This window comes from Phodopus roborovskii, unplaced genomic scaffold, assembly GCF_943737965.1.
Source record: "Phodopus roborovskii unplaced genomic scaffold, PHOROB, whole genome shotgun sequence".
Lineage (NCBI taxonomy): Eukaryota > Metazoa > Chordata > Mammalia > Rodentia > Cricetidae > Phodopus > Phodopus roborovskii.
The window spans coordinates 711181-833076 of NW_026125052.1; the positions used below are offsets into that span (position 1 = coordinate 711181).

The 121896-nt window shown below is 42.2% G+C and overlaps 3 protein-coding genes across 15 annotated transcripts; 2 read left to right on the top strand and 1 right to left on the bottom strand.

The window, feature by feature from the left end:
- The first annotated feature begins 3133 nt into the window (after positions 1-3133).
- On the top strand, positions 3134-28484 carry Ddx52 (DExD-box helicase 52). The gene is made up of 15 exons (XM_051181686.1): positions 3134-3270; positions 4131-4329; positions 9388-9524; positions 10968-11153; positions 12823-12966; positions 14035-14146; positions 15985-16057; positions 16856-17059; positions 18476-18566; positions 20959-21081; positions 21175-21325; positions 21814-21889; positions 23540-23611; positions 25276-25362; positions 28049-28484. The coding sequence occupies exons 1-15, from the start codon at positions 3184-3186 to the stop codon at positions 28104-28106; spliced, it is 1800 nt and encodes a 599-aa protein (XP_051037643.1). The 5' UTR covers positions 3134-3183; the 3' UTR covers positions 28107-28484.
- A 2336-nt stretch (positions 28485-30820) lies between these two features.
- Positions 30821-108024, top strand: Synrg (synergin gamma). Of its 13 annotated transcripts, none has more exons than XM_051181812.1 (23): positions 30821-30968; positions 39375-39415; positions 43170-43288; positions 46340-46470; positions 48674-48779; positions 49424-49535; positions 51844-52146; positions 53454-53687; positions 54572-54649; positions 56172-56368; positions 57142-57390; positions 59681-59814; positions 67957-68069; positions 68270-68332; positions 73827-74759; positions 84267-84725; positions 87919-88082; positions 89054-89107; positions 89806-89902; positions 92984-93132; positions 105621-105731; positions 106119-106154; positions 107240-108024. In XM_051181812.1, exons 1-23 carry the CDS (start codon positions 30898-30900, stop codon positions 107369-107371), a joined length of 4086 nt encoding a protein of 1361 aa, XP_051037769.1. In that variant the 5' UTR covers positions 30821-30897; the 3' UTR covers positions 107372-108024. The 13 variants fall into 13 exon arrangements, with proteins under 13 accessions (XP_051037769.1, XP_051037844.1, XP_051038144.1 ...); XM_051181887.1 differs by having other exon boundaries at positions 84270-84725; XM_051182018.1 differs by having other exon boundaries at positions 30822-30968; positions 84363-84725; positions 107240-108022.
- A 9410-nt stretch (positions 108025-117434) lies between these two features.
- On the bottom strand, positions 117435-120579 carry Dusp14 (dual specificity phosphatase 14). Its single transcript, XM_051182847.1, has 2 exons — positions 120508-120579; positions 117435-118708 (listed from the first exon to the last, which is right to left on the bottom strand). Exon 2 carries the CDS (start codon positions 118610-118612, stop codon positions 118016-118018), a length of 597 nt encoding a protein of 198 aa, XP_051038804.1. The 5' UTR covers positions 118613-118708; positions 120508-120579; the 3' UTR covers positions 117435-118015.
- Between the last annotated feature and the right edge of the window lie 1317 nt (positions 120580-121896).

The window sequence follows — 121896 nt, forward strand, 5'->3', positions numbered from 1 at the left end:
TGGTAAGCAGGGAGTATAAGAGTAAAAAAAATTTCAAAACACACCTTCAGGCCATGGAGTGGTCACTCTGTTCATAACAACAAACTGTCCCAAGCAGCTGCCACCTTGGTGTTGCACAGACTTTGTGTTCACTGGCTACAGATGAGAAGCCATGTGTGTCCAACAATCACACCACACTAGGTTTTGGAGAAATTCCAGTTATACAGAGCCCATGATTCAATTTTCTCTCCACCTTGATTGACGATACTTTCAAATAGTTTTGTTTTGTTTTTTTCCCCCAAGGGGAAGTGCTCTCTTAATGAGTCAGCTGGATATTGTCGAGGCAGGCAATGGTATAAGTCTGCTTCCTTTTGACTTCATTCTTCAGTCTGCCAAAATCTATTAATCCAAAGCACCAGCCTAACGAAATAGGTCCACTGCTAAGTTCATAGGGATTTTTGTGTGTTTCATCCCATTTCCTTAACTCAGGGCTTGGAAGATGGATCAGTTTGCAAGTGACTAGCCATGCAAGCATGAGGACCCGAGTTCATAATCAGAGAACACACACACACAGTCAGGTACAGTGGCATGTGCCCATAGCCCTAGCATTGCAGAGGTGGGAGATAGCTTTGGAGACAGATGGATTCCAGAAGCTCATTGGCCAGTAAGCCTAGCCAATTGGATGGGCTTCAGGATTAAATAGAGACCTTGTTTAATAAATAAATGTGGGGGTTGGAAAGATGGTTTAATGGTTAAGAGCACTTACTGCTCTTATGGAGGACCCAGGTTCGGTTCCAAACATCCACACAGTGGCTCACAACCACTTCTAACTCCAGTTTCAGGGGATTTGTGCCTTCTTCTGACCTTGGGGGAACCAGACACACATGTGGTACCCATACATACATGCTAGCAAGACACTCAAACAATAAAATAAAATAAATGAATCTAAAAAAGAATGTATAGGGTCAGAGAGGTGATTCAGCAAATAAAGGTAGTTGCTGCCAAGCCTAAAGTCCTGAGTTTGACTCCTGGTGTCTACAAGGTGGAACGAAAAAACCAACACCTGCAAGTTGTCTTGTGATTTCCACATATGTGCTGTAGCAATGTATATACACATACAGAATTAATCTAATAAAGTTCATAAAAAATAAGGGTGATGTCTGTCTCTGGCCACACACACATTTATGTGCACCCATATACATGCATGCACAAGTGCATGCATACACCCATGCAAACCTGGATATAGACCACACGGACACACTACAACACACACAGAGCATAACACACACATATACACACACCAAAAACATAGTGTACTGACAACTTAATGTGAAGCAGACTACATGCTCAGCAAATGTATTAAAAACAGGCATGACACATGGTCTTAGCTCAGAAACTGCAAAGACTGTGGACAAATGAGATATATATGTAGTGCACTAAGAAAAGAGCTAAAATAGAGGAGCATGGGCCAGGCATGGTGGAGCATACTTTGGACCCCAGCACTTGGAAGGCAGAGGCACATAGATCTCTGTGAGAGGCAGACTGAACTCCAAGCCCATGCTTTAAAAATAATGCATTTATAGCACAAACTTAATGAGCAATACAACTCTATTCTCTGAAAGGATGGATGTGAGCTGGGTCATTGGTATAATGTTGAACATTTCCTAGTAAGCAAGGCCATCCATGGAGCTTTCCTCTGCCTTCTCAGCTCCCGGGAGGTTGTCGCTTTAGTGAACTATTAATACCAGATAGCTATCTATAACTGGAGAGGTAGAGACCATAACCTCCACTGTAGTTACCGAGAAAACTTTGGCCCTGACTAAGCCAAAGGCTAAAACTTTTTCTCTGCTTTATCTGGTCTTTTACATGGGTTCCCAGGATCAAAGCAGAATCATTAAGTTTGTAGAGTTAGTGCTCTGCCTGTTCAATCATCTCCCTGGTCCACTCAAAGTCCTGTTTTGGGGGAGTAAATATACGTAATGGTTGCCAATTTTGCTTCTTCAGCCTTCACCTTCATCCCTGAGCTTCAGACTCTTAGGTTCAAATATCTACTTGGATGGCTTCACCTACTCAACTAAAAATCTTCATACATAACAATTCCATGTTTGAAGCCTCCTACCCCAAAAAAAAAAAAAAAAAAAAAAAAAAAGTTGTTCTTCCTTTATTCTTAGTTCAGTAAATGGCATGCCAACAACCCAGTCCAAACCCTAGTACTTAGTTACTTAGCTATCTTTTATTCTTTTTCCTCACCCCAGGTACATTAAACTCTACACTTTCACACATTCATTCATTGAACTTTTTTTTTTTTTTTTTTTTTTTTTTTGAGAGCATACAAAACCGGGAATACAACAATTGAAGCAAGGTAGACCTTCATGTTCATTGGACTTCCATTCCAGGAGAGAAACAAGCCTTGTATTTCAAACACAGTGAGGATGAAACTAAAAATGTGATAAACTAAGATAGTTGCCCCGTGCATAAATATTTTTGGTTTTGTATCATGTCTACATTAAAATCCAAATACTTCACAATGCCTTTGTTACAAGCTTTTGATATCAGGTTTGTTTGCCCTTCCATCTGTAAGTCTGTAAACTTAGCTCCAGCCACTCCAAACTTCTTTTCTTCTTTCCCAACCCCCCTCACCCCCCACCCCGCCTCCTTTCCCCCTTTTTCTCTTTCCTTCTTTCTGTGGTTTCCGGGATCAACTCAGATCCTGGCTTCTGTTCAAACAATGTCTCAGACCCTTTCCCTTCTTCAGGATGGTTCCCTCTTATTTGGAATGCTGTTCCCTTGTCTTGGAAAAGTAGCCCCTTCTCAGTTCAAACATTTGATTGAACTTGACCAATCTAACTCAAAGTAGCCTCTACGTCTTCTCTATCCATCAAACCTTTAAATTTGCTTCACAGCACTTTTCATTTTCCTAAATTACAGTAATTGGTTAATTGTATCTGGTCCCCGCTAGACTGTTACCGTAAGTGCAGAATCTTGGCGTGTTGCTCGCCATACTATTCATACAAGTCTAGAACACTCCCTAGCACAAGAAGCGTCTATTTTGTGAACGAATCCACAGCCCAAACTTCCACCACGCCTGCCACACACAGGCTCCGCCTCCTGGAGCTACTTCCGCCTACGGCCTCTCCGGAAGCAGTCGCGGAGAGGAAGTCGTGTACACAAGCTCTGTGAAGCTGCGGGGCATTCTGGGTAAAGATGGATGCCTATGATCTGTTTCGCCGGCTCGGAGCCGGCGCCAAGTTCGACGTGAAGCGGTTCTCGGCAGACGCTGCTCGATTCCAGGTGCTTACTGTACACGGGGAGCCGAGTATCCTGGGAGAGAGGGTCCTTGGAACGGGACTCGGGGCAGCGTGCATGCTGGATTCCGGAACCCTGGCTCCGACCACCCCCGGGCCATTTCCCTTCTCTAGGGTTCAGCCTGACCTCAGACCGACTCCAGAATTCTGAATGACTGTCTTCCGGGTCCTAGTCGATTCAGTTGCGTGTGGCACGGACACTTTGATTTCCGAGCTCCTTACTTTACTTTCAAAGTCAGAATCCTTTGAAAGGCCTCTTAGGAACTAGAGGGAAGGGATTTGGAAAACAGTCTTTCACGGTAGCCTACCCAGGCTTGACTTAAGTGTGCAGATAGCTGTAATTTGCTGGACATGGTTCTTTTCAGCGTTCCAACCAGAAGAGTGATGTTGAAATGCCGGGAGGGGAGTGTCTTAGAAAAGTAGTGAGCATGAAGGGAAGTCAGCTGGGGTTCAATTGTAAACATTTTGATCATAAACCTTACTGTAAAAGAACAGAGCCTTTGTGAAGGGCGATGTCTGTGTTTCTTCGTCCTGCAGTGCTGTTGTTAAATTGTTGGTGTGAGGATGAAGTAATTTAATATCCTAAAAACATGCTTGACGGGTAGTAAATGTTTATAAGTATTCATTGCTGCCATTGTGGTTAGTGTAAGGAGGCCGGAGAGGGGCGTGTTTGTTTGTTTGTTTGTTTGTATTACATTTGCCTAAACACACTACACAACAGACTCCTGGTTGAAAGGGTTAAAATGATGAATTACTGAGTCCATGTCCTCCATAGTGATAGTCGTGGTTGGATGAAAACAGCACTATTCTGGCAGTAGATCTCATTTAAAACTTTGGGGGTTTTAGGTAGGAAAAAGGAAATACGACTCTGATTCTTCGGAGGTGCTGCAAGGGCTAGACTTCTTCGGAAACAAGAAGTCTGTCTCAGATGAGTGTGGAGCATTAGAAACACATGAGGAGCTCCAAAATGAGGAGGAAACAGAAGGGGTCCTGTTGGAAAAGAGTAAGGAGCCCAAGAAGAAAAAAAGAAAGAAGATGATTTCAGGTTAGTGTTGGCTTTCTGTTAATAGTGCAAGCTGGTAAATCGAACAACACATACCCATTCCTCAGTGTTGATGACATTTGGATTATACCGAGGTACTGGCTATTAATTGCTACCATAATGATACTCATGCGTAGCCTTTTGTACAGCTGTTGCTATCTCTGTCGGATAATAATCTCAAAGTGCAGGCATTCTTTGAAAGTGTATGCGCACTCCCTTTGGACAGATACCACAAAATAACTTCCCACACCTTTGTCATTTGGGTTTTTGATTTGAGACAAGGATTCCCAAGTGCTGGGATTACAGCCTAGTGAGGTGGGACAGCAGATAAAGGTATTGCCACAGAAGCCTGGTGACCTGAGTCTGATCCTCAGAACCCACATAAAGGTGGAAGGAGAGAACTGACTCCACCATGTTCTCCTTTGACCTCTACACACATGCTGTGGCATGATCCACCATCCCCACCCCAATAATAACACATTTCATTAAACCAAGTGCTGATGCTAACTAAATGCTGGGATTACAGACATGAGCTACCAGGTCTGACCTAGCACTATCATTGATCTTAAACTTTTTCTTTGCCAATCTACTTAGTGAAACTTTTAATTTAGATTTTAGTAATATTATTTTGAGACAAATCTGTACCCTAGGCTGCCCTTTAACCTTCTCTTATAGTTAAGGGTGACCCTGAACTTTTGCTCATTTTGCCTCCATCTCTCTCAAGTCCTGTTTTTTTTGTTTTGTTTTGGTGTTTTAGATATATGCCATCACCTGATTTTACACTGTGCTCAGGATTGAACCTAGGGCTTCATGCATACTAGACAAGTACACTGCTCTCTGCTTACTGAGCTGTAGCCCCCCCCCCCCAATTTGTGTTTTCTTGATAATTAAGGTTGAACATCTACTTGTTTATTTATTTTGAGGTTAAGTTTCTCTGTAGCTCTGGCTGTCTTGAAACTCACTATGTAGACTATACTGCCCTCAAATTCACAGAGATCTGCCTACTGAGTGCTGGGATTAAAGACCCACGGCACTACATCTGCTTTGAACATCTTTATAGTGAGAGCTCCACCCAGGTGCACCTGTGGCACGGACCATGCCCAAAGGGTGTGTAGGTGAGTGTGTGGTATTTGGTCTGGGGTCCAGTACAGGCTTGTTCTCTTGGTTCAGGCCCGGTCATGGAGAGCAGGAACTTGTAGGTCATTGGTTAGGTCATTGGTTTCTTGTGTAAGAACTTCTCCCAGAATAAAACATATAACTTATATTTATCCTCATCCCATGTATCTTAACCTGTACATTAATCATCACATCTTTTTATGTGCTTTATGGATACTTCATTTCAGCTTTCATGAATTATCTCTTCATAGTTTTTCTCTTTTTTCTCCTGTATAAGAAATGCTATATAGGAGCATTTATGTGTTATGTGTATTCATACTCATTTGTTTTTCTTCAAAACATGGGCATACTATTTTCATATGCTTATATATGTAATAAATGTAAATTCTTTATATGCTTTCTTTTATTAACCTTTCTCCTCCTCTCTTCTCCTACCTTCTCCCCCCTTTTTTGGGAAGGTCTTGCATGGTCTGGCTGCATTAGAACTGGCTATATAGACCAAAATGACCTTAGATTTGGGGTAGTCCTTTTGCCACTGCCTTTTTTTTTTTTTTTTTTTTTTTTTTTTTTTTTGTATCTTAAAAATGTTTGGACTCAATCGGCAATTCACTGACTTGTTCTCTTTAACACAGCATAGTATACCGTTATGTTCCACAATTGATTCGAGTTTGATTTTTTTTTTAATGGTGTGTATGTGTGTGTGTGTGTTCATATGATGCTGCACATGTGGAAGTTAGAGGACTTCTGCAGGAGTCTAGTTTTTCCTTCTATCACGTACATTCTGGGGATCAATCCCATGTTGTCAGGCTTGAGGCTTAGTACCTTAACCTGGTGAACCATCTTGCCAGCCTTTAAGATTGATTTTACAAGGTCACCTGTGATTGGCATTTAGTTTGTTTCCATACTTTTGCTGTTGTAGTGTTCCAAAAATGTTAGTGTATTTATCTTATGTATTTGTATGACTGTATCTGTCCAACAGATACTTAGAATTGTGGAGTTGGCAAGTCAATTTAAATTTAAATGTTATAGGATGATCTACCAGAAATACTATGTTACTACTCAGAAGCAGTGTCTTCTTTTTAACACAATGTAGTGTGCCATTGTATTTTGTATGGCTAGTACATACCTGGTTTGACTAGTGCCTGTGTCAGGGACATTTACTATTTTTCCATATTTCTGCTATTACATTGTAGAAGTTTTCTCTTTCCCTAGCGTCAAGATTGCTGGCAAAACCTTTGCCTACTGTTAAAAAAGAAATGCCACAGATATAGGGAAACGATTCAAATATTGGGCAATCAGAAATACATAGATGTGTATTGTAACCGTTCAGTAATAAATTTATGTAGGCTGTATATCTATGGTATGTGTATTTATTTTCATTAGAAATGTTAAGATTGTGGATTGGTGGTGATTGGGGCTTCTTAGTACGGCTGTCTGTGTTACCCGGGCTACCTTAGACTGCTAGGCACAAGTGGTTCTCCTCACAAGCTGAACACAGATGTGCACCACTGCCTTCCCCATTTCTCTCTCTCTTAAGTAATTCTTCCCTGAAATACCTACTGGAAGTACAAGGAGTTTTTTCTTTGTGTAAATTTGTCTCTTCATATTTTAGACTCCTTGTGGAGTAGATTATTCATCCATTTTTTTTGTAGTATAATAAACTTCATATATTATGGAAATTAGCTCAGAGTAAAGGATCCTCTTATGTTTTCCTACCTGATGCTTTACTTGGTAACATTGACATCTTCAGTTCTGCTGGTTTATTTGTTGTAAAGAGTGAATGGGATGGGTGTGGTGGTACAGGTCTTCAATCACAGTGCTTGGGAGGCAGAGGCAGAGGCAGGCAGATCTCTTGCGTTCATGGCCAGCCCAGTCTATATGTCAAGGTCTGAGTCAGCCAGGGCTACATAGTGAAACCCTACCTTAAAAAAAAAAAAAGGAAAGAAAGAAAGATGAAAGGAAGGAAGGAAGGAAGGAAGGAAGGAAGGAAGGAAGGGTGAACAGGAAACTACATTCCTTTTCCTTAGCTTTTTATTTGTTTTTTGGCCTAGCGGCCTGAAAGTTGAGATCCTCCTGTCTCTCTCCCTTGTGCTGAGATTATAGGCACACACCATCAGACACAGCTCAAATCTAACTTTTATTGTTAACTTAGTTCCTTCTTTTTATTCAATACTGTGGACTCTGTTCTATTCGATTGACTTATATTCCTGTGTTATCATACCAGTTTCATTTGTTCTAATATCTAAAAACAAAACAAAGGGCGGAGCAACAGAGACTGTGAGGCATATTACCACACACACACAATCAGTGTACTAGAGACCACCTAGGACCACATACAAGTAGATAAGTACTGCTGAGCTGCCTCTGATTCCCCAATCCCCAAATTTATGCAGTTTTATCGGATGTCAGTTATGTCTCAGTGAAGTTAAAAATTGTGTTTTTAAAATCCCATAAAGGGGCTGGAGGTATGGCTTAGCAGTTAAAAGCACTGCCTGCTCTTTTAAAGGACCCAGGTTCAATTCCTAGCCCTACAAGGCACCTTACACTGCCTATAACTCCATTTCGGGGGGGGGGGTCTGATGCCTTCTTTTGACTTCCCTAGACACTTGGCATACAAATGGTACACAGACAAAACACCCATATACATTTTTTTAAAAAATTAGAAACCCAGGCATAGTGGTATTATCTGTAATCTCATCACTTAGGAGGTGGAGGTAGGAAGATCAGGTGAGGAAGGTGAGTCTTACCTACATAGTAAGCTCAAGGCCAGACTGGGCTAAATGAGTCTCTGTAAAAAAAAAAAAAAAAAAAAAAAATATTCATTAGCTCTTTGCTCACTACTTACAGAATTTATTTGTTCTACCATGCAAACATTATAGCAAAACTGGTCTCTAAGACAATCATGTTTGCTTTTAATTGAGTGAGGGTTCTTTATAGATACAGAAAGAATCACTGTCTTTAATAATATTGGATAGCCCTATGCATTATGGTTTTATTGCTGTTGTCCATGAAATCTTTCATCATAATACTTTCTAGCTTTTTTTTTTTTTTTTTTTTTTTTTTTTTTTGGTAAACAGAAGCTGGCTGCCGAATTACTTGTGTAATTTTTCAGTTTATCTCTTGTTTGAAGCATATAGTTAGTTGTCTTCATGTTCACAACTGAAACAACCAACAGGAAGAGAGAGAGCTTCAGAGCTCTGACTGCACTACCAGGACAGCTCGCCCATTTCCAGTCTTATATGTGCTTGCTGTAATTTAAGGGAAACAGTGCAGCTTGGCCATGGTCATGCACGCCTTTAACCCCAGCACTCAGGAGGCAGAGGCAAGCGGATCTCTGTGAGTTCAAGGCTAGCCTAGACTGCAGAGTGAGTTCCAGGACAGGCTCCAAAAACAATACAGAGAAACCCTGTCTCAGAAAAAAAAAAAAAAAAAAAAAAAAAAAAAAAAAAGAAGAAAAAGAAAAAAGAAAAGCAGTGCAGGAGAAAGAAAGACGCCATGTGACAGGGTTCAATTAGAGGTTTTGTTGTTGTTTAATTAGGGAAAGGGATCATAAAAAGGGGAGTGGGGAGACTGGCTTCAGGGGACAGGAGCAGCAGGAGAGAGGAAAGAGGGGCAGGGGAGGGGGGAAGAGGGCAGAGAGAGAGAGAGAGAGAGAGAGAGAGGCAGAGAGGGGAGGGGAGAGGAGAGAGGAGGATGGGAGGTGGGCAGGGCCCTTTAAAAGGAAACATAGTGGATGTGCACAGGAGGTGCTCTTGGTGGCTGCAGCCGAGGGCGTATCCTGTCAGATAGGACAGGACAGTACAGGTGCCTGAATACTAACTGCTATTACTTCTTTCCCCAGTTGGATCTGCTAATGCGTTTTCTGGTTTAATGTAAAGCGTAGCCAATTTGGCACACCTAACACTATTGTACTTGGTAACTTTTGATTCTAAAAATATATTACAGAAGTTACTGCTCAAGAAGACTTTGATACTACTATACAGTGGACATCCTCTGTGGAAGCAAAGATTCAAGAGGAGAAAAAAACCAAAGGAGAAAAGAAACTAACTTCAGGAAAGTTGGAACATCTCAGAAAGGAAAAGGTTTGAAAAATATTTTGACTTTAATGAAGTCTTTCAGTAGCCATCTGTGCAGTACTGGAAATTTTTGGTTATGATTATAGATAGATCAGATAGAAAGAACTTAGTTCCCGTTGTTTATAGGTATGTAGTGTTTGTATATAACAGTTCTTGATCTCGAGTTTCAAGAGTAATAGTGTGCTTAGAATTAAATTTTTCAAGTTTCTTGAGCTGGAGAGGTGTCTCAGTGGTTAAGAGCACTGGCTCCTCTTTCAGAGGACCCAGGGTTGGCTCCCAACACTCACATGGCAGCTCACAACCATCTGTAACTCCAGTGCCCTGTTCTGGCCTCTGCAGGCGTGTCTTGCATACAAGGTGCTTATGCATACATACAGTCAGAAACATTCATACATATAAATTAATTTTAAATTCAAATATTTAAACTCCTTATGATAAACATAAAACCTGGATCCCTTTCTCTTTGGTGTTGAACTTACTGGTGTAAAAGTATTTTCTCCTGCAGGGATTGCAGGGTCAGAATTCTTTTTGTTTGTTGTTTGTGTTAAGATTGAATGTGGTCTACATGGATCTCCTGATTCTCCCGCCTCTGCCTTGAAGCTGTCAGAATGACATGCACGTGCCACTGTATCTGTGAGGGTACTTTGTGATAAGGGTATAGGACATGAGAAAACAGTGACTGGCACTGTTGCCCCCTGTGCCCTTTCACTTTGCTAATGGAGGTTGTGGTGCTTCCTTCAGGGGTTATTGTGCTGAGCTTCAGTAACCTAGAGGCCAAATGTGTCTGTGGACCAGAAGATGAAGATGCCCTGTCAATACCACTACACTCACCCTTAGCACTCAGTTTTAAAAAATAACAGGAATTGGTTGGCTTTTTTTGTTTTGTTTTGTTTTTTAAGACTTATTTATTTATTATATATACCGTGTTCTGCCTGCATGCCAGAAGAGGGCACCAGATCTCATTACAGATGGTTGTGAGTCACCATGTGGTTGGTGGGAATTGAACTCAGGGCCTCTGTAAGAGCAGCCAGTGCTCTTAACCTCTGAGCCATCTCTCCAGCCCCTTGCTTTTGTTTTTAAATATTAAAAAGCACTGGCATTTGTATGCTGAAATTGAAAACATAATTTCAGTACTCGCCTTTTAAAAATTTCTATAAAGTCATGTAAGTTACAAGTACGACAGAAACACATTTCAATGTGTGACACATTTCTAACTTCAGTTTGAAAGCACATAGACAGGGTCCCATCATCTGTGATAAGCTTCCAGCTGTGAATACCACAAAATATACTTAGTGTCTGTGTTGATTGGGGCCTTGAATTTAAGCAAAAAGTTCCATGTGTCATCATAGCTTATCCCAGAATTGTTACTGCTGTTTTAAAACATCTAAGATTGTTGTTACTGTTGCTGTTTGGCCATATCCATGGTGGTTCCTTTGTCTCAATTTATAGATCAACTTCTTTCGGAACAAACACAAGATACATGTCCAAGGAACTGATCTTCCTGACCCTATTGCTACATTTCAGCAACTTGATCAAGAATATAAAATCAGTTCTCGATTGCTCCAGAACATTCTAGACGCAGGCTTCCAAGTGCCCACACCAATTCAGATGCAAGCCATTCCAGTCATGCTGCATGTGAGTGTGAAGATCTAGGATGCCTGTAACATTTCACTGTGTCCTCGTTCTCTTCCTGTCTCCTTGAAGTCCTTTCTACCTTTAGTCCCTGTTAAGTGCTTGTGCCCCATAAAACCTGCTCACCGCAAGAAAAAGCCATCATTTCCTTTCTCAGTACCTCCTGTGTGTAGGCATGGTCTTCAATCCATGCATCCTAGCATCTTAAGTGCTAGGACTCTGGGCCTGACAGTCAACTATTCTTTTACAAAAAGCATTTAAACCCTCTGAGCATGCTGATTGTCTTTTGTCTTCTCATTCCTAGTTTTTTAACTTTCTAGTACATAATCCAACTTAGTTTTCCCCCAATACTCTTTATTATTGAAATATCCCTTACATACAATAAAGCACACAGACTTTAAGCGTAGTTTAGTAAGTCTGAACAGTGTGTAACCTACATAATATAATTGTTCTCCAATGGAAATGTACATTTCTCAGAAGATTCTGTTCATTCCTTACTCTATCCTACCCAGGAAAAACAAAACAATATTTTTGATTACCATATTACGTTTTACTTCTGGGATTCAAGTAGGATTGCTACTAATCTTGACTTCTTTTACTTAATGTTTTTGAAACTTATAACACATCTTTACTAAATAGCATTCTATTGTATGCATATATTAACAGTGTGTTTATTAAATCACTTGTTAATAGATGTGTAAATTAGCTGAGCTTTTTGGAAACTAAATTTCTGAGTACTTTAAAAAAAAACAACAGTGAAGCAGGGTGGTGGCACACACCTTTAATCCCAGCACTTGAGAGGCAGAGGCAGGTGGATCTCTGAGTTCCAGGCCAGCCTCCTGGTGTACAGAGTGAGTTCCAGGACAGCCAAGGCTACACAGAGAAACCCAGTCTCGAAAAACCAACCAACCAAATAAACAAATAAATAGATGGTGAAAGTTCCCTACTTGCCTCTTTCTCCTTCCCTCCCTTTTTCTCCTTTCCTCCTTTTCTACCTCTCTCCTTCCTTCCCCCATCTCCATTTATAAAATAATCAACTTAACCTTCAGTTAAGGTAGATGAAAGATATGGGTTGTCTTTTCACCCAGTTATATTATTTTGCTTTGTGTGTTGAAATGAGTATTTGCATGATGTTATTGACTCACATTTACTAAATTTGTACTTAATTTCCTCTTAGGTTATTTCTATTATTTCAATTTAAAGCTTTAAGAATTACAGTGATCCCTTTAAAGATTGTCACCTGTAAATACTCTTGTCACCTAGGTCATTAGCCACTACTTAATTCTAATCTTTACTCATTGTGTTATTTAACAAAATCTTAAAGGGATTGAACAGTACAGATACTGGAATAAAAGGTCAGTGGTGTTATGTGCTTTGATAACAAGAGTTTAAAGGGAAAGAAAACTTGAAATAGTAGTTACGATTCTCTTTGGGTTTTAGTTGCCCATGTTGCTTACCATCCAAATGTACATTAGTAGCAGTGCTCGGAAACACTGTTAGGGCAGTGGTGGCAAAGCTGAGGTCATAGAAAACAATAGATGGGGGTAGCTTGTGAATAGTTGGATTTATTTCATTCAGTTTTACTTGTTGTTTCCATGGCTGCTCACATTGGTTTAACCAGGTTCTGAAAAGTTGATGAACTTGTCCTGTGCTTACTGTGTTCTCTTGTTAGGGTCGGGAACTTCTGGCTTCTGCTCCTACTGGATCTGGGAAGACTTTGGCTTTTAGCATTCCCATTTTAATGCAGCTGAAACAACCTGCAAATAAAGGCTTTCGAGCCCTGGTTATATCTCCAACTCGAGAACTTGCAAGCCAGGTATGACTATGTCTTAGAGTTTTGAGAGAATGCATTCATATTTGCTTTGATACCTTTCTTGCTTAAGTTGGTAAAGCTGTCAGAAGAATGTCTTCTAGCCAGCCAATGGTGGTAATGTACTCCTTTAATCCTGGCCCTCAGGAGGTAGATGCAGAGGCATATGGATCTCTGTTCTGTGAGCTCTGAGGCCTGCCTCAGAGCAAGTTCCAAGACAGGCTCCAAAGCTACAGAGAAACCCTGTCTCGAAACAACACCCCCCCCCCAAAAAAAAAAAGAAGAAAAAAGAATGTCTTCTCTCATGGTTTGGAGTCCTGTAGAAAGTATTCTATATATTACAGCATATGGGCTGGTCTTTAAAATGTCTATAATTTTCTGAAATGTGATTTTTGACAATTAACCTTTATAAAAGCTCCAAGATCTTTGAGGTTGAAAGGGTACAATGATATATTCACTGCTGAAATTTGTGGTTTTGTTTTGTCTTGTTTTATCTGGAAAAGTGAAATATTGCTGGGCATGGTGGCTCACACCTGTAATTCCGGCATTGGGAGGTTGAAGAAAGGGGATCAATATTTCAGAGTCATTTTCAGCTTTAGTTACATATGTCTGTGTCTCAAAAAACAGTGGTGGCATATGTCTTTAGTCCCAGCACTGTGGAGGCAGAAGCAAATGGATCTCTGTGAGCTTTTAGTCAGCCAGGACTACAGAGTGAGTCCTTGTCTGAAGAAAAGAAAATGAAAGAAACTACCTCATTCTCTGAGAAAGCAGGAGCCCTCTATTGTTGAGTTCCACCGTCCCAGTGTGTAGAGTAAGCACATGCTGTGCAGGAGCACATCTCCTCACTGCACTCTGAAAACTGCAGCACATGGAAGGGGTTTGCTTTCGTCTCCTGGCTAGCTTAGGGTCTTGAGGAAACTACTGAGTCTTTTCAGCATTATATACAGGTCAGCCCACAGAGCTCTGCAGGTGTCACCTGTGGGTTGATAATAGATGTATTAAATGATGTTAAACGATGCTGTGCATCCTGGCCTAGTATCTTAACCACTTTGGTTTTCTCCATTTTTGTTTTAGATTCACAGAGAATTAATTAAAATATCTGAGGGTACAGGATTCAGGATACATATGATCCACAAAGCTGCAGTAGCAGCTAAGAGATTCGGACCTAAATCATCTAAGAAATTTGGTAAGAATTTCCTGCTTAGTGTATGTAAGGAATTTGGAAATAATAAAAGTGGTCCTAATTGTAATGTAAGAGTTGTTACAGTGCAAGTCAGGAGAGAGAGAAAGAGATTTTTTTTTTTTTTTTTAAGTCAGGGTCTCATGTAACTCATGCTGGCTTCAGATCTAACTGAGAATGACCTTGAACTTCTGACCCTCCTGCTTCTAAGTGCTGGGATGTATACTACCACCTAGTTTATGTGGTGCTGGGAATGGCATCTAGATCTTTGTGAATGGTAGGCAAATACTATACCAACAAAGGCACATCTCTAACTAGTTATTTTATTGAGACAGGGTTTATCTGTGTAGTCCTTGCTGTCCAGGAACTTGCTCTGTAGACCTTGGTGGTCTCAAACTCAGATCCCCCTGCCTCTGCCTCCTGAGTGCTAGGATCAAAGGCATATATCACCACAGCCTATCTAAGTAGTTATTTTTGAAGAAGCCAAACATAGATTTTCCTCACTGTTTCACCTAGGAGATCTGTGCCTATATTCCAGCAGACTCTCTCCACTAGTCACTGTTAGTATTCAGGCATCTGTACTGGCCTGTCCTTGGGATGCTAATAGGATTCGTCCTCGGCTGCAGCCACTAAGAGCACACCACCTGTACACATTCACTATGTGCCCTTTTAAAAGGGTCCTGCCTGCCTCCCAGCCTTCACTCTTTCTTTCCTTCTTTCTGTCTGTTCCTCTCTCTCCCCCTCTTTCCTCTCTCCTGCTGTTCTTGTCTCTAGAGGCCAGTTTCCCCCTTCCCTTTGCCTTTTATATGATCCCTTTCCCTAATAAAAAACCTCTCCGCTTGAACCCTGGCACATGGCATCTTTCTCTCCCGTGCCACTTTTCTTAAATTACAACAATCACCACAGTACATTTGGCTATATGTGGGTATTTGTAGTTGTTACAGCTGGGGAACCAATAGCCCATTGTGGATGGAGGCTAGAAATACTGTTAAGACCCTACAGTGCCCTAGACATCTGTGTGTGACTCAACATGGAAATCCTGCCTCATGACCTTGGTTTTTAATCTGCCATGGAAATGCAGGTGAGAATAGGTTGCATGTCTTCCCTTTTATGAACCAGAGAATTTGCTTTTAACTTGAGCTCTGAGAAATATTTCATTCAAGATTTTTAGCCAAGCATGATGACACACACCTGCAGTCCTGGTGCTGAGACAGGAGGATCAGAGGAGTTTTTAGGCTAGCCTGGGCTTAGGATGATATATAATGTTGCCTCTTAAAAGTTGAAGTGGATGACCAGGTGGTGTGGTACATATCTTTAATCCAAACACTTGGAAGACAAAGGCAGGCTGATCTCTGGGAGTTTAAGGCCAGCCTTGTCTACAGAGTGAGTTCTAGGACAGCCAGGGCTGTTACACAGAGAAACCCTGTCTTCAAAATAAAGGAAGTTGAAATGGCTGCAGTACAGTAAATTGGTACAGCTTCTGCCTAGCGTGTGTAATAAAGGCTTTGTCTTTTGCTCATGGAGTGGGGAGGAGTGCAGCGACTATCTAGGCACTAGGCAGGGATAAATTGATCTTGAGTTTGAGGGAGTCTGAACTACACAGCAAGACTCTGTCTTAGGCAGTGAGAAGGTTGGAGAAGCTACTGAAATAGGGTAGAAATAGAGAGTTTTATGCTGCAGTGGAGGGGGAAAATGTGTGTTGACTTACTAATCAGCAAGACTTTGTATCTGACCACTCTTCCCTTCCCACTTAAGGTTGTTAACTCAAATTCTGAAGGCTTAATTCTGTACTCAAAGGAATGCATCTTATTTTTGCAATTTCCACCACTTGTTTTTTCCTGTAGATATTCTTGTGACTACTCCAAATAGACTGATCTACTTGTTAAAACAAGATCCACCAGGGATAGACCTGACAAGGTACAGCATTCTAGTGTCTTCTGTTCACCTGCTCATTTTATTAGTTTTCTCATTACTGTGACTAAATACTTGACAAGCAGTAATTTAAGGAGGAAGGGATGACAAGTTTATATTTGATTTCATATATTATATTATATTATATTATATTATATTATATTATATTATATTATATTATATTTGTGTCTTTGGGGCCAGAGATGAGGTGGCTTCTAGCTTGCTTTCTCCATTTTATTCAGTGCTGGACCTCAACCAGTGGTGTGGTTTATGCAATGTGTCTTCCAACCTCAGATAACCTGGTATAGATAATCCTCACCAATGAGCACAGAAGCTTGTCAGGTTGACAGTCAGTATCCTCCATCACAGTTATATTTTGTTCTCAGTTGCTTTCATTATTGTCCTTTGGCGCATACTGTCTGCGAGCCTGTGTCGGTGTAATGCTGAGAATATAATAGCTTGACTTAACTAGTAGAAAAAAATAACCGGTCAGGAAGAAACTTACACACTTTATAAACAGTACATAACCACCCAGACCTTTTCACATCTTTCAGCAAAGGTAATGGAATCCTCTGTCATTGCTAATACAGCTTGTCTTTAAGGATTTAAAATAGGCGACTGAGCTACATTTATAATGTTTTGTGCTAATTTTTCTTGTACATTTTTTTTTCTCATTTGATAAAGTGAATCAAAAATATCATCATTATGGGACTTTTTTTTTTTTTTTCCATGTATCTTGACAGTTTGGTGAAGTGTCCCAGATCTTCTAGTTCAATAACCGAATGTTGTTTTGCTATTTCTTAGTGTTGAATGGCTGGTAGTAGATGAGTCAGACAAACTGTTTGAAGATGGCAAAACTGGGTTTAGAGACCAGCTGGCTTCCATTTTCCTGGCCTGCACATCCCACAAGGTCAAAAGAGCAATGTTCAGCGCAACATTTGCGTATGATGTTGAGCAGTGGTGCAAGCTCAACCTGGACAATGTCGTGACTGTATCCATTGGAGCAAGGTGAGTAACCATTCCTTCACACTATCCCACTCACTTGTTGTCTTGAAGTAAGGTTTTTTTTTTTGTTTGTTTGTTTGTTTTGACTCAATGAGAGAGATTGTTTGGCATGACACCAACAAGCAAGTTTTATTGGTAGGTAGGTTTTTTGTTTGTTTGTTTGTTTTATTTGCATGTGTGTCTGGGGGTACATGCACATGAATACAACATTAGAGATGTGAGATCCCCTGGATTTTGGTGCTGGGAATCGAACTCAGGTCCTCAGAGGCTGGAGAGATGGCTCAGAGCTTAAGAGCACTGGCTGCTCTTCCAAAGGACCTGGGTTCAATTCCCAGCAACCACATGGTTCACAACCATTCATAATGAGATCCGGTGCCCTCTTCTGGCCTGCAGACATACATGGCAGACAGAGCACTCCACTTGTACATAAAAATAAATATGTTTTTAAAAAAGGAAGTGTGTAGGTTTTTAAAATAATTTATTTAAATTCATTTACTGTACATTGGTATGAAGGTGTCAGATCCCGTGGAATCGAAGTTCCAGACAGATGTGAGCGGCCATGTGGGTGCTGGGAATTGAACCAGGTCCTCTGGAAGAGCAGCCAGTGCTATTAACCACTGAGCCATCTCTCCAGCCCCTAGAAATGTGTTTTTGAAAGTCAAAATTAAGGATTTTTTTTTTAGAATTGCATGATGAACAATTCTGATGTTTCCATGTCACATCATCATACCTTTATTTCATTCATAAAATATGCCATGAGCTCTGTGGCCACCCATACTTAGTTTCTTTGTTTGCACATGGAACAAGCTGGTGTTACTTAACCGCTTGATAAGTGATTCTTGTGCAAAACAAAACATTATTTTGTTAAGTACCAGCAATCTAGTTCAGTGATTGATAGAGCAGTTACTTAGCATGAGATCGGTGTTTCATTCTTTAGCACTGAAAAAGAGTTTGAGATAGATAGGCATTTCATGCTAAATAAATTACACAATTATAGTTTTTTTTTTTTTTTTTTTTTTTTTTTTTAAAGTTCAAGGTAAAACATGGGTTGTCAAAATGGCTCAACATGCTTTCTACCAAGCCTGCCCACCTGAGTTAGATTACAGAACCCATGTATGGAAGGAAGGAAGGAAGGAAGGAAGGAAGGAAGGAAGGAAGGAAGGAAGGAAGGAAGGAATGAATACGTGGTGGTCAGAGGACATCGTCAAGAATTGATTCAGTATCAGACTAACCAGTTTACATAGCACCTTACCCACTATACCATCCCCCTGGCCTGTTTGGGTTTTTTGAGACAAAGCTTTACTTTGTGTGCAGCAGATAAGCCTAAACTCACAGAAAACTGGGCCAGCCTCCCAGGAGCTAGGATCACAGGTCCTCACTCGCATGTCCAGCTCAAATTTGACTCAAATTTCTTCTCAGAAATTCTGCAGTGGAGACTGTTGAACAAGAGCTGCTCTTCGTTGGTTCTGAGACTGGAAAACTCCTGGCCATGAGAGAACTTGTTAAAAAGGTATGTTGGACTGTGTACTTGACTCTTGGTAAAGGACATTCATGTTCTGTCATCATCGGCATTATATTTAGTGTTGATTAATTCTTAGTGAGTCAGTGGTGGTGAGTCTTCTGTTTCTTGCTTCAGTAGAAGACTGACCTGGTGATACCTTGATTTTCCATCTGCCTATCCGTGTCCTCTTTGTTTCCTCATCTTTGCTGGTTTGCTAGAAATGATCTGGGGCACTTAGTAATGAATTATGCCTTGAGTCTGTTTTTCTTTATTTATCTCAAAGTAAGTACTAAATAGAAGCCTTGGTTAGAAAGTTTAAAGACTGGGTTGTCTAATGGTTAAGAGTCCTTACTGTTCTGCAGAGAACCTGGGTTCAATTCCCATTTGACACTCTCTTCTGGCCTCTGAGCACCAGGCACATACATGGTCACATACATAGTCACATACATATATGATGGCAAAGCACTCATACACATAAATCAACTACTGGTAGGTTCAGGGTAAGGAGCAAAAAAGAAACATATTGTAAGGCTACTTTTTAGAGTGTATTCGTATAGGTGAACACAAATTTAGCAACTGCTTTGGTAGGAACAGTAAGATGGTTGAAAGATGGAAAAGAAAGGCATTTGTGCATGCTTGGGTGCTGTACAAGAGCCTTAAGAGCTAGGACGTGGGCTTCTGAGCTGGGGTTCTACCTGTACCATTCTACCTTTGGACAGCTCACCTCCCCTAGACCCCAATTCTGCAGTTTTACTTTGTTAAAATGATGTAATATCTACTTCAAAAAGCTATTCTAATATTTAATGCGTTATATGTAGTACTTATAATGTTTGCCTATGTATATTTACTCCTGTTTGGGATTATTTTTATTTTATTGAGTTAGGATCTCACTCCAAAGCTCAGACTGGCCTTCATATCAGAATCCTCCTGCCTCTGCCTCCCAAGTGCTGGGTTACAGGCATATGCTACCATGCACACCCTCATTTTATTGATATTTTTTAAAGATTTATTTATTTATTATGTATAGTGTTCTGCCTGCATGTAGACCTGCATGCCAGAAGAGGGCACCAGATCTCATTACAGATGGTTGTGAGCCACCATGTAGTTGCTGGAAATTGAACTCAGGACCTCTGGAAGAGCAGCCAGTGCTCTCTTAACCTCTGAGCCATCTTTCTAGCCCTTTATTAATATTCTTAAGGATACCATTTTGCCCCTAGGAAATTTAAGGTTTTTGTAGGTAATATGGTAAAATTAGATCAGAGATTTTTTTTAGTCATGTATGATCTCTGGAAAGTCTATTTGCAGTTAAAAAACTTTATTCTCTCATTAGATCCCAAAAGAATATAAACCAAAGCAAAAAGGAAGGGTCGCTGATGGGTACATTTGGGAACATGAGGTGGGGTGGTAGAGGGCATGTTTGATGACAACAAATGTAAAATAGTATGCTGAGAGCTGTTAGTTAATGATCAGGTATTACTTGATTCTGTTGGGGATTGGGAATTTTATTTGTTTACATTGAGACAACTAGAACTAAAGATTAAGGTGCAGGGAAATTCTAAAGTTAGATGTGATTTTTACATTATGAGTAGAACCAAAGTTCTGGGGCTAATGGGCATACATTATTGTAGGAAGACAAATTTATTGGAATTAGTAAGATGAAGAATACAGTCCAAGGACAATGAAAAGAACCAGATTTAGGCACTGAAAGTGGAAGTGAGTGTCTTGGAATTTCTATTGCTGTGATAAAACACTGTGACCAAAAATAAAGCAACTTGAGGAGAGAAAGGTTTGTTTCAGCTTACAGTTTCACATCGGAGTCCATCATTGAGGAAAGTGAGAACAAGCGCTTGGAGGCAGCAACTGATGAGAGGTGATGGAAGGGCGCTGCTTAATGGCTTGCTGCCCACTAGCTTGTTCAGCCTTCCTTCCTTCCTTTCTTTCTTTCTTTTATTTTTTGTTTGCTTGTTTCACTAGCTATGGAGCCAATCCTGGAGCTCGCTCTGTAGATCAGGCTGGCCTTGAACTCACAGAGATCTGCCTTCCTCTGCCTCCCAAGTGATGGAATTAAAGGTGGGCACCACCACAAGACAAGTCTACTTTCTTATAGCACTCTGGGACCACCTGCCTAGAGAGGGCACCACCCACAGTGTATGGGCCCATCAATCATTAATTTAGAAAGTGCACTACAGGAAAATCTTGTGGAGATTTATTTTGTTTTTTGTTTATTGTTTTTCAGTTGATAGTCCCTCTTTGTAGGTTACTCTGGTTTTATGTTGTTGACATAAAACTTGCCATCACAATGTACTAAATTGAATGGGTTATTTGTGAACTGAAGACATATTATGAGGTCTGATTGCTTTCTTATAAGTTCTTTATATTAATTTTTGCTTCTTTCTCCTAGGGTTTCAGTCCACCTGTTCTTGTTTTTGTTCAGTCCATTGAAAGGGCTAAAGAACTTTTTCATGAGCTCATCTATGAAGGTATTAATGTGGACGTCATTCATGCTGAAAGAACACAGCAGCAGGTAGAAAGTCAACTGTGTACTACAGACATCATGCACTTCCTGTTTTCCACTCTAGAATGGTCCTAAAGCATTTAATGTGTCTTCTTTCACCAGCGAGATAACACAGTCCACAGCTTCAGAGCAGGTAAAATCTGGGTTCTTATTTGTACAGCCTTGCTCGCAAGAGGGATTGACTTTAAAGGCGTAAACCTGGTCATCAATTACGATTTTCCAACCAGCTCAGTGGAATACATCCATAGGATAGGTGAGCCTTTTGTTTCCATGTCCTGTTGTCCTCACATCTTTCTTAGCACCTCTACTGTTCCCTTTAGACATACTCACTGTTTAGTCTTTGGTTCTGTGAAAATTCAGTGACTTTTGGGGTGTGTGTGTGTATACATTTTCTTAATTTAATGATGTGTGCAAGCATACCCATGGTGTGGGTGTTGGTTCTCAACTTTCCATTGTGTTTGATATATATTTTTTCATTATATACATCGGGGTAGTTGGCTTGTGAATTTCCATGGATTCTCTGGTCTCCGTGTCCTCTCTTAATTTAGGGACATAGGGATTATAGACACATTTTACTGCTTCTGGCTTTTACATGGATTCTGGGAATTGAACTCACATCTTCATGTTTGTGCAGCAAACGATATATTCACTGAACCATCTCTCCAACCCTCAGTGAGATGTGAACATTGAGAGTTTCCTTCCAGTAAAAAAAAAAACTTCTTGTGCTCTGATTTCTCCTAGGTCGAACTGGAAGAGCAGGGAATAGGGGAAAGGCTGTTACATTTTTCACTGAAGACGATAAACCCTTGTTAAGAAGGTAAACTAGTGGCTGGGGTGTGGCTCAGTTGGTAGAGCGCTTGTCTGGCTCTACCCTCCCTCAAAATTTAAGAAGCATGTAAGTTACGAAACACAGGGTTTTAGTTGAAGTTGACAAAACTGCTTCATTATTTTTGTGTGTATATTTTATTGGTAGATAATAAAAAATGGCTGTGTCCCAAATTCTATTAGAGACTGCATAGTAAAACCCTGGCCTAAGAGTCAGGGGAGAGATCCAGGAACTATGTATTTGCCCTTTCTCCATTAGCACTTGGAAACATTGACAGTGGAATATTCAGGGTTCGGTTTCAGAGTAACAGAACCTCTCTGGAGAGCCAGCAGTTGAGCAGTGCTTCTTACTGCATGATATTGAGGGAGGGAGAGGGAGAGAAGGTCTGTGTGTGTGTGTGTGTGTGTGTGTGTGTGTGTGTGTGAGGGAGAGAGAGAGAGAGAGAGAGAGAGAGAGAGAGAGAGAGAGAGAGAGAGAGAGAGAGAATGATAAGGTCTTACTGTGTACCCCAGGCTTTAGTCTCCGAGTAGCATGGACTATCCTCAAAGTCTGAGCCTCCCAAATCCTGGGATTACAGGAGCGTTCCACCACACCTGGCTTATTATTAAGGTGTTTGAGTTATCGAATACTATACATGGCTTTTCACTTCAATCAACACCCTCTTTACTGGGATACATCCTTTCTTACTTTGGGGCCAGATGGAGTTTTATATTTAGTCCCAGAATCACTTGCCATGGAGGAAACAGTATTTTAGTGACACATTTTATTTTTAGTTAGTTGTAGCTCTTTGAAGTGTGGTATCACATACTTTTAGACTCTTGAGCCCTAATATAGCCTGTCATTATAGATTTTTATGCAGATTTCAGCTTTTGGAGATGGGGTTTCACTATATAGCTGAGGCTGGTCTGAAACTTACAATGTACCTGCCTCAGCCTCCTAAATGGTACTATTACAGGCTTGTGCCAATACTCCCAGCTATAAAGGTGCTGTATTCTCTGCATTTTGGTTGCCTACAGTTATTTTTGGTTGAAGGATAACTGATATCACCTCCCATGTCTAACAAATGACGTGCAGTTAGGGCAAAGGGGTTGTATTCTGATGTATACATTCAAAGCCTCTGTTGTGTTGCCCTTTTGACTTTCATGTGTTCATATGTAGGAGTGTGTAACAAGAGCCTCGATGGGTCTAAAGTGTTAATAACCACAAGGATGTGACTGATGACCCCAGCATCAGTGTAACTGTGACCACTAGTTTTCCATCTGTGAGATGGGGATTGTAGAATTTCCTACATCAAGCCATTGTGATGACTGAATGGGTTATTATATGTAGAAATCTTGCAGTGCTAGCCCTTTAATAAGCACAGTCACTTAAAGGAATTCAGGCTTAACTCTAGTTTCATTTAGTATTTGAAATAGCTGCTACCTAAAGTTACTCATCAGTATGTTGAGTTCAAGTCCTATGAATGCTTCTTTCAAGAATCCAGTATGGTTCATTTGACAGTAATTGGTACTTTCTGAGAAGACAGCTGGAATACTTTTGTGTAGTTTTAGTTCCTCTTATGTTGTACAGAGGGTTTTGTACATGACTGATTTTGTATTATACAAGACACATTCCTGTTTATGGGTTCTTTTTTTTTTTCAGTGTTGCCAATGTTATCCAGCAGGCTGGTTGTCCTGTGCCTGAATACATAAAAGGTTTCCAGAAACTATTAAGGTATGCATTTAAACTTACTTGAAGCCTTCTTTTGGAGTTTTTGCTTATTTTGTTTCTTTCTTGGCTTTATTTAGTTTATAGTTTTTAAGTATGTATTCCAGAATGGTACATTGTTGAATTTTACATGTTTTTGATTGTTTGTTTGTGTTTTGAGACAGGGTTTCACTCTGTAGCTCTGACTGCCCTGGAATTTACTTGGTAGACTATGCTAATCTTGAACTCATAGGAATTTGCCTGCCTCTGCTCCCTAATGCTGGAATTAAAGGTGTACACCACTATGCCCGAATGTAAAAATTTTACATTTTTAATCTTATATACAGGTTTCCTTTATTTAAAAGAGGTTTAAGATCAGCTGGGCATTGGTGGTACTTGCCTTTTATCCCAGCACTTGGAGGCAGAGGCAGGTGGTGGATCTCTTGTGAGTTTGAAGCCAGCCTGGTTTATAGAGCGAATTCCAGGACAACCCCAAAACAATACAGAGAAATCCTGTCTTGAAAAACCAAAAAAATTAAAAAGCAAAACAAAAACATCAACAACAAAAAACAGGGTTAAGGTCCACTAAGCTCATTTTAAATTGAAGATATTATAAGTAGAAAATGGATTTAAATACATCTTGTCTACCAGATATCTGAGGGTAGTAACCCAATGTATTGTAGGATTTCAGGGCTTATGTAATTTTGTTTGTTCTTTTGAAATAGGGTATCACTCTGTACTCAGGCTGGTCTAAAACTCACAACAATCCTCCTGCCTTGACTGTCCTAACTACTGAGATTACAGGCATAGATCACCACACCTTTCTAGAGTATCTGTCATCCTCATTGTTGAGTGGCTCACTTGGAACTTTGGTTCCCTGCTGCCACCCAGAATTGCTAAAGAATTTTGTGCTGCCTGCTGCATGGTGGGAAGGTTTCTGCTGAGCAGGTGTCACTTGGCATCATAAAATGAAAAGGCTGTGAACATGCTGTAACGTGGCATCTGTGACTGCATCAACCGCATGTGCTGCCGAACTCTGTTCTTGTCCGATCGGTTTCCCTTGTGTGTGACTGAGTGGCACACAGTGTACTCACAGTCCTGTGCCCTTGCTACCTGTCTCCAGGAATTCCTTCTGCAGAACTGCACCTCTGTACCCATTAAACAGTCCTAACCTTTTCCTAGGTCCTAGCAACCACTGTTCTGTTTCTGTTTCTGGTTTTGACTGTGTGGGTGCCTTCTGTAAGTGGAGTCACACAGTATTTGTCTTTTTGTGTCAGACTTATTTCACTTTGCACAATGTCTGCCTTTTAGGTTGCATCCATGGTACATCTGTTGTGAGTGATGCTGTTAAACATTTGCTTTAGAATATATTATTTCCTTGTCGGCCTTTTCATCTTTGAAATTCAGATTAAAAAAAAAAACTATTCAGTGAGTGAAATAGACTTATTAGTGATGGTTAATTTTATGGCGTCAAACTGTTAATGTCTATTGACATAGGACATGAAGTTGTCCTGGAATGCATTTTAATCACAGCCAGTGTGTTTTTAAAGACTGATTTCCTGTATACTTACGAAATAGTTGTAAGAGCTATCAGCTAATCTGATTCATTGAAATGTGTATAGGCTCACCTAGCTATGCTTCTAAATGAACTTGTGTTTAATTAATCTCCTCTCTCATTTCCTAACTTCCAGCAAACAAAAGAAAAAGATGATTAAGAAACCATTGGAAAGGGAGAGCATTAGTACAACTCCAAAATATTTCTTAGAGCAAGCTAAACAGTAAGTATATGTATATACTTATATATATAGTAAGAAAAATACTACATAGTCAGAATGGGCATTGTTTTTCCTTAAGATACATTTCTAGAAGTAAAATGAATAGATAGGTAATCCATTATAGGATATGATAAAAATGTGTTTCAGGTTGCCTCTGATTTGGGAATTTGCATATTTCAGTGTTGAAATTTTTCTATATCTGTATGTTAATCATCTGGGTTTTCCCCCATGTTTAAAAATAGATTACAGTTTGCTGTAAATTAGAATTGCACTGTGAACTCCCTATACCATCTATATGCTTTAGGTCATGCTACTGAAGCCAATAGTTAGGGTCATTGACAGGCATTGATGGAGCCTTTCTTGAAGCTTTCCTCTCCTGGGCAGGATTTCATATAATCCTCTGCTTACATTGAGGTGCGCTGTAACATTTAAAAAGGACTATTTAGCTTAAGGAGTTTTACGGGGAAGATGTGTTAGCATAGGTCTTGTAGGATATATACAAGTATGTTTTGTTTATTAGTGTTAGGAAGCTACATGTTTTCATAGAGTTTGCCAGAATCTTCTGAGTTCTGTTACCCTAGTTAAAGAAAATGATACTTTTCACAAATTTCTTAGTACTAGAATAACATGCTCTAATAGAATTGTTCAGTTCGCCAGGTGGTGGTGATGCAGGCCTTTAATCCCAGCACTCAGGAAGCAGAGGCAGGTGGATCTCTGTGAGTTTGAGACCAGCCTGGTCTACAAAAGCTAGTTCCAGGACAGCCTCCAAAGCCACAGAGAAACCCTGTCTCGAAAAACCAAAAAGAAAAAAAGAAAAAAGAAAAAGAATTGTTCAGTTCCACTGACTGCTTATGTGTGTTCTTGAGGGTACCATTGGTGTTCCAGGATGCTTTGTGAAGTAAGCTAATGCTTCTTTCAATTACCTTAAACTGGGTGGGAAAAGCCATTAGGCAACCTGTTCCAAAGACCTGCACCATTCAAGACAGAACCCTTGACACTGGTGTGATAGAAACTCTAAAACAGGCTGTGTGAGAACATTAGAGGACCTAAAACAAAGGGCTGGAACAGTTACAGGAAGTTTCAAAGAGGTACATTTGTCTAAGGACAGATGAAATTTAGGTCTTTAGAAAGAACAAGGTATACAAAGGTATGAGGCTGTGTGCACCACCCTTGTAAGCAGGAGTCTTGCACGATATTCTAGTGCTGTGGAATTGTTCACTCCGAGAGCTGACAGTTCACAGTGTTCCAGAGTTTTGGCGTGTTCTCAAGATTTAATGTGGAGGAATACACACCACAAACTTAAAAGATTTGGAAGCTTAGTAGTTTAAATTCTAGTGGTATTTTCTCAGTTTTATGAATTCTTAATATGGTGTTGTAGGGCGTGTGCGTGCGTGCACGTGTGCGCATGCACACGCTCAGGCACACAGTTTTTGTGGAGCACAGACTTTGTCTAGAATGTCTGAGGACTATGAGGCATGCATCAGAGTCTTACTTCTTGGAAGAGCTGAGAGCTAAGATAACATGTGCTGACTCTGGCACTGAGTAGAAGCCTGTGGAGGTTTTTCTAGAGGCTGAAAGTCACCTGGGGCAGAAGATAGAGGCTGTATGGGTTTTTTTTTTTTTTTTTTTTTTTTTTTTTTTTTTTTATTTCTTTAGATAAAACATTATTTTGAGTATTTGCACTTGACATGTTTTGTGTTTGTAGCATTCTTCTGGGCTAATTGAAATTTAGCTACAAGAGGCCTTTGGGGTACTAGTGTCAGTTTTGTGGTACTAGCCACACAGTAAGGTGCTTTGGCTTTCTTTGTTTTCTTTTAATTTAAAGACTGTCCTTAGCATAAGAACAATATCCATCACCATGTAGTTTCTGCCCCTTCTCCATTATAGATGTGGGTGCTGTGGAGCATGTAAGTTCATGTCTTCAGCTCAGCTTCCATGTTGAACTTGGAACCTGACACCCTGTTATCTAGAGGGCCCCACTTCTGATCCTGTGGACCCAACCTGGTGTGTTGAGGGGCAGATTTGGATTTGGAGCTTAAATAGATTCTAATAGGGGCTTTCTTGGGTGACTTTGGGCAAGTTCGTGTTTCTTAAGAATTGTCTCCATTATATAATGGGAGTGCTTGCATCTGAGGCAAAGCTCTGCTCTCTGAGTTAGTTGGTCCAAGAATTACATGAGCAAACAGTCCAAATAACTTCTTACTGTAGTGTTTCCTTTAGTTTTTCCTTTTTCTGTATTAACACCAGTTAATGCATTCACCATTCACTGAGCTATATAATCAGACTGTCGGTGTTCATGCCTAACATTTATTACTAAGGTGTGATGACCACCATGTTTTTTATCCATTCCACCTCATTTGTAAATTGTCTTCATTTGTAAAATGGGAGTTAAGATCCCTTGAGTTAATGCATGTACAAACAACACTTAACAGCAGTGTCTAGTACTTAACACTGAACCAAGGGGTCAAGATGAGACTGTAGTTAGTGCTTTGTAACAGTATAGTTCATTGTGATGTTTTTCATATAGTTAGTGATTTTTATCCTGCACAGAGAATTGGCTAACGTCTTTGTTCCCAGTGCCTCATATAATTTGCTGTACACTAACTTTCAGCATATGTTCATTTATGTTCTTGGTTATAGAAGCAAATGTATATAGAATTGCTGATTTGATGTGTCTTCCTTTTCACAGGAGAAAGATTGCTGGCCAAAACAGCAAGAAGAAAGAAACTCTTGAAAAGAAAAGTTAAAAATAGATACCTTAGAAGACTATCCCCACAGTGTAATTTATCAGTCCGGCATGAATTCTCATGGATTATTTAACAGCCGTCTTTACCAAACATATTAAATCAACAAGGACATGAGATAAGAAAATAGTCCTAATTTACTGATGCATCAGGGCAAGCTTCACCTTGTAGGTGAAATTTATACAATGGAAATAACATGCATTGACATTTCTGCCTGAATCCAGAGAGATACTTCTTATAGAAGAGAAAGAGTCGATGTAAAAATAACACCCAAATGTGGTGAACTCTCAAGGATTTTGCCCTTCAAGTGTGATGCATGCTGTGGAGAGGCATCTGGAACAGAATTTTAAAATAAAATCTTGAGCTTGAATGCACCATCCACATTTGTGTGCATGGAGAGTGTTGTGTGTGCGAAGTGGACAAGAGCAACATGGGACATCCACTAGGAAGAAGTCTTTAGTGTTTATTCGATAATGGCTTTTGTGATATGAGCCACAGTAAGGAGGTACCTTATCTATGGTTATCCAAGTTCCCAGGGATTGGAAACTTCAATCTGTTGAAATTTACTTAACAGTGCTGGGAAGGAAGTTCATATTTAGCTGTCATAGTGTCACAACTGTAAGATTATGATCAGCCTCTCCCTCTCTGACTTAATTCTCCATCATTTAACCATGTTCTTTCCTGTCTCTTTCCATTTAAGATGAAAGCTGATAACTGTTTTATCCTGATAAGAAAGAACGGTCCTGTTACATGATATACTTGGCTTTATTTTCTCAGAGGCTTATCTTTGCTGAAGCTTGATAGCCGCCTTCCACCCTCTGCCAAAGGAGTGTGATCATATGTGGGCCAAGGCAGTGAACAATGTGCAACTTTTCCTTTATATCCTGTTTTGTACAGTGGAATTCAAAAAGGCTTGATACATGTTGAAGCACTTAGAATTGGTACCTGGAGTTCACAGGATCCGTGCTGCCACAGAACTGCAATGCAGATAGATGACTGCTGGCATCTGAATTAAACCTGTCTCCTTTACTCTCAGCAGTTGATGCTTCACTCTAAAATCAGCATGGGAGACCTTTTTATTGTGTATTTGTTTTGAGAAGGGATCTCTGTAGCCCAGACTGGCCTGGAACTCCCAGCAGTCCTCCAGTTTCAACCCAATGACTACTGAGAATACAGACATGAGAGGACACTAACTTAAATATATGGGACATAACTTGAATATATGGGACAAAATTGTTTTGTTTTAATCAAAATTTATTTAAATAGATTGACTGCTCCAGGGAGTAAAAATAAAAGTACATAGTTTTTTTATTCTTGCAGATCTCCAAGTCATTGTGTTTCCTAAAGTGGGTAAAATGTTGGAACTGTGTGCCTGCTGTATTCTTTAGTTTCTTAGACCTTCAGTTTCTCCTGTGTTTTAAGATTTAAAGTAGCTCTGAGTCTGAAGCTTTGTAAACTCACAACAAATAGTCCTTCAACAAACATTAAGTTTATTTTTCTAGGAACACAGGGCTTGCAATTCATTAATGGCAGTGATGAAGTACAGGAACACATTGTATAGTGTAAGGCCATGATCCTGAAGTGTCCCAGCAGGACCAACTAAGGTGGGGGATGTTTCGGAAGACTGCAAATAGGATGCTAAGGGATCACCTTGACAATCCCTAATCTGCTTCCTTTGGTCTTTATTCTCTACTAAGCAAACCTCCTAATCCATATAGTAGCTACAAAACCTTTATGGGCGTGGTTTATAAAGGGTCACTGACGAACTTAAACCCCTGTATGTTAGTCAGGACTCTGCTACATAAATGTTAGCTTTGTCCAAAGAAGAATAAGACTGGAAACTGAGAGTCAAGACCAAACAAAAATAAAAAGAGAAGAGGGCTCACATGGTCCAGTGCTAGGTAAAGGAGCAAGGACTTTGGAGTCAGACTGGCCTGGGTTTGAGTCCTGGTCTTGCTTGCTCACAGTTATTACATGAGATTTCAAGACTGATTTTTTTTTCATTTGTAAAATAGCAGTAATAACTTATAGGGACACCAGATTTTTAAATGCACATTAAATTGCTGTCTGGTGGTTTATGTCTAGTAACTAATAACCTACTACTATGATAGTGAAAGCTGTAAGGCAAGCCATGGCAGGGACTGATTGACTTGACAAAGTTTATTCTCAACACATTTTACTTCCAGGTGGCTTGATTAGGCTCTAAGGTGTCAAGGTAAAAACATAGCCTGCATAGGTTTCGGCATAATTGTGCTCCTTGCACCTTGCCAGGAAAGGGGAAATACTACATGACACAATGGCAGAATCAAACGCAAGAGTAGTGCACCTTGGAGGATGTCCCCTTCATTTGTGTTGGGTTTACGTGCTCTTGGTTGGTTTACTAGAATAAAGTTTAAATGCCATCATTGCCTGTGGTGGATGCTGAAAACGGTGCCAGGGAAAACAGCTGTAAAACCGTCAAAAAGCTGCCCAGGATCCATCTATTGTGTAAAGGAACAGCGAAACAGTACCTGTGTTCCGTCATCCAGTTCAAAACTCAGGGTTCAATTCTGCACCGTTGGATACCCGCACTTGCAAAGGGACTCTGTCCCTCCGCAGCAGCAGTGCCGCAAAGCCCACAGTGCTTGAATCCCGCACCATGCAGCGGGGACGAGCCGCTCGTGCCCGAGGGCTCTGGAGTCACGTGTCCGCTCGGCCCCGCCCCGTCATCGGCCCCGGCTTGGTGGGGCGGTGTCTGCCCCGGAAGTGCCTGTCTTCGGCTGACAGCTGCTGGCACGGCGGCGGCCCGAGCAAGATGGCGCTGCGGCCGGGAGCCGGAGCCAGCGGCGCGGCGGGGGCGGGCGCGGGGCCCGGCGGGGCAGGCAGGTGGGTCGGCGGGGCGGGGCGGGGCAGGGCGCGGGACCCGCAGGTAGGGCGGCGGGATGGGCAGGTGGGGCCGGGCTCAGGGGCGGCGGTTACGGGGCGCGGGCGTCCTGGGGACCCGCGGGGAGTGCGCTCCTGTGCTGGCGCCGCCGCCGCACCTGTCGCGGGGCCTCGAGCGCCCGTGTTTCCCTACCAGGCTTTCTGGGCTTGAACTACTATTGTTGGAGCGAGGCTGTGACAGTCTGGGCACAAAGCTGGAGGAACCGTTTGGAGAGTGCCTGTAGAGTATTATTGTCTTTCCTCTTATAAAGCGTCCTGTCCTGTCCTGTCCTTTTTCTTCACGTACAAATAGGAAAATCTGAAAACCATTGAATTAGTAATCGTTTTGAGATAGAGCTTGTCTTGTAGATTAACTCAACACTTGTCTATATCCTTTTAAAAAGACATTTTGAAACAAAGAATTCACTGAGCAAAAGCGGTATGCTCTTCTTACAACAAAAGCTTCCAGACTTTATTGAGCTCTTGAAAAAAAAAAAAAATCTGCCCTTTGTTATAGTTCAGATAATTATTAGCCTGTACTTCCTGTATCCAAAATGGCAAGGGGGCATTTGTAACTTAAGTTCATTATTATTTAACAAAATGTTTGATTCTAAAAAGTCTGCACCCCATTTCTATCATGACTCAGTCTGAGTTTGTTTAATTAGCTAACATATACAGCACACACATTCCGAGGTAAAATTAGCTTTTCATTTTTAAATATCCCAAGTTATCTTTGGAAAGCGAAGTGTTTGGAGTTTTTTTTTTTTTTTCCTTGTATTTTAATTTTGGAGTTACTTATACTCCAGACGGACGTGTAAAGGACTTAAGAGTTACCACCTCTTACAGGTGTATATATGTGATACACATACACACATGTGGGCTAGAAAAAAAAGCAGTCACTTGAATAAACCAACTGTATGTGGCTGGGTTTTCCACTTCCTCTATATACCTTTGTTTTGCTTCCTCCTCTGTTTTTGTTGGTTTCATTAGGGTTCTTTATTAGTGGTTAGTATAAATCGTTTTTGCTTTCAGAATGTGAATATGTACATGATGACAATTCCTAAAATATTCATAAATTGCGTTGGTCTAATCAAATGTATGATTAGATGGGACCAGTTCTAGGGATTTTGAAAGAATTTTATATTTTAGGCACGAATGTTTTCTTTATCTAAAAGAGAGAAGGAAGAACCACGGAAACAGAAAGTTAAGTGCATCTTTGAGTCTGGTTTACAGTACTTTAACCTCACTGGTCCAACCAGATGTGCTAGTGCGTGCCTATAATACCAGCTCTGAGGAGTGCTGGCAAGAGAATCAGGGGTCCAAAGACATCCTTAGCTACATGGAGAGTGTGAGGTCATCCTGGGCACCCTAATGTCCTGTCCTAGGGAAAAGAACAAGGATAATAAACGTATGTGCATGTTGACCCAACAGGTACCAAATAGATAGGGGACAGAAAAGTGGTTACAATGAAAGGCATGTGTTGTTACATTTATTAGGTACTTTCTCAGGTTGAAAAACTGTATACTCAGGAATATTTTGGTTTTGAGAAAGCATTGCTAAGGGCTAAAGTTATCTGATAAGAAAACTAACATAGTAGCATAGTATACTAAAGAAAAACAAAACCCAGCTCTCTCTCTCTCTCTCTCTCTCTCTCTCTCTCTCTCTCTCTCTCTTTCTCTTTCTCTCTCTCTCTCTCTCTAAGACTTCAGTGGAAACAAATTACAAACTAGAACTGATCTTGTAGCCTTTCTTCTGCCTTAGATACTATTTCTTGAGTACTTCCTTTTAGCTACTTAGTTTTCTAAAAGGCTAATCAAAGGCAGCCACATGCAAATATCCTCTTTTAACCAATCCAGTTTTGGACTAATACACTGAATGGACTATCCTAGAGTAACTTCATGAAACATACAAATGTCAAAATTTGCCTTTAACCAAGTAAAGCAGCAGAGTTGAAAAAAAAAAAAAATCTGGACAAGTCTAGCGACCCTGCTTGAGGCCATTAAATGCCTATGTGTGTAAAGTACTGTTTTGGAAATGTTCTTTGTTTTTTAAACAAAAGATGTCTTATTAATTTAATTCAGCCTGGTCTTGAACTCAACATAGAGCCTAGGGTAGCCTCAAACTTGTGTCTACCTCCACCTCACTAGTGCTAGATTTATGGGTGCCACCACACTGAGCTAAGCATTTTTATTCTTGATGCTCTAATGGGTTCTAAAGACTCAGTGGCCAGATTGTGCACAAGTAGCCTTAGCGCTCTTCGTCCCCCTGCTCTCTTACAAGCTCTGTGAGCATTTTCTGTCTCCATCTTCTGCAATTTCTTGCCTACCCTGGCATATTTTTTTTAACGTAAATATCTGTGGATTCCACCAAACCAAACAAAACAAAACAAATGGGCCACAGTGAAGTTGACTTTCAGCAGCACCCTGCAAGGGGGGGGGGGAGAAAAAGGAATTGAGGTTGTCCTGTGGGGAGGGGGTGGTGGGGTTAGCAAGCACTACAGGAGTAACAAGCACGCTGCAGAGCCTGATAGGCTGCTACTGGATGCAGAGAAAAGTTCCATGAGATGGAAAGGAAAGGTATGCAAACCAGAGAAGGCCAAGAGGGTAAACTAAGGTGGACTCTGACTGCCCAGCTGTTCATCCTCTGGCAGGCTCTTTACTGAATGGCTGTCGGAAGATGCCTTTCACCAGTGCTATATTAGATTAGAAACCAGAGCCTGAGCTTAGAAGAGCCATTGAGGAGACTGTATTTAAGAATCCAGGCCTGAGACATGAAAGCTGGTAGCGAGTGTGGGTTGGTAGCAAAGGCTCATAACAAGCAGAACTCCAGGCTGAAGACTTGCCATTCAGTTAGCATTCATCCCTTCAAGTCAAATTTTTGGAAACTTTGCTGGCATTCACACCCTATACCCCACCCCATCCATCCCTGTCCTTCCCTCAAGCTTTGCCCGACTTAGCTGCTTGTCTAGCCAGTCTTAATATTATTTGTCAGGGCCTGGCTTGGGGTGGGCTTCAGGCTTGCTTCCAAGCCTCACAACCTCAGTTCAATCCCAGGGACTCACATGGTACAAGGAGAGAACTGACTTCCCTGAGTTGTCCTCTTACCTACCTCCACATGGACACACACACACACACACACACACACACACACACACACACACACACACACACTAAATTAACAAAAAAGAATGTTAGGGGACTAGAGAGAAGATGGCTATGCTGTGAGCACTTGCTGCTCTTCACCTGAATTCTATTCCCAGCACTCAGATAGGGGAGGAGGCTCATAACTGCCTGTAAGCCCAGCTCCAGGGGATCTCATGCCCTCTTCTGGTCTCCTCAGGTATCCACACACAGAATCATACACAGAAAAGAAAACCTTAGTATATATAGTTTCCTAAATATTTCAGTCATAAAAATACAGAAGTCACTAAGCAATTTGGGTTGTTAAATTTTTACTAGAATAAGTCATGTTTATCAATACAGTTACATTGTTCTTATGTGTGCTTAATTTTTCAAGTAGCTTTTATTTACCTATCATAGGTATTCTTTTAAAATCATTTTTTAGATTTATTAATGTGTGTGGATTTTTGCCTCTATGTGTGCACCACACACGTACCTGGTGCCCTCAGAGGTCAGAAGAAGGTGACAAATCCCCTGGAAATATAGTTACAGGTGACAGTGAGCCACCATGTGGATGCTGGGAACTGAACCTAGGTCCTCCACAAGAGCAGCTCACTAACCATCTCTCCCATCCACTATCTTGTCTCTGTGGTCACCTTAGCTGGGAGCTTGAGAAACATTGGGTCCTGCTTTCTCACGTAGCAGAGGGGACAGTAGACAGGATAATGGGGGGGGGGGATCTGAAACTGGATAAAAGAGAATACAATTCACTCCAAGTTTTTACTGAGATGCTCTGCTATACTGGTGACTTGTATTTTTACTGCTGGTTTGCAAAGTCTTGATGGGTTGACTACTTACCTGCATTCTTTCTACTAAGTTTATCCATCTTAGCATGTAAGTGATGACCAGAGCATTCCTTTAACACAAACTTTTTATCTAGTGAACAGAGCCTAGTATGGTGGCACACATCTATAGTCCTAGTTACTCAGGAGGTGAGGCAGGAGGATCCCTACAGCCTAGAAGTTCCATGCAAACCAGTTAACACACGGCTCAGCTATTATTGCCTCTTGTCTGCCACTAGGAAAGAAGGCTTACTCTTGGGGCCTGCTTGTTAGCAGCAAGATTCACTCAGTGACCCAGCCCCTCTAAATAAGCCCTAAGTAGCATACAGGCAGATGGACGTCCAACTAGAATGCTAATCTGCCATGTAGTTAAAAGGAAACAAAACAAAATAAAACACTAAATTGCTTTAGAACCATGGACTCTAAAGTTGAGTTTCATGGGAAAGTGGGAGGACCCGAGTAGTAAAAAACAAAACAAAGCTACAAGGGCTTCTGAATTTGACATGGAGTTCCTGGTGCTCCCTAAGCTACACAGAAACTCTCAAGTCGCTGACTCTGAAGTTGAGAGACTTTCCCAGTCAAGAGTTTTCCTTTCTTAGTGTGGAGAGCTGGTGCAGCCCTAACAGCACTGGCTGCTCTTGCAGAAGACTCAGGTTTTATTCTCAGCTCCCACACATGTCGGCTTGTTAGCAGTTGTAAGGCCAGTGTACAGGGTCTGACACCCTCTTCTGGCCTTCATGGGCACTGCTTGCTTGTGTGGGGGTGGACATATATGCAGCCCAAAACACTCCTACACATAAAGTAATTTCTCAAAAAAAAAAAAAAAAAAAAAAGCCTTCTTGATTTGTCTTCTTTCCAGACTCAGCGAATGGACTAGTTCCTCAAAGCAGACCCTGTGTGATTGTTAGTCCCATTCCTTCACAAATCTTGTTTCCAGGAAGTAAAGCTCTGGTGTACATCCTCCTGAACCTTTCTCCCTGCTGATGCTTCTTCTCACAGAAGACCATCGTTTCCAAGGCACTGGCTTTTTTCTTAATCTTCATCTGGACAAGCTTTGCTGCAGCAGTAGACTACCTTCTTGAACTCTGCCCTTAGTTCTGAGCTGCTCCCTTGCCTCTCAGTGTCCACTCTCCTCGGTTTCCAGTGTAAGAATCCAAGGTTGCCCGTGGTGCCATCTTGCTACATGTGCCTACTTCCTTGCTTACGTTATGCATTTTTGTGCTTTCTTTATATATATATTTGGATTGCTGAATTTTTTCAGGTCTTTCTACAAGACAGGGTTTCTCTCTGGCTGTCCTAGAACTTTGCTCTGTAGACCAGGCCAAGATCTCACCGAGATCTCAGAGAGAGCCACCTGCCTCTGTCTCTGCCTCTTGAGTACTGGGATTAAATGTGTGCACCCCCTCACCCAGCTTCCGTTTCTGACTGCCTAGTGGGCTGCTCCTCGAGGGCCCTTCCCCAGCACCTTTCTCCCCAGGCCTATACAGCAGACTTCCATGTCCTTGCGATTGTCCCAGCTCAGCATCCCCTTCGCCGTTCTCTACTTTCCCACTGCGGCTCTGCACACTGTCAGCTACCAGGTTCTCTGGAGTCTTCCTTCTTCACATCTTTTGCCCACTTCTTTTCCATCCCTCATGCCTTATTTATTACTCTTTTTAAGTCACTCATTAGGAACACCATGATAGTTTCTTGGCTAGTTCTTTTTACTTCAAGTCTTTCCATATGCTGTCATTAAAGTAACCTCCCAAAGTACACTTTGTGACATGTTGTTCTTCCTCTCAAAATGTCTGATGGCAGATAATGGCACATCCAAACCACAGTGGCATACCACTCCATGTCCTTTTGGGTAACTGTTTCTATATGGTGTGTGTGTGTGTATGTGTGTGTGTGTGTGTGTATGGGACTGACAGATGGGTCTGTGGTTAAGAGCAGTGGCAGCACTTCTAAAGATACGATGTTTGATTCCTAGGACTCACATGATGGTTCACAATCATCTGCAACTCTAGTTTGCCAGAGGGTCAAACTTCCTCCTCTTACCCGTGCAGGCACCATGTGTGCACGTAGTAGCCAGACATACATGTAGGCAAGAGATCTTTATATCACACACACACACACACACACACACACACACACACACACAAAGGTGTTGTGTGGGATGTGAAAACAGAATCCTGTGCATTGCTGGTGAGAATATGGACTGGTGCAGCCACCATGGGAAATAGAATTATCTGACCTAGCAGTTTCACTCATAGGTACATAACAAAACGAACCAAAGGATGATTCAGGAACTCACACAGCAGTGTTCATAGTAGTATTGTTCACATGAGCCAACAGGTAGAAGGAACACAGGCATCCATGTGGAGATGGGAGGATAAACAGTATGCTGTGCACATTGAGTTGGATCAAAGTTGTGGAAGGGACGGAGATGTTAATGCCTGCTATAGTGTGGATGACCCTGGACCAAGCTTACCTAAGTGAAACAACCCAGATACTACCTGGTTCTAGTTAATACTTAGACTTGGAATAGGTAAATTTACAATTGACAAAAATAGCGGGGCTGGGGTGTGGTGGTTTACTGTTAATGGCACTAGAGTTTCTGCTTGTGCTGAAGGAAAAGTTCAGGACATGGACAGTGGTGGTGATGGCTTCAACATTGTGTTGCCCTCATTATCACTGAATCATATACTTGAAATTATTCATATTTTGTAATATGTTTATACATATAATATATGCATAATATATAATATGTACATATATTGTGCATACCAGCTCCTGACATAGAACTTTCAAAATAAAAAATAAACATTTAAAAGTCCTATGGCTGGGCACTGTGGCTCATGCTTGTAGTTCTAGCACTGGGGAGGTAGTGAGTGCAAGGAGGATGTTGTGAGTGCAAGGACAACCTGGACTACGTAGTTCTAGGCCAGCCTAGACTACAACATGAGACCTGTGAGACCCTACCCTATTTAAAGAATAAATAGACTTGATATCTCACTGTGTAGCCCTGGCTTACCTTGAACTCCCTGCCTCTCAACTTCTGGCTTAAGATCCATCCACCTTCCTTCTTTCCTCCCTTCCTTCCCTTCCTTCCTCCACTGGGGACTGAGCCCAAGGCTTTGCATAGGCTATGTTAGTGTCCTACCACTGGACTGCACCTTGACAATGTGGTTGTTTTAAATCATATATTTAGCCACAGATCATCTTTTTTTAAATGATTTATTTTTTTTTCTTATTTTATGTACATTGGTGTTTGCCTGCATGTTTATTTGTAATGAGGGTATTAGATCTTGGAATTACAGACAGTTGTTAGTCACCATGTGGGTGCTGGGAATTGAACCCTGGTCCTCTGGAAGAACAGTCAGTGCTCCTAACTGCTGAGCCATCTCTTCAGCCCCCACAGATCATCTTGATTGATGTCCTGAATCTCCAACCTCAGAACTTTTGCCAAAACTGTATATTGTACAACTCTTCTTTTTCCCTTTAACAAGCTTAAAGCCAACTCCGCAGATCCTCCCAAGGTATAACCTAAAAATTAACCTTGCTCTTCTAAGCTCTTAGTGTTTGGACCTTGCTTAAAATAGTACACTTACCCTGCTGTGTAATTATTTGCCTGCACCTGTGCATTCAAGATTGCAAGCTGTTTCAGTCCTTCCATATAGTAGATGCTCATTAAATGTTCACTGAATGGACATGAATCCAGCCCTCTCATTTCATGGATGGAGAATTTTTAATACAGGGAGGTCACAAGGTGACAGAGTCAGGAATAGTGCCATGGCCTTCTGTTTTCTATTTCAACCCCCTACCCCCAAAAAAGTTCCCTCCACATTGGCAAGCTGATACTTTGCATCATGGGAAATTTAGTCTTTAATTTAATTTATGGCTTTTCAAGACAGGGTTTCTCTGTGTAGCTCTGGCTGTCTTGGCACTCGACTCTGGCCTCAGACTCACAGAAATCTGCCTTCCCAGTGCTGGGATTAAAGTTGTGTGCCACCACACCTGGCTGAAATTTAGTCTTTATTAATATTAACAATTCTGGGGCTAGAAAGATGGCTCAGCAGTTAATAACATTTGCTGATCTTGCAAAGAACCTGGATTTAGTTATCAGCATGCACATGGCAACTCACAACTTTTTGAAATTCCAGTTCTAGGGGACCCAACACCCTCTTCTGAGTCTATGGGCATTGCATTCATGCAATGCAAAGGCAAGCATGCAGGCAAAGGACAAATGTAAAATGTTTTAAATATACTAAGAAGTCAGCATTGTATTACTGACCTGATACCAGGCTCTTGTCTGAGTTTTTCATTTGTGTGAGAATCAGGTTTTGTCTGGAATCTTATATATATATGTATATATATGTGTGTGTGTGTGTGTGTGTGTAGATACTGATATATTTGTATTCCTGTTTCAGCTTCATGTTTCCTGTTGCAGGTGGAATGAGACCCCCTCAAGGTATGTGAGAGCCTACATTTCTCTGCCAGTACTGGAATGGAACCTAGGGTCTCACACTCTGGGCAAGCACTTTGCCCCTAACCCACATTCTCAGCCCCAAACTGAAGTTGTCATTCACTGTTTCTGAATCAAACGGATAAGTAGAAGATATTGCTGCCCATTGAAGTAAATTTATCTTATAGTCTTAACTCTGTATGACACCTTCTCTTAAAATTTCCTTTAAAAATGTTTAATTTGGGGATTGAAAGGATCACTCTTCATGTTTCCCAAACTTACTTGCCCATTATATCAGTAGGTTATTATTTAATCTCAGAGATGAAGGAAAGCTATTCAGAGCAAGAACACTGAGGGCCCTGAAACAAGCTGTCATCCCCTTGTCTTCCACTGTCCTTGTGTCAGAGGGCGGGAGCTGTTACCTTGTGCTTCCCAGTGTCTCCAGCACCCTGGCTGCATGTGTGGTAGATCCCATGTGATATTGGTTGAGTGCATAAACAAACCTCTTCAGTATCTTGTGCATGCTTTTCCTGTGTGTCATGGTCTTACTATAATGATGTGTATAAAGGAGATATGCTATCCTGATTTAAAAGTCTTTAAGCTATGATAATATACACCTTTAATCCCAGGACTTGGGAAGTGGAGACAAGCCAATCTCTTAAATTTAAGGCTGGTCTGCAAAGTCAGTTCCAGGCCAGCCAGGGCTACATAGTGAGGCCCTGGAGTGGGGGGGGGGCAAGGAAAGGAAGGAAGGAAGGAAGGAAGGAAGGAAGGAAGGAAGAAAGAAAGAAAGAAAGAAAGAAAGAAAGAAAGAAAGAAAGGGAAGAAAGAAGGAGCCGGGTGTTAGAGGTGCACACCTTTAATCCCAGCACTTGGGAGGCAGAAGCAGGAGGATCTCTGTGAGTTCAAGGCCAGCCTGAGCAGAGTGAGTTCCAGGACAGGCTCCAAAGCAATACAAAGAGAAACCCTGCCTCGAAAAGCAGAAAAGAAAGAAAAATACATCTCAGGCAGCTATGGGGGCATATGCCTATAATTCTAGCATTTGAGAGGCTGAGGTGGAGTTGTGAATTTGAGCCAGACTGGACTATATAGCAAGACCCTATCTCAATAAAAAAAATAAAAGGATTCGAGTCTCAGTTTTATCCCTGGAAGTGTCCCTATTCAGTATACTCCTGTAGAACTGGAGCCCACTGGTATCAATTCTAGCCATACCTTGAAGGTACCGAGAGTTTGGGTATAAAATTTTGACCCATTCTGCTATAGACAAGAATTGAGGGAAGAATTTACCTACACCTGTCTTGCTTCTTTCTGCTCCATTCTGCCATTTCATCAGCTTCCCCTCTACTCCCCTTGGCCTCTACCTGTTGCTGAAAAGTGGCCCTTCTCACGAAGCTAGTGCCGGTTGCTATGGTGGAATCACTGGGGAAACAAACTTCGTAGGTCGCCAGGAGAGAGGAAAGATAAAGGGCACTTAGAGGAGGTGGGAATTAGCTCACTCTGACTTTGCTTCCATCAGTGGAAGAGGTTGAGACCAGTTTTCCAAGGGTCAGTTGTATTCTTTTAATTGTGTACATGTGTATGTGTCCCAGGTTTACATCAAATGGTTTAAGGTATTTAAGGTACACTGTCACACAGAGTTATGTTTACTGCTGTGTGTGGTTCGTTGCTTTTTTTTTTTTTTTTTTAACTCTTTGAGGCAAAAATCCACATATGGAACAAAGAAACTGAACAAGAAAAAGATCCCAAGGATGGCCTGATAATTTTAAATTCCAGAATTAGGATTTTTTTTTCAAATGTGTGTACGTGTGCATGTGCAAATGCATGTGAGCATGTATTTGTGTACCACATGTATGTTGGAGCCCCTGAAGGTCAGAAGAATTGTCATATTCTCTGGATCTGGAGTTACAGGTGGTTATGAGCCACCATGTGGGTGCTAGGAATTGCACTGAGGTCCTCTGTCAAGAGCAGTAAGTGTTCCTAACCATCCCCTCCAGTCCCTGAATTGTTTTGGAGGGGTGTTTTGTTGCTGTTTTTAGTGATTTAAAAAATAATGTCCCTGGGGTGTTAAGTAAGCCAGTAATTTTGCATTGGGCTGCATTTGTGACTGTCCTCAGATCAGCTGCATGCAGCCCACAGGTTGGACATGCCCGCTAGAATCAATGAGATTGCAGGGTATGGTGAAATGCAAAGTTAGATTGTAATTTGTGCTCAAGCTATATTTTAATTCACTGACATGCACAAGGCATAGGGAACGGTTCCTGTGTATGGTAGACATTCACTGTCACTAAGCCCCAGGGCTATGCATTTGTCCTCCCCTGCTCTTGGGACTATTTCACTGGGGAAGTCTTAGAGGTACTGGTGTACATGGCACTTTGCCCATGGGTTTCCTGGCCTTGTGTCACGTGTGCTTCACACAGCAGTGACTGTTGTGTAAATGTTCAGGTAAGGGAGGGGAAGAAGAATAGCATTTCTTTGATATTAAAAATAAAACATTAAATGGTTTTTCAGATGAGAAGTGTTGCAGAACAAAGTTAAGAAAAACCAGGAGTGCTGCAACTCCAGCACTTAAGAAGTTAGAGGCCAACCTGGTTATATAGTGAGTTAGAGAGGGAGAGGGAGAGAGAGAGTCCTAGAGACAGACATGCAAGCATGCAAACATGCAGAGAGAGCAAATACTCATGGTACCATGGGTAGTAAACAACCCATTCATTTGGATTCCATAGTTCATGATCTTAAGTGTTATTATCCACTGTTATATAACAGAGGACCCCAAAACTTTACAAAATAAGCATTGTGTTATTTTGCAATGTGCCTATGAGTCAGGAATCTGAGAGCAGCTTTGCTGGGTGGTTCTGGCTCAGAGCATCTTGTGAATTGCAGTAAATCTGTCAGGCAGAACTACAGTCATCTGAAGGTTTTATGGAGCGGAAAGATCTGCTTCCAAGATGGCTCATTCAAGGTGGCAGACTCAAGCTGCCTCTTTGGAGGAGGCTCCAAATCTCTACCATGTACTTCTGTGATGAAGCTAATGACTAACCTTGGGAGCCAAGGTGTGCCATGCACCTGTGATTACAGCTTTGCGAGATGGATGCAGGAAGATCAGGCTAGCCCTTCAGTCATATCAGATCTTGTTTCAAAAAGAACTAGGCTGGGAGTTACATGCTGTTATCACCAGAGGATCCTGTTAGCTGTACAGGTTCAGTATGGGAAGAAATGATACAAGTGTATGAATACCAGGGGGCAGGAATCACTGGGGCCCACGGAGAAGACTGAGTACTGTATTTAGGCCAAGTCATTAATTTCATATCCACATTTCAAGTTCTGCAGAACCAGTATTATTACTTTCACTTAATACAGACCCTTTAATACAGTTCCTCATGTTATGGTGACCCAACCATATAATTAATTTCGTAGCTGCTTCATAACTATAATTTTGATGCTGTTGTGAATTATAATGTGAATATCTGTGTTTTCTGATAGTTTTAGCTAACCCCTGTGAAAGGGTAGTTCCAATCCCCAAAAGGGGTCTAGACCAACAGGTTGAGAACCACTGACTTAACAGATGGAATTCAATAGCTTGCCCAAGATCACATAGCTAAATAGATGATGGAATTCTCATTCAAGCCTCTCATCATGTCTATATTCATTTTCCATTGTACTGTGCAGCTTTTCAATTAGCAAGTCTTCTGGGTGTTGTGGTTTCAAGGAAATAAACCTTCGAACATGTTGATTTTAATAAAGTCTTTGTATTTTCCAACAGGCCTGATGCCAATGCAACAGCAAGGGTTTCCTATGGTCTCTGTCATGCAGCCCAATATGCAAAGCATGATGGGAATGAACTACAACTCTCAAATGTCCCAGGGACCCATTGCAATGCAGGTACTTGCTTCTTAGTTGATTGTTTATAAAGTTCTTGTTTGTTGTTAGGCACCTGCATGTCACAAGCTATGGCTTTAAGAGCTCAATGTTATGTTTAGAAATAGTTTGCATTTTATGAAGTTTTATCTATCATCTATCTATCATCTATCTACTTTTCAAGGCAGGGTTTCTATTTAGCCCTGGCTATCCTGTAACTCACTCTGTAGAGCAGGATGGCCTTGAACTCACAGAGGTCTCTTGTCTCAGCCTCCCAAGTTGTGCACCACCACTGTCCAGGATTATGGAGTTTTATGGAAATCTGGGTTCAGGTGATCCCCTTTGCCTTGACTGTCCTGAGTAGTTGGAATTGAAGGTGTGTGCCACAGTGCAGCTCAAACTCAAAGACTCACACATGGCAGGTGACTGTCTCAGTTACTTTTCTATTGCTGTGATAAAACACCGTGACAAAGGCAATTTATAAAAGAAAGAGTTTATTAGGGCCTTACAGCTTTAGAGGGTGAGTCCATGACCATCATGGTGGGGAGCATGGCGGCAGGCAGGCAGGCAGGCAGGCAGGCCCTGGAGCAGTAGCTAATAGGTCACATCCTTATCCACAAATGAGAGGCAAAGAAAAGAGGTAACTGGGAGTGGTGCTGGGTCTTGAAGAATCAAAGCCCATCCCTATGACCCACCTCTTTCAACAAGGCCATGCCTCCTCAACCCTCCCCAAATAGTTCCACCAACTGGGGACTAAACATGCAAATATACGAGCCTATGGGGGGGTCATTCTTATTTAAACCACCGCAGGAACTGTTCAGAATAAATGTTAGTTATTGGAATTAGTAGAATAGACAATGGAGCTGTATGTTCGTTCTTCCTTTCTTTCTTTCTGGAACTATATTTTTGTATGACCTAAGAAATAAAAGCTGAAGTAGAAAAATCTTGGTAGGGAAGGTAGGGGAGGTATGAGAGGAGTTGGCTTAGCAATGGAAGTGCTTGATGGCAAGAATGAGGGTGGCATTTGGACCTCGGAAGCTCATTTAAATGTCTGGTGGGCATGGTGCCCTGCATATAAATCTAGGCCTAGATGGTGGAGACAGAGGATCCCCAGAGTAAGGCAGCTAGGAAAACTAGCTATGCCGGTGAGCACTGGGTTTGAATGAGAAGCCACAACCCAATAAATAGGTGGAAGAGTAATTGAGGGTTATTCTGGCCATCAACCTGGGCCTCCACATGCATGTCTACCTAGGTACAAGAGCACACCCTCACACATACACACACACACACACACACACACACAGAGAGAGAGAGAGAGAGAGAGAGAGAGAGAGAGAGAGAGAGATTGGGGGATAATAAATAAGTTTTAGAAAGACAATTTTAGAATTTTAGAAAGAGAATTGACACTATCTGTAAGGCCATCTAAAGTTGATCTTTGGAATCTAATCTGAGCAGGCAGAGAAGCGGGAGAAGTGAGGCCTTAATGAGGGTGGTGGGTAGGAGAATGATGAAATGAACAGAATTGGGGTTACTAAGAAGAAAATGCCTGGTATAGATGAGCTGAAAGGGTGGGAGGTGGAAGCCAAGTGTAAGGATGCTTAAAATAAAATGTGGTGGCACATGCCTTTAATCCCAGCCCTCAGGAAGCAGAGGCAGGCAGATCTCTGTGAGTTTGAGGCCAGCCTGGTCTACAGAGTGAGTTCCAGGACAGCCAGGGCAGTTAGACAGAGAATCCCTGTCTCAAAAAAAAAAAAAAAAAAAAAAAAAAAAAAGTTTGTGGAGGCCCATTTCTTTTTGCTGATGGGTGAATGAGTGACAATAGAATGGGAAAATAGAACTGAGAGATTGGGTGTGGTTGCAGGGCTGTGGTGAGGAAGTCAAAGACCAGAGACTTGAAAGGTACAGAATTGGATGAGTCATCTGTGGGTAGAATAGAATAAAAATGCATTTTAACTCTTCAGTTGAAAATTAAAGTCTGGCCTGTAGAAGGGGAGGGGAAGAAGGAGAGGACGAGGGAGAGGAGGGATCCTGAGTTTAAAGCATCCTGATTCTAGCTTGAACAACAAAGCTAGACCCCCATCTCAATAAGAAACAGCATGAAGTTAAGGGTTGGTAGACATGTGAACAAGGTGCAGTAGTGAATGGGGAGTTTGTTACCAAAACTGTATCCAGATGTTTTTAAAGGAACAAGTGCTCCCCACTTCCAAGACAGTAGAAGCAGTGGTCTCTGGTAGGCTTCAGTAGCATCCACAGTTCAAAAGGGAAACTGTTGGGAAAAGCTACTCAGGGAAAATTTCTGTATTGTTACTCTAACTTTAATGTTAGAGTTTGTGAGTGGTATTGTGCTGAGGGATTCTTATTTCTGGATGCTTTAACTAAGTGTATTTTATTCTATTGAGTGTAATTTACTATTGTTTAAATCTATGTTACTTGTAAAAGTTTAGTCTATTACAACTTGATATGAATATCAAAATATTTATCTTTTGTTAGGTTTTATTTGTTTTATGTATATGAATGCTTTGCCTGCCTTTATATTTTTTGTACCACATGTGTGCCTGAAGCCAGTCAAGGTCAGAAGGGTCCATCTAATCCCCTAGAACTGGAGTTACAGGTGGCTTAAGATACCATATGGGTGCTGGGAATTGAACCCTGGTCCTCTGTAAGAGCAGCCAGTGCTCTTAACTGCTGAGCCATCTCTCCACCTCCAAAATTTTATTATGTTATAAATCTTGGAAACAAGTTCAGTTTTATGTGTGGACTGCCATATGCCAGGGTCTTCACTGATGCTGGGAAAACAGAGATGCATACATATGCTATGACACCTTTCCTCATAGCATGTGGACTTCTGAGCACACTGACGTGTAACCCTGTGCTTCTGTGAAGCCTGAAGGAGTTTACCTCAATGGTGTCCTCTGACACTAACAGGAATATGCAGCCGATGTTGTTTTAATCTTCCACTAGACTGTATCATATATCTTACTATTAAAAATACTATGAAATAATTTTGCCAAGTTTATTAATAATTAAAAAGAAAACATATACATTACTTAATCTGTTGCCTATTGTTTCTTCTAGGCAGGAATACCAATGGGAGCAATGCCAGCAGCAGGCATGCCTTTCCTGGGGCAGCCACCATTCCTGGGCATGCGTCCTCCAGGCCCACAGTACACTCCAGACATGCAGAAGCAGTTTGCTGAAGAGCAACAGTAAGAGTCGCCCAGGATCCAGGGATAACAGGGTTACACAGTTGCAGCTATTCTATAGATTATCAAATGTTCTGCAGTTTGAAGCTGAAAGAGATACATTGTCTTTAGAACACTTTAAAAAAGGGTTTGTTGTTTCATTTTGAGACAGAGACCTTTAAATCCTTCTGCAAGAAGTTTAGAACCAGTTGAGTGGGGTGGAACTTAACTTGTAAGCCCAGCTTCTTGGGAGGCTTGTGTGAATTTAAGGCCAGGGGGCCAGTATAATAGGAGTCTATCTCACACAAAACAAGACAAAAATATAGAGTAAAATGCTTTCAGTTCTAAGAGGTACCTGAAATGAAGCAGTTTGTCAGCACAGGTTACAAAGTTACTAACAAACTTGGTTGTTTGGCTGGCGGTGCTCCTCAGAGCATGGCTCTTGCTGCTGGAGGCTCTGCCTTCCTTCCCAAAGGAATTCCCTGTATATTTGATTGGTTTTTGTCCTTTTTTGTTGTTTTGATTTCTGGAGTCAGAATAACAAAAAAGGCCCAGGGTGGTTTTGAATTTGCAGTCTTTGTGCCCAAATGCTGGGATTATAGGTTTTTGCTTCTACACCCAGCTTCCTAAATTGGTTGTTGTTGCTGCTGCTGCTATTTGATGGTACAGCTAAGCAACTGCTATACCGCAGAGCCTGCATTTTACTTTCTTACATGCAGAACAAGTTTGCCTTTATGTTCATCTGCCTCCCTGGTATTGGTGACTTCTCAGTGCACCAAGACTGTTTGCTCTACTGCTGGAAATCTAGGGGTGGAGAAAGGGGTTCGTGTTCTCTACCAATTAAATAATTAAAAGCAGGAAAGAAATAAAACTGGAGATCCATGGAGTCCCAAAAGAGCCATCATATGGTACCTCGGGGATCAGGGATCCCTCTTGGGGTTCTTTGTCTCATTGATGATACAGTTTAAGAATGGACATGAAGGGGATTTCGAGGATAAAGAACAGATTCAAACAGAAGCTTATGGACAGTTTATCAGAGTTTGAAAGGAAAACTCCAGGGCAGGCAAACTATAACTCTCACAGATGCTTAAAGGGGGAGGATGGGGAGGATAAGATAGTGTGGAGGTCAACCACGTGGCAAGGCCAAGAATCTTAGAAACAGTTAGGAAGCCCAAAGCATTAGGAGTTTAAGAGCACATTTAGGCTGTGGCCAGCATTCCAGAAGAAGAGGAAGAGGAAAAAGAAGGAGGAGAAGGAGGAGAAGAAGAAGAACCCAGAAAAGAAGAAAAAGAAATAATTATACTTTTCTCACTTTTCTGAGTCAGAACCCAGAAAGGTGGACACCTCATAGGGACTGAACCAGGGGGGAAGGGATTCTGGGAACAAAAGGCATGTTATCTTTTTTAATTGATAACTTGGAAAAATATTTTAAAATTAAATATAATTACACAGCCAGGAGGTGGTGGCACACACCTTTAATCCCAGCACTCAGGAGGCAGAGGCAGGCAGATCTCTTGAGTTTGAGGCCAGCCTGGTCTACAAAGCTACACGTAGAAACCCTGTCTGGAAAAATTTAAAAATTGTGTGTGTGTGTGTGTGTGTGTTTACACTATTCTTCTGCCTCCCTCTTTGGTTCCTCCCTTGAGGTCTTTCAAATCTATGGCCTCTTAAGTACAACCTACTTAGGCCATGTTATTTTACTTGTAGGTATATAATTTCAGGGCTGACCACTCAGTGTTAGGTAACCAACTGAGGGGCTCTTTCCTGAGGTGACCCTGCCTTCTTGGGGTCCTTGGACGTGCCCCTTGGGTTAGCCCTGAGGGGAGGGACAAGGGCATGTCTCCACCTAGAGGTGGGTTTCCCTCTTTACACTTGCAGCTGTCTCAACTGTAGGAAGCTGTCTGTCATAGGCCCTGGGTTTCATACCCAGCCTCACCACTACACACCACCAAAAAACAAACAAACAGAAAACTTTTTTTTTGTCTTGAAAATTTGGTAAGAAATAAAAGCATACATGTAAATTAAGTGAACCATTCTATAAATTCATTTAAAATATTTTAGAGCTAGTATATAGAAGAAACAGATTTTTTAAAGAGAATTACATATAATTAAGAGTGAAGATTATCATTTTAGAACTGCAAGTGGGTATTGCTGAAGCGATAATAAATATCTGAATGGAACCATTACTACTTGAAACTGAATGTTAATGTAATTGTTTTCCCCTTAGAAAACGATTTGAACAGCAACAAAAACTCTTAGAGGAAGAAAGGAAAAGACGTCAGTTTGAAGAGCAAAAACAAAAGCTCAGACTTTTGAGTAGCGTGAAACCCAAGGTGATGTATGCACATCCCCACCCAGCATGCATGCATGCTCTGCACATGCCTCCTCTCATTCAGGCACCAGCCCAAGCTGAGGCTGCAATGGATTTCTTTATATCATGGTTTACCTAAGTCCTAAAGGGAAGGGTTTTTCTTTGTCTATACAGATAGATGTGCAATTGTTGGGGAAACAAGCATCAGCCATTGTCTTTTCAACTCTTTTTTAACCACCATGTTGGTAATCTTTTTTCTTGGGAATCATTGGTCATAATGGGATGGTAGGAAGTGGATTTGTCAGGTTCCTCATAGAACATTTAGTATCTCATAGCCCTGTCCCGTAGTATTTGAGAATGAACCTTTAAAAGTTATTATATTCTGTAGAATATCTTTTTATGCCTTTATTTTATATTGATGCCTTTCTGATTTCAGAAGTACATAGTGAGAATATTGGAACTAAAGCCATTCCTGTATTCTTGCACTTGAGTGTCAGAAGCTGGAGAATGGCTGTGGGTTTGAGGCCAGTCTGGGACACACTGAGCTCTAAAACTGTGTCTCAAAAACAAAAAGGAGAAAAGGACATCAGAAATAGGTCTCTGTGTATTAGTTTGAGAATGGAAGACTGTGGAAGACAAGGGAAAAACTAGGTTTTTGTCTTGCAGACAGGAGAGAAGAACAGAGATGATGCTTTGGAAGCCATAAAAGGAAACTTAGATGGATTTTCCAGAGATGCTAAGATGCACCCTACTCCAGCATCACACCCCAAGAAACAAGGTAGTTTTCATCTTAAGAAACACAAAAAAGCATTCTTTTCTTGGAAGTTGGTTGATATCTCCCCATGTTCAGTTGGCTTCTGTGTGAAGGTTAGTGCTGAGTTTTTTCTTCAAGCTAAATGCAGATTTGAACATTTTAAAATGTAAAGGATCTGACTCAGTTAACAGCTAAGCTGGAGGTTAAAGTCCTTGGTCCTGTGACTTACACATCACTTTAATAACTCCCCAGAAATTTGTATAGTGAGTGTACTGATGCTAGGAAAATCTTTTGTGCCAGGCGGTGATGGTGCACACCTTTAGTTCCAGCAGTTGGCAGGCAGAGGCAGGTGGATCTCTGTGAGTTTGAGGCCAGCCTGGTCTACAGAGTGAGTTCTAGGACAGCCAGGTCTACACAGAGAAACCCTGTCTGGGGGAAGAAAAAAAAAAAAAGAAAAGAAAAGAAAAAAGAATGTCTTTTGTTCTGGGCATGGTGGTGCACGCCTTTAATCTCAGTATTCATGAAGCAGAAGGCCTCTGAGCTAGAGGCCACTCTGGTCTGCCAGGAGAGACCCCTACTTAAAAGAAGAAAAAAGAAAGTCTGTTGACTCAAAGAAATGTGTGAGTTTACTAGTTCATCTTCATTATTGTGAAATGTGAATTCTTATAAGCTAGGTCAGATGTTGTTGTTCATGTGACAAAAGTTAGAAATTCTCAAAATATCCCATTTTTAAATAGTCATGGTTATAATACTCCTCAGGAAAGCTCAGTTTCTTCAGTAAATTTCTTTATAGTTTTTGATTGTGAGGTAATCAAATAAAATTGCCTTTTAGAAAAGCAGGGTAAAGAGGGTTTTTTTTTCTTGATATTTTGTTATCATTTTAAATACTTAGCAGTTGAAATTGTCTTCAAAATGTTTTCTCATCTCTTTGAAATTAAATATTTTCACATTTTGTTATCAGCTAATTTCAATAATAATATACCACTAATGGACAAACCATTTTCATAAATCATCAAATCAAAAATATTATATTCTGCTAGAAAATATTGTATCAATAAATTTTATCTTAAATCCTTGTGTTTTAGTATCTAAGTTAATATCAGGAGAAAACAATATTGACATTGTTATCAATGCTTTTTTTTAGTATTTATTTTTATTTACATGTGTCTGTATTTTGGTGTCCACCAAGGCCATCAAATCCCCTGCCCTGGAGTTATAGGCTGTTATTACACTGATATGGGTGCCAGGAACCACACTAGGTCCTCTAGAAGAATGTTAAGTGCTCTTAACCACTGAGCCATCTCTCCAGCCTTGATTTTTCTGGCTTAGAAAAATCTGGTCTGTTCATTTCACCGATTAGATAATTATGTACCTTGATTCCTATTACCAAAATCATGCCCAAAGTAAAGTACACACTAAAATTGGAAGGAGAATAGGTACTATCAATCATTTTGAGGTAAAGAAAAGTATGTCTAGAATTGAACTTATTTATAAGACACACAAGCTAGTAATGAAGTGATTCAGGCAGAATGGTGTCTTAGCCCTGTAATCTCAGCACCAGGAGGTCAAGTTGAGGAGCTGTGAGCTTGAGGCTAGCCTAGAGTACATAAATAGCAAATTCCAGGCCAACCCAAGCTACATAGCTGAGCCTGGCAGCATACATTGAAAGTTAAGGCTAAAACTGAACCTGACACCAAATTAGAAAAGGCAGAGAGCAGTGGCCTTTGTTAGATCCCACATTGAGTTCTGTTGTTAGCACAGATCTGTGGTCAGCAGTTAGCAGCAAGGGAGACATGTCAAGTAATCATCTGTGTTGTGCTGGTCAGATCTGTTCCTATACATTTGCTCATATGTTTAGTAAGATTGTCTACGCTAAGTGTAGTGGCGCACACCTTTAATCCCAACACTTGGGAGGCTGAGGCAGGTGGATCTCTGTCAGTTTGAGGCTAGCCTGGTCTACAGAGCATGTTCCATAGTAAACAGACTCTGTCTGAAAAAATAAACAAATAAACAAACGAAAGAAATATTATCAGACAGACCACTTGAATTTCAGAAATAATTACTACTTTGATACTTCCTTATAAAACAAAAGAAGGAAATTTGAGTTAATTTTGTCTGTTTTTCAACCAAATATGAAATAGCTCCGGAATACTTTTAGAACAAAACAGACATCAGAGTGCTCCGGGAGCACCCTGGTCCCACTTGGCAGTTATTTCTCACTCACCTCTGCTGCTCATACTTCAGTATGTTCCGAGGGTTGTGTTACGTCTGGATTTCTTTCTCTCTTCAGATTTCATTCCTGTGTGTTTCATTACCATTTTCCATTTTGCAGATTGTCCCACATCATCTCATTCTACTAAAATTGTCTCCCCATCACCTGCCTTTCTTGACGAAGACGAATTCAGTGACTTTATGCAGGGGCCTGTTGAGGTTCCCGCTTGTGGGCCCCCTTCCATGGCCGGGCCCTTTCAGTCTTTCCTCCCCACCACCCCACTCGGCCAGTTGCACACACAGAAGGCTGGAGCACAGCCTCTCCCTCCAGGTCAGGTTCCAGTGTCTTTTGCCTTACATGGTGGCCCTGGGCAAATTCCTTGTTTCTCTACTGCTTCAGCTTCACACAGTGTGCAGAAAGCAGGTAACTCTGGCATTTTAATCAAAGTGTTAAAATATCCTAGGATAATTTATTTCTCTTACTTATGTAGAATTATACAGTGCTATGTGGTATGAGATTTGTGAGAACCATCAACAGCCACCGACGCAAGGCTAGATTAAGTTTTTGTATATTCATTTGCCAGAAAAGTCATTTAAAACCTTTTGCTGCTGTGTTAGAAACAGGTGAAACCACCAGAAAACTTTAAAAGCAAACTGACCTCTTAAGATTATGCTTTTGTTTGAAAAAAAAAAATCAATGATATAGTGTTAAAATAATGCACCAGAAAGAACTCCATTAAAAAGCAATCTTTCGGGGCCAATGAGATGGCTCAGCAAGCCGTGTGTTTGCCACCAAGCCTGATGACCTGAGTTTATCCCCAGAACTCACACTCTGCAAAGAGAGAAGTGACTCCTACAAGTTGTCTTCTCACTTTCACAATGCACACACACGAAGAAATAAATGTAACCCTTTTAAAGTGTGATATCTTAGCCAGCTATGCGACACACATCTGTAAGCCATTCCTTGAGACATGGAGGCAGAAGAATCAGGAGGAATTCAAGGTCATCCTTTCTACATAATAATTCAAAGCAGCCTGGGCTACATGAGGCCCTGTTTCAAAAAAAAGAAAAAAGAAAAGAAAAGAAAAGAAAAAGAAAGAAAGGAAGGAAGACAGACAGACAAAGAAAGAAAGGGGGAAAAGGACTCCATTTAAGATGGACATTGTGACCATGTCTGTAATTCCAGCATTAGGCAGACAGAGGTGGCAGGATCTTCTCAGGTTTGAGGCCAGCCTTCTGCAGCGACATGTTTTACCCTTGGACCAGTCTTTAAACATTTCTGTACTTCTGTTTTTATTATTTGTGAAATGATGGGGCAGGCACAGTCTATCTCAAGACTGTGTACCGGGAAGGGTCCCGGGAGACCTGTACGTAGTCTATAAGACTTTGTCATTTGGCAGATGTGGAAACAGGCCAGATGGGTCTCCCACTAGTTAGAAGATGTGCCTGTGTCTAGGAGCTTGCCCAATTTCCCCAGCATGCTCCTCCTCACTGTGTGATTCTACCTCCTGTGGCATGGAATCCCTGAGAAGCAGAGTAGGGTAATTATGTTAAGTTCCCCCAAACCTCTGAAGTCTCTCGAATCCTACACCGATGGGTAACCATTGAATTACTCTGAAATTCCATGCTGTGTAGGAGTTCTTCCCTTGAGAACATGAGGGTGGGAAGGGATGGTGAAAAGACTGGGATGTGCAAGTAATATCCAAGTAATCCTTCATGCTGTTTGTTTAGGCCCTTCCTTGGAAGAGAAGCTCCTAGTATCTTGTGATATAAGTACATCTGGGCAGGAACAAATTAAATTAAACACTCCTGAAGTTGGGCACAAAGCCGTAGTCCCAGGTTCCAGTAAGAACTGCCCCGGTTTAATGACCCATAACGGGGCTGCTGTAGATGGATGTGTAAGTGGTCCCAGCACTGCAGAGGCAGAAAAGACTTCAGACCAAAACCTGCCACATGGAGAGAGTGGTGAGCTCCTGCAACGTTCAGCACAAACTTGTTTAACCTCTGCTGCTCAGCCGCTAACACTTCAGCATTAATCTTAAAATGGATGCTGCTTGATTGTGCTAATTCAGATTTTGCTTAAAAACATTTATGCAGTCTTTTCTCCAATTAACCCCTAAGATTTTGCTCTGAATTCTTTGAACACACTGTATCACTCCTCTTCAAATGATTTTGATAACCCTGTTTCTTAATCGGAATCACTCCTAATCTAAAATTTCCTCTCATTTGACAACAGTTCCCTTTTGGTTCCCATCGTGCTTTCCGGTTTCCGGTGAAAGTTAAACAGTTCAACTGTAACTGGAAAAGTCACCAATGAAAATGCAGTCTTTCTGTCTAAATTGCCTGTGCTGCGGCCTGAAAGACGGAGATCCATACACTCAGAGCCCCGGGCACGAGCCCACAGCACAGGAGAGAGACAAGCAGATCTTTGAGCTGCAGTGGACAGCACACTCAGCACCCGCATGGCCCTGGGTCCTGTTCCCAAAACACAAAAGCTAAATCCATACTTTAACTGGAAATGAATCAGGATATGGCCAACCCTGGAGACATACCCCAGGAGGATATTTTACACACGTAATTTTAAGCCACTGTCTATTGTGTTTTTCCCTTAACTTGTCAAACACATTAAGTGGTGCATGCCTCCTGTGACTCCTTTTATTGATTTGGTACCTTGTACTCTCTCTTTATATTTTAATTCATAGTTACTGTAAAAGAGTTGTTGGAAACCAAGTACTTTTATTATATTGGTGACTTTTTGCTAGTGACCCCTGCCAGCACTCCTCTTTGTAAAAGGCAGTGGCCTTTCTCTTCTCCAGATCATGTGTACATTAACCATCCTTACCTTCTAGGGGTGGCCGTGTTTCCCTCTCAGGATCCTGTTCAGCCCAGAATGCCTCCTTGGATTTACAATGAGAGTTTGGTACCAGGTAAAGTAAAGCTTCTTTGCCCAGCATTCCCCTCTGGACATTTTACTTTAAATATTACAGAGGTATTTCTAAATATTTACTGTCATGGTTATAAAACATACAGAAGGAATTGTTACCTTTGGTTTTTTGTTTTTCTCTGTGGGAGTATAGAAAACTAAATATACCTCATGTTTAAGACTGCTTTATGGGCTGGGCACTTAGCAGGCAGAAGCAAGTGGCTCTCTGTGAGTTACAGTACAGCCAATGATACCCTGCCTCCAGAGAGAGAGAGAGAGAGAGAGAGAGAGAGAGAGAGAGAGAGACTGCTTTATTGAGAGTGGCAAGGTGGGTCATGGGACAAAGGCCAAGCAATTAGAGTTATTGTGTTTTAAATGATGATATGATCAGATACTTATTTCAAAGACTATTAATAACCTATCAAGAATCATAGTGTGGAGGCTGAAGTGATGGCTCAGTGGTTAAGAACACAGCTTCTCTTCCCAAAGGCCTGGGTTTTCGACCTAGCACCCACATAATGACTCACAACCACATTCTAGTTCCAGGGCACCGGACACCATCTTCTGGCCTCGGCAGGCACCAAGCACACACATAGTACACAGATTTACATGCAGGCAAAGCACATGAAAGTTTTTAAAATATCTCTTTAAAGACTCACACTAATATGTTTAAGACTTTCTCAATTGATACAGATTGTATTTTTAAATGACTTTTTTTTCTGATTGTCTTATGAAACTATATGAAGATTGGGTAGCATCATTTTCTACATGGAAAGTGGAGTTCGTTATTTCTTTGTGTCCTATTATTGCTGAGCTGAGGAAATGACTAAGGTGGATGCCAGTCAATGGTATGCTTAAGACATGGTCAGTAGACACAGAAGCACTGGCCCTCTCAGTAGCAGATGCTGTGGTTAGTAAGTCACAGCTGCTTGGCTTGCTGCTTAGCATCTTGCAAGCTGGAGGTGATGTCCACTAGCTTATCAGTGCTCAAGGGTGGTACAGACAAAGTTATCCTCCACTTGAGTAAATCAACCTTGATGCAAGATCTCTACAGGAAAATTTCTTTCTGGGAGAAATTGGTAATATCTGCTTTTTATTGTGATTGTCAACCATAAATCAAATGCTAGATATCCTCCCAAACTGTGGGGTTAACTCCATTTACCCATTTTGAAACTCATCCCTTTTCCTTTCTTCAAACCTACAAAAACTAGATCTTACTATATTTTAGTTCTGTCCATTTTTTGATAGTTTATCTTTCCCTTCATTCTTCTCCATACATATACATGCATGCATCCTTTCCCAGACAAGTCTGTGGAAGTCGGAAGACAACTTGTGGGAGTAGGCCCTCTCCTTCCACTGAACTCAGGTCATCAGGCTTGGCTGCAAGTACCTTTCCCCACTGAGTCAGATGCCAACCAAATTAAAGCAATTTGACTTCAGATTATTCTTTTATACCTACAATGGCAACAACAAAGTCAATCACCTACAATGTGTTTGCATTTGTCATCTGGTCTTTCTTTTAATAGATGCCTATAAGAAAATTTTAGAAACTACAATGACTCCAACTGGAATAGATACTGCTAAACTTTATCCCATTCTGATGTCATCTGGACTTCCCAGGGAAACTCTCGGACAGATATGGGCCTTAGCCAATCGGACTACACCTGGCAAACTTACTAAGGAAGAGCTTTACACTGTCCTCGCCATGGTAGCAGTGACACAGGTAGACTGCGTGTCTTATGTGTTGTCACCACAGATTGAAAGCGTGTGAACCGGCTTTTCACTGCCACCTTGTAGATCTCCTTGCACGTTAAAATTTAGGTCATTTGTGATAAAGTGTTTCAAAAATGTATAGTACATGTAATGCACATCCTAGCAAGTTACTCTTTTGTTTGAAAGTGAAAGTAATTGATGAAATCAGTTTCTGCCCTTGTTTAGAATTCCTTAAAGTATACCTAGCCTGGCCGGGCAGTGGTGGCATGCACCTTTAATCTCTGTGAGTTCGAGGCCAGCCAGAGCTACACGTTGAAACCTTATCTTGAAACACCCCTGGCCCCTGGGGGTGGGAGGAAAGTATACTTAGCCTGGTAACAACTTTTTGTATTGTTTGTATTGTAACTTAATTTAAGTTACTTGAATTTAGCAAATTAGCCAAACTTATCAGACAGAAAATGTCACAGCTGGTGTGCACTGGTCATGTCTAAGTATTAGCATTGGATTCTTAAGTGAGGATAGTTAGATGAAATAAATAGGTCCACATGTGCTGTGTGGAAAAAAAAAAGTCCTTGTATAATTACATTTGTGGAGGTATAGAACAGTAGTGGATCCTGCTGCATTGTCCTTTACTTTTCTCCTAGTATCAGATTCACGTATGTGATGATGAGTCAGACAAAGGGAGTGAAACTACAGGGAAGCTATGTATAGGTCTCTCTTGCACAGAATTTACCTATGGGCTGCAATCAGCTAAAATGTTTCCATTTCCTGATGTTCCTATAGAGGGGTGTTCCTGCCATGAGCCCTGATGCTTTGAACCAGTTCCCAGCGGCTCCCATTCCCACCTTAAGCGGCTTTCCTCTGGCTCTGCCTACCCCAGTGAGCCAGCCGACTGCGATGCCCTCTGTCCCTGCAGGCTCCATGCCCCTCAGCCTTGGACAGCCCATCATGGGCATTAATCTTGTTGGACCAGTGGGTGGAGCTGCAGCACCAACTTCCAGTGGCTTCATGCCAGCCTACCCCTCAAACCAGGTAACTGGAGAAGCTATGTGTGTGCTAGATCATTTCTAGAAGTGCATGTGGGCAGCTTTCCTTCCAGAGATTCAGTCTGCTGGATTATGTTGGGCACTTGATAGGAAAATAAGTGGTGTAGAGACAGAAGTGTGGGTCATTAATGAACTCTCCCCTAGGATGCTCAGGATCCTAAGTTTCACCCCAGCTCTGCAAGAAATAATCTTTAAGTATTACGATAATACAAAATTTAATTGTTTATTTTTATTTGTTTTTAATTATTCTTTAAACACACAAAATATTTGTTGAGAATTAAGGTATTTGCTACAGTGGAAAGCAGTTAAGGAAGACTCAACACCAACCTCTGCTCTTCTGCACATGGCACATGAATGTGTACAAGTGCACACACACACACACACACACACACACACACAGAGAGAGAGAGAGAGAGAGAGAGAGAGAGAGAGAGAGAGAGAGAGAGATTTAAGGCCACATGTGGTAGTATACACCTTTGATTTCAGCTCTCAGGAGGCAGAGGCAGTAATCTTTGAGTTTGAGGTCATCTGGCTTACATAGAAAGTTCCAGGCCAGCCAGGACTACATGGTGTCTTAGCTAGGGTTTCTATTGCTGCAGTGAAAACACCATGACTAAAAAGTAAGTTGGGGAAAAGAGAGTTTATTTGGCTCACATTTCTATATTGCTGTTCATTATTGAAGGAAGTCAGAGCTGGAACTCAAACAGGGAAGTGTCCTGGAGGCAGGAGCTGATGCAGAGGCCATGGAGGAGAGCTGCTTATTGGCTTGCTCAGCCTGCTTTCTTATAGAACTCAACACCACCAGCTCAGGGATGGCCCCACCTACTATGGGCTGGGCCTTCCCCCATCAATCACTAATTGAGAATGCCTTACAGCTGGATCTCATGGAGGCATTTCCTCAATGGAGGCTCCTTCTTCTTTTATGACTCTAGCTTGTGCCAAATTGACACACAAAACCAGCCATGGTGAGATCCTGTCTCAAAAACAACAACAACAAAAAATTTAATTCCACTTCTTAAATTAGCACACCAATATTTTTAATGTGCAGGTATTTAAAGTCAGTCAACATGTAAGGAAAGTGCCTAATCCTGCAGGTCTGTTGGCACAACTGTTTGAAAACACTCCCATGTCTTCAGATAGTGACTGAGGTTAGCACAGATGGACATGATGTCAGCAGTAACCCTTGTTGTTAGATAAAACACACTGCTCATCATGAAGAAAATGTTCAATGGATTTCAGTTTCTCCATGCAGTGGAATGTAATCACTAAAATTAACAAAACAGATCTGCATTTATGGCATGGAGAGATGACCCTGTTGTATAATTACATTTTTAAGTACTGAACAGTGTAGTGTGAGCTTGTTCCATAAAGCAAATGGACTGGGAACAATCTGCTGCTGCTCTGGATGTTAGCCTAGGAGCCAGTGTTTGCTTTATGCATGTGTATGACTGGGTATGAGGGGCTCATGTCCTGTCTGTTCACAAACATTGCTGTCAGCAACTGACAAATGGTATCCAGCTACTTTGAAAACATCCAGAGGTTAGCTTTTTAGGCCAGTCTCTTTTGCATTTATACCAGAGAATACTTTAAAATACGAAACAGAAATCTTGCCTTAAGCACTTTCATTGTTCTATCTCAATTATGTTCTTGCCTGGAGCGATGTATGCTCAGTGGTAGAGCGCTTGCCTAATGTGCACAAGACTCTGTGTTCACCTCCAGCACGGTGCATGTGCATACACTCACACCATTATGAAATTAGGCAGTTGTAACTGAATGGAGCAATTAAGTGATAGTCTCTGAGATTGCTGCTTGGAGAGCAGTTATTTGCTTTGGCAGTCTTGTGTTCCCTAGGTAAATATCCTTTCTGTACTGGCTAGTTTTATGTCATTTTGACACAAACTAGAGCTATCTGAAAGGCCCCAATGGAGTAAATGCCCCCATAAGATCTGGTTATAGGACATTAGTGATTGATGGGGGAGTACCCAGCCCATTGTGGGTGGTGCCATCCCTGGGCTGGTGGTCCCGGGTTCTATAAGAAAGCAGGCTGAGCAAGCCATGAAGATCAAGCCAGTAAGCAGTACTCCTCCATGGCCTCTGTATCAGCTCCTGCCTCCAGGTCCCTGCCCTGTCTGAGTTCCTGTCCTGACACTTCCTTCAATGATGACCAGTGATGTGGAAGTGTAAATAAAATAAACCCTCTCCTCCCTAAGCTGTTTTTCTCATGGTGTTTCATCACAGCAATAGTAACCTGACTCTAAGACACTTTCTAAATCTAGGTGGGAAAAACAGAAGAAGATGACTTCCAGGATTTTCAAGATGCTTCCAAGTCAGGATCCCTAGATGATTCTTTCACTGACTTCCAAGAGGTGCCCGCTTCCTCAAAAACGAGTAACTCTCAGCATGGAAACAGGTAGAAATAAACTGAATATATTTAACATTGCATTTTATCATTAGGGGAAGGGCATCCATGGTATAATACGAAGCCTGGAAACAAGTGTCCTGTCCAAAGAGCACTTACACACCTATTCCTCTCCTGTCCCTAGGCTAACTTCTGCCTTCATACTGTTATTCTCAGCTGCTGTGCTCTGTGTCCACTTGAACTTTGGTGTAACAAGTCTTTCTCTGACCCACCAGTCAGCTCCCAAATCATGACATGGAGACTTCTTATTAATTATGAAAGCTTAGCTGATAGCTTAGCCTTGTTTCTAACCAGTTCTTATAACTTAAACTAACCCATATCTTTTAATCTACGTTCTTTTATGTGGCTTGGTGACCTTTACTTTGTAATGCCCACGCTGCTTAACTCCACCCTTCTTCCCAGTGTCCTCTATGCCTGGAAATCCTGCCTAGCTATTGGCTGTTCAGCTTTTTTTATTACACCAATCACAGTGACATATCTTCACACAGTGTAAAGAAATATTCTATAACACTTTGGCTCCTCCCTGTCCTTCCAGTGTATACTTGCTTGTCATCTTTGTCTTTAAGCCTGATTTGTGGGGCAGAGTCAGGTGGATCTTTGTGAGTTCAAGGCCAGCCTCGTCTACTTAGTGAGTTTCAGGAGAACCAGAGCTACATAGAGAAAACCTGTCTAAAAAGAGGAAGGGGAGGGAAGAAGGGAAGGAAGAGAGGGAGGGAAGAATGGGAGGGAGGGAGGGAGGGAGGGAGAGAGGAAGGGAGGGAGGAAGAAAGAAAACAACAAAAAAAACCTGACTTGTGACAGCTGAGTGCTTGTGCCACAAGGCTTTGAATTCTTTCATTGGATCCATTCTTCAGCTGTTGAAAAAAGTTTGAAGCAGGAACATGTAATTTTATATTTTTTACTAGTATGCTATACCCCTGATTTTCCATGAAAATCATAATTCATGACTCTGGTCTTTAATAATTCATTTGTCATTTTTTTCCATCAATAGCTTTTGATCTCCAGATTTCTGTCTGTTTGCATACAGACACACAAACATTTCTCTTAGGTTTTTCTCTAGAGCAGTGGCTCTCCATTTCCCAATGCTGTGACCCTTTAATACAGTTCCTCATGTTGTGGTCACCTCCAACCGTAAAATTATGCTCATTACTACTTCATAACTGTAATTTTACTACTGCTATGGATTGTAATGTAAATATCTATTTTCCAATGGTCTTAAGTAACCCCTGTGAAAGGGTTGCTAGCTCCCACCACAGGGGCCGTGACCCACAGGTTGAGAACCATTGCTCTAGAGCTGGTCACTTGTTCAGTCAGCACTTGTCCTTTCTTCCCATATTTTCTCTCTGTTTAGGTAACTCTTCCGGAGATTGGGATACCAGGCAGAGTACACAGAAGGGATGGTTTCTGTCATACAGAACACATCTGTATTTCTTTTATGTTCCTGTTTGTATAGTTGGTACCATTTTAACCAGACAGCCCTCCCTGCGTAACACTGTAACTAAAGATAGGCATAATAGAGGATTCTTAGATCAGAAACAGAAATTATTCTTCTGAGTATAAGATTATATCATACGCCAGTCCATGGTGGTGCATGCCTTTAATCCCAGCACTTGGGAGGCAGAGACAGGTGGATCTCTGTGAGTTCGAGTCTAGCCTGGTCTACAGAGTGAGATCTAGGACAGCCAGGGCTGTTACACAGAGAAACCCTGTCTCAGGGGAAAATATATAGAAACTGGGCAGTGGTGGTGCATGCATTTAATTCCAGCACTCAGGAAGCAGAGCAGGTGGATTTCCGTGAGTTTCAGGACAGCCTGGTCTACACAGAGAAACCATACCTAAAAAAAAAAAAAAAAAAAAAAAAAAAAAAAAAAAGAATGTGTCATACACAGTCGTAAATGGTGGCTCACACTTGTAATCCCAACACTTAAGAAGGTGAGGAGGAGATGTACCATGAGTAAAAAGCCAGTCTAGGCTACAGTGTGAGTCCCTGTCTCCAAAAACAACAGAAACATATGCCAAACATACGAAAGCAACATGTAGTATCTAGTATTGTAATCCAGCATGTGCATCACACATCTCCTAGACAAAGCATTGTATCACATGTCTACCCAGATCTCTTCCTTCAAATGAACTTTACACATACAATCTGGGCATTACTATCTGAATGACTCAGGCAAGATATCGCAGATTTACTGCATACAATTAAGTTAATTTTCTACTGAGAGGCAAATACATGTTACAGCGCCATTACTAATCTTCCTTGGTCCATGATATCACCACACCCAGACACCAGTGTGTGTCCTCTCTGTCGTTGGCTTTGCCTGGTGTGGCAAAACCATCCATTTTCACACAGTGCACACTCCAGCCTGCCAGAGAGGCTTGCTTCTCACTATTCCTTTTCAGCTCCCTGGCATTTGTACTTTCTCTGACCCTCAACCTGCAAAACCTTACCTCCTTGGTCTCTCTAGAGTTAATTCAGAAGTTATTTCAAGTCAGGTGGTAATGATGCATGCCTTTAGTTCCAGCACTCAGGAGGCAGAGGCAGGTGGATCTCTGAGTTCAAAGCCAGTCTGGTATTCAGAGGCTACATAGAAAAACCTGTCTTAAAAAATTTTTCAAAAGAACATCTTCTAACTCCCACAGCAGCCCATGCCTCTGAGATGAGTTAGCATCCCTCCTTTTCTACTAATTGTACCCTAATTGTAAGGCCTATATTACTCATGATTCACCCGAGTAGTGCTTAGCTGTATATAATTGTTCGATTATTATGTTATTGTATGTGAACTATAAACCAAGTCCATCAAGTGGGCAGCTCATTCCCATGGGGAAAGATGGTTTAGTATATTAAATAAAAATTTGTGGGCAGAAGTTTCAAAATGATAGCCAGACCTGAGATATGTGGACTTTTGACAGGTTTTTATTTTTTATTTTGGGGGTTTTCTTTGTTTATCAGTTGCTTGGTTGGTTGTTGCTGTTTTTCTTATTTGTTTTTTTTTTTTAAGTGTGTGTGTGTGTGTTTTTCTCTCTTTCTTCCTCTGTGTATGTGTTTCTCTCTCTCCCTCTCTCTCTTACTCTCTCTCTCTCTCTCTCTCTCTCTCTCTCTCTCTCTCTCTCTCTCTGTGTGTGTGTGTGTGTGTGTGTGTGTGTGATGTATTCAGGTGCCCAAGGAGGCCAGAAGAGGGCATTAGATCTGCTGGCACTGAATTAAAGGCTGTTGTGTGCTGTCTGACATCAGAGCTAGGAACTGAATTTGGGTGCTCTGGAAAAGCAGGAAATGTTCTTAACAATTGAGTGATCTGATTGTTTTGTTTGTTTTGCTTTATTTTTTATTTTATTTTATTTTTGAGAAAGGGTTTTTGCTATATAGTCCTGGTTGGTCTGGAACTTGCTGGGTAAACAAGGCCAGCCTCGAACTCATAACTCTTCTCCTGCCTTTACCTCCTTACATGCTAAGGACCACCATGCCCGGCTGCTATTGGCATTGTTTGCTACATTGTCTTCATGTCATTTACCTTCATATACAGCTGCACATGTGCCTTTTACAGCTTTCATTTCACACCTCCATGTTTTTCTTTTGAGGAAGGCAAGGGGAGGTTGGGACAGGGTTTCTCTGTGTAACGGCCCTGGCTGTCTTGGAACTTGCTCTTGTAGATCAGGCTGGCCTCCATCATACAGAGATCCGACTGCCTCTGCCTCCCAAGTGCTGGGATTAAAGGTGTGCACCATCACCACCCAGTGCCATGGTTAAATGAATGTTTTTCTCTTGTCTAAAAGTCTGCACTTGTTCTCATATATTCATTCAGCATGTGTTCACTTAGTAGCTACTTTGTAACAGATGCTGGTATAAAACACAAGAAATACACCAAAGTTCCCTGTTGCTACTGCATGGAAGTTTGGTTTCATATGGGTGCCTATCCTTTAAGGCTCTCATGGCCCAGTCTGAATTGCATGTCTGTTGAATCCTCAGATTCAGACAGCTGAAGTTAGAAACTATTCAGAAGAAAATTGTGTATCTACTGAAATGCACAAAGTCTGGTATCTTATCTCTAGACAGTACTGCACACTGGCTATGTGCACAGCCTTTACAATGTTAGGTACTGTAGCTAGGAAACTGATTTCAGGTGTTCAGAGGGTGCGGAGGGATTACATGCAAATACTACACTGATCATACTGGAGACATCTATATGTGAATTCTCTAGAATATGGTAATTCATATTCCATATTGTAAATTTATCTTAAAAGCAGCCTGTTGAGTCATAATATGGATAACTAAACCTAGAGAATTCACCTTGGTCAGTGTCTGTAAGCAGAAAATGTACATTATTTATCAGAAAAGATGACAGAGCAAGGGTTTAGAGGTAGTTTGGGTGGAATGTGTTATGTCAGAGAAGGAAAGACAGACAAGGGAACAAATGACTCCAAAGAGGCCTGTGGAGGGGAACTCTCTAGCCCAAGAAACCAGAGAGCCTGCCACTGCCTACCAGCTGAGCAGTTATGAGCCAGAAAGGGAGAGGCAGAAGGGGACTGAATTTCCCGTTTTGGCAATTGTTGTTAGGGATAGCTAGGTGCTTGGTGTGTGAGAGATGGTTAGGCAACCCATAACCATCTCTGTGGCCACCACTACAGGAGAGTTGAAAGGGCAGAGAGGGCAAGAATCTAGAAAAATATGTTGCTTTAGTTCTGAGAACCATATTACTTCAGTTCCTGAAACTGCTGTGTTTAGCCAGAATGGAGAAGCTTTACCCAGTAGAGCAGAGAGGCTGTCAAAAAGCAATGTTAGTGGTAAGAACACAGCAGTTAAGGGAAACCCTGTTGTGGGAGGGCTTGAAGAAGGGCTTTTGCTGCCCAGAGAACCACAACTGTGTTCCGGACTCAGTTCTGATGTCAAAAGAGAGGATTCCCCAGGCATGAAAACAGCAACATACCCAGGTGGGGTGATGGGGAGCCAGTGGCACAGATGGGCTCTGAGACAGAAAATTGTTACGGAGTTGAAGCCCCAGGACCTTAGGTCTGGTTTGTTTGTTTCATTTTGCTGAGAACTAAGCCTTTCTTTGTTCTTGTTTTCTGTGGGTTGTTTGTTGCAACAGGGTCTCTATATTACATAGTCCTGGCTGTCCTGACACTCACTAAATAGACGAGACTGGCCTCAAACTCACAGAGATCTGCCTGCCTCTGCCTCTCAAGTGCCCCACTATACTCTAAGCATTTCTTTATACATTTTTACATTTAGCAGAGCGAGCAAATGTCTGTGTAAGAAATCTCAAAAAGCAGTCTTTTCTATCACATACTAGAAAACATGTGCTTGGGAATTCAACTCTTTCTACCCCCTTGTAAAACTCTGATGCAAATGTTTAAAATCCACCCCACCCCACCCCCATCTAGTACATTTGTTTATGCAAAGGTTCACTGCTCTAGTCCAGAAATCTGAGAGCCTGGAGCAGTGGCCCTTTTCCGCTCCCTTCATTTCCTTTCTAGTTTTCTGGTACTAATTCTTTACAGACTAAGCCAATTAAATTAAGACTGAGGTCAGACCCCAACCATTGAGGAAAAGATGCAGTTACCACCTAAGTTAGAACTAAAAACCAAATGGCACTTCTGGTCTGTGTGTTTGCTCTTCAAGATCAAGAGTAACTTTACCTTGTCTAGACACTTGGGCTGGAATGGTGGTCTCTTATTCCTAACATCTGTCACAGCCATATGGAAGTAGATTATCTGGGGAGAAAACAAATGTGTTGCTTGATGACCAGGTTCTCAGTCTTGCCTTTCAATGTACTGCAGATTCTTACATTTTAAAACAATGTGACCCTCTCACTTGAGGACTTCCCTTAAAGAACAGAAATGACTGTTTTCATGTATAAAACAGATAATAACTGCTATATATAACTGGCATAAACACTCTGATGGTGATTACAGCCTTCTTTTAAAAAATAATAGCTCCAAAGAAGGGACTGGAATGAAACACTGATTTGTGGTGTGCATATAATTAGTGTGTGTCAACTTTCTGGAAGGGAACTGAATTCTGTTGATTTCCATCAGCGCTGTTTCATTACCCTGCAGAGTCTCTTTTTATCCAGTCCTGTGAATATAATGTTAAAATTAATTACATTCAATTAAATGTCACATTTAGTAGAAAGATTTTCCACTGAGCTTTAAAAAAAAAAAAAAAACCATAGCTAAAATTGGAGGGTTCTGAAAAGCAGGCAAGCCATCCAGCTTCCTGGGCTTTTTGTCCTTAAACACCAATTACCTGTATTGCTATGCACATTCTGGTCAATGAGCTACAGTTTAATTATTTGTGGAATTGTAAAAGCATCCACCTACATGTATAGATGATAAGCTATTACATTTGTCAAGATCAGATAGCAGCAGCTGTGTGGCAGGGATGTGAAATTTTAATATTCAATGCCTGCCAGTCTTGCAACATGGTAGAGCCTATTACCATGTATGCAGGACAGCCTGGTTTTCGCCTTGGTTGTGGACCACTGATAAGAAGATTTAAATGACTGTGGAAAGGCTTTTGCTCCAGGGCAGAGACCTCAATAGAAATCCATTTCTATATCTTGTGCTGTGGTATTGACTGATACTAGCTGGTGGTGAAATGCAGCCATTCATATATGTAAAGGTTGTTCTTCCAGGGAACTGCCTGGGTCTGATAAGAGAAAAGAAGCAAGGCTTCTATAGTGTGCTTAAGCTTTCCTTTCCAAGAATCACCCACACAGATGCTACTTGTTACACTGTTTTTCCATCCAGGAAAAAAATATGTCCACAGATAAAACCATCTTTGTCTAATTTTGAAGTGATTGATGTTTTGCTACAAAGATAGCTCTCTGGGACCACAAGTATGATCCTTGTAAAAATGTGCATTCTCTTACCTCTGAGGTTGCTTATCAGATGTCTGTACTTCCACACAATGATCAAAAGCAGAATTTACATCTTGGCTTGAACACATTTTACAAATAGACTTTTACAGCCTGAACCTATTTTAGGGAAGTCTTAGGTTGCAATTTGTCTTTAAATATTAAATATACATGTTTGGTGGAATTCACTGTTAAATTATTGTGGACTGTAAATTAAAATGGCAGGAGGTTGACATTCTTTAATGATCTATTTCCAGGGCCTTTATGGTTGAAACAAATGCTTAGATACCATCAGTGTAGAGGTCACCCTTACCCAGTCAAAACATTATTATTTGAGTGTTAATGTTTATCTTCAAGAAAAGGGACATTGTTTTTAATCATTCATGGAGTTTCTAACTTTTAAAGCAGAGAGCCATAGGGCTGGGGACATAGGCCTACAAGCCCCAGGTTCGATCCCCATCACACTACTGTAGTCCCAGCATTCAGGAGGTAGGGTCAGGAACTTGATATCTTCCTCAACTGCATGAAGGATACATGAGACAGTCTCTCCCCTTTTGAAAAACTTACATTCTTTAGGGTTTGTGAAGTGGCAGGTGGTCACCTGTGTGCCACAGCATGCATGTGGAGGCCAAAGGACTACTTTTGGGGTTCAGTTCACTCCACCATGTAGATCCTGGCATGGGACCTTTATCCACTGATCTATCACCCGCTTTTGTTTGTTTTTTTAATGGTAGACAGGGCTAGAGAGATGACTCTGTGGTTAGAGTTAAGAGTGCTTGCTGCTCTCCCATAGTGAGAGAGTTGGGAAAACACTCCCTTTCTCATGGGAAAGGCAGCAGAGGTGGACAGGCCTGCTGGGGGCAAACAATGGAGAAGAAAACAGACGGGGCTGGGTCTTACAGAATGCCTAACCTGAGTCCCCACTCCTGGGATGTTCAGCTCTGCTTCCCCTCCTGTCTCCACAGATGTCAGCCTGCTTCAGTAAAGCATTTTGGTGTTCGTTGTTTTCCTTAGCTCCCTCTGTGTTTCTGTCTGTGCGCTTTCCTGGGCAGTCTGTCTGCCCAACAGAATGAATATAGCTAACACTAGGATGCGTTCCATTTCCAGCACCCATGTCAGCTTGAACTACAGAGTGAGGCTACACACAGAGAAGCCCTGTACTAAGAGAAAGGAAGGGCAGAGAACCACGACCTCTAGCTGTATCCTCCATCCTGTGTGGTGATGAGGGAGGACTCTTGGGTCTGATCAATAACATACATTTCCTCCTTCTTTGTAGTGCTCCATCACTGCTCATACCACTTCCTGGAACTAAAGCTTCCACAGATAAATACTCAGTGTTTAAAGGAATTTCTGCTGACAAGCCCTCTGAAAACCCTGCTTCATTTGGAGGTAAAGGCAGTTTGTCAGTTGATAAATCTGTGGCCGTAACTTTTAATTAAGTTGTATAAATCTTTTACACAGCAGGTTTTTATTGACTGTATCAGGCACCGTTCCACATGTTAAATATGTTTGCTCGGCCCAATCTGCTGTGCTTCTCTGGCTGATGGCTGGGTTCCTCACTGTAATGAGTTTCTGTCTCTCTGTTGTAGAGTCTGGTGACAAATACAGTGCATTCAGGGAACTTGAGCAAACAGCAGAGAGTAAACCATTAGGTAAGTTTGGAGTCCACTTCTCCTTTTATTTATTCTGCTGCATTGGGGTAAAAACCAGTGTCTTCTGTATGCTAGGCAAGTTTTTTTTTTTTTTTTTTTTTTACCACTGAGCTACATCCTCCAACACTTTAAGAATTTTTTTTGAGGGCCAGATGGTAGTGGCATATGCCTTTAATCTCGGTACTTGGGAAGAAGAGGCAGGCAGATCTCTGTGAGTTAGAGGCCAGCCTGATCTACTGAGTGAGTTCCAGGACAGCCAGGACTATTTCATAGAGAAATCCTGTCTTGAAAGGAAAAAAAAAAAAAAAAAAAAAAAAAGAATTTTTTTGTGGTTTTGTTTTAGTGACATCCACAAATATTCATTTATTATATATGTGTTTTAAAAGAAAAAAAAGATATCTTTAAAGAATGGCAAACCAGATGTTATGGCATACACCTGTAATTGTAGCATTTGTGGGGTAATGACAGGAGGATCACAAGTTCAGGGCAATCTAGGTTACATAGCTAATTCCAGGCCAGCCTGGGCTGCCCAGTCACAGCCTGTCAATCTCTAGATAGGCACCGCTGGCTGGGAACTCACAGAGATCCACTTGTCTCTGCTCTTCAAGTGCTGGGATTAAAGGTGTGTACCACCATGCCCAGTTTAAAAAAAAAAATTGACATACTATTTTGTGGCAGCATAATGATTGTTGTGATACATACTCAGACTGCAGAGTTTTAATTCAGAAGTCCTTAAGAGTTTTTGCAATGCCTGGTAAGTATTGTGATGGGCTGAATAGAGTACTACCTGTTGGGAGCCTTGAAATTACAATGAGGCAGTGTGTCTGGTTTTGGGGAGGTACTTTTAAAATTTCAGGTAAATGTCAAATCAGTACATTTTCTTTGAAAATGGTGCATTGTCTTTCACTGGCATTTTCCAGACAACTTAGATCCTGTGTCAGATAGAGCTGTGACTGCTCTATCCTGCTCACAATGCTCCTGTGGACTGTGCAGAAGGCAGCTACTAGTCTTAATCAAGACTTTTAAAATCAGTCCTGGCATGGTGCTTGGCATTATTATTGTTCTCTAGGTTTCTCATCCATCATTTGGAAAGAAAAACATTATAGAATAACATTATTCAAGACAGTCTGGAGCTGAGGAGATGGCTCAATGGATAAGGACATTTGCTGCCAAGCTTGACAACCTGAGCCCTGTATTAAAATGTTTTTCTCTGTCTCACCCGGTCCCACTGGACCAGTTTCTCTCCTGCCCGCTGGGTCCCCACATCCACTTATAAAATAACACTCTGAGACTTAATATCAGTTACAATTGTTTGGCCAATGGGTCAGACATTAAATTACAGTTACAATATTTAGTCTATTTGCATTTGGTAAAATTAAAAAAAAAATTATCTCTATCACCTAACCTATCTTTATGAATCTAAAGTTTTATATCTATCTTTTATCATAACTAAGGAAAACTTTAACTATCTGTCTCCAATTCCATTAAAGACCCCAGAAGGATGTAATATTGCCTAAGTAAACAGGAAGTGCATTGCAAGCAGTTTCCAAAATTCTACAAATGACAGAGACATCTAGCTGCCTGGACAGTCACCCAAAGTTCCTCTGCAATTTTGGGGCATTTTTATCCTATGGGCCTAGAGTGTCTGGCAGACTTTTTAATGAAGCAGGAAATTTGAAGATCTGTTCTGCCTTGTACTGGCAAAGTTTATCAGTTGCTTTCTTCTGTGTCCTATAAAATGTCTGGCAGTTTCCTCTGTGAATCAGGAACCCTGAAGGACCGTCCTGTCTTATCTTGGCAAGTTTAGTAGTCACTCTCCTGTGGATCCTGTATGTCCAGTTAATACAGTATACTGTCAAGCAGTCCAGGCAAGAGAAGTTTCTTGCCCAAATGGCTAGTCACACTGAAAGCCAACTCCATAACGACTTTCTTCGATGCCTACCATCCTCTCTGAAGTAATTGGTGCTAGGTCTTAAGTTCCTAAAACATTTTAAATGCCATATTCTGTAGGTCTTTGAAGAGTTAAAGATTATCTGTTCATCTGAACTATATCTCTGTATATCTAGAAAACCTCACATGACTGTAAGTTTGACTATTATAGATGACTATCTATTAATCTGTATTTCTTAATTATATATTATATTTTTAAATGAACAGCACAGACATAGCATCTTAAACAAGAGTAGGATATATACAGTATAACAAAATTGACTTTAAATTTGTATCAATAAACCAAAATCCATACCAATGTAAAATAGTCATTTCTATACCATATCCCCCACATTTTTTAGAAAGAGATCTACTGTGACCATTAACTATATATATTCAACCCCTCTTAAATGAAAATAAACCTTTACAAATAATATTTTGGGAATTTGGGCATAGTTCTCTAGACTAGGGGTGCTGTTAATCTTATGAGGATCCTGAGAAAATTTAGAATTATGGTTAAATTTTGGCTGTAGTAGTCTGTGAGGCTGCATCATCTCAGCTAGTTGTCTTGAAGTTGTTTCAGGTGGTCTTGTTCAATCAAACCATATTAGCCTGGAAGGAATCCGTAGCTTTTTATCTTCTGTGGAAACAAAAGCAGAACCTCTTTTCGAAAATAGCAAGTCCTTAGACTTAAATTTTGAAGTCAAGATATCTTTAAAATAGATACATTGGTTTAGCTTAGCAGCCCCCACAATGAAATGTTGATCTGTAGTTAACTCATTAATGATCAAAAAATTTGAAGAAAACACAATAATTTACATAATCCAGACTATGTGTATTTTTCATCTTTAAATGACTTGTTATAACTTTTTTATTACTCTATTTCTCCTTTAAGGACCTCAGCTTATTATCGTTAAATTATTTTTAACCTTGAGAGCTCCACATTGGACGCCACATGTAGTTGGAACTTTTTCCCCTGTCTCACCTGGTCTCATTGGACCGGTTGTTCTCTGGCCTGCTGGGTCCCTGCATGCTGCATATGCTTATGAAATAACTCTCTGAGGCTTAATCTCAATTACAATTGTTTGGCCAATGGCTCAGACATATTGCTGGATAGCTCTCTCTTATAAATTCATCTATTTCTATTAATCCATGTATTGCCACAGCCAGACCATTACCAGTAAGCTAGAGTCTTGTGGCAGTATTTTCTTGTGTTTTATCTAAGCCTTTAAGATGTGAAAGCTCTTTCTTTCTCCATACTTGTATTAGGCACTAGGCATTCAAATATGAACCTCAGAGGAATCCTGACTTCATTTTATCTTAGGCCAATTTTGAGGAGAGCCTGGTTCAGTGTCAGGAGTCTTTGTATGATATATAGTGTTAATGATCATGATATAAATGTTACTTTACATTTTTTTATTTCATGTATATAATTGTTTTTACTTGCATATATGTCTATGCACCACATGGAAACCTAGTGCCCACAGAGCCCCAGAAGAGGGCATTGGATTTCCAGGAACTGGAGTTACAGACAGTTATGAGCTGCCATATGAGTGCTGGGAACTGAACCCAGGTCCTCTGAAAAAATAGTCAACACACTTAACAGCTTAGGGTGCCATTTCTCCAGCCCTGTAAATGTTATTCTTAGTAGAGAAAATAGGAAAAGGTAGTGGTGCCCAAAATGTAAGCAGTGCCTTAGTTTTGCTTTCTCAACCTGAACCAAGGCCCAGTTAATGTCATTTTGATTTGCTTGTTTTCATTTCTCTCTTCTTCGCTCAGTTTAAAGCCTTCTGAGTTACTAACTTTGATCAATTATGTTGAATGTTTTAGTCTCCTAAACTTTTAAAAAAATTTCCTTGTCTGAGTCATTTGTGGTACAGATCTTTCATCCCAGCACTTGGAAAGTAGAGGCAGGAAGATGAGGAGTTCAAGTTTATCCTTGGATACATAGCAGATCTGAGCCAAAAGTTAGGGGCAATGGGGGTTTTAATGTCAAGCCTTAGAGCATCTGCAGGACCACAGTTCAGAGTGCAGTTTCTCATATTGCTGAGTCACAGTTTAATATATACTCACAGGCTAAGCCAGAAGTTCCATGTAAGTTCTGAAAATGTTCTACGTAAGGAAAGGACACTTCTTATTGGGGATTTAGCCAAAAAAACTCACTCAATCTTCTCAGAGACTAAAAAGTTATAAAAACCAAAGGAGGAGCTTGCAAGAATCCACAAGTGAACCAAAAACCTACCAATGAGATAGCAGATCCACTCCCAGCTAGCCTATTTGCTGAAATATGCTTTGTTTCTGAAGTTATAAACCCCCATTTTCATTTCCTTTTAACCCTTTCACCCATTTTACATTTCTGGTGGAAAATTTACAATTCATCATCAGTAAGTTTAGTTTGTTGTGTGATAAGTGTTTAAAAATCAAAACAAGTCAATTTCACAGATATCTCAAAAGCAATACATCAAAAGTTTATTTAGGGCATGATCTGAACATTATAGCTCACACCTCTAATTATTGCATTCATGAGACTGAGGCAGGACAATTGCCATGAGTTAAAAGTCAGCCTGGGCTACCGTGTGAGACTCTGCCTAAAAAAAACCAAAAAAAAACAAAATGACAAAAAAATTACTACTAATTACCTTTTCATTTATAGCAATAACACAAATGTCCTAGGTAATTTTCACATTAATATTTTCTGTCAATTTGTGAAATTGACCTCTGTATGTTGACTTTTAATGTTACGTCTTGAAAACAAAAAATTATAGGAAATTTGAAGGCTGCTACTTTTTCTCAAATTTCTCTAATACTAAAAAATCTTCAAATTATGATTAATATGTCTGTGTACTTGAGCAAGACCTCATCATATCTTGTCTAATAATTTGTGTTCTTTCATGTGTGCGTATGTGCATGTGTGTATGTGTGCCTATGTACTCAGCATGGAAACTAGTTTATGGTTGTATCATGCACGAGCTTTACCTTTGAGCACTTAGCTACAATGCTAGCCTCTAGTAATTCGGTTGTTTTGTTTTTGATGGCGGTTAAGTCATTGGTTGTTTGGTTACTTGGTTGGTATATTTGAGTCCTGGTCTTGTTATGTAGCCCTAGTTGGCCTCAACTGTGATCCTTCCCAAGTTCTGGGAAAGTGTGTGCCACTACACTCAGCTTCTAAATCTTTTGAAAATGATTAGTTTTCAGTGTTGTATATTCTGAAAATCAGAGGCAGGCCTTTTCTCAATACTTACTGATACTTTTGATTTTGTTTAAAACTATATAGCATGTCTCATCTTTTAAGGGCTGTGATTACCATGTGTGTGCCTCTCTGAAGCCTTCAGCTTCTCTTTCATTTCTAGCCAGAGCAAGAGAGAGTCTTGGGCAGTGCTTGCCTGTTCCCATATCACTGGCTTTAATGAAGAAACAAGTTATCTGATAGAATGTGGACTATGGTTACTGTCAAGCCAGGGACAAACCTACAAAATTATACTTCAAATCAATACGCCATGTTCTATATGATCTTCAACTCTGTGACTTTACCTCACTGCACTTTTTTTTTTTTTTTTTCTTTCAGGAGAGAGCTTTGCCGAGTTCAGATCCACAGGAACGGATGACGGCTTCACCGACTTCAAGACTGCCGATAGTGTGTCACCCCTAGAGCCACCAACAAAAGACACTTTTCCAGCAGCCTTTCCCTCTGGAGCTGCACAACAGAAACAGACACAAGTGAAAGCCCCTCTGAACTTAGCAGACCTAGACATGTTCTCCTCAGTGAATTGCAGTGGTGAGAAACCAGGACCCTTTTCAGCTGCATTTAGCACGTCAAAGTCAGTCCCCACGAAGCCCCCACCAGCCAGCTCTGCAGCAGCCTCGGCAGCACAGGCTTCCACTAAAACTTCTAGTTTGGTAGATGATTTTGGAGAGTTCAACCTCTTTGGGGAATACTCAAATCCTGCCTCTGTTGGGGAGCAGGACGACTTTGCAGATTTCATGGCTTTCGGCAACAGCTCTATTTCATCTGAGCCAAAAGCAGATGACAAATATGATGTCCTCAGAGAGGAAGTGAGTCCCAGCCCCTTGGGCAGTAGCACAGTGGAGAGTTCACAGAACCCACCTGCTGCATCTTCCAAGTATGATGTCTTCAAACAGCTGTCCCTGGAGGGAGCTGGACTGGCCATCGAGGAGTTCAAAGAGAACACTCCTTCCGCAAAGAGTGACGATGACTTCGCTGACTTCCACTCGAGTAAATTTTCATCCACAAGCTCCGACAAATCACTGGGAGAGAAAGCAGTGGCTTTCAGACACGCCAAGGAAGATTCTGCCTCGGTGAAGTCTTTAGACCTCCCCTCCATCGGTGGCAGCAGCATTGGCAAGGAGGACTCTGAAGATGCGCTTTCTGTTCAGTTTGACATGAAACTGGCTGATGTGGGAGGAGATCTTAAGCATGTCATGTCTGATAGCTCTTTGGATTTACCAACAGTTAGTGGCCAGCATCCTCCTGCCGCAGGTGAGGAATTGGTGCGATTGCTGTGGTGATGGTGATGTAGATTTCAAAGATGATTTTGTGGGTTCTGTTGACTGACAGACTGAGGCTCCGGCCATTACCAGGAGGATATCTATCTAGTAATTAATTAGCCTCCTGTCCTCTGTCTGCTTGAAGCAGTGTTAGACATGATGTTATGGAAACCTTAAGCTATGGGTACTCTGGCTGCTCCGAAGCTTAGATTGGAGAACCAAAATATTTTTATTTTTGAAACCCGATACTCACTTGGCATCAGAGGCCCATACAAAATCCGCTGCTCAGTGAACCCCACATAGCCAGGAATTTTATAAAAACTTTCACAGTGGCCACAGTGTTTCTTCATCCCTGGGAGCAGGACCAGTGCTCCCGCTCGCCTTTTGTCTTCTCTTGAGTATATTTAGAGTTGCTAAGACAGTATTTATTTGTTTGGTTTACAGAAACTGACTTCCTACATCAAGAGAGTGAGAAACTCTCCCTACTTGGGATGCAGTTTGCCAGCTCCCTTGAGCAGAGGGAAATAGGTCACTTAAGGATGCTGGCATGCCAGGACCTGGAGGGCAGGGAGCAGGCCTGTTTTCAGTGTTACTGTTACAGTGTTACTGTTACAGTGTTACTTCGAGGATTAAGTTGTAATAACCCTGTAGATGCTAGGGTAGGATAACTACTAACTTCTGATCAGATGTGTGAAACCTTTCACTAGGGAGCCCTCTTTAAACCCTGTGTGGATTTTCGTGTAGCAGTTTATTCTCTGGTCCAACTCCCTGTCACAAGAACTAGATTCCCAAGTGTCCTAGTTTTTATTTTTGTTTTGTTTTTTAATATGTATATAGAAAGATAAACCTATTTTGTGGCCTTTAATAATGAGAACTCTCTCGGCATTACTGTATTATTCTAGAAAATGTAGTGTGCACATGCAGGGTTTGTTTCTTTACCTGAGAGGGACAGGTAAGACACTTCCAAGTTTACAGGCTCAGCAGACATTGTGAAGTGCTGTAGAGTCCACAGATTTCAAACTGGCCAATGGTGTCTGTCCTTTGCTACTGAAATGGGTTTCTTATGCTGAGTTTTGAATGGGAAGCAAAGTTAGCAACAATACACGTGCTTCGTCTGCTGCTGGCCAAGGGGGTTCCCTAGGTGCAGCAGGCTGTTTGAGCTCCTCTGCCTTTTGCTATTATTTTGTCATATTTTTTTTTCTATTTTTCCCTTTGTTGCTGTTTGTTTGATTGGTGGTTTTATTCTTTTTTTTTTTTTTCTTTTTTGTATGAGCTGTGTGAGCCACAATACTTGGCCACAAAGGCCACTGTTTTTTTTTAAACAACAGCATTTGATTTTTATTTAAAAAAAAAAATTCACAACATGTATACTAGCCTTTTGAACTCTGAAGTTAATAATTAGAGGCTATTTTTCTGAAAATGAATCTATATTCTTTCACAAATACCAAACCACAAATCTTTGTGAAATGAGTTAATCGAGGTTTGGGATGTCTTTTTCCTGCCCTTTATTCAGGAAGGGGAGGTTGGCCTTTGACTGAGCTCATTCCAATGGACCTGTTAAATAATCTGTGCCCGTGCTCTCTCTGTATGTTTGGAACATTCCCAGAATGGAATCTGTCATGTTCAAGCCAGCTCTCTTCAGAGGGAGGAGACCGGACAAGCAGATTGTTTCCTTCTGTTGCTCTGTAACCCTCTGGTGGGAAAGGAGCAGTAACCCTTCAGAGCGGTTGTTAAGAGGGTTGATAACCAAGGAGTTATTCCTATATGTCGCTGAGCAAGATTGCTGCGTAAATAAATATAATAGAGAGGGTGAGTGGTAGGCATTGCTTCAATGCACTGTGACTTTATTTTACCCTTCCACTCACCATGGAATCTCTTGCTCTCTTCATCTGAGAGTTAAAAGGATATCCTGGAGAAATAAGAAGTGGGGCTGATGGAGCAAAAATAACTTGGATGATTTCTGTCTATGGACTGTGGTCCTGTGTGGAAGCCCTAACCTAACTCTGAAGGGGATACTGTCTCTAACTCGTGCTGTTAACTCTTGTATGGAAGGTAGATAATACTAATAATATTGCCTGGTTTCTCTCTGCACATCGTTACATTTACCCTTTAGCCCTCCCTTGCTGCATATAATCTCAATGAGTCTGCTTCCCTGCCCTCCTAAATTTACTCTCTCTGGCACAGCAGTGTCTTGGTGTTCAGTCCTTAAGATCCTTTGTTTCTCTGGCAGCAAGAGCTTACTTTGATGTGTGACTTTCTCAAGGGGTCAGCAAGACCTCTGTGGCTGCCTACCTGTGAAGTAGCTCTTTTTGATGTGGAAAATCTTTGTATTTTAATCAGCACCTTATTTTTGGGGGGAGCTGCTTTTCTGATGTCCCTTTTCAACATAGACACTTGTGTGTGAATGTGCCCTTTGGAACTTGCTTTATTCTCTTTCTCTGCAAACACTGGCCTGCATGCTTACTCTGATGGCTCCTTCCCAGCTCTTCTGTACCATTCTCTCTTGCGATCTGTAAGTCCTGTGTTAATAAACGATTCTTTGGCATATTTTGAAAGTGTGGGGATGTGTGTAATTTATGTTTTTCAGAATTAGACCAAAGATATACCTGGCTGGTATAAAATTGAAGTCATGTCCCTTGAGACTGGGTTTTCATTTTTCCTCCTAAGAAAGCAGGGGTATGGTTTAGCCCTTGCCCCTTGTAAGCCCTTGACAGGAATCCTTAACATGGCGTCGAACTGATGCGTAGCTGTAGGCTCTTGAACTCAGTTAGTAGCATGCTTGCCAGCATCTGCAAAGGACTTATTTAATCCTCAGCACCAAATAAGTCAATATATATAGAAATATATTAAGCACAGTCCTTAGCAATGTAAAACTAAAGCTCAGGTAGATATGAGACACACACCACTGATTTTCACACTTGTGAGACTAAGATAGGATTCTGAGTTCAAGGCCAGCCTGAGTATACCACTGTGTCTTACTAGACAATGTCAAAAAAAAAAAAAAAAAAGAAAGAAAGAAAGAAAGAAAGAAAGAAAGAAAGAAAGAGTGGAAGGAGATAATGTGCACATTCTGACCTGGACACTCACACAATGCACACTTGTGCTCACACATAGACACACTATACACACAATAGTAATAAATGTTAAAAACTAAAATAAGCCACAAAACAAAAGAACTAAGCTTTAAACTATTTTCTTTTTCCAGATAACAGTTTCTGGCCTGACTCAATGGTAGTGTTTACAAAGCACTGGATTTGATCACAACATTGCTGTAAATCAATTAATAAATTAATAAAATTAATAAATTAATTAAAACCTCAAAGACCAGTAAAAGTCAGCAATGAGTAGCCAGACTTGGAGACTATTTGCTCCTTTTTAGGGTAACAGTGAGGGACCTTGGCAATCGAATTCTTTTTCAAGTCTGAAACCCAAGCTGCCTAAAGGCTTTAGGGGAAAGAATCTTTACAATATTTTCACTTTTTACACATGATTTGAAGGTTTTAAGTTTTTGTTCATTTTTAGAGTTTGTGGAAGAAAGGATATTAAACTCCCGAAAATGGGAATTTTCAGTAGGATTCTAAAGATCACTATCATATGCCACCAGAGAAAGAAAAAGGTTGTTGTCGGGGTTGAAATACACTTGAAGAAAAGCCAGACCTTCCTTTCCAGGATGTATAATGTGTTGAAAGTTGAGGTCACTGTGAAAACCTTGTACACGATGCTCTGCATTTTAGCTATGTGTGCTGCTAATAAACATGGGAGAAAAGCCTCCAGCTAGTGATGCCAGCAGCTGCACTCTCGACCTTATGGAGCTGTGGCTTTCCTTTGTCCATACAATATCTAAAGCCAGAGCAGTCTCCTGGGATTGCTTTAACTCCCCTGTGAGCGGAAGTGACTGTCCCTGTGTGTGACTGCCATTCATTGAGCAGCTCATTATGTCTAGGTAGCATATTATTTTTAGGGAGGTAGTTTTAATAGTACAACACAACATCCTTTGTGTGTGTGTGTGTGTGTGTGTGTGTGAGAGAGAGAGAGAGAGAGAGAGAGAGAGAGAGAGAGAGAGAGAGAGAGAGAGAGAGAGAACTTGGATTCTGTGCTATAGGTTCAAACGTGTTTATCCTGATGCCAGGTAAGATACGGTTGGTTAGTGCTTATTCCTGTCAGTGTGTGAGACATCCCACAAATGTGCTGGTGCTCTGCAGTCACTGTATTGTCCCTGTCTGTTAGGATCCATGCTGACTACCAGAGGGGATGGGTGAGAACAGAGACTGTCATACAAGCTGTCTGTGCTAGCTTCTAAAATAATCGAATGAATTGGACTGTTATTTGTTGCTGTTGTTTGAGACACTTTATAAATCAGGCTGATCTTGAAATCAAGAGATCCACATGCCCCTACCTCCTGTGTGCTGGGACCAAAGGTGTGCACCGCCACTATCTGGTGATGATTTTTATGTATACAGCTGCCTAGGCTGATCTTGAACTCCTCAGTTTAAGCTCCCCCTCCCTCAGCTTCCAGAGTAGCTAGAACTACAGGTACATGCCATCATGCCCAGTTATTTTTACTTATGCATATTTTATTTGTTGCATTCTAAACAAGTGCTCTACCACTGAGGTACACTCTCAGCCAAAACTGCTTTATTGTTTTTCTTGTGAGTGGCTTCTACTCCCTTCTATCATTTGTTTGGATAACTTGTTTGGGAAATGTCAGAACATAAGAGGGCATATACTCTGGAGGCTCTGCCCCCTAAGTCTGCTCCATTCTCTTTTGGTAGCCAGAAAGCCTTCATTGTAATTACCATCTTTTTGTGCTCATTTGGTATCATTTTGATGGAATTTCTATTACTTTTTACTATTTTAAATTATATGTGTGTATGGGTGTGTGCTTGAGTACAGTGCTGCAGAGACCAGAGGTATTGTATCTCCTGGAGCTGGAGTTACAGGTAGTTCTGAGGTGCCTGGCATGGCTGCTGGGTTCTCTGGTAGAACAGTACATGCTCTTCACCTCTGAGCCCTGTCTCCAGCCTGGCACTTCCCTGACCAGCCTTGGACAGTCTTACTGTCTCTTGCCTTCTCACCAGCTCTTGAGTTTAGTATTCTCATGCTTGCTGCTTTTCTTTATTTGAACTTAAAGCATTGACATAGAAATCCAAAGATGCCTACAGTGTGGACACAATGTAAACCATAGCATCACAGGAGTCAGTGGGAACATGCAGAGTAGGAAGTTTCTGCACAGATTAGAAAACACAGGAAGGTGATCCAACAGCAATGTTTTGTAGCCTGTTGCTGGGTGAGGTCACCATGTCTATCAGGATGCTTGAGACTTAACAGGACACAGTCAGATCTGGATTTGCAGTTAGTGAAGAATATTCTCTAAGGGAGAATTGGGCCCGAAGTGGGGAGAAATGGAAATACACAAACATTCCATAGTTTGTGTTGGTAAATGAAGGCTGAGTTAACTCAGCATTAGACATTAGAAGTTGTTTCCTCTCTGGGCCAGCAAACATGGCTACTGCTATGCAGAACACTCAAGAGTGGTGGAATTGTACATGTAATTATTTTTTTCCTTTCTTTAAAAGTCAGTAACTCTTAATATCTTGAGCATATGCCCACAGATTTAGAAAACAGGGGTGGGTCTCACCTTCTGCATCCTGTGGTGGTGGCTTGCATGCCTGGAGATACCCTGTTTTCATGTACAGCATGAAACAGAGTAGATTTGACTAGAGGTTATGAAAGAGTCTGATAGGGTGAGCTTCCTGTAGGAGAGAAAGCCATGTCTTGACTCAATCCATGATGAGAAGTGGGTTGTACTGTTTATTCTTTTGCCCTTTGCAAACAAATCCATGTGTGAAAGCACACAATTTGGCTTCTTACCTGAGCCCACTTGCAGCCCTGTCTGACACCACCCAGGAGCCTGAAGAATTGGAGATAATCTTCTTCTATTGCAGTCATCCCTCATTTTCTTCTTATTTTTCTCTTAAAATTTTAAAAATTCAGCTACAGAATTGCAAAGCCATCTCTAGTCACTTTGGTGCTTACAGCATCCTGTATCATTTTCCCCAGACAGGGCTCCTGTCCTTCGTGCTGCAGGCCTTGTTCTTTATTATTTTTAAGATCTTTATTCAATAATACCTAGAACTGGGTTGCTAAACAATAGAGAGCCGCTAACATGGGGAAATGGGGAGTTTCCTTGTTTGCTCTTTACCTTCAGTCAACTTATGTACCAATGTTTTCTTAGAAAATAGTTTACCTTAGAAAATAGTATTCACTATTTCTAAAAAAAAAAACACTCTCTGTATTTATAGTGTGTATGGATGCTAAGGCTCAGGGATAGGTATTATGTAACTGTTTGCTTTTTGGCTCTTATGTAATGCCAGTTTAGTGTTTATGTGTTAGAATTAATTATTTTTTAGTAAATTGCATTTTACCTACTAGCAGCCAGTAAATAAGCAAAAACAAAAACATTAAGTTCAAAGCTTGCATTTAGTGACTCATAGTATGTATATTCTCATATATATATATATATATATATATATATATATATATATATATGCCTATCAAACATCTCCTTTTAAGTCTTTCATTTGGCTTTTCATTTAGTCATTTGATCACCTCAGTGAGTAGCTCTGGGAGGTGAAATGTTCTATGATTTCATTGAAGTCCTTCATAGTTGCAAAATCTTAAGGGCATCCTTATTGCTTACAATGCCTTTTACCTGATAATTTGAGTCATTCTTAAAAAAAAAAAAAAAAAAAAAAAAAAAGGCTTGCTTTCCTGTTGTGTAATTGCACAAAAAAAGATCATTTTTTATTACCATAGCAACTTGGCTGCAGTGTTTGAACCAGAGCCAGAACTGTCATTCCACAAATTCATCTTTGCTCTGAAAAAAAAAATCACTATTTTTTAATAGATAAGATACTAGAAGCGGTTTCTGATATGGTTTCCCCAAAGAGCCTTCAGGAGGGGTCTAACAATAAATGTATGTGTGTGGTGAAGCATTCTGCTGAATGCACCCCTGACAAACTAGTCTTGTGTTTACAGGCATACACCTCCTGCTTGAATGACTCCTCATTTGAGCCTGCACATGTAGATCTAGGCAGACCCTCTACCTAGAGGGGAAGCACTTCAGCAAGAGACCAAGAAAGTGCTTTGTCTAACAGCTGGCTTCATCCATTCTAAACTGTAAATTTGCTGCCCAAATCATTTTTCCTTCTTATTAAGCAGGCCACATGTGAAGAGTGCGGTTTGTATTGCAGAATTTTAAAGTATGCCATCATTTAGCAAAGGAGATTTGCTTTTTACTGGTTGACTATCTAGCATTTTTCTTACTGATTTGAGGATCTTGTCAGAACATAGGGAGATGTGTGGAATGATGGTGGGAGAGCTGTGGAAGTGTCCAGAACCTCGTACCTATTCCAAACTATGTGTTATTGTTTTGAAAGTAGTAAAGACGACCAGTGTCGTTTCACCCATTGGCTTAACTATGAAAATCTGGTCCCAGAACTTTGCATTCCTTGTGATTGTGTGGTGGCCATCCTCGCCTCAGATGTAGTAGTGAAAGGGGTTTCTTTCAGCAGGGTACTAAGGCAGGCTAGAGATGTCTTCTCTGATTTTGCTTTTTGAAAACTAGCTGCAAAGCCAAGCCTGGAATCTAGCTACTCAATAGGCTGAGGCAGGAGGATTTTGAGTTCAAGGCAAGCCTAAGCAAGTTATTAAGCTGGTCTCAACAGAGTTGAAAACAGAGAGAGCTGGAGATGTGAGTCAATGGCCACGCATTTGCCTAGTGTTCCCAGGGCCCTGGTTCGATCCCCTGTGTGACAAAGGGGTAGAAGGGGGAAGAAAGTGAACAGAGCAGCTTTTCCTAATAAGTCACTAAGATAGCGAGCTGCCTTTGTATTATTTTCGCCCTGAGAGGGCTCACACTGTCCCCATGTGTTGCCCTCCAGGCACTGAACAGCCTTCCACACTCGTCATCACAGCCGATTGCCCTCATGTCCCTTCAAACACATAGACTCATCTCCTCTTCATAGATGAGCATACCAGGGTTCAGAAAAGCACTCATGGGGGCTAAGACGAGAGGGTTGCCAGGAGCTCATGGCCAGACAGAACTGTAAGGCTAGTGTCCACGCTAACAAAGTAGGTGGCAGAGTCAAAACTCAGGTCTTTCCAGACTGAAAAGCTGCATTCTTTCTGCTATCTCTTCATTCATTCATTCATTCATTCATTCATTCATTCATTCATTCATTCATCGACCAGGCTGGCCTTGGGGATCCACCTGCCTCTGCCTCCAAGTGCTGGTATCAAAGGTGTGTGTCACCACATCCAGATTACTTATTTACATGTGGACGAAGAAGAGAGTGAGTCTTCTAGCTCAGCACACCTTTCTTTGCCTTGTTCCACTTCTCAGTGAGTGCAGGGAGGGAGATGCATTACTGAAGCAGACACAATCCAGAAGGAACTGAGACTTTTCATTTGCTGACCTGGAACTCACAGAGCTCCTCCTGCCTCTGCTTCCTGGAATTAAAGGCTTGTGCCATCACACCCAGGCCCTCCATCTTTTTTTTTTTTTTTTTTTTAAGGAGTAAAGTAATTCAGGTTGATTTTTATTTTTTGCACATTCCATCCCAGCAATAGGATATCCAAAGTGACCAAAATTAAAATGAGGTAAGTGACTGCTTGATTCAAATCTTATATGTGTCTTTGCCTGACACAGACATTTCTAGTAACTTATTAAAAGTTAGATGAGATAGTTTTTACCTTTTGTTTTGAGAAACTGGGTTTTTGGTTTGTCAGGTTTCCTATAACTGTGCTTAAGAGGAACACTGTCCACTGTCCAACATGGTCCAGAGAAAAGGGGGTGAGTTTTGAGTACAGAATATATAAGTATGCCTTCAAGCTTAAAAAGTAATAATCATTAAATTATCTCAGTCTTCTATCAGTATGGGCATGGCCATGTAGCCTATCTTTGTAGTAATTTTTTTTACAAATAACAGAAAGCATTTGTTTTATTTATTTATGTATTTACTTATTTATTGAGACAGGATCCCTTTGTAGATCAGGCTGTCCTGCAACTCCATGTAGACCAGGCTTGCCTTAAACTCATAGATACCTGCCTCTCAAATGCTAAAATTAAAGGTATGTGCCACCATGCCCAGCTAAAAGGAATCTTTAAAATCAAATATAAATGCTAGCTTAAAATGAAAGTGGTTTCTTAAAGATCAAATGTCACAGCCCAACTCCTTTAGTTTTAGAACAAGCTTTGACTGTAGTTTCTGCAGCATGGCATGAGACTGATGAAATGCTCTAGGCATTTTGCCTCATTTAGGAGCTTGCCTCTAATCATGGGACCACCCTTCCTTCTCAGACATAGAGGATTTAGATTGTGATGCTTTGGGAAGCTATAGTAGCATTCTGCAGTGAGCACTCTTCGGAGCTGTGAGTGGCCGGCCAGACAGGGGTGATGCATCTCAGGGCAAAAAGCTCTCTCCATTTGTCCCCTCAGCAGGAAGTGGGTACTTCTCAGCCACCTCAGATCTTCTAAAGAAAGAGACCTCATTTGGCAGTTCTGAGAACATCACCATGTCATCTCTCTCCAAAGGAACAGCCGTGGCAAGTGAGGACACTCTCCCGGAGACTCCCTTCCCAGCCTTCACCAGCTTTAAAGACATGATGCCTCAGACCACTGAGCAGAAAGAGTACGACAGTGGGGACTACCAGGGCTTCACGAGGCAGGACTTGCCCACAGTGGAACGGAGCCAAGAGACCACATGTCCAAGCCCAGCTCCCAGTGTCTCCTCTCACGAAACCCCCAAAGAGTGTGCAGATGACTTTGGAGAATTTCAAAGTGAAAAGCCCAAAATCAGCAAATTTGACTTTTTAGTAGCCAATTCACAAAGCAAAATGAAGTCCAGTGAAGAAATGATCAAAAGTGAGCTGGCAACCTTTGACCTTTCTGTTCAAGGTAAGATTTTCTTCCTGTGGGCTTGTTCCACTGAGGCGTTACATGTTCTTTCCTGAGAATAAAATGGGGATTTTTAAAATCTGGCATGGTGATGTGTAGGCAGAAGTTTCTGTCCCGCCTGGTCCAGCTGCCGTTTAGTCCCAAATAAGCACACTGAGGCTAATATTAATTATAAACTGTTTGGCCGATGGCTCAGGCTTCTGACCAGCTAGCTCTCTCTTCATTATTAACTCATAACTATTAATCTATGTATTCCCATGAGGTCTTGGCTTACTGGTGATGCTTACTGGTCCCTTTCTTCCTCTGCAGCTACATGGTGTCTCTATCCCGTGACTCATACTCCCTTCCTCTTCCCAGAGTTCTCCTAGTCTGGTAGCCCCATCTGTACTTCCTGCCTCGCTACAGTGATGCATGTCTGTAGCCCTAGCATTCAAGAGGCTGAGGCAGGAGGACCATGAGTTTTAAGTCAGCTGAGTTATAGAACAGGCTTCAGAACAGCTTAGGCTACATAGTGGACACTATCTCCAAAGCTAACAGATAATCTCAAAGAAAAAGTAAAATGGTGATTCCTGGTTTAGCAGGAACAGATGTTCCAACTTCTAAAGACTGGGGTTTTCCTGGAGCTCAAGTGAGGTCACTGTCCCTCGTAAGTGCTTATTGAAGAAGATACAAGTAGAACGTGTGGCTTTCTTCTCTAGTTTGCTTACAAGTGTGATGTATGCCAAGCGTGGTAGCAGGACACTTAATCCTAGCACTCAGGAGGCAGAGACAGAAAAGTATCTGTGTGAGTTCAAGGCCAGCCTGGTCTACATAGCCAGTTCCAGGACTATATAGTGAGACCCTGACTCAAAATAAGAAGTGTGCTATCTAAAATAGCCAAAGAAGTAGATTTGGTCATTTTTGAGGGCAGGTTAGCTCTGCTCTTATTCCCCAAGTTCAGTATGGCCGTGGGTCTTTATTCAGCCTACAGGTCTGGAGGTTTTATTTGATGTTATTGTTTTGACAGAGGGTCTCATGTAGCTCAGGCTGGCCCCAAAGTCACTGTGTAACAGAAAAGGACCTTGCACATCTGATCCTCCTGCCTCAGCCTCCCAAGTATCCCTAAGTACTGGTGTGTGCCACCATGCTGGCACTTAATCCATATTTATTTATGCATATGTGTGGGCACACATGCCAGGGCATGCATATGAAAATCAGAGGACACCTTTTGGAAGTCTGTTTTCTCCCTCCATTATGTGAGTCCTGGGCATCCAACTCTAGTTGTTAGGCTTGGTAGCACAAGTCTTTACCTGCTGAGCTGCTGTGTCCATGAATGCATTTTTAATGAGCTCTTTGGGGCCTAAAGAGATGGCACAGTGGTTAAGAAAGTGTACAGCAAAGGACCCTGAGTTCAGTTCCTAGCACCCACGTCAGGCACAACTGTCTGTAACTCTAGCTTCAAGTATGATCCTACGGGGAAAAAAAAAAAAAAAAAAAAAAAAAGGCTCCTATACCTCTGGCCTTCATGTGCATATGTACATACACATACACAATTTATTTAAAAATAAAATAAGTATGCTGGTGGAGAGGTAGCTCAGTAGTTAAAAATATTTGTCTTGCAGATGACCTGGGTTTGATACTTGATTTCCAGCATCCACATGGTGGTTCACAACCATTCATAGTTCTAGTGTCAGGATAGCCAATGCCTTGACTTCTAGGGACACCAAGCATGCATGTAGTTTGCATACATACACACAAGCAAAACACTCACACATATAATAAAATGAATAAATCTAATAAAAAATATTTTAATAAATTAAATATTTTTAAAAGATTATTTTATGTAATGAGTGCTCTATCTGCATGTATGCCTTTAAGCCAGAAAAGGACATCATATCCTGCCATAGATGGTTGTGAGTAACCATGTGGTTGCTGGGAATTGAATTCAGGTTCTCTGGAAGAGCAGCCAGTGCTGTTAACAGCTGAGCCATCTGTCCAGCCCAAATTAAATATATTCTAAAAGCTAAAGAAATGTAATCAGTGGTTAAGAACATGTCCTGTGCCAGTCATGGTGGTGCACTCCTTTAATCCCAGGACTCAGAAGGCAGAGGCTGATGAATCTCTGTGAGTTCAAGGCCAGCTTGGTCTATAGAGTAAAGTTCCAGGACAGGCTTCAAAGCTACACAGAGAAACCCTGTCTCAAAAAAACCAAAAACAAACAAACAAAAATTTTAATAGCTGAACCTGACAGCACATGCCTTTAATCCTAGCACTCCAGAGGCAAAGGCAGAGGCAGAGAGATTTCTGTGAGTTGGAGACCAGTCTGGTCTACGCATTGAATTCCAGGACAATCAGAGTTATATTGTGAGACCCTGTCTCAAAACAAACAAACAAAAAGAACATGCAGCACCCTTACAGAGGACTTGAGTTTGGTTCTAGCACCCACATCTGACAGCTCACAACTACCTATAACTCTAGCTCCAAGGGATCTGATACTTTTGGCCCCTGTGGGCACTTATATATGCATAACCAAACATATAGCAAACATGCATAATTAAAATTCACAAAAGTTGGCACTTTTAAAAATGTATCTGTTTTAATTGATCCTTAAAACCTGAAGTAACAGCAAACATTTTAAAATTGTATTTCTCAATTTGAATTTCTGGTTTTTATTACAAAGTTGTAATATCTGGCAGTGCAAGACCTGTATTACCAGTTCATAACAGTCAGCCGAAACTGAACAGCAACATACCCCAGAGGTGGGGAGGTATCTCCCAGTTAGTCAGAGTCTCTGCCATCTTTCTCCAAATCCTCTGCTTCATTGCTGCCCTCACTTACTGTCTCTGAAGTTCTGGATCTGCAGGAGAATGCCGGCCTTCAAGCAGGGCACCATGAAGGTGCAAACCTACATCCACTGACAGGAAGGGGCTTATGGCTCCTAGGCACCCATATTTAGAAAGGCACTTGGCATCTAGACACTAGTGATTCAGACCTTAGAATTATGTAATTTTAGTGATAGATCAGAGAGGAGTAATGGAAGAAACCAGAGGAAGGCTCCAAGCACAATAGATCAAGACTCAAAGAACTCCCCAGACAGAGTGAATGAAGACTCCTCACATGACCCTCCTATAAAAGACATCACATCAGCAAGCAGGCCCCTGCTTGAGTCAGGATGAGTAACAGAACCTTTGTGCCTACTGTTCCCTCCACCCAGGATCACACAAGAGGAGCTTAAGTCTCGGGGATAAAGAAATAAGCCGGTCCTCTCCTTCTCCGGCCCTGGAGCAGCCTTTCAGAGACCGTTCTAACACTCTGAGTGAGAAGACGGCGCTGCCCGTCATCCGAGACAAGTACAAAGACTTGACTGGTGAGGTGGAGGTAAGATGGGCAGCTTCCTGAAGGAGCACCCCAGGAAAGAATGTTTTTCCACTTTCCCAGGGGAGCAGGAAGTGGTGGGGGGATGAGGAGGGGACACTGTCCACCAGATAGCAAATAGATCATTAGACGTAGAGGCTGGTAGTGTTAGCCCAGAATGAAAATGTGCCCTATGTGTGATAGCCGTGAAAGTCCTGGTGGCTAAAGTTGAAACTGTTCATGGGACTTGACAAGGAGAGAAGCATTTAAAAAAATCTTTTCCAGAACTTACCCTTTATCATCCTACTGAATTTTAAAGTATCAACATTAAGGAGAGGAAAAATGTTTTGAACCTTCTGTTTGTTTGTGGTATCTTAATTCCATCCCTGTCCCTTGTGATACATACAAGGGTACACACACATACACACGCACACACAGTAGGGAACTATAGAATAGAAAGCTAGGGCTGGAGAGATGGCTCAGCCTTTAAAGGCTAGGCTCACAACCAAAAATATAAGAGTGGAAAGCTGCAGTCTTATCCTGTGGGGTTTTGTTTTGTTTGTTTTGAGAGTCTCATATAGCCCTGGTTGTCCTAGGAAACTCTTATGTTGACCAGTCTGGCCTTAAACTCAGTGACCCTGCTTCTGCCCCTCCCCCCCCCCCAGGTGCTAGGATTTCAGGCATACATGCCCGGGCCTAACTAAAACTATAGGATGGCAGTAGCTCATATAGTAGGTACCTCTATGGTGAGTAGCTGGATAGAAGCTTACTTACACTGTTACTGACTGGAACAAATGAGGCAGTATTTAGAGAGGCTGCTGTAAAATAGGTCCTCTAAGTTCTATCTCTTGTCTCTTAGTGAGTTTTGAGTGATAACTGTCTTTTGCAAGCGTGTTTTCAATAGAAGGGAGTCGTCCAAGCCCTTTGTATTGAGAGAAGTCACAGAGGACCCTAAGCCCACCTGTTGAACTCAGTTCCTTTTATGAAACCCACAGGAAAATGAGAGATATGCGTATGAGTGGCAGCGATGCCTGGGGAGCGCCCTGGATGTGAGTATGCCACTTCTGTGCATCTGAGCACTGCCTGGCCTGTGTTGTCTCCTCCTTGGTTCTTTTGAATGAATGCAGGCAAACACGAGGGATGCCTTACTTCCATCACCAGGCACAGTGTGAAAATCACGCAGGGCTCTCGGAGAGGTGCTCAGTGGTTGAGAGCAGTGGCTGCTCTTCCAGAGAACCTGGGTTCAGTTCTCAGCACCCATATGGCAGCTCACAACTGTCTGTGACTTCAGTTCCAGGGGATCCAACACCCTCACACAGACATACATGCAAGCAAAACACCAATGCACATAAGATAAAACTAAATAAATTTTTAAAAAAAGAAAAGAAACCCATGCATCCTTCAAGTTTACAACAGTAGACACTGGCTCATTTGTCAGCCGTCCCCTACATTTGTCACTGTATTTAAGAAGTAGCAAAGTGGTATCATTACCTCTGGCCTACATGAAAATAACGTTTCGACTAAAGAACCTATTTCTCTCTCCCCCACTCTCTCTCCCTCCCACAGAAGTGAAGGATGGTTTCTTCAAAGTTAAAATTCAATGCAGAGCAGGTTTGTCTCTGCATAGGCACTTGCACACGCCAGTTGGGCACAGCTTTTCACGCTGGTTGGGTTTTCTACTCATGGGAAATTGATTTGCAGTGACCTTTCTTGGTTCTATCAGATAAGGTGATTTCATTTCTTGTAGGTCATTAAGAAGGCAAATGACACCTTAAATGGCATCAGCAGCAGTGCTGTTTGCACGGAAGTTATCCAGTCAGCCCAAGGCATGGAATATCTTCTAGGTATGTCCTGTGATATTTCACGTGGTCAGTCCGTGCCGTGTTGCGTTAGTGTCAGCATTCACTCACCCTAAGTTTATCCGGTCTGCCCTCCACCATATGCAGCCTCACTAGCAGCTGCTCATAGGTAAAACACTGACGTCACGGGCAGCAGTGTTGTACTGAAGGTCTCTGTAGTGAAGTTTTCCAGATAGATATATCTGGGTGGCTCAGTGGTTAAAGTGCCTACTGCTTTGACAGAGAACCAGAGTTCAGTTCCCCACACCCATGTTGCTTGTCTCACAACTAACTGCCTGTAAATCCAGCTCCAGGGGATCCAACACACTTTTATTCCCTGCGCCAGACCCTGCACACACATGGCATAAATTCACACAGATTTACACACATACACCTGAGTAAGAATTAACATCTTCAACCAGCAACAGGTATAATACATTTATTTTTATCAACGAACCTTAACTAGTAAGACATCTAAGTGGCATCATTTTATGGGCATCAGTCCCTCCCTGTCCTCTATGCATTCTTCCTCTCTGTCCCTTCGTGACAGAGACACATTCCTTACCTCCCTGCCTGTCTCCAGCTGTTAACATCAAACTTAAGCCCCAGTCTGATCAAGCTCAGGCTTCCCTGTGGCCTGGGCCACAGGCGCAGGGGACCTTCCCTCACCTGTCTGTCCCTTGTCAGTAACCCTTTCATTCCCCTCTTTCTCAAAAAAATCCCATCTCTTCTCCTTAGCCCTGTAACCTTGAGTGTCTTACATTTCGTTCTGTTTGCACTACCTCTAAGAGGGCAGAATGGGGGCTTGTTTTGTTCATCCCCACACCTCTGACCCCTGTCCAGTGACTGGTGACAGCGAGCATACTGTGTGTTCGCAGATGAGCTGCTAGTGAAGGGATGCAGGGCCAGTCACCTTGCCTCTACACTAGCCTCTTGCCCACACAGCCATAGTTCTCTCATTAGCTAGCTGACCCCTACTGCCCTCAGGGAATGGTGTCTTTCCTTTTAGGAGCTTTCCTAGAATAGCCATGGAAGGTTCTATTGGAACAACCCTTACTTTTTATGGCGGACAGCCATTCCCACCCTTCCTTTGGAGAAGAGGAGGAAAAGCCATGGTGTCGTGCAAGGTGATGAGGCTTGGAGTTCTCTAGTATTCACTAACAGTCTGGAGTGTGTGCCTGTCAGCTGCCTTAGGACAAGGAGGAACTTGGTACCTCTCCTCCTTGCTTAAGAATACAGCCTCTGGGGGCTGTAGAGATGGTTCAGCAGTTAAGATCTGTCCTTCCAGAGGATCCAGGTTTAATACCCAGCATCCGAGTGGCAGCTCACAGATGTCTGTAACTCCAGTTCCAGGGGATCCAACACCCTCATGCAGGCAAAACACCAATTTAAAAAAGAAAAAGAAAAGAAATAAAAAGAATTCCTTCTCTGCCAGGCATGGTGGTGCACACCTTTAGTCCCAGCATTTGGGAGGCAGACAGTCTGCTCTCTATAAAGCAGGTTCCAGGATAACTAGGGTAACAAAAAGAGAAATAATTCAACCTCATTAGAGACCACAGGAAAAGAACAGTCCTGCTCAGGCTCCTTCCCATAGTCCCAGCATTAAGGATGCTAAGGCAGGAGGATTTCTACTAGTTGAAGGCCAATAGGTTTCATAGTGAATTCCAGACCATCTTGTGCTGCAAACAAACAAAACTAAAATCCCAAAATCGATGCACTTGCTACCAAGCCTGATGATCTGAGTTTAATCACAAGACCTACATGGTGGGAGGAAAGAATCAATTCATTCAACTTGCCCTCTGACCTCCAGAGTGGCTCATATACCAGCCATCCCCCAACATACCATATACAAATAAGTAAATGCATTTTTGTTTTATTTTATTTGGGTTTTCTTTTTTGTTTGTTTTGTTTTTGTTTTTTCCAGGCAAGGGTTCTCTGTGTAGCTTTGGAGCCTGTCCTAGAACTTAGTCTATAGACCAGACTGGCCTCAAACTCACAGAGATCCACCTGTCTCTGCCTCCAGAGCGCTGGGATTAAAGGTGTGCGCCACCAACACCCGGCTGGTTTTGTTGTTGTTGTTTTGTTTTATTTTGTTTTGTTTGGAAGCTTGAGGATTCATCATGGATTACTCTTTGATAACATTAACATTTAGATTCTTTAAAACTTTATTTCCATTTTCAGTCAGTTAATGGGATTTCCCTGGTTCAACCAAAAATTCAGAAAGAAATCGGAACTAAAAGCCTAGTATCTCACACAATGTCTTCTGCTCACAAAATAGTACTATAAGCCTTGTTCATGTGTTTCATCCCCTCACCCGTCCTCTGAGGAGCTGCTGTTACTGTCTTGACAAGGCACACAGAGGTTTATAACTTGCCCCAGGATGCATGGCTGCTAAGAGAGGGGACAGGGATTTGAGCTCACAGTGCATAGCTCCGGAGTCCATGTTCCTCCTTAAAAGCCTCCAGCAGTATTGGGCAGCACAGTGGTCTGGTGATGGCCACAGTAAAGGCCTGGGGATGGGTCTATGACCACCCTAGAATGAGGAGGTGCTCAGCACCTCTTCTTGTTGAGACTGTTGGGCCTGATTGAAGACCACAGGAACAAAACCATCTGGCTGATGAACAGAGTGGCCCCCACAGACTCTTAGGTTTGACTATGTGGTCCCTGGTTTGTGGAACTGTCTGGGAAGAATTAGGAGGTGTGGCCTTGATTAAGAGACATACATGTTGGGTGGAGGTGGTTGGGTATAGGGGGATGCTGTCAGGCCTCAGAAGCCTCCTGCCATTCCCAGTATGTCCTCTGCCTCCAGCTTGCAGTTTGAGACATGACCTCTCAGTTGTTCCTGCCACCATGCTCTCACTGTGCAGTTATGGAGTGTAGATCCTAAGCCCAATTAACCAACTTTTCTCTAAGTTGCCTTGGCCATGGTGTTTTATCACAACAACAGGAAAGCAACCAGGACATGTCTGTACTCACCTACCCGTCTCCGTGCAGTTGAGTTCCTCCTAGTCAGTCATTAGCAAGTCGCAGCTCTGCTTTGCCCTGCCTGCTTTTCCCATACCTAACTTTCTCCTCTCTCCCCATCAGGCGTCGTGGAAGTGTACCGAGTAACCAGGCGTGTGGAGCTGGGGATAAAAGCCACCGCTGTGTGTAGTGAGAAACTCCAGCAGTTGCTGAAGGACATCGATAAAGTGTGGAACAACCTGATTGGCTTCATGTCACTTGCCACACTCACGGTAAGCCTGTGCAGCAGCTGCTTCTCTTTCCAGAAACCTGTTTTGAGGCAGAGAATATATTCTTAGGATACACTTCTGGGAGGGTGAGTGTGCCAGCTGGACTGCGTTATGTTGATGGAGGTCTGAGGAAGCAGTCCCAGGCTGGCTTTGTCATTCCATGGCCCACTGGAACTTGGGAGCTTCCCACCTTGGCAAAATAGAAGTGTACAACAAGATCTTTAGCTGTTATTAATTTGTGTGTGTGTGTGTGTGTGTGTGTGTGTGTGTGTGTGTGTGTGTGTGTGTGTATGTGTGTGTGTGTGTGTGAGAGAGAGAGAGAGAGTCCGGGTGTGACCTTGCCACAATGTGTGTGTGGAGGTTAGGGGACAACCATGGATGCCTGTTCTTACTTTCTACCTTGTGTGAGACAGGGTCTCTATTGTCAGCCTCTGTACACACTAGACTAGATGGCCCACCAGCTTCTGGAGGGAATATAGACGTGTACCTTACCACCTCCTGCTTTATGTAGGTTCTGGGGGTTGAATTCATGTCCTCTTACTTGCACAGCAAGCACTTTGCCCACTGAACTGTCTTGCAGCACCAGTCTTAATACTCACACATGCGAGTTTTACTAAAAAGTAATGATTTGAGTTATTACCCCTTTACACTTCACTGATTTATGCCCCCTAGTGTTCTAAAGAGAGCTGTGTGGTAGAGCATCATGTTGCTGTCCTACAGTCCACTCACCCCTGTTATTGATTTCCTTGGATGTGAATAGCTCTACTTTGAATAAACAGATGACTTGCTGCCCTCTGTGTATTACAGTCTCTCAAAGTGGATGGAGAAGGCCAAAATGTATGTATATGCATGCAGCCTGTGTGGCTGCTGCAACACTTTCCAGGTAGTGTAGCATCCATGCTACAATCTGTTCCATTAATCAGGCAAAGGCCTAGAGATTGAAATAAAATACAAGACAGTGGGTCATTCTGGCAGCTAGGATGCTGAATGCTGAATGGTGTTTATTGAGGGGATGGAGTGGGCTTACAGCACAATGGAAAACAGTCAAGGGTCAAGGATGCAAGTTCTCAGGCTTAGTTTTTCCCCAGCAGATGTGTGTTAGCAAATCAGGAAGAGAACCAAGAACTACTCTGGTGCAAGATGTTCCAGCCAGCAGCTTCAGGCTTTCTCAAGGTGCCTCGGGGGTCCATGCAGGGCCCCACATATCCCCCTTTCTTTTAATATAAACTATCGCCTGTCTTAGGCAGCAGAAGATGCTAGCATAATTCCTTACCCATCATGGGAGAGGTCACCCAGGCCTGTAACCTTCCTGTCTTAGGTTGGATATTTGTCCCCTTCTGCGGGTGATTAGTTCATCTGTAAAGTTCAGCCATACTTGGGCAGAGGCGTTCTATTGAGCTAAAGACAGTAGAATCTGCCTTGTTTGAAAGTTGGCCTGGGCCTGTCTAATGCTGTGGCGGTGTTGGCAGATCAGGCAGATAGCACCGAGGGCCAGGGAGATGAGCCCCAGTGAGAGACAGCTTGCCCATTCTCTAATTCATCTGCCCGCAAGTTGAAGTCCTTGTGGAAGGTCTTCTGCTCTGGCAGGTAGTACTCGGGTTTCACTGATGTTAATGATCTGCATGGCTAAAGCATGTGTATAATTTAAAAACTGATCACTCCAGGACCCCTGGAGAAAAGTAACTACAACTGATGCATCCTCAACTTTAGCAGGTGTAACACAGATGTGTGAAAGAGGGAGAACAAGAAGCCATGTGGGCCTCCCACAATAAATCCAATTGTTCCTATAGGGGGCTAGTTTGTACATTTAGTTTAAAAATGCCAATTTGTACTAGATAATCAAGGTGTTTTGGGTGGCTAAGGCTTCAGCCAATTCACCTGATAGTTGATCCACTGTGCTTGCAGTATTTACAGATTGGGAAAGGGCTATCCTTGAAACTGTTGCTGCAGTGGCGAAGGCGGCACTAGCAGCTGTGATCTCGAAATCTCCTTTCCTCTCTGCTGCACAAGTTGGTCATCTGTCGAGGTCTCTAGCATAGGTATCACTCCGGGTACGAGAACCACGACAGCTGTTGTTTATATATCCAGCAGCTAACTTTGACAGGCCTGCTGAGAACAATTGAGACTTCCTCCAAAATTAGTAGCATTATAGTTACAACCAAAAAGGGAGCCAGAACCCAAGTTCCTGAAATGAAGGTGAAACTCTTATCCTTTGGACTAAAATGTAAATTTATAGCTGCTTTACCCAAACTATAATTAGTGGTCAGAAAAAAGAGCCACACCTGTGAGCATCTGAGACCCTTCTGAGAAAGGGTAATGGCTAGCACCTGGCCCCCGCTCAGTATGGCTCTACAGAGCTGCATCCAATCACTAGGGGTGCAAAACGCTGTGAAAAACTCAAAACTTGCCTGAGTGAAAGGAGCATGGGGCCCATAAGCAGTGGCAGCCTCCTTAGGTTGTTTTAAATCCTTGAAATTTAGGGGGCTGTGCTCCCTAACCCTGTTATCCTGAGGACCCACTGTCTCAATCACAGGGAAAGCTTGTCTTTCCTAATGCTTCTACCTTGGTTATTAAATCTTTGACCTTCTCCTCTATCCCTCAAGGCACAGAGGGCCTACTAAAGGGATCACAAGAAAAGGGGTTGTGCCATGGAGGACAGCACTGCTCTCATCAGCTTCAGCAATTCTTTAATTGTTTAATTTCTGCTTCCAAAGTATCTTCATCAGTTACAGTAGGACTAGCATCTCCTAGTTGAGATCCCTCTAGATTTCACAGATCCGAAATCTTGTACTTCCTCAGAAGTCCTATTCATCTCTGCTATTTGTTCTTTTACTTTGACATTTTCTTAGGAGCTAATCTTTAACTAGACTACAAAGGGGAAATGTGACAATAGGGAAATTATCAGACCCCCTTCTTTATAAGCCTTTTGGAGACTTTTTTTACCTGTTCCCAATCAGGGATGTTGAAGCCTCCAGAGTGTATAAACCAGGGACTATGTTTTTCTAATCCGGCAATGAAAGTTTTAGCTGTCTTAATTTTAATCCTGGTGCCCTGTCTTTTCAATAGGGCCACTAATTGCCCACTGAGAATTTCCTTAGAGTTATTGGCACCCATCCTGCCATGCACCCTCATTCACTTACTTTGCAGGCTGGCCTCCGAGGGTGATCTCTCAGGTGCTCCTTTCTTCCCAATCTCAGTGGGACCTCCACGTGTAGCACCTGTGCTGCAATCTGTTCATTAATCAGGTGAAGGCCTAGAGATTGAAATAAAAGACTAGACAGTGGCTCATTCGGGCAGCTGGGAGGCTGAATGCCAAATGCCATTTATTGAGGGGATGGAGTGGGCTTGTATACTGACTTACAGCACAGTGGAAAACAGTCAAGGGTCAAGGGTGCAAATTCTTGGGCGTAGTTCCTCCCCAGCAGATGTGTGTTAGCAAATCAAAAAGAGTACCTATAACAACTCTGAGGAGCAAGATATTCCAGCCAACAGCTTCAGGGTTGCTCTAGGTGCCTTGGGGGTCCATGCAGGGCCCTACAAGATAGCACTTAAAGCCTTGCTATATTCCAAATGATAACTTACTGGTCCTGTTTCCATCCTCGTTAAGCTAATCACTTCTTTGAACCATTTCAGCACTCTTGATGGAATACAGCTGTCAACAAGTTTCTGTTTATAATATATATCCCGGTAAACATATCAATTTGTTTCCTACTATTATTATTCTCTCTTCTCACCTTTCACTGTTTAAATGTTCAAACCCATTCAGTTAGTCCTGTATTCACAGCAGTCAGAACTGGATACATGCTGCTACTCCTCCAGTTAATCAGTGACCCTATGAGAGGGTTGCAGCTCTCTGCAGGAGGAAGGAGTTCTTAGTGCCCTCGGGTGACAGCCCAGTGATAGTCAGCTGTCCCATTGTGTCCTAAACAACAGATCCCACTGTTGTTCTGTTGCTTCTGGTTTTACTTTATTAATTCCTAACGGGTTTAAATGAGGGGCTGAAGGGATGGCTACTCAGAGCTGCACACTGGGCCTCAAGACTCATGAAGGCTAGAGAAGTACTTCTACTGAGCCATACACCCCTATCTAGTTCTTTTCTTTTTTTCAAAAGCCTTTGTCTGCCATTACCAAGATGTTCTGTGTAAACTGTAAATCTGATTGTGTCATTTAAATTCCATTTAAAATCCTTCAGTGGGCTGGGCATGATGATGTATATCTTTAGTCCCAGCAGAGGCGGGTGTATCTCTGTGTGAGTTCAAGGCCAACCTAGGCTACAAATTGAATTCCAGGACAATCAGGGTTACACAGAGATACCTTGTCCCAAAAAACAATAGCAAAAACAAATAGTTTATTACTGGAGTGGGCCTCCATGGTCTTCAGGACCTCAGCCAAACTTCGTAGTTCAGCAGAGAGCTTTCTTCTTACTGAACTAGGTGACTTCTCTGAGCTCTACATAGTTTCCCCCAGAATACACTCCCAGTGCCCTTTAGTCTTAATCAAAGGCCTTTCCTATGTGAGTGTCTCTAGCCCATTTCTCTCAAACATCCCATAGTGCTTACCTCATTAGTTACTTTTCTTATTACAACAAAATACCTCATCGAAACAACTTTGAAGAAGGGTTTCATTGGCTCCAAGTTCATGGTGCCGGTCATCCTAGCAGAGAAGGCATGGTGTTGTGAACTCTTCCAGCTCTGGCGAGAGCTCCAGACAGCTGATCTCATTGTGTTGGTAGACAGGCAATGAAATGGTGATCTGTGGATGCTGGTCCTCCCTCTTTCTGTCTTTTGTGTTCCAACTGAGTCCCATGGTTCACTGTGTTCACAGCATAAAAATAAACTCGATAGTCAGGAGAGAATTGCTGGCAAGAGGACTAGAACGGATTTCTTCTGTTCACCTTCCTGGCTCTATGTGAGCCTGCACTTCAGATGCAGCCTTGTAAAAGCCAAGTGCATCCGAGGGCTCTCACATCCAGGGTCATTGCTTTGCTGATGCCACTTCTGAGCAAACTTCTCCAGTTGTTCCAAATGTCCAATCACAAAAAGAAGCCAGCAAAGTGTAGAGCATTGTTCCTTGTAAATGAGAAAAACCGGAAACCGTCTGAAAGCCCTCATCTAGAGTTAGTGAAATAAACTGTGGAGGCTCCTGGTATGAGACACTGTGGGCATTTCCTCAGGGAACATTTTCAAAATAACAGCATTGTCACCACATGGCTGGGAGAGAGGCTGCCAACATAATGATTAGTGATAGAAACCCGTGTTTATAAGTATTCTCTACCTTTCTCAACTATCTTTAATGACTATGTATTTCATTTGTAATGGAAAATAATTCTTCCCTCTGGTAGAGTAATTTCTCATTGCCTTCTCATACTTGATCCCTTTCCCCAAACCCCTTTTGGTTATCGTGGCCTCTCTCCTCCTTCACTTGTTCTGATGGGTTGTGCAATTGGCTGAACTGTGTGGTAGGGCCTTTAGCTGCATTAAATCTACACAGCAACTTAACATCTTTACTCTGCCACCATTCTGTCCTGAAGCAGGGAAGGACCAGAGGCATCCAGCATGCTCTATGCTTCATTTTACCCTGAAAAGGGTGAGTTAGGTAGGCAAAACCAAAGAAGTACAAAAGCTTTTTTGCTGGGGAGTAGATTGGCAGAACTTAAGGTTAATGAGAAAAAAATACCAGAGCTTGTTCTGGCACATAGTAACTCTGAAGTCAAGTCACTTTCTGTACCTTCCCCCCTGGATTGATATCCCAGGATAGCAGAGTGATTACAGGCCTCCCATTCTGCATTTAGATTTGAAAGTCCCTTGTTCTGGTGGCAGTCAGTTATCAAAGCTTGGAAAACTAGATCTCCATCCTTCCACCAGTCAGCCACCAGCCCTCCTTTTCTGGCGCCGATGGAGAAAGCAGACCAGGGTTAGAAAACACGTCTTTCCTTGTCTGGAGCTCTTAGTCCAGGTACATCAGCCAAGCTTCTTACCTATTTGTTTTCCAGTTAAGGTGCAGAATAACCAGGCAGTGTCAGGCCTGGTTGCTGGCCTGCGTTCACCATGTGAAGTAGCTGCTGTCCCGAGGGGCTGGAGAAGCCATTTTCCTCGGGGAACATCTTTCCCAGCTTCCCCTGGGTGTTGGGGAAGATGTGCTGCCACTGTTCATGGAAAGGACTTGCCTTCTAGGCCCTGCTTCTCACTCCAGGTCTCGTTTGAGTTCACACACAACCAAACACCCAAAACATTAGTAACACGGCACTATGAGTTTGTGACTTTCCCCTTCTGTCCACAAATGCATGGCACTGTCTGTATCATCTGTGCCCTGTCAAGCTGTGGACTATTTCAGCTTCATTATATACCTTCACAGTCTCTGCACCGCTGAAAGTTTTCACACCAAGCATCACTTTTGTCCAGACCTCTCCAAAGAAGCCATGGGATTTGATTTTGTAACTTAGAAGGAAGTTTTGTCATCTGTTTACCTAGAATATTCTGCTCCATTCACATCTGGCGGCTCTAACTCACTCAGCAGGGCCAACACATCAGGTAAATGGAGAGGGGGCTTCACATTCATGCCTTCTGCTCAGACTCTGTTTGCAAGCATCCACTCCCAGTACCCAGATCTAGACTCTCAGGGGTAACTGGCCAGGCTTTTTAGGCACAGGTCATGGCACAGGGATTCATTATCTCTCCTCTGCAATGCTAGGATATGTGCAGAGTGCTTGTGAATACTGAGTCTTCACTTCCTAATTAGCCATGTTCTTCTCTCGCCAGGGTAGCTGTGACAGAGCAATGGTAGTTCTCTGTTGAGATATTTGTTTAGGTTATACCACACCATTCCCTCTTGAGAGTGGGCAGACGGGTCCTCAGTCTATAAACCTTAACTTAATTGCCCATTGCACGAGGAATAGCATGTATCTCACAGATATGTAAAGTGTGGGTTGTCATGAATGAGACTTTACTGTAACAGAACCAACAAAGCTGTACAAATGCCAATAACATAAAACCCAGAGTCTGAATATGTCAGTCCCGCTGTGCCACAGCTCTGAAGACCTGGCAACCCTGGGTGAGATGCTCAAAGACAGCATGTCATTACCAGAGACAGGCGGGCTTGGATTGGCACCGAAACCTTGAGTTCTTAGCACCTTTGTTTGGTTTGGAGTAAATGAGCTCCTTAAGAGACCACATCACCATTCAGAGATTCATTGTTCTCAATCCACTACCAATACTGATGGTCACCATTCATGTTTGCCACTAGGACACTGTGGTGGCTTGGATGGCAATGGCCTCCACAGGCTCATAGGGAAGAGACACTATTAGGACAAGTGGCCTTAGCATAGGTGTGGCCTTGTTAAAGGATGTGTGTCACTGGGGGTGGGTTTTCTTTTCTCTCTTTCTTTCTTTCTTTCTTTCTTTCTTTTTTTTAATGCTCAAGTTAGGTAGTGTCTCTTGCTGTTGTCTTCTGGTCCTAATATGGAACTCTGAGCTACCTCTGTAGCACCATGTCAGCCCATGAGTTGTCATGCTTCCCATCATGACAATGAACTAAACCTCTGAGCCAGCCCCAGGTAAATGCCTTGGTCATGGTGTCTCTTCACCGAAATAGAACATTGACTAAGACGATTACTCACATTCTTCACATTCGTTCTCACTTTCTCACTTAGTCCTGGTAATAACATATGAGGTCAGTATCATCTCCATTTCTTTTTAATATGTATGTATGTATATGTGAGTGTGGGGGACATGTATGCCATGGTGTGCAGATGGAAGTCAGAGGTGGTTTTAGGAATTGGTTTTCATCATGAGGCGGGGTCTCTCTCATTCTACCACTGCACTCCAGGCCAGCAAGCTTCCAGGAGAGTCTCCTGACCGTGCCTCTCATCTCACTATAGGAATAAGGCACTCACCACTGCATCCAGCCTTTTGTGGATCCCAGGGATTAAATGCAAGTAGTTATTACACAAGATGAACACTTTTTACCTGCTGAGCCATCTCACTGGCCCTTAATGTTCATCTCTGCAGAGGAAGAAATCAGGGCTCAGAAATATCAAAATTTATTTGAAACTATAGAAATCTAGATTTTAAATCTATATCATCATTTTAAAATCCTTTCTTCCTACTATGGAATCTCTAGCTCTCAAAAGACCCAGCAGCACAGGAGCCAGGGTGTCTTTTAGTGGTTGGCAGGGCATGTACTGTTTTGTCTTGCTTTATTATGTTTTTGAGAGTATGTTTTATTATACTTGCAGCCTTGGTTAGATCTATTCCCCGGCTCTCCCAAAACAAACAATAAAACACCAGCTGTATTATTTCTACCTAAAATTCCCCGTGTGTAGTATTCATCACAGTGGGGATTCCTGAGCTAAGTAAAGCAAAGTATACAGTCCTGACTGCAAAATGTGACTTAATATGTTCTTGTTACGTGGTTGGAGAGACAACTGGCAGTTAGCAGCTCTGGCTGCTCTTCCAGAGGACCCAGGTTCAGATCCTAGCACCTGAAGCTCACAACTGTCTGTAACTCCAGTTCCAGAGGATCCAATACCCTCTCACAGATATAAAAGAAGGCAAAACACCAATACACATAAAGTAAATAAATAAATAATTTAAAAAACCTGAATGTTACATAGCAAAACTCCCGCTAATGCTCTGGGAGACTGAGAACTGAAACTCCCTCTTGTGGTAGAAGCAGGCATTCCTCTAGCAGGAAAAGCCATCTACTTCAGTGACTTATAGATGGATGCTTTGATGGTCAGGCTGAAGTAAAGGTCAGCTAAGCTTTTATCTTGTGGATCCGTTGGATCAAAGAACCTATTCAGCCCTGGGAAACAAAATTTTGGCATATAAAACCTAATAAGAGAAAAGAGACTGTTTTTCTCCAGATTTGTGGCCAACTGGAAGCCACACATGCATGCCTTTTGATTCCACTGTCCCTTGGTAATTCCTCCCAGCATGAAGAAATGGTGAACTTCAGACTGTTTACTTCCTTAATGATTCGAAATATCAAGATAACCGTATGCTTTTGATGAGAGCGTCTCCCCACCCTCTGCTCATCTTGCAAGCATCATACTTTAGAGACAACATCTTTACCATGTCTTCAGCTGACAAATGGCACTCTCAAACTTGCCACTTGACCCTGGAACCTGTTTTACCTCATGTGTCACCTTATGTGGCAATAATAACTTAACTTCAGAGTCTCCTCTGGAACTTCAGAAGGCTTGAAGCCCTGCCAGTCTACTTCGGGCTCCAACCCTACATCCTGCCCTCACTTAGGACCAAGATTCGCTCCCTACACTGCATGGAATGTAGCTGGTCACCCATAAGGGTCAAGGGAGCACATTTTATTTTCTTATTATAGTTCTGTGTGTGAGTGTTTTGCATATATGTCTGTGCACCACATGCCTGGTGCCCAGGGAGGTCAGAAGAGGGAGTCAGATCTCCTGGAACTGGAGCTACAGATGGCTGGGAGCTGACATGTGCATGCTGGGAATCAAACCAAGGTCCTCTAGAAGAACAGCCAGCACTCTTAACCTTAGAGCCAGCACAGTGGTTTCAAAGGCTTCCTTCCAGTGGTGTCATACATGACTCACTGGCATGACAGGTGACGTGGCCATGCCTAATTTCTAGGAAGCTGAGAAGCTTTTCATAGCATTTGTCAGAAAGGGAGAGCATGAATATTGGTGAAGAACACTGAACGCCACCATTCTTCCTGCTGCTTTCCTTCTACTCCACGTTTTTACTGGCTAAGGATTCAGGCTTACACACCATAGCTAGCTCTGGACTTGTCTGTGTAAGCAGGTCTTATATGACACACAGCTTCTTAAACTATCCCTAAACTCCTTTTTTACTTGAAGAATTTTTTATGTATATAAGTATATAAAACAGGTATGAAATCAAATGTTTACAGCTAGTAAATCATGAAGACATTTATTTTAAATAGCCTTTTGGTATACATATAATTTACTATTTACCAAAGATGAAAGCAAATATGATGAGAGATGTCATTCTGTAAATATGTTTCTCTTATTGGTTAATGAATAAAGCACTGTTAGCCAATAGGAAAGCAAGATAGGCGGGACTAAGAGACGAGGAGAGAGGAAGTAGTAGGGAGGAGAGTCAAGATGGAGGACTGAGAGAGTAGAATGCCAGCCCCTCTCTCCGGTAAGATGAAACTACGTGGAAACACTTAGATTAATAGAAATGGGTTAATAATTAAGACAGAGCTAGCCAATAAGAAACTAGTAACTGGCCTACAGCTTTATATCTAATACAGCGTCTCTGTGTGTTATTTGGGGCTGGTGCGGCTGTGTGACCAGGCTGGCAGGGGAGAAACTACTCATAACACAAATGTGCATATTGACGAGATTAATGTGGTTGTTTGTGTTTCATAAAGATTCAATCTTAGCCAAGCAGTGATGGCACACACTGTTAATCCCAGCACTCAGGAGGCAGAAGCATGTGGATCTTTGAGTTCAAGGTCAGTCTGGTCTACAGAGTGAGTTCCAGGACAGCCAGAGCTACACAGAGAGATCCTGTCTTAAAAGACAGACAGACAGACAGACAGACAGACAGACAGACAGACAGACAGACAGACAAAATCAATCTTGCTTAATATTTGGTTCTGTAGGATAAAGAACATCTTCACTTTTCAGAGCTGACTGATATTTCAATTTTACAGTTGTCAATGCTGAGAACACTTCACATAAATATGAAGTACGAAATGGCTGAAATATGTTTAAGGCTATTTTGCAAATTGTAAGAAATTCTATACTAGGTGGTTGGTGGTGGTAGATTCCTTTAATCCCAACACAGGCAAAGGCAAGCAGAGCTCCATGAGTTCAAAGCTAGCCTGATCTACATAGTTCTCAATAGAGTCCTAGTGAGTTCAATGACAGCCAGGGCTATGTAGAGAGACCCTTCGTCAAAAACCAAAACCAAAAAGAAACAACAAAAATTTATACTAATTCTCAAGCCAAAATTAATTTACTGTTCTTTTAATGAAATTCTAACCAACAATTCAACATCAGTTTTAAGTCAAACACTAACAATATAACCAAAGAATGATATACTGATTTAATACTTTGATGCTAAAGAATGGTGGCAGAAAAATATTGAAAATATTTTTCAGCTGTGTGTTTGTGGCACACATCTTTAATCCCAGAGTTTGGGGGGCAGAGGCAGGTGGAGCTCTGTGAGTTCGAGGCCAGCCTGGTCTACAGACTACTTCCAGGACAGGCTCCAAAGCTACATAAAGAAACAACAACAACAAACAAACAAACAAAAAACCAAAAAAAAAAAAAGCTTTCTTCTCCCCCTCTATAGTTAAAGCATATTGTTTCTATAAAAACAGAAGACTTTGTGTACACAGTAAGAACTCTGCAATTACAGCAGGGTCTGGGATCTGAGCAAGGTGTTCAAGGCAGCATTCACTGGCATGTGGTGGGTAGCATGTGCAGTGCAGGTTATAAGTCTAGCATAAAGGCTGCAGTGACATCACGTGATACAACATGGAGGAGTGCTGCCAGAAACACCTCAGGTTCATTAGCATTTGGTTCTGAATCAGTGTTTTGTGGTTGCATATTCAGAAACCTTTTACTGTTGCCATCTTTCTGAAACTCCCACATCCTGTTAAGTGACCCATCTTGGTGATCACAACCCACGGTTTACGAAGGTGGGTTCTGGGGCTAGAGAGATGGGCTCAGCAGTTAGGAGCACTTGCTGTTTGTCTTAGTCGCTGTTGTATTGCTGGGAAGAGACACCATGACCATAGCAACTCGTGAAAGAAAGCATTCAGTTGGGGCTGGTTCACAGTTCTAGGTATTTAGCCCATTGGTGTCATGTTGAGGACCATGCCAGCATTCAGACAGACATGGTGCTGGAGAAATCACTGAAAGTTCTACATCTGGATACACAGACAGCAGGAGGAGGGAAACATGAGGCCTGGCTTGGGCTTGTGAAACCTCAAAGCCCACCCTCAGTGACATACTTTCTCCAACAAGGCCACACTTCCTCCTAATCCTTCCCAAGTAGTGCTATTCCCTGATGACCGAACATTCAAGTATATGAGCCTGGGGAGGGGGAGGCATTTTTGTTCAAGCCACCATACTGCTTCACCGAGTGCCTGGGATTAGTTCCCAGCACCTACATGGTGGTAAACAACTAACCTTAACTTCAGTTCTAGAGGATCTGATACACTCTCTCAGCACCCAATGGCACTGAATACATGTGGCATGAAGAGACACTTGGACAAAACCCTCATACATATAAATGTTTTAAAAAGAAGCTGTTATGTGTAATGTAACTATGTTTTAATCTTTACTAAATATGTGACATACTTGCCAATCAAAGTTGATGGTCAGTTTACAGTAGCCTATAGCAGGCATGACTTAGAATTGTGGCCATGGGTTGGTGTCAAGTTGCACTTGTGTTATTAGCTGACTTAACATTATAGTTGACCTACACAGCATCAGAAATTGCTATGTCCTTACCCATCTTTCCTGTCATCCTCAGCCAGATGAAAATTCCCTGGATTTTTCCTCCTGTATGTTACGCCCTGGGATTAAGAACGCTCAGGAGCTGGCTTGCGGGGTTTGTCTCTTAAATGTGGACTCTAGGAGCCGGGTAAGTTCTTGACTTCCCCCTTCAAGTGTCAAGGTTCACCTCTAACATGACCTGGGGGGGGGGAGACAGCCATGTCTAGCCCACTTTATAATAAGCTCATTGACCAGAGATGGGGATTTGGAAGTCTGGAAAGTTCTGTAGAAGCAGATCTGTTTTTTCCACAGGGCAGTGGGGAAGCTGCTGAGGGAGGCAGGGGAGGGAGGGAGTCCTTCCCTCCCCACTGAGCACGCAGTTCACAGGGTCTCTACAGCATTCCATGAACAGGGGTTGGGGGAGGACATATCAAGCCTTGTGGATTTACCTGGAGGCAACAGACCTGTTCTAGGGATGTGGGTTGGGTTTTGTTTTTTTTTTTTTTTTTTTGACCTTATGGTTTCAACATTTCAGAAAGAAGAGAAGCCTGCAACAGAACAGCCTAAAAACGTATGAGCCAGTTACAGGTTACCTTAGTGTGTCCATCTCAGTCTTGTGTGTGATAGGTCAACAGGCAATTCTGTTGTTGTCCTGAACAGTGCCAATCGTGAATCCTCTACTGACTCATTTTTGTCCCCATGTTTGACCAAACCAACTAATGTGTCTCCGTGGAGCCGCTGCTGTCTCGTTTGCATGCTTGTGGCAGCTAGTCAGCTTCTGCTGTTGTCATTATTTTTCTCTGCCATGAACCAGCACCTTCTGGAAGACTAGAAGTTGTAGTGACACATGGAATGAATGAGATCTGAGAGCTTCAGAACAAATCATTTGGGTTTTAAGATTTTTATCTGTGTTGTTTAAGAACTCGAACTGCAGAGTGTTAAGTGGGTAACCTGAGCTACAGACGGGGCCACTGTTGAATGTCCACTCAGTTGTCAGCCCCCGATGGCATCAGGCCAGAGCTCCTCAACCTTCCTAAAGTTGAGGCCCTTTAATACCATTTCTCATGTCCTGGCGAGCCCCCAACCACAAAATTATTTTGTTGCTACTTCACAGCTGTAATGTTGCCACTGTTATGTATTGTAATATAAATATTTGATATGCAACCCCAGAGTGGGTCCTGGCTCACAGGTTGAGAACCATGGCATTCGCCCTTAAGCGTTAATATCAGTTGATTTCTAGTTCTCTTAAATGTTTTCAGACCTGATAGGATTGTAACCATCCATGGAACTCTAAGGGGCCACATGTTACAGTAATGGCAGCCTCCAGGGAGGGAACCAATTACCCAGAGCCCTTGGCTATTTTAGTTCCCATGTCCTGCTCATTCCCCTCTCCTGTAACCTCCACCTGCTTTTTCTGTGAAGATTGGGTCCTTTGCTGAAACTAGGCTGAATGGTACCCACTTTTATTCCTTTAATTAGCAGCAAAAAAATAAATAAGACTTTCTTACTTGGATCCTACAGCCACCTGCTCAGCTTTTGTCTGTGTGTGCCATTTGGGCCTCAGCCTCTGTGACACCTGGGGATTGCCTGTGGTGGCCGTTGACAAGCTCTTAGATGTATGAAGAACCTGACTTGACCCATATCTATTTCTGGCAGGCATTCAACTCAGAAACAGACAGTTTCAAGCTGGCCTATGGAGGACACCAGTACCATGCCAGCTGTGCCAACTTCTGGATCAACTGTGTTGAACCCAAGCCTCCTGGCCTCCTCCTACCAGATCTGCTCTGAAAGCTGCTCAGTGAAGCTCCAGCTGATGCTTGGTTCTTCTGTCAGATGACTCTGGGTGACAGGGATCAGTAAACAGAATGCAAGTACTGCAAAGTTCCCTTCCATCCACCTCTTCCAAGCATTCCCCAAGAGGTGGGGTAGAAAACCTGCAGTGGAGGTTCCCATCAGACAGACTTTGGCCTCTACTTCCCCCTCCCCTTTGAGACTTGAGGTAAATTGGTAGACCTAAATTGCACGTGACACTGGATGCTTGTTTGCTTATCTCTTCTGCTTTTTGTTAATGGTAATGTTGGTTTGATTTTTTTTTTTTTTTTCTTTTTAAGGATAGGGTCTTGATGCATGCCCCTGGCTGACCTTGAATTTATAGCAATCCTCCTGTCTCTCTGCCTCCCAAGTGCTGGATCACATACACAATTTCTCTTGTTCTCTTAAGATATTTTAAAATATGGACCATGGTTTTCTGTAAGGAGTAATCTTCTGCTGAAGTGTTTAAAATGTGAAAAAGTAACAAAAGAAGAAAAGTAAGTTATCCTAGGACTGGAATCCGCAAGTTTGTCTCCGGCCAATGCTCGTTTATGTCTCCAACATTAGGGTCCCATGAAGCAGGACATGTTTGTCTGCATTTTGCTTGTAAATATCTGAAATAAAAGGAGGTTGTGATTAAGCTGACTGACTGTAGTCGTCTCCACAGGACAGTGGCAGGCAAGGAGGGCATAGCTCCCTGTCCTGTCAAACCCTTCTTCCCTGAAACTCCCGGATCTCACCGAGCCCAGAGCCTGTGTCAGGCGCACGCCCTTCTCCTTGGAACCTTTACTGAGACCCTGCCATTTTGCCTCAACATCAAGACAGGCACAAAGCATGGTGTTTTTCCTCCAGACAAAATCTGTAGCAGCTGTGGAATGAAATCTCTTCGTAGCGACCTCTCTCCATATTGCCAATGATGGCTGGCTGCATAGCATCGAGCCAGCAATGCTGAACTTTGCGGTATTGCAGGAGAAACCTGAGAGTGGAGTTCTGGGCCTCGTGCAGTGGTTCTCAGCCTTCCTAACGCTGTGACCTTTAACACACTTCCTCATGTTGTGGTGACTCCCAACTGTAAAGTCATTTTCATCGCATCTTCTTAAGTGTAATGGAAATATCTGATATGCAGGATCTCTGAGATGTGACCCCTGTGAAAGTGCCATTTGAGGCCCCCCAGGGAGTCGTGACCCACAGGTTGGGAACCACTGGCCTAATGAGAACAGTAAGAGGGGTGTGTGTGTGTGTGTGTATGTGTGTGTGTGTGTGTGTGTGTGTGTGTGTGTGTGTGTGTGTTAGAGAAACATACCTCAGATGCAGCAGAGGAAAGCAGTTAGCAACAGCACTGGATTTTCAATAAAAAGGCTCACACTGGTGTAAGCACTTATCATGTAAACAGAGTGCATGAAACTAAGAGCCCGGAAGCTTCAGTGGTTAAAAGGTGCTACTCCCAGGAAAAGCTGAGAAGTCTGGGTCTCTGGCAGTTGGTTTGTGTGTTAGAACAGACTTCGGGGCCTACATGCTTCACTGATCTGATTTAGTCTTTATTTGGAAATCTAAAACACTGGCTTTATTCTACCTCACTGCTGCTTCTATATAATTCACCATTTCCCCTTCCAGGGAAAAACTTGAGGGGTTGTGTGTTGTTCCATCTTGTACCGTGTATATTTTCTCCAAGATGTGGATCATTTTCACCTGCTGATACCGCTTCTCCTGGGCCTTGCTGTAGAGCCGGATGCAGAGGGAAGAGCTGATGAATCCACTTACTCATCTGTTCCAGATGATGTCATCTGCACTGCTAACACCCAGACAGCTGTCTGCACTGTGACCACCATGCCTTCCCCTCCCCAGCCGGGGCTGGTGGAGTGGGGAGGCTCCCTCCTGCTCGCACACAGGTGGGTTGGTTTTCAGCAAGCTCTGGAAACAGCCCCACTAGTGTCTCGCCATGGTCTAGAGTAGCAGTCAGGCTCTTCAGTCTGTATTCTAGATTATCCCTCATAAAGCCAGTAACAGGATTGACATTAGCCAAAGAACGTTCCCAGTTTAGCTACGTTTACACTGCTGAAACATTTTCTGGCAATGCTATGTTGAAGTATTATTGTCTGCACAGTGACCTGTATCCATGACATCTTAAGTACCTGTTAGCTAGATTGTCTCCGCTTGTAGATTTATTCTAGAATGCCTCTGTTAAAACTCCTTACTGCAGGGTTAGTCACTGCTTAGGGGGTGCCGCTTCTCCTGGGCCTTGCTGTAGAGCCGGATGCAGAGGGAAGAGCAGTAGACATAGACAAAAAGCCTTTACCATGGAAAGTATTGGTTGTGTAATACTTCAGACATTTACTTAGATACCTCCACCAGGGATTTGGGGGAGTGTAAACTTAGCCAGCTGATTTTCCTTGTGTGTATATATTAAAATGACTCACGTAGCATTCAGCTTCACCTCAGCTCTTCTCTTGTTAGCCAAGAGCCCAGTGTCCTTGGAAACAGTAACCTAGGTTACTTATCACCGTACTGTGCATTGTGTCAGGCAGCTTCACCCACCGCTTGAATGGCGATTAATAAGCACCTCTCCTCCGTTCAGGAGCTGTGCTTTGCCTTCCTGTTCCTGTGGGTTGGTCAGGACTTGCTTGAGACAGGAGGCTCAAGACACGCTCAGATATTATCTCTGCTTTCCTTTTCTGTGTCTGCTAGTTAGCATTCCATCTGGGATGCACATTTTAAAATTACTATTTTGTGTTGCTATACATATTTTGTATGTTTGGGTTTTGCTTGCTTTTACATTTGGTCTTATTTCCTAGTTTTCTGTTTACATGTCATCAAAAAGATTTCTTGAAAACAGGAATTGGGAATGCTTGCTTTACACCAGGGTCTCTCTGAGAATTCTCCTAAGTAACTCCGAGGTTAAACACCTTTTGCTAGCAGTTCACAAAAGAACTGACATTTCCAGGCATTTGTCATAAAGAAGGGACCACTGGAGCCTGCTGGAGACATCCCAGAGGATGTCAGAATACAGGACAAGATGTGTGTAGCCTGTGGTTTTATGTCTAGATTGGGTACCATTTCCTCGGAAAAGGGTTCACCAAATGATATTGAAAAGTCCCTTCTACCAAAGTCCAGCCAAGGAAATAGAATTTAAGTGAAACAGCTCATAGTTTGTTTTGTAAATGCCACTTTACAAATACTTTTCTAACAAAGTATCATAAAAATTGTTTTACTTAGTTTCATTCTTTTATGTTTGAATATAGTGCAAGTGACTTAAAAAGCATTCACTTCTCATGTCATAGCTGTGGCTGTGTTAACCAGATGAATGTCGAAAGCCCATGAAACATTTGTCTTGTGTGTGATCTGGAATGTGGTCCCCTTTGTCTACAATTTATGCACTGTAGAACTGGAAGTCTAAATCCTCTCACGCTAGTTCTAAGCTGCCCTCTCTCTGACAGAAAACACCCTGATTTGGGACTTCAGCCCTTTTCCTTGTTGGGTTAAAATTCCACAGAATGAACACAGAACAAAGCACTAAGGAAGGCGTTAGCTCCCAGGTGCTCCAGGACACCTGGAGTTACATCCCAGTGCTAATGCTTACCTGGATGTCTTCTTTTGTGGGAGTGGGGGATTACTGTGTTTGTATGTTCCTGTCAAAGCACACCGTGGGTGTCATTCCCCAGGTGGGGCAGGACCCAGGAGCAGAGCAAGGAGAGGGAGACTAGGAAAGAGGTAGCAGGTGGGGAAGGAGAGACGGCCTGGAACTTATTAAGTAGGCCTGGCTGGCTGGCTAAAAGGCCCCAGGGACCCTGCTGTGTCCACCCTGCCCCCCAACACTGAGATTACAGGTGTGTGCCACCGCACCTGGCATTTCTTCTTTATTTTTCCCCTTTTATTGAAATTAATTTTTTTTCTCCCAGAATATATCCTGATTGTTTCCCCTCCCTCTGCTCCTCCCAGTTCCTCCCCATCTAACCCCCCCCCCCTTTCTATCTCTCATTAGAAAATAAAACAGGCTTCTAAGAGAAAATAATAAAATATGAGATAAAGCAAAAACTAACACATCAGAATTGGACAAGGCAAACAGAAGGAAAAGAGCCCGAGTGAGGGCACAAGAATCAGAGACCCACTCATCCTCACACTCAGGAATCCATAGAAACACAACTGGAAACCATATGCAGAGAACCTGGTGCAGACATGTGCAGGCCCTGTGCTTGCTGCCTCCGTCTCTGAGTTCGTATGAGCTTTGCTCATGTTGATTTAGAGGGCATTGTTGTCCTGGTGCCCTCCATTCCCTCTGGTTCTTACTCTTTCTGCCTTCTCTTCTGTGGGTTTCCCAGAGCCCTCCCTAGGTCCCCGGGCTATCTAGGTTCTTGGTCACCCAAACAATGTTTGATATGGGTTCCATCTTGTGGAGTGGCCATAAGCTTTGTGTCTCCATTGCCCCAGCATGTTTTTCAGGCAGGACACCATTGTAAATCAAAGGCTTTGTGACTGACTAGGTGTTTCTGCTTCTCTTTTGATAGTGTGCCAAGTACCTTCTTGTACCAAAGATGCCAGGACATAGGGATGAAGGTTCTATATAGGTAGCAACTTGACTTCTCCACGTTCAGTGAGTTGTGTAGGTGTTGTCTTCAGCAATGGGGCCTTGCTGTCAGTTTTTGGAGAACAATTTATACTCTTGGCAACAGCTTGGGTGGTTTGGGGATTCCCATGGGACTTTTTAGTCAGCAACCCAATGAAGTGTAACCCAGTCCTGGTACTGGAAACTTGATTTGATGACAAGAGATGTCCAGTTGGGGCTTTGTCTCCCTCATTATTTGATGATCTCATTTAGATCACTTTCATGTGTGTATATATTTTAGGAAGCTCCTACTGTATTAGGTTTCCATGCTACCCTTCAAATGGCCCTTCATTTTAGCTATCTCTCACCACGTCCCCTCCCTTATCCCTCTGTTGCCCCTTCCCTACTTGATCCCTCCGTTTCAGTTCTCCCATCCATATCTATTCTATTTTCCTTTCCTAACAAGATTTATCTGTATCCACTAGTCCCTTACTCAATACCTCATCTCTGTGGTTCTATGGACTGTAGCTTAACTATTGTTAACAGCTAATATCCACTGTGGTAGAATATTATTTTAAGGTGTGTGACTTTTGTTTATGCTGTATTTGCTTAACTCTATGAAGCTGTGTTACTGTGCCTGTTTAAATCACCTGATGGCCTAATAAAGAGCTGATGGCCAATAGCGAGGCAGGAGCAAGGGTAGGTGGGGCTGGCAGGCAGAGAGAATAAACAGAAGGAGAAACGAGGAAGAGAAGGAGCAAGGAGAGAATAAGGAGAGGAGGACATCAGGGCCACCCAGCCACCCAGCCAGCCACGGAGTAAGAAGGAAAGTAAGATTTACAGAAATAAGAAAGGTAAAAGCCCAGAGAGAAAAGGAGCTGGCTAGCAACAAGCCAAGGCCAGGGATTTATAAGAAGGAATAATCCTCCATGTTGTGATTTATTTGGGAGCTGGGTGGTGGGCCTCTCAAAAAAGCCAAAAGAGTATAAAACACAATCAACAACATAATCAACATAAAAATGAGTTCTTACCATATTTGTCTTTCTGTGTCTGGGTTACCTCAGTAAGGATTTTTTTCCTGCTTCCATTGATTACCTGTGGATTTTATTTTTTTTTTAATGATTGGGTAATACTCCATTGTCTCCATTGTGTAACTGCACCACTTTTTCTTTATCCATTTTTCTGTTTAGAGACCTCTAGGTTGTTCCCAATTTCTGGCTGTTATGAATAGAGCGGCAACGAACGTGTTTGAGCAAGTGTTTCCATGGTAGGATGAAGTCTTTTGGGCATATGCCCAAGAGTGGTATAGCTGGGTCTTGGGGTAGATTCCCATCTTTCTGAAGAGCCACCACGCTGACGTCCATAGTGATTGTCCCAGTTTGCACTCCCATTGTCAAGGAAGGGCTGAGTGTTCCCTTACTCTACATCCTCACCAGTGCCAGCTGTCACTTGCTTTATTCATCTCAGCCATTCTGACAGGTTTAAGATGAAACCTCAAAGCACTTTTGATTAGCATTTCCCTGATTGGTAAGGCTGCTGAATATTTAAGTGTTTCTCGGCCTTTCAAGACTCCTCTTTTGAGAACTCTGTTGTGGAGGTTTGACTAAGAAATTTCAAAACCCCAAGCCAGGCCCAGTTCCCTTTCATCTCTCCCTCTCTTGGCCTATAGATCAGGATGTAGCTCTCAGCTCTCTCTCTCTCCAGTATCCAGTACCATGTTTGCCATGCTCCCTGTCACAACAATAACCTCTGAAACTGAAACCGAAAGCAATGCTTTCCTGTTTTGTTTTGTTTTGTTTTGTTTTGAGACAGGGTTTCTCTCTGCAGCTTTGGAGCCTGTCCTGGAACTCAATCTGCAGACCAGGCTGGCACCAAATTCACAGAGATCCACCTGCACTACCACTGCCCAGCTTATTCATTTTCATTCAGTTCTAGAAAGTCTTTAATTTCTTTCTGAATTTCTATCTTGATGCATTCTTCATTCAGGAGTGAGTTGTTCGCTCTCCATAAGTTTGTAAGGTTTTGTTTCTGTTGTTGATATCTAGCTTTAATCCATGGTGGTCAGATAGAATGCAGGCATTTATTTCAATATTCTTTTTTTTTTTTTAAATCCTATGTGCATTGGTGTTCTGCCTATATGAGTGTTGGATCATCTGGAATTGGAGTTAATGACAGCTGGGTGCTGAGAACTGAACCCGGGTCCTCTAGAAGAGCAGCCGATGCCCTTAACTTCTGAGCCATCGATCTAGCCTCCTTCAATTTTTTTATCTATTGAAACTTGCTTTGCATCTCAATATGTGGTCAGTTTTGAGAAAGTTCTATGAGGTGCTGAGCAGAAGGTATATTCTTTTGTTTTTGGGTGAAATATTCTATAAATATCTGTCCAAAAGTCCATTGGGTTTACAACGCCAGTTAGCTCCAACCTGTGTTTATTTTTGTCTGGACAACCAGTCTATGGACGAAGGATACTGAAGTCTGCCTCTATTGATGTGTGAGGGCCGACGTGTGGTTTAAGTTGTAGTGGTGTTTCTTTACTAACTTGGATGCCCTTGTGTTTGGTGCATAAATGTGAAGAATTGCAGTGTTGTCTTGAGGGATTTTTCCTTTGAGTATGTAGTGTCCTTCTCTATCTCTTCTGGTCAGTTTTGAAGTCTGTTTTTTCAGGTATTAAAATGGCTACACCAGCTTGCTTCTTGGGTCCATTTGCTTGAAACATGCTTTCCCATCATTTTACCTAGATAATGTCTATCATTGATATTAAGGTGTATTTCTGAGATACAGCAAAAGGATGGATCCTGTTTTTACATATATTCTGTTCGTCTATCCTTTTACTGGGAATTTGAAATCATCGATGTTGAGAGAGATCTATGAGCAGTATTGTTGATTCCTGTTATTTTGTTGTTGTTGTGTATGGATGTGTGCTTCCCCTGTTCTGATTTGCTGGTCTGGGATTATTCATTCCCTTTTATTCGATGGTTTTTCTTGGATGTAGTTAACTTCTTTGTTTTTGTTCTGTTTTGTTTCTCCCAGACAGGGTTTCTCTATGTAACCCTGGCTGTCCTGGAACTCTGTAGACCAGGCTAGTCTCAAACTCAGACCTGCCTGCCTCTGCCTCTTGAGTGCTGTGATTAACTCCGTACACCACCACCACCTAGCATAGTTAACCTCTTTGGGTTAGAATTTTCCTGCTAGGGCCTTCTGTAGGGCTGGGTTTATAGATAGAAAATTGCTTAAATTTGGTTTTATCATTTTCTCCATCTATGGTGACTGAAAATGTTGATAGGTATAGTAGTCTGAACTGTCCCTTTCATGGGTAGTCTCTTAGAGTCTGTGGTGCTTTATATGCTATTTGGTCCTTTCCCCTCGAAGCTTTAATTCCCTATTCTGTACATTCAGTGTTTTATTATGTGGCAAGGGGCATTTCTTTTCTGGCCCAGTTGATTTGGAGTTCTGTATGCTTCTTGTATCTTAATAGGCATCTCCTTCTTTAGGGTAGGGAAATCTTCCTCTATGCTTTTGTTAATATTTTTCTGTAACTTTGACGTGAGTTCCTTCTCCTTTGTTTCTAGATTGGATCTTAGTGTCCTATATTTCCTGGATGTCTTGTGTCAGGATTTTTTTACATTTATTTTAACATTTTCTTTCACTGAGATATCGTGTCTTCAACAGGTGTCTTCAACACCTGAGATTCTCTCTTCCACCTCTTGTATTGTATTGGCAAGGCTTGTCTCTGTGATTCCTGTTCTAGTTCCTACAATTTTCATTTCTAGAGTTCCCTCCATTTGGGTTTTCTTATTTTTCCACTTTCAGGTCTTGAACTGTTTTAGTTTTTTTCATTCCCTCCCATTGTTTGTGTTTTCATAGATGGTAAGGATTTATTAATTTCCTCTTTAAGGACCTCTAACACATAAAGGCTATTTTAAGATTTTTTTTTCTCTTGTGCTTCACCTATGTTGGAATACCTGAGGTGGTAGGGTTTCCAGGCTCTAGTGGAGCTGTTAAGCATTTGGGATTGGAAAGCTATCTGGTCTTGTCTTTGTTGGGTGGGTTCCTTGGTTTCTGTTGTCCTCTCCAGCTCTTAGGAGAGTTGTTAACCTGATGGGAAATTCTTCTCAGATCCTGATTAGGTGTGGCCACTGGTAGTTCCAGGTCAAATGGTTTCTGGGTATTGGGAGCTGACACTTAGGAATTGAGATGGGCTGGAGAGGGGGTGGTCCACAGGAGGGAGGAAAGCAGGGTGTTCTACCGAAGTCTACTTAGACCCCTGGGAATGGGGAGAGAACGAGGAGAGCCATAACAAAAGGTCTGCTACAGAGCTGGGAATGAGACTGGGCGATTGGACTTTTCAGGGATAGAGGAAGAGGTGAAGCTGAGCACTGAGCCTGCTTGCTTCCCCTGATAGCGTAGCCTGTGGGTTCCCAGGCTACTAAGATGGTGGGAATAAAGCATTGAGTGAGGGGAGGGAGTCAGGAAGGGAATCTGTGTGATCCCCTGGAGATGGGGGCAGGGGGAATCCCTGTAGACATGCCCTGCTGCAGAGCTGGGGATGACCCTGGGGGATTGGCTGAGGGACTGGAGTGCACACCTGGCATGAACTCGGGTCCTTGTGTGTGCACAGCAAGCACTTTACCAGCCAAGCCGTCCCCTCAGCCCTTGCCAGGATTTTCACAGGGAAGTTTTTCCTACTTACAAAGAATGTCAGCAAGTATCTTTCTACAGTGCAGCGATTACTATGGGGCTCCTATTCAGAGACTGCCTGACTTAAAGCTTGGCTTCACACTAAAGCCAGTCCCTTTGGATTACTCTTGGTCATGTGCTAATGCTACATGTATGCTCCTCTGATTTCCCAGAAAAACTATTTAGATAATGTGTGCTTATGCTGGAGTTTTGTGTTACTGTGTGAGCAAAGGCATGTCTTCTGGGTTTTTTTGGTTTTTGTTTTTTCAAGACAGAATTTTTTTATGTAGCCCTGGCTGTCCTGGAACTAGCTCTGTAGATCACACTGGCCTCGAACTCCGAGATCCTCCCAAGTGCCAGAATTAAAGGTGTTCACCATCACTGCCTGGCTATCTTCTGTTTCTTTCATGGTGAACTTTGACACTTTGGTACACTTTTGATTTACCAAGACAAAATGGAACGCAGCACCTTTTATCAGTGTGTGTGTGTGTGCGTGTGTGTGTGTGTGTGTGTGTGTGTGTGTGTGTGCATGTGTGCATGCACACATGCGCATGAGCGCTCACCACCGGGGTGCTCAACCTTTTGACATTGTGACAAGACTTTATCTGCTATAATGTGGGGCCACATTCACAGCTATCCTGGGATCTTACTGCTTATGAGCAGGTTGGACACACCTACTCTATACTGTTTCTATTTTAAGTGCTGACCATGACTGTCCTAATGGCCACAATTGAACAATGACTGGAGAACATCTCTCTTTCACGTGCACACACACACGTGCACACACATACATACACACACTTGAAATCATCAGTAAAGGGCTTATGTTAAGCAGATAGGTTTATTAAAAATAATGCTAATATAATCCCAGGGCACACTGATTTCAAGAGGGTCTTTGCAACAGATTCATCATAATTACTTATCAACTAAATAACAATGGTTAAGTTAACTTATAGAATCGCTAAATAACAGAAGAAAAGAAAGGACCAAGCTAATCGAGACTGAGCTGGCCTTGATATCCCCTAAACATCAGTCCAGCCAGCAAGCCATGGGCAAAACTAGTCTCTAGAGGATTAATCAGGGCCCTAAGTGATCGTTGAAGTGAACTCCTCCTGCACCTGCCAAGGCTCCAAAAGGCTTGGGAGCCAGAAAGAAAGCAGGAACAGTATCCTACACTGTTATAAATGAGTAAAGGCCAGTTGAAGGTTTTCATGTTTGCTATTTCAAAATGCTAGTTTTAAAAAACATTACTAGCAATGTATGTATTTCCCCTCCCTGTCTTTTAAACCTGGACACAAGTGTAGAAACACTCTCGGGAGAACCAGAGAGAGTCAGAGGGGAGGAGACTGTGTGTGGCAGATGCTGGTACTGCTGAGGGGCTGTGGATGCCAGCTGTGGCAACACTAAAGCCCCCAGTAAGGCATCAGGTGTCGGGACTCCTTCTCATAAACATCTGGAATGACGCCATAGGGTGTCTGTACCATCTTAACTGTCGACTTCCCGAAGAGCTGGCTCTCGTAGTCTATCAGCTGCCTCCAGAAGCCCACGTTGGGCCTGATGACAGGCCTTCGGGCTTTCACCCAGTTGTATGCCTCCAACAGGCACACATTGTGGAATTTCATCAGGTATGCAATACAGAGGGTGGCCGAGCGGCTCACACCTGCAGCACAGTGCACCAAGGTAGCCCCATGCTTCTTGCTCACGCTGTGAATCTTGTCGGCCACAGTGTCAAAGTACAGTCTAATGGGGGCATGAGGAATGTCAGCCAGAGGCACTTTAACATATTCAAACTGGGGCCAGTTGAAGTTGGGGATCTCGATGGTAGCATTCACGATGCAGGTGATGCCCCGGGCCTGGAGGAGGTGCCGGTTGGAGGCCACACTGCCTCTGCCCAAGAAGAGAGAGGAGGTGATCTGAGCAATGCCTCCTATGTCTCCCTCGGAAATCATCCGAGGAGCCATGAGAGTCCGTGGGAGCGTGCTGTGACCTCTGGAGCTCATGAAGATGCCAGCAGTCACACTTTCATCATCAGGGTAAGACCACAGAGAATGATAGAGTCCGTCCTCCACTAGGGATTCAAGACTGCAGCCTTCTTCCTGTAAGATACAGGTATCTGTCAGAACTGTGTTATTTATTTCTCATAGCTGCCTCCTGTGCTTGAGGGAAGGAAAGAATTCAGAAGTTATTTCCTAAGGCAGAGTGCATTCTTTGTAGGAAGTATTGACTATTAGGAAATGGAGCCTGCAATGCCAATATGTAAAAATCAATATAAAACTATGCTTTTTTTTTTTTTTTAAGCCCTCCAGTGAAAATAGTCACCCTATTTTTAGGAAAGTTTTAAAGACAGAAAACATGCTAAGTGGTTCCTGAAGAGCCATCTGGCAGAATCCTGCTGAAGGAGGGGCATCCTTGGCTTTTTCAGTGTTGGGATCAAACTCAGACTCAAGCTGGTTAGGCAAGATCATCACTAAGTTACCGTCCCCTGCCCAGAAACCCAGAATGTTGCGCTCTGGAGCCATGGTGTCCTGTACTGCTCACTGCCATGTTTTCCTAAACCTAATTCTGGATACTGAGACTTTGTGAAGAAGGAATATGAAAATGATGTTACATCAGGCAGAACAATAACTAGCCTTAGGGGGAAAAATACATTGTCTTTTCTAGGAAAAGGGGGAACTTCTCTTTCAACTGTATTTAGCTTTGTGAACAGAATAGTAACTTGGCTTAGAAAAAGCCAGTTGTCTTTTCAGTGTAGTTAAACTGCCTTAATGAAATACCAAAACCAGACTGGAAGCTAGAAAAAAGCCAAGCCATCTTTGTTCTTTACCATTTAAAAAATACTTTCTACTTTATTTACTTTGGTTTTTCAAAACAGGGTTTGTCTGTGTAGCTTTGGAGTCTATCCTGGAACTCACTTTGTAGACCAGGCTGGCCTTGAACTCAGAGATCCCCCTGCCTTTGCTTCTTGAGTACTGGGATTAAAGGTGTGCACCACCACCGCCTGGCTTAAAAATCCTTTTATATATATATATTGTATGGGATGTCTGTGTGTATATGTGAGAGTTCAGGGGACAACTTGTAATGGTTGGGTTCTCTCCTTCTACCATCGGGGTCTCAGATCTTCAAGCTTGGCAGCAAGCACCTTTACCTGCTGAGCCATCTCACCAGCCCATAGATGCCTATTCCTTATAATTTTTATAATACATGAATACTTTGGGAGTCCAAATAAATGTGGGTAAAGTACTGTGTGAGGCATTTCCATAGAAATAATTCCAGGCAATTTGAAGGCACAGTCATTGTGTGTGCATTTGTATGTATACATTGTGGGAGAATGACGCAGGGCCTGCCTCAAACATGCTAATAAGTACCAAGGGAGTTAAATCCTCAGCCTTGAAGGTCATTCTCTTCAAATTTTTTGTTTTACTGTCAGTCAGCTACCTAGGAATTTATCTGAGCTGACCCTGGATAATGTAAATGATAACCTTACTCCCTCCTGCCAATTCTAAGCTCCCAAGTGAATTCTGCTGGGTTCAGGGATATGCTAGAGTTTTAACATCGATTTAGTTCACTATCTGGGCTATGTTTTCTCATTAGTAAAATGTTCAGTGTAAAATGTCAGTGTATATTTCTAACAGAAGAGGAAATTATTGAGCTCAGTATGGTAGCATATGCCAGGCAGGGGATTGCAAGTCCCAGCCTAGCCTGTGCTACTCAGTGAGACCATGTCTCAACAAGGAAAAGATAATTATTTTAATTATTGGTCTCCTGAGATTTCAGACATACATGTTTCATGGTTTGTGCATCCTGACAAGTGTGTAACACCTGCCTGGGGGCAGGGCAAATCCTAAGGCTCAGTCAAACACCCCTGCTTGTGTAGTGACAGCACCATGGTACTCACCTGCTGAGGAGTCCCGTGAGCTGGAGCCTTTGGTCTGGATCCAGAAGGTCTTAGGTAAACAGTAGTTACACTGTGTACAAATCAGATCTGCAGGAAGACAAAGAGAGAAGGATGGAGCAAGTCAGAAACCCATGGGATTCCTCCTGGGTTTTTGCTGCTAAAATCAAATGTAGAATGGATCTTGAAAGCAGAGGTCTGCGGAACATTTCTGGTGTGACTTAAAGAATGCACCAACTAGTCTCAGGGACAGAAGCCCAGAGTCTGCAAGCACTAGGTTCAGTTTTGGCAATGATGAAGACAAAGGTAATTCAGGGACCACATCACATGATAACTACTGAAGGCATTCCCATAGACTGTGGCTCAGCCTCTTCTTGGTACCTGCTGTCACCCTAGGAACATGACCTGGGCCTGAAGTCACAGCAAGAAGGACAGAGAAGCAAGAACAGGGGTGGCAAGATGGTGTGGTGTGGGGTTGCCCTGCTGTTGAGGAGAGCAAGCTTGAAAGTTCATCCTTTCCCGCATTTCAGCCTCTGTCTACTCTGTAGACTGACAAACACCATGTCTCTCCAGCAAGGACGTCTCCTCCCACGCAAATGCCCCGCCTCACCCACACAAACATCACACTTACATGTTCCCTTACAGCTTTGCTCACATGTTAATGTGTAAACTGACATAACCACAAGTCACTTGATAGTTTTGATAAACACTCCAGACCCAGGACCTTCAAAATAACACCGACGTATCCTGCTCAATATCCTCATGTTACTTCACAATCCATTCCTCTTTGCCTTCCATCCTCATTTTATATTTTGAGTTGTGTGGGTTTGAGAGAATCTTACTAGGCAGCATTGGCTAATTACTAGCTAGCCTTGTGCCACCTATGCAGCCTAGGTTGATCTCAAACTTTTTTTTTTTTTTTTTTTTGAGACAGGGTTTCTCTGTGTAGCCCTGGCTGTCCTGGAACTCACTCTGTAGACCAGGCTGACCTCAAACTCAGCTCTACCTGCCTCTGCCTCATGAGTGCTGGGATTAAAGTTATGTGCCACCACCCAGCTGGTCTCACATTCTTAATCCTCCTGCCTCAGTCTCTTGAGTATGGGATTACATGCATGTGCCACCACCCATAGCTTTGAAGTTGTCTATAAGAGTTCTGTAACTTTGAAGGTGTCTGACTCCTTTGAGCAGAATATGAGAGTCATCAGTGATACCGGGCATAACTCCATTTGTATTGCTGAGAAGTACTATGCAATGTAAATACACCATGTGATCTTTTATCTGCTCACCTACTGATGAATTCTGGATTGTATCCAGCTTAAGGTTATTGTCAGTAAAGCACCATACAAATGTACAGGGGCAGACCTTTCTGTGAACAAACACCCTCCCTTGGTA

What these genes read in the sequence shown, in the direction of transcription:
- Synrg (XM_051181812.1), top strand. Translation starts at nt 30,898, where the DNA reads ATGGCGCTGCGGCCGGGAGCCGGAGCCAGCGGCGCGGCGGGGGCGGGC. An exon ending in AAACCCTGCTTCATTTGGAG is followed by an intron (nt 68,070 to 68,269) that starts GTAAAGGCAGTT and finishes TCTCTGTTGTAG; the next exon opens with AGTCTGGTGACAAATACAGT. An exon ending in AGCAGAGAGTAAACCATTAG is followed by an intron (nt 68,333 to 73,826) that starts GTAAGTTTGGAG and finishes TTTTTCTTTCAG; the next exon opens with GAGAGAGCTTTGCCGAGTTC.
- Ddx52 (XM_051181686.1), top strand. Translation starts at nt 3,184, where the DNA reads ATGGATGCCTATGATCTGTTTCGCCGGCTCGGAGCCGGCGCCAAGTTC. An exon ending in CTGAAAGAACACAGCAGCAG is followed by an intron (nt 21,082 to 21,174) that starts GTAGAAAGTCAA and finishes TTCTTTCACCAG; the next exon opens with CGAGATAACACAGTCCACAG. An exon ending in GGAATACATCCATAGGATAG is followed by an intron (nt 21,326 to 21,813) that starts GTGAGCCTTTTG and finishes GATTTCTCCTAG; the next exon opens with GTCGAACTGGAAGAGCAGGG.
- Dusp14 (XM_051182847.1), bottom strand. Translation starts at nt 118,612, where the DNA reads ATGAGCTCCAGAGGTCACAGCACGCTCCCACGGACTCTCATGGCTCCT.